Source organism: Vicugna pacos, chromosome 7 (assembly GCF_048564905.1).
Source record: "Vicugna pacos chromosome 7, VicPac4, whole genome shotgun sequence".
NCBI classification, from domain to species: Eukaryota; Metazoa; Chordata; class Mammalia; order Artiodactyla; family Camelidae; genus Vicugna; species Vicugna pacos.
In genome coordinates, this window is record NC_132993.1 from 85,755,872 (window position 1) to 85,899,269 (window position 143,398).

Consider the following 143,398-nt stretch of genomic DNA (forward strand, 5'->3'; position numbering starts at 1 on the left):
TCGTGTACCTAGGGTAGCAGAGATCAACCCTAGAACCGGCCAAGGGGGAGATCTGAGCAAATACAGGGGCTCGGTGGGGCAGCCCCGACTACTCACTGCAGCCCCTGATCGCACCGCGCCTGCCTCCGGGGCGGACGCTGACATGGAAACATGCATACGGTGAACCTGGGGCAGGACAGGCCGCCCCCAGGCCAGGCCGTTGTGGAGATGGGAGCAAACTGATCGGCTGATCAGAGGCAGTCCGCTCCCCACGACGTCCCTGTCCTCTGAAGTCACCTCAGCAGCATCCCAGGACCTGGCTGACCAGGAGAACTAAATCCCGGAAACCTGGGTTAGCAGAGACCGCCCCTAGGGCAGACGAGGTGGAGTTGGGAGGAAAATGACCAAGCCGCCGAGGCATCCCCGTTTGCTGCTGTGCCGCCTCCACCTCTGCTGCCGACCTCTTCCCCTGAGCTCACCACGCCCGCTCCCAGCAGCAGGGAGACTTCAAAGGTTTGAGTCCGGTGAACTTGGGGGAGCGGATGCCAACCCCAGGCAAGGCAGCTAGGGACATGGAAAAATATCCTCTGGCTCGCCAGTGGCACCCTATTCCCCGGTCGCCGCCGTCCGACCCCTTCCCCATACCGCATATCTCTACTTTGTCTGTCTGTCTGACTACCTGCCTGAATGCCTATATATTCGAGAATGGAAGAGGCTAGTCTACGTGTCTGTCTCTCGTTTTACCTAACGGAGGAGGAGCCGACGAGTATGTTTCTCTATTTGCCTGTCTGTCTGTCTGTCTGTCTGTCTGTCTGTCTGTCTATCTATCTATCTATCTATCTATCTATCTATCTATCTATCTATCCAACTAGTGGAGGCATAGCCGAAGCGACGTGTGACTTTTTACTTGTGTGACTGTTGGAGGAGGAGGTTAGTTTGTATATCAACCTATCTACCTATTGGAGGAAGAGAAGGAGGCTAGTGTGTGTGTGTTTGTGTGTGTGTGTGTGTGTGTGTGTCTATGTATTTGTCTCTCTGTCTTTCTAATGGAGGATGGCTCTCAGTATTTGACTCACCTGGAGGGATGGCAATTGCCACCCTGTAGCAGCAGAGGGCGGCCCCATTGCAGGCTGAGGGGGACACTGGATGGAAATCCACAGGCTTGCCTGGGCCGCCCGTGCCTCCCGCGCCAAGCCCCAGCCTGACACCCGCCGTGCCCCACTGCACACCCGCCTCACGGGAGCCGGAAAACACAGAGATGTGCACCTCGAGTACCTAGGGTAGCAGAGATCAACCCTAGAACCATCCAACGGGGAGACCTGAGCAAATACAGGGGCTCGGTGGGGCAGCCCCGACTACTCACTGCAGCCCCTGATCCATACCGCGCCTGCCTCCGGGGCGGACGCTGACATGGAAACATGCATACGGTGAACCTGGGGCAGGAGAGGCCGCCCCCAGGCCAGGCCGATGTGGAGATGGGAGCAAACTGATCGGTTGATCAGAGGCAGTCCGCTCCCCACGACGTCCCTGTCCTCTGAAGTCACCTCACCATCATCCCAGGACCTGGCTGACTAGGAGACTTATATCCCGGAAACCTGGGGGTAGCAGAGGCCGCCCTGAGGCCTGGAGAGGGCGAGATGGGAGGAAAATGACCAAGCCGCCGAGGCATCCCCGTTTGCTGCTATGCCGCCTCCGCCTCTGCTGCCGACCTCTTCCCCTGACCTCACCACGCCCGCTCCCAGGAGCAGGGTGACTTTAAAGGTTTGAGTCCGGTGAACTTGGGGGAGCGGATGCCACCTCCAGGCAAGGCAGCTAGGGACATGGGAGAATATCCTCTAGCTCGACAGTGGCGCCCTATTCCCCAGTCGCTTCCGTCAAACCCCTTCCCCAGAACACCCATGTCTAGATTGTGTGTCGGTCTGACTACCAGCCTGCCTGCCTATATATTTGAGAATGGGAGGGGCTAGTCTACGTGTGTGACTGTCGTTTTACCTAACGGAGGAGCAGCCGACGAGTAGGTCTCTCTATTTGCCTGCCTAACTATCTATCTATCTATCTATCTATCTGTCTATCTATCTATCTATCTATGTTTCTATCTATCTATCAAGTGGAGTCATAGCAGGAGCCAAGTGTGACTTTTTACTTGTGTGTCTGTTGGAGGAGGAGGTTAGTTTGTCTATCTACCTATCTACCTATTGGAAGAGAAGGAGGAGGCGTGTGTGTGTGTGTTTGTGCATGTCTGTCTGTCTATGTTTCTGTCTCCCTCTATAATGGATGAGGAGGAGGAGGTTAGGATAGATGGCTGTGTCTAAATGGAGGAAGACGCTAGTGTGTCTGACTGTCTATTTATTTGTCTCTCTGTCTGTCTAATGGAGGAAGCCTCTCAGTATTCGACTCACCTGGAAGGATGTCAATTGCCACCCTGAAGCAACAGAGGGTGCCCCCATTGCAGTCTGAGGGGGACAATGGATGGGAACCCACAGGCTTGCCAGGGCAGACCGTGCCTCCCGCTTCTGCTCTTTCTATAGCCGCCCGCGCCAAGCCCCAGCCCGGCACCCGCCGCGCCCCACCGCACACCCGCTTCACGGGAGCCGGAAAACACAGAGATGTGCACCTCGAGTACCTAGGTAGGGTAGCCGAAACCAACCCTAGGACCGGCCAAGGGGGAGATCGGAGCAAATACAGGGGCTCGGTGGGGCAGACCCGCCTCCTCACTGCAGCCCCTAATCACACCGGGACTGCCTGCGGGGCGCAGGCTCACATGGAAACATGGATACTGTGAACCCGGGGCAGGAGAGCCCGCCCCCCGGACAGGCCCTTGTGGAGATGGGAGCAAACTGATCGGCTCACCCGATGTAGTCCGCTCCCCTCAACGTGCCTGTACCCAGAGATCACCTCAGCTGCCTCCCAGGACCTGGCAGACAGGGAGAATTAAATCCCGCACACCTGGTGTAGCAGAGGCCACCCCGAGGCCAGGAGAGGGGGAGATGGTAGGAAAATGACCGACTCGCCGATGCATCCCCCTTAGCTGCTGAGCCGCCTCCATATCTGCCGATGACCTCTTCCCCTAGCCTTCCCATGCCTGCTCCCAGGAGCAGGCTAAGTTCAAAGGCTTGAGCCCAACGAATTTGGGGGAGCGGAGGCTGCCCTCAGGCAAGGCAGCTAGGGACAGGGGATATAATCCTATTACTCGCCAGTGGCACAACTCTCCCTGGACAACGCTTCTTAACCCGGTCCACAGAACGCACCCCACCTCTAGTGTGTCAGTCTGTCTGACTGCCTGCTTGACTGCCTGCCTATTGGAGGATGGGAGAGGCAAGCCTTTGTGTGTGCCCGTCTGTTTATCTAACGGAGGAGGAGGAGACTAGTATGTCTCTCTGCCTGCCTATCTAACTCTCTATCTATAGATCTATTTATCTACCTAACTATCTATCTATCTAAAGGAGGCAAACCTGTAGGCTAGTGTGCCGTTTTATTTGTCTGTGTATTGGAGGATTAGGTTAGTGTGTCTATCTACATAAATACCAATTTGAAGAACAGGAGGATGCTACCGTGTATGTGTGTGTGTGTGTGTGTGTGTGTGTGTGTGTGTGTGTGTGTGTGAGTGCGGGTCTGTGTATCAATGTACCTGAAAGTAAAGTGGGGGGATTCTACTGTATCTGTCTCTCAGTCAATGTGTGCATGTAACGGGAGGAGGAGTAAGCTAGTATGTCTGTCTCTCTGTCTATGTATCACATATGTATATATGTACGTTTATCTAGTCGAGAAGAAGGAGGCTACAGTGTCTATCTGTCTGTCGGTCAGAGGAAGAGAAGACTAGTGTGTATGTCGGTCTGTGGGTCTATGATTGTGTCTGTATTATTATCTAATGGAGAAGAAGAAGGATTCCAAAGTGTCTGGCAATCAGTCTGTCTCTCTACAGGAGAACATAGAGGCTAGTGTGTGTATCAGTCAATCTCAGTGACTATCTATCTAAAGGAGGAGGAGGAAGAGTCTATTACGTTTCTCTATCTATTATCTAATGGAGGAGGAGATTAGTGTGTCTCACTACCTAATTAATTGAGGAGAAGTAGGACGCCAGTGTGTGCATGTGTGTGTCTGTGGGTGTCTGCGTATGTATGTATGTGTCTCCCTCTATAATGCATGAGGAAGAGGAGGTTAGGATATATGGCTGTTTCTAAATGGAGGAAGAGGCTAGTGTGTCTGTCTGTCTATTTATTTGTCTCTCTGTGTGTCTAATGGAGGAAGAATCCCAGTATTCGTGCCACCTGGGGGGATGGCAATTGCCACCCTGAAGCAGCAGGGGGCGCCCCAACTACAGGCTGAGGGGAACACTGGCTAGAAACCCACAGGCTTGCCTGGGCAGCCCATGCCTCCCACTTCTGCCCTCTCTGTTTCCGCCACCGCCCCGCCCCAGTCCCGCCCCCGCCCCGCCCACAGGCCACCCCTGCCCGCCTCCCGGGAGCCGGGAAACGCAAAGATGTGCACCTCGTGTACCTAGGGTAGCAGAGATCAACCCTAGAACCGGCCAAGGGGGAGATCTGAGCAAATACAGGGGCTCGGTGGGGCAGCCCCGACTACTCACTGCAGCCCCTGATCGCACCGCGCCTGCCTCCGGGGCGGACGCTGACATGGAAACATGCATACGGTGAACCTGGGGCAGGACAGGCCGCCCCCAGGCCAGGCCGTTGTGGAGATGGGAGCAAACTGATCGGCTGATCAGAGGCAGTCCGCTCCCCACGACGTCCCTGTCCTCTGAAGTCACCTCAGCAGCATCCCAGGACCTGGCTGACCAGGAGAACTAAATCCCGGAAACCTGGGTTAGCAGAGGCCGCCCCGAGGGCAGACGAGGTGGAGTTGGGAGGAAAATGACCAAGCCGCCGAGGCATCCCCGTTTGCTGCTGGGCCGCCTCCACCTCTGCTGCCGACCTCTTCCCCTGAGCTCACCACGCCCGCTCCCAGCAGCAGGGAGACTTCAAAGGTTTGAGTCCGGTGAACTTGGGGGAGCGGATGCCAACCCCAGGCAAGGCAGCTAGGGACATGGAAAAATATCCTCTGGCTCGCCAGTGGCACCCTATTCCCCGGTCGCCGCCGTCCGACCCCTTCCCCATACCGCATATCTCTACTTTGTCTGTCTGTCTGACTACCTGCCTGAATGCCTATATATTCGAGAATGGAAGAGGCTAGTCTACGTGTCTGTCTCTCGTTTTACCTAACGGAGGAGGAGCCGACGAGTATGTTTCTCTATTTGCCTGTCTGTCTGTCTGTCTGTCTGTCTGTCTGTCTGTCTATCTATCTATCTATCTATCTATCTATCTATCCAACTAGTGGAGGCATAGCCGAAGCCACGTGTGACTTTTTACTTGTGTGACTGTTGGAGGAGGAGGTTAGTTTGTATATCAACCTATCTACCTATTGGAGGAAGAGAAGGAGGCTAGTGTGTGTGTGTTTGTGTGTGTGTGTGTGTGTGTGTGTGTCTATGTATTTGTCTCTCTGTCTTTCTAATGGAGGATGGCTCTCAGTATTTGACTCACCTGGAGGGATGGCAATTGCCACCCTGTAGCAGCAGAGGGCGGCCCCATTGCAGGCTGAGGGGGACACTGGATGGAAATCCACAGGCTTGCCTGGGCCGCCCGTGCCTCCCGCGCCAAGCCCCAGCCTGACACCCGCCGCGCCCCACTGCACACCCGCCTCACAGGAGCCGGAAAACACAGAGATGTGCACCTCGAGTACCTAGGGTAGCAGAGATCAACCCTAGAACCATCCAACGGGGAGACCTGAGCAAATACAGGGGCTCGGTGGGGCAGCCCCGACTACTCACTGCAGCCCCTGATCCATACCGCGCCTGCCTCCGGGGCGGACGCTGACATGGAAACATGCATACGGTGAACCTGGGGCAGGAGAGGCCGCCCCCAGGCCAGGCCGATGTGGAGATGGGAGCAAACTGATCGGTTGATCAGAGGCAGTCCGCTCCCCACGACGTCCCTGTCCTCTGAAGTCACCTCACCATCATCCCAGGACCTGGCTGACTAGGAGACTTATATCCCGGAAACCTGGGGGTAGCAGAGGCCGCCCTGAGGCCTGGAGAGGGCGAGATGGGAGGAAAATGACCAAGCCACCGAGGCATCCCCGTTTGCTGCTATGCCGCCTCCGCCTCTGCTGCCGACCTCTTCCCCTGACCTCACCACGCCCGCTCCCAGGAGCAGGGTGACTTTAAAGGTTTGAGTCCGGTGAACTTGGGGGAGCGGATGCCACCTCCAGGCAAGGCAGCTAGGGACATGGGAGAATATCCTCTAGCTCGACAGTGGCGCCCTATTCCCCAGTCGCTTCCGTCAAACCCCTTCCCCAGAACACCCATGTCTAGATTGTGTGTCGGTCTGACTACCAGCCTGCCTGCCTATATATTTGAGAATGGGAGGGGCTAGTCTACGTGTGTGACTGTCGTTTTACCTAACGGAGGAGCAGCCGACGAGTAGGTCTCTCTATTTGCCTGCCTAACTATCTATCTATCTATCTATCTGTCTATCTATCTATCTATCTATGTTTCTATCTATCTATCAAGTGGAGTCATAGCAGGAGCCAAGTGTGACTTTTTACTTGTGTGTCTGTTGGAGGAGGAGGTTAGTTTGTCTATCTACCTATCTACCTATTGGAAGAGAAGGAGGAGGCGTGTGTGTGTGTGTTTGTGCATGTCTGTCTGTCTATGTTTCTGTCTCCCTCTATAATGGATGAGGAGGAGGAGGTTAGGATAGATGGCTGTGTCTAAATGGAGGAAGACGCAAGCGTGTCTGACTGTCTATTTATTTGTCTCTCTGTCTGTCTAATGGAGGAAGCCTCTCAGTATTCGACTCACCTGGAAGGATGTCAATTGCCACCCTGAAGCAACAGAGGGTGCCCCCATTGCAGTCTGAGGGGGACAATGGATGGGAACCCACAGGCTTGCCAGGGCAGACCGTGCCTCCCGCTTCTGCTCTTTCTATAGCCGCCCGCGCCAAGCCCCAGCCCGGCACCCGCCGCGCCCCACCGCACACCCGCTTCACGGGAGCCGGAAAACACAGAGATGTGCACCTCGAGTACCTAGGTAGGGTAGCCGAAACCAACCCTAGGACCGGCCAAGGGGGAGATCGGAGCAAATACAGGGGCTCGGTGGGGCAGACCCGCCTCCTCACTGCAGCCCCTAATCACACCGGGACTGCCTGCGGGGCGCAGGCTCACATGGAAACATGGATACTGTGAACCCGGGGCAGGAGAGCCCGCCCCCCGGACAGGCCCTTGTGGAGATGGGAGCAAACTGATCGGCTCACCCGATGTAGTCCGCTCCCCTCAACGTGCCTGTACCCAGAGATCACCTCAGCTGCCTCCCAGGACCTGGCAGACAGGGAGAATTAAATCCCGCACACCTGGTGTAGCAGAGGCCACCCCGAGGCCAGGAGAGGGGGAGATGGTAGGAAAATGACCGACTCGCCGATGCATCCCCCTTAGCTGCTGAGCCGCCTCCATATCTGCCGATGACCTCTTCCCCTAGCCTTCCCATGCCTGCTCCCAGGAGCAGGCTAAGTTCAAAGGCTTGAGCCCAACGAATTTGGGGGAGCGGAGGCCGCCCTCAGGCAAGGCAGCTAGGGACAGGGGATATAATCCTATTACTCGCCAGTGGCACAACTCTCCCTGGACAACGCTTCTTAACCCGGTCCACAGAACGCACCCCACCTCTAGTGTGTCAGTCTGTCTGACTGCCTGCTTGACTGCCTGCCTATTGGAGGATGGGAGAGGCAAGCCTTTGTGTGTGCCCGTCTGTTTATCTAACGGAGGAGGAGGAGACTAGTATGTCTCTCTGCCTGCCTATCTAACTCTCTATCTATAGATCTATTTATCTACCTAACTATCTATCTATCTAAAGGAGGCAAACCTGTAGGCTAGTGTGCCGTTTTATTTGTCTGTGTATTGGAGGATTAGGTTAGTGTGTCTATCTACATAAATACCAATTTGAAGAACAGGAGGATGCTACCGTGTATGTGTGTGTGTGTGTGTGTGTGTGTGTGTGTGTGTGTGTGTGTGTGTGTGTGAGTGCGGGTCTGTGTATCAATGTACCTGAAAGTAAAGTGGGGGGATTCTACTGTATCTGTCTCTCAGTCAATGTGTGCATCTAACGGGAGGAGGAGTAAGCTAGTATGTCTGTCTCTCTGTCTCTGTATCACATATCTATATATGTACGTTTATCTAGTCGAGAAGAAGGAGGCTACAGTGTCTATCTGTCTGTCGGTCAGAGGAAGAGAAGACTAGTGTGTATGTCGGTCTGTGGGTCTATGATTGTGTCTGTATTATTATCTAATGGAGAAGAAGAAGGATTCCAAAGTGTCTGGCAATCAGTCTGTCTCTCTACAGGAGAACATAGAGGCTAGTGTGTGTATCAGTCAATCTCAGTGACTATCTATCTAAAGGAGGAGGAGGAAGAGTCTATTACGTTTCTCTATCTATTATCTAATGGAGGAGGAGATTAGTGTGTCTCACTACCTAATTAATTGAGGAGAAGTAGGACGCCAGTGTGTGCATGTGTGTGTCTGTGGGTGTCTGCGTATGTATGTATGTGTCTCCCTCTATAATGCATGAGGAAGAGGAGGTTAGGATATATGGCTGTTTCTAAATGGAGGAAGAGGCTAGTGTGTCTGTCTATTTATTTGTCTCTCTGTGTGTCTAATGGAGGAAGAATCCCAGTATTCGTGCCACCTGGGGGGATGGCAATTGCCACCCTGAAGCAGCAGGGGGCGCCCCAACTACAGGCTGAGGGGAACACTGGCTAGAAACCCACAGGCTTGCCTGGGCAGCCCATGCCTCCCACTTCTGCCCTCTCTGTTTCCGCCACCGCCCCGCCCCAGTCCCGCCCCCGCCCCGCCCACAGGCCACCCCTGCCCGCCTCCCGGGAGCCGGGAAACGCAAAGATGTGCACCTCGTGTACCTAGGGTAGCAGAGATCAACCCTAGAACCGGCCAAGGGGGAGATCTGAGCAAATACAGGGGCTCGGTGGGGCAGCCCCGACTACTCACTGCAGCCCCTGATCGCACCGCGCCTGCCTCCGGGGCGGACGCTGACATGGAAACATGCATACGGTGAACCTGGGGCAGGACAGGCCGCCCCCAGGCCAGGCCGTTGTGGAGAGGGGAGCAAACTGATCGGCTGATCAGAGGCAGTCCGCTCCCCACGACGTCCCTGTCCTCTGAAGTCACCTCAGCAGCATCCCAGGACCTGGCTGACCAGGAGAACTAAATCCCGGAAACCTGGGTTAGCAGAGGCCGCCCCGAGGGCAGACGAGGTGGAGTTGGGAGGAAAATGACCAAGCCGCCGAGGCATCCCCGTTTGCTGCTGTGCCGCCTCCACCTCTGCTGCCGACCTCTTCCCCTGAGCTCACCACGCCCGCTCCCAGCAGCAGGGAGACTTCAAAGGTTTGAGTCCGGTGAACTTGGGGGAGCGGATGCCAACCCCAGGCAAGGCAGCTAGGGACATGGAAAAATATCCTCTGGCTCGCCAGTGGCACCCTATTCCCCGGTCGCCGCCGTCCGACCCCTTCCCCATACCGCATATCTCTACTTTGTCTGTCTGTCTGACTACCTGCCTGAATGCCTATATATTCGAGAATGGAAGAGGCTAGTCTACGTGTCTGTCTCTCGTTTTACCTAACGGAGGAGGAGCCGACGAGTATGTTTCTCTATTTGCCTGCCTGTCTGTCTGTCTGTCTGTCTGTCTGTCTGTCTGTCTATCTATCGATCTATCTATCTATCTATCTATCTATCTATCTATCTATCTATCCAACTAGTGGAGGCATAGCCGAAGCCACGTGTGACTTTTTACCTGTGTGACTGTTGGAGGAGGAGGTTAGTTTGTATATCAACCTATCTACCTATTGGAGGAAGAGAAGGAGGCTAGTGTGTGTGTGTTTGTGTGTGTGTGTGTGTGTGTGTGTGTGTGTGTCTATGTATTTGTCTCTCTGTCTTTCTAATGGAGGATGGCTCTCAGTATTTGACTCACCTGGAGGGATGGCAATTGCCACCCTGTAGCAGCAGAGGGCGGCCCCATTGCAGGCTGAGGGGGACACTGGATGGAAATCCACAGGCTTGCCTGGGCCGCCCGTGCCTCCCGCTTCCGCCCTCTCTATAGCCGCCCGCGCCAAGCCCCAGCCTGACACCCGCCGCGCCCCACTGCACACCCGCCTCACGGGAGCCGGAAAACACAGAGATGTGCACCTCGAGTACCTAGGGTAGCAGAGATCAACCCTAGAACCATCCAACGGGGAGACCTGAGCAAATACAGGGGCTCGGTGGGGCAGCCCCGACTACTCACTGCAGCCCCTGATCCACACCGCGCCTGCCTCCGGGGCGGACGCTGACATGGAAACATGCATACGGTGAACCTGGGGCAGGAGAGGCCGCCCCCAGGCCAGGCCGATGTGGAGATGGGAGCAAACTGATCGGTTGATCAGAGGCAGTCCGCTCCCCACGACGTCCCTGTCCTCTGAAGTCACCTCACCATCATCCCAGGACCTGGCTGACTAGGAGACTTATATCCCGGAAACCTGGGGGTAGCAGAGGCCGCCCTGAGGCCTGGAGAGGGCGAGATGGGAGGAAAATGACCAAGCCGCCGAGGCATCCCCGTTTGCTGCTATGCCGCCTCCGCCTCTGCTGCCGACCTCTTCCCCTGACCTCACCACGCCCGCTCCCAGCAGCAGGGTGACTTTAAAGGTTTGAGTCCGGTGAACTTGGGGGAGCGGATGCCACCTCCAGGCAAGGCAGCTAGGGACATGGGAGAATATCCTCTAGCTCGACAGTGGCGCCCTATTCCCCAGTCGCTTCCGTCAAACCCCTTCCCCAGAACACCCATGTCTAGATTGTGTGTCGGTCTGACTACCAGCCTGCCTGCCTATATATTTGAGAATGGGAGGGGCTAGTCTACGTGTGTGACTGTCGTTTTACCTAACGGAGGAGCAGCCGACGAGTAGGTCTCTCTATTTGCCTGCCTAACTATCTATCTATCTATCTATCTGTCTATCTATCTATCTATCTATGTTTCTATCTATCTATCAAGTGGAGTCATAGCAGGAGCCAAGTGTGACTTTTTACTTGTGTGTCTGTTGGAGGAGGAGGTTAGTTTGTCTATCTACCTATCTACCTATTGGAAGAGAAGGAGGAGGCGTGTGTGTGTGTGTTTGTGCATGTCTGTCTGTCTATGTTTCTGTCTCCCTCTATAATGGATGAGGAGGAGGAGGTTAGGATAGATGGCTGTGTCTAAATGGAGGAAGACGCAAGCGTGTCTGACTGTCTATTTATTTGTCTCTCTGTCTGTCTAATGGAGGAAGCCTCTCAGTATTCGACTCACCTGGAAGGATGTCAATTGCCACCCTGAAGCAACAGAGGGTGCCCCCATTGCAGTCTGAGGGGGACAATGGATGGGAACCCACAGGCTTGCCAGGGCAGACCGTGCCTCCCGCTTCTGCTCTTTCTATAGCCGCCCGCGCCAAGCCCCAGCCCGGCACCCGCCGCGCCCCACCGCACACCCGCTTCACGGGAGCCGGAAAACACAGAGATGTGCACCTCGAGTACCTAGGTAGGGTAGCCGAAACCAACCCTAGGACCGGCCAAGGGGGAGATCGGAGCAAATACAGGGGCTCGGTGGGGCAGACCCGCCTCCTCACTGCAGCCCCTAATCACACCGGGACTGCCTGCGGGGCGCAGGCTCACATGGAAACATGGATACTGTGAACCCGGGGCAGGAGAGCCCGCCCCCCGGACAGGCCCTTGTGGAGATGGGAGCAAACTGATCGGCTCACCCGATGTAGTCCGCTCCCCTCAACGTGCCTGTACCCAGAGATCACCTCAGCTGCCTCCCAGGACCTGGCAGACAGGGAGAATTAAATCCCGCACACCTGGTGTAGCAGAGGCCACCCCGAGGCCAGGAGAGGGGGAGATGGTAGGAAAATGACCGACTCGCCGATGCATCCCCCTTAGCTGCTGAGCCGCCTCCATATCTGCCGATGACCTCTTCCCCTAGCCTTCCCATGCCTGCTCCCAGGAGCAGGCTAAGTTCAAAGGCTTGAGCCCAACGAATTTGGGGGAGCGGAGGCCGCCCTCAGGCAAGGCAGCTAGGGACAGGGGATATAATCCTATTACTCGCCAGTGGCACAACTCTCCCTGGACAACGCTTCTTAACCCGGTCCACAGAACGCACCCCACCTCTAGTGTGTCAGTCTGTCTGACTGCCTGCTTGACTGCCTGCCTATTGGAGGATGGGAGAGGCAAGCCTTTGTGTGTGCCCGTCTGTTTATCTAACGGAGGAGGAGGAGACTAGTATGTCTCTCTGCCTGCCTATCTAACTCTCTATCTATAGATCTATTTATCTACCTAACTATCTATCTATCTAAAGGAGGCAAACCTGTAGGCTAGTGTGCCGTTTTATTTGTCTGTGTATTGGAGGATTAGGTTAGTGTGTCTATCTACATAAATACCAATTTGAAGAACAGGAGGATGCTACCGTGTATGTGTGTGTGTGTGTGTGTGTGTGTGTGTGTGTGTGTGTGTGTGTGAGTGCGGGTCTGTGTATCAATGTACCTGAAAGTAAAGTGGGGGGATTCTACTGTATCTGTCTCTCAGTCAATGTGTGCATGTAACGGGAGGAGGAGTAAGCTAGTATGTCTGTCTCTCTGTCTATGTATCACATATGTATATATGTACGTTTATCTAGTCGAGAAGAAGGAGGCTACAGTGTCTATCTGTCTGTCGGTCAGAGGAAGAGAAGACTAGTGTGTATGTCGGTCTGTGGGTCTATGATTGTGTCTGTATTATTATCTAATGGAGAAGAAGACGGATTCCAAAGTGTCTGGCAATCAGTCTGTCTCTCTACAGGAGAACATAGAGGCTAGTGTGTGTATCAGTCAATCTCAGTGACTATCTATCTAAAGGAGGAGGAGGAAGAGTCTATTACGTTTCTCTATCTATTATCTAATGGAGGAGGAGATTAGTGTGTCTCACTACCTAATTAATTGAGGAGAAGTAGGACGCCAGTGTGTGCATGTGTGTGTCTGTGGGTGTCTGCGTATGTATGTATGTGTCTCCCTCTATAATGCATGAGGAAGAGGAGGTTAGGATATATGGCTGTTTCTAAATGGAGGAAGAGGCTAGTGTGTCTGTCTGTCTATTTATTTGTCTCTCTGTGTGTCTAATGGAGGAAGAATCCCAGTATTCGTGCCACCTGGGGGGATGGCAATTGCCACCCTGAAGCAGCAGGGGGCGCCCCAACTACAGGCTGAGGGGAACACTGGCTAGAAACCCACAGGCTTGCCTGGGCAGCCCATGCCTCCCACTTCTGCCCTCTCTGTTTCCGCCACCGCCCCGCCCCAGTCCCGCCCCCGCCCCGCCCACAGGCCACCCCTGCCCGCCTCCCGGGAGCCGGGAAACGCAAAGATGTGCACCTCGTGTACCTAGGGTAGCAGAGATCAACCCTAGAACCGGCCAAGGGGGAGATCTGAGCAAATACAGGGGCTCGGTGGGGCAGCCCCGACTACTCACTGCAGCCCCTGATCGCACCGCGCCTGCCTCCGGGGCGGACGCTGACATGGAAACATGCATACGGTGAACCTGGGGCAGGACAGGCCGCCCCCAGGCCAGGCCGTTGTGGAGATGGGAGCAAACTGATCGGCTGATCAGAGGCAGTCCGCTCCCCACGACGTCCCTGTCCTCTGAAGTCACCTCAGCAGCATCCCAGGACCTGGCTGACCAGGAGAACTAAATCCCGGAAACCTGGGTTAGCAGAGGCCGCCCCGAGGGCAGACGAGGTGGAGTTGGGAGGAAAATGACCAAGCCGCCGAGGCATCCCCGTTTGCTGCTGGGCCGCCTCCACCTCTGCTGCCGACCTCTTCCCCTGAGCTCACCACGCCCGCTCCCAGCAGCAGGGAGACTTCAAAGGTTTGAGTCCGGTGAACTTGGGGGAGCGGATGCCAACCCCAGGCAAGGCAGCTAGGGACATGGAAAAATATCCTCTGGCTCGCCAGTGGCACCCTATTCCCCGGTCGCCGCCGTCCGACCCCTTCCCCATACCGCATATCTCTACTTTGTCTGTCTGTCTGACTACCTGCCTGAATGCCTATATATTCGAGAATGGAAGAGGCTAGTCTACGTGTCTGTCTCTCGTTTTACCTAACGGAGGAGGAGCCGACGAGTATGTTTCTCTATTTGCCTGTCTGTCTGTCTGTCTGTCTGTCTGTCTGTCTGTCTATCTATCTATCTATCTATCTATCTATCTATCCAACTAGTGGAGGCATAGCCGAAGCCACGTGTGACTTTTTACTTGTGTGACTGTTGGAGGAGGAGGTTAGTTTGTATATCAACCTATCTACCTATTGGAGGAAGAGAAGGAGGCTAGTGTGTGTGTGTTTGTGTGTGTGTGTGTGTGTGTGTGTGTCTATGTATTTGTCTCTCTGTCTTTCTAATGGAGGATGGCTCTCAGTATTTGACTCACCTGGAGGGATGGCAATTGCCACCCTGTAGCAGCAGAGGGCGGCCCCATTGCAGGCTGAGGGGGACACTGGATGGAAATCCACAGGCTTGCCTGGGCCGCCCGTGCCTCCCGCGCCAAGCCCCAGCCTGACACCCGCCGCGCCCCACTGCACACCCGCCTCACAGGAGCCGGAAAACACAGAGATGTGCACCTCGAGTACCTAGGGTAGCAGAGATCAACCCTAGAACCATCCAACGGGGAGACCTGAGCAAATACAGGGGCTCGGTGGGGCAGCCCCGACTACTCACTGCAGCCCCTGATCCATACCGCGCCTGCCTCCGGGGCGGACGCTGACATGGAAACATGCATACGGTGAACCTGGGGCAGGAGAGGCCGCCCCCAGGCCAGGCCGATGTGGAGATGGGAGCAAACTGATCGGTTGATCAGAGGCAGTCCGCTCCCCACGACGTCCCTGTCCTCTGAAGTCACCTCACCATCATCCCAGGACCTGGCTGACTAGGAGACTTATATCCCGGAAACCTGGGGGTAGCAGAGGCCGCCCTGAGGCCTGGAGAGGGCGAGATGGGAGGAAAATGACCAAGCCACCGAGGCATCCCCGTTTGCTGCTATGCCGCCTCCGCCTCTGCTGCCGACCTCTTCCCCTGACCTCACCACGCCCGCTCCCAGGAGCAGGGTGACTTTAAAGGTTTGAGTCCGGTGAACTTGGGGGAGCGGATGCCACCTCCAGGCAAGGCAGCTAGGGACATGGGAGAATATCCTCTAGCTCGACAGTGGCGCCCTATTCCCCAGTCGCTTCCGTCAAACCCCTTCCCCAGAACACCCATGTCTAGATTGTGTGTCGGTCTGACTACCAGCCTGCCTGCCTATATATTTGAGAATGGGAGGGGCTAGTCTACGTGTGTGACTGTCGTTTTACCTAACGGAGGAGCAGCCGACGAGTAGGTCTCTCTATTTGCCTGCCTAACTATCTATCTATCTATCTATCTGTCTATCTATCTATCTATCTATGTTTCTATCTATCTATCAAGTGGAGTCATAGCAGGAGCCAAGTGTGACTTTTTACTTGTGTGTCTGTTGGAGGAGGAGGTTAGTTTGTCTATCTACCTATCTACCTATTGGAAGAGAAGGAGGAGGCGTGTGTGTGTGTGTTTGTGCATGTCTGTCTGTCTATGTTTCTGTCTCCCTCTATAATGGATGAGGAGGAGGAGGTTAGGATAGATGGCTGTGTCTAAATGGAGGAAGACGCAAGCGTGTCTGACTGTCTATTTATTTGTCTCTCTGTCTGTCTAATGGAGGAAGCCTCTCAGTATTCGACTCACCTGGAAGGATGTCAATTGCCACCCTGAAGCAACAGAGGGTGCCCCCATTGCAGTCTGAGGGGGACAATGGATGGGAACCCACAGGCTTGCCAGGGCAGACCGTGCCTCCCGCTTCTGCTCTTTCTATAGCCGCCCGCGCCAAGCCCCAGCCCGGCACCCGCCGCGCCCCACCGCACACCCGCTTCACGGGAGCCGGAAAACACAGAGATGTGCACCTCGAGTACCTAGGTAGGGTAGCCGAAACCAACCCTAGGACCGGCCAAGGGGGAGATCGGAGCAAATACAGGGGCTCGGTGGGGCAGACCCGCCTCCTCACTGCAGCCCCTAATCACACCGGGACTGCCTGCGGGGCGCAGGCTCACATGGAAACATGGATACTGTGAACCCGGGGCAGGAGAGCCCGCCCCCCGGACAGGCCCTTGTGGAGATGGGAGCAAACTGATCGGCTCACCCGATGTAGTCCGCTCCCCTCAACGTGCCTGTACCCAGAGATCACCTCAGCTGCCTCCCAGGACCTGGCAGACAGGGAGAATTAAATCCCGCACACCTGGTGTAGCAGAGGCCACCCCGAGGCCAGGAGAGGGGGAGATGGTAGGAAAATGACCGACTCGCCGATGCATCCCCCTTAGCTGCTGAGCCGCCTCCATATCTGCCGATGACCTCTTCCCCTAGCCTTCCCATGCCTGCTCCCAGGAGCAGGCTAAGTTCAAAGGCTTGAGCCCAACGAATTTGGGGGAGCGGAGGCCGCCCTCAGGCAAGGCAGCTAGGGACAGGGGATATAATCCTATTACTCGCCAGTGGCACAACTCTCCCTGGACAACGCTTCTTAACCCGGTCCACAGAACGCACCCCACCTCTAGTGTGTCAGTCTGTCTGACTGCCTGCTTGACTGCCTGCCTATTGGAGGATGGGAGAGGCAAGCCTTTGTGTGTGCCCGTCTGTTTATCTAACGGAGGAGGAGGAGACTAGTATGTCTCTCTGCCTGCCTATCTAACTCTCTATCTATAGATCTATTTATCTACCTAACTATCTATCTATCTAAAGGAGGCAAACCTGTAGGCTAGTGTGCCGTTTTATTTGTCTGTGTATTGGAGGATTAGGTTAGTGTGTCTATCTACATAAATACCAATTTGAAGAACAGGAGGATGCTACCGTGTATGTGTGTGTGTGTGTGTGTGTGTGTGTGTGTGTGTGTGTGTGTGTGTGTGTGAGTGCGGGTCTGTGTATCAATGTACCTGAAAGTAAAGTGGGGGGATTCTACTGTATCTGTCTCTCAGTCAATGTGTGCATCTAACGGGAGGAGGAGTAAGCTAGTATGTCTGTCTCTCTGTCTCTGTATCACATATCTATATATGTACGTTTATCTAGTCGAGAAGAAGGAGGCTACAGTGTCTATCTGTCTGTCGGTCAGAGGAAGAGAAGACTAGTGTGTATGTCGGTCTGTGGGTCTATGATTGTGTCTGTATTATTATCTAATGGAGAAGAAGAAGGATTCCAAAGTGTCTGGCAATCAGTCTGTCTCTCTACAGGAGAACATAGAGGCTAGTGTGTGTATCAGTCAATCTCAGTGACTATCTATCTAAAGGAGGAGGAGGAAGAGTCTATTACGTTTCTCTATCTATTATCTAATGGAGGAGGAGATTAGTGTGTCTCACTACCTAATTAATTGAGGAGAAGTAGGACGCCAGTGTGTGCATGTGTGTGTCTGTGGGTGTCTGCGTATGTATGTATGTGTCTCCCTCTATAATGCATGAGGAAGAGGAGGTTAGGATATATGGCTGTTTCTAAATGGAGGAAGAGGCTAGTGTGTCTGTCTGTCTATTTATTTGTCTCTCTGTGTGTCTAATGGAGGAAGAATCCCAGTATTCGTGCCACCTGGGGGGATGGCAATTGCCACCCTGAAGCAGCAGGGGGCGCCCCAACTACAGGCTGAGGGGAACACTGGCTAGAAACCCACAGGCTTGCCTGGGCAGCCCATGCCTCCCACTTCTGCCCTCTCTGTTTCCGCCACCGCCCCGCCCCAGTCCCGCCCCCGCCCCGCCCACAGGCCACCCCTGCCCGCCTCCCGGGAGCCGGGAAACGCAAAGATGTGCACCTCGTGTACCTAGGGTAGCAGAGATCAACCCTAGAACCGGCCAAGGGGGAGATCTGAGCAAATACAGGGGCTCGGTGGGGCAGCCCCGACTACTCACTGCAGCCCCTGATCGCACCGCGCCTGCCTCCGGGGCGGACGCTGACATGGAAACATGCATACGGTGAACCTGGGGCAGGACAGGCCGCCCCCAGGCCAGGCCGTTGTGGAGAGGGGAGCAAACTGATCGGCTGATCAGAGGCAGTCCGCTCCCCACGACGTCCCTGTCCTCTGAAGTCACCTCAGCAGCATCCCAGGACCTGGCTGACCAGGAGAACTAAATCCCGGAAACCTGGGTTAGCAGAGGCCGCCCCGAGGGCAGACGAGGTGGAGTTGGGAGGAAAATGACCAAGCCGCCGAGGCATCCCCGTTTGCTGCTGTGCCGCCTCCACCTCTGCTGCCGACCTCTTCCCCTGAGCTCACCACGCCCGCTCCCAGCAGCAGGGAGACTTCAAAGGTTTGAGTCCGGTGAACTTGGGGGAGCGGATGCCAACCCCAGGCAAGGCAGCTAGGGACATGGAAAAATATCCTCTGGCTCGCCAGTGGCACCCTATTCCCCGGTCGCCGCCGTCCGACCCCTTCCCCATACCGCATATCTCTACTTTGTCTGTCTGTCTGACTACCTGCCTGAATGCCTATATATTCGAGAATGGAAGAGGCTAGTCTACGTGTCTGTCTCTCGTTTTACCTAACGGAGGAGGAGCCGACGAGTATGTTTCTCTATTTGCCTGCCTGTCTGTCTGTCTGTCTGTCTGTCTGTCTGTCTGTCTATCTATCGATCTATCTATCTATCTATCTATCTATCTATCTATCTATCTATCCAACTAGTGGAGGCATAGCCGAAGCCACGTGTGACTTTTTACCTGTGTGACTGTTGGAGGAGGAGGTTAGTTTGTATATCAACCTATCTACCTATTGGAGGAAGAGAAGGAGGCTAGTGTGTGTGTGTTTGTGTGTGTGTGTGTGTGTGTGTGTGTGTGTGTCTATGTATTTGTCTCTCTGTCTTTCTAATGGAGGATGGCTCTCAGTATTTGACTCACCTGGAGGGATGGCAATTGCCACCCTGTAGCAGCAGAGGGCGGCCCCATTGCAGGCTGAGGGGGACACTGGATGGAAATCCACAGGCTTGCCTGGGCCGCCCGTGCCTCCCGCTTCCGCCCTCTCTATAGCCGCCCGCGCCAAGCCCCAGCCTGACACCCGCCGCGCCCCACTGCACACCCGCCTCACGGGAGCCGGAAAACACAGAGATGTGCACCTCGAGTACCTAGGGTAGCAGAGATCAACCCTAGAACCATCCAACGGGGAGACCTGAGCAAATACAGGGGCTCGGTGGGGCAGCCCCGACTACTCACTGCAGCCCCTGATCCACACCGCGCCTGCCTCCGGGGCGGACGCTGACATGGAAACATGCATACGGTGAACCTGGGGCAGGAGAGGCCGCCCCCAGGCCAGGCCGATGTGGAGATGGGAGCAAACTGATCGGTTGATCAGAGGCAGTCCGCTCCCCACGACGTCCCTGTCCTCTGAAGTCACCTCACCATCATCCCAGGACCTGGCTGACTAGGAGACTTATATCCCGGAAACCTGGGGGTAGCAGAGGCCGCCCTGAGGCCTGGAGAGGGCGAGATGGGAGGAAAATGACCAAGCCGCCGAGGCATCCCCGTTTGCTGCTATGCCGCCTCCGCCTCTGCTGCCGACCTCTTCCCCTGACCTCACCACGCCCGCTCCCAGCAGCAGGGTGACTTTAAAGGTTTGAGTCCGGTGAACTTGGGGGAGCGGATGCCACCTCCAGGCAAGGCAGCTAGGGACATGGGAGAATATCCTCTAGCTCGACAGTGGCGCCCTATTCCCCAGTCGCTTCCGTCAAACCCCTTCCCCAGAACACCCATGTCTAGATTGTGTGTCGGTCTGACTACCAGCCTGCCTGCCTATATATTTGAGAATGGGAGGGGCTAGTCTACGTGTGTGACTGTCGTTTTACCTAACGGAGGAGCAGCCGACGAGTAGGTCTCTCTATTTGCCTGCCTAACTATCTATCTATCTATCTATCTGTCTATCTATCTATCTATCTATGTTTCTATCTATCTATCAAGTGGAGTCATAGCAGGAGCCAAGTGTGACTTTTTACTTGTGTGTCTGTTGGAGGAGGAGGTTAGTTTGTCTATCTACCTATCTACCTATTGGAAGAGAAGGAGGAGGCGTGTGTGTGTGTGTTTGTGCATGTCTGTCTGTCTATGTTTCTGTCTCCCTCTATAATGGATGAGGAGGAGGAGGTTAGGATAGATGGCTGTGTCTAAATGGAGGAAGACGCAAGCGTGTCTGACTGTCTATTTATTTGTCTCTCTGTCTGTCTAATGGAGGAAGCCTCTCAGTATTCGACTCACCTGGAAGGATGTCAATTGCCACCCTGAAGCAACAGAGGGTGCCCCCATTGCAGTCTGAGGGGGACAATGGATGGGAACCCACAGGCTTGCCAGGGCAGACCGTGCCTCCCGCTTCTGCTCTTTCTATAGCCGCCCGCGCCAAGCCCCAGCCCGGCACCCGCCGCGCCCCACCGCACACCCGCTTCACGGGAGCCGGAAAACACAGAGATGTGCACCTCGAGTACCTAGGTAGGGTAGCCGAAACCAACCCTAGGACCGGCCAAGGGGGAGATCGGAGCAAATACAGGGGCTCGGTGGGGCAGACCCGCCTCCTCACTGCAGCCCCTAATCACACCGGGACTGCCTGCGGGGCGCAGGCTCACATGGAAACATGGATACTGTGAACCCGGGGCAGGAGAGCCCGCCCCCCGGACAGGCCCTTGTGGAGATGGGAGCAAACTGATCGGCTCACCCGATGTAGTCCGCTCCCCTCAACGTGCCTGTACCCAGAGATCACCTCAGCTGCCTCCCAGGACCTGGCAGACAGGGAGAATTAAATCCCGCACACCTGGTGTAGCAGAGGCCACCCCGAGGCCAGGAGAGGGGGAGATGGTAGGAAAATGACCGACTCGCCGATGCATCCCCCTTAGCTGCTGAGCCGCCTCCATATCTGCCGATGACCTCTTCCCCTAGCCTTCCCATGCCTGCTCCCAGGAGCAGGCTAAGTTCAAAGGCTTGAGCCCAACGAATTTGGGGGAGCGGAGGCCGCCCTCAGGCAAGGCAGCTAGGGACAGGGGATATAATCCTATTACTCGCCAGTGGCACAACTCTCCCTGGACAACGCTTCTTAACCCGGTCCACAGAACGCACCCCACCTCTAGTGTGTCAGTCTGTCTGACTGCCTGCTTGACTGCCTGCCTATTGGAGGATGGGAGAGGCAAGCCTTTGTGTGTGCCCGTCTGTTTATCTAACGGAGGAGGAGGAGACTAGTATGTCTCTCTGCCTGCCTATCTAACTCTCTATCTATAGATCTATTTATCTACCTAACTATCTATCTATCTAAAGGAGGCAAACCTGTAGGCTAGTGTGCCGTTTTATTTGTCTGTGTATTGGAGGATTAGGTTAGTGTGTCTATCTACATAAATACCAATTTGAAGAACAGGAGGATGCTACCGTGTATGTGTGTGTGTGTGTGTGTGTGTGTGTGTGTGTGTGTGTGTGTGTGTGAGTGCGGGTCTGTGTATCAATGTACCTGAAAGTAAAGTGGGGGGATTCTACTGTATCTGTCTCTCAGTCAATGTGTGCATGTAACGGGAGGAGGAGTAAGCTAGTATGTCTGTCTCTCTGTCTATGTATCACATATGTATATATGTACGTTTATCTAGTCGAGAAGAAGGAGGCTACAGTGTCTATCTGTCTGTCGGTCAGAGGAAGAGAAGACTAGTGTGTATGTCGGTCTGTGGGTCTATGATTGTGTCTGTATTATTATCTAATGGAGAAGAAGACGGATTCCAAAGTGTCTGGCAATCAGTCTGTCTCTCTACAGGAGAACATAGAGGCTAGTGTGTGTATCAGTCAATCTCAGTGACTATCTATCTAAAGGAGGAGGAGGAAGAGTCTATTACGTTTCTCTATCTATTATCTAATGGAGGAGGAGATTAGTGTGTCTCACTACCTAATTAATTGAGGAGAAGTAGGACGCCAGTGTGTGCATGTGTGTGTCTGTGGGTGTCTGCGTATGTATGTATGTGTCTCCCTCTATAATGCATGAGGAAGAGGAGGTTAGGATATATGGCTGTTTCTAAATGGAGGAAGAGGCTAGTGTGTCTGTCTGTCTATTTATTTGTCTCTCTGTGTGTCTAATGGAGGAAGAATCCCAGTATTCGTGCCACCTGGGGGGATGGCAATTGCCACCCTGAAGCAGCAGGGGGCGCCCCAACTACAGGCTGAGGGGAACACTGGCTAGAAACCCACAGGCTTGCCTGGGCAGCCCATGCCTCCCACTTCTGCCCTCTCTGTTTCCGCCACCGCCCCGCCCCAGTCCCGCCCCCGCCCCGCCCACAGGCCACCCCTGCCCGCCTCCCGGGAGCCGGGAAACGCAAAGATGTGCACCTCGTGTACCTAGGGTAGCAGAGATCAACCCTAGAACCGGCCAAGGGGGAGATCTGAGCAAATACAGGGGCTCGGTGGGGCAGCCCCGACTACTCACTGCAGCCCCTGATCGCACCGCGCCTGCCTCCGGGGCGGACGCTGACATGGAAACATGCATACGGTGAACCTGGGGCAGGACAGGCCGCCCCCAGGCCAGGCCGTTGTGGAGATGGGAGCAAACTGATGGGCTGATCAGAGGCAGTCCGCTCCCCACGACGTCCCTGTCCTCTGAAGTCACCTCAGCAGCATCCCAGGACCTGGCTGACCAGGAGAACTAAATCCCGGAAACCTGGGTTAGCAGAGGCCGCCCCGAGGGCAGACGAGGTGGAGTTGGGAGGAAAATGACCAAGCCGCCGAGGCATCCCCGTTTGCTGCTGTGCCGCCTCCACCTCTGCTGCCGACCTCTTCCCCTGAGCTCACCACGCCCGCTCCCAGCAGCAGGGAGACTTCAAAGGTTTGAGTCCGGTGAACTTGGGGGAGCGGATGCCAACCCCAGGCAAGGCAGCTAGGGACATGGAAAAATATCCTCTGGCTCGCCAGTGGCACCCTATTCCCCGGTCGCCGCCGTCCGACCCCTTCCCCATACCGCATATCTCTACTTTGTCTGTCTGTCTGACTACCTGCCTGAATGCCTATATATTCGAGAATGGAAGAGGCTAGTCTACGTGTCTGTCTCTCGTTTTACCTAACGGAGGAGGAGCCGACGAGTATGTTTCTCTATTTGCCTGCCTGCCTGTCTGTCTGTCTGTCTGTCTGTCTGTCTGTCTATCTATCGATCTATCTATCTATCTATCTATCTATCCAACTAGTGGAGGCATAGCCGAAGCCACGTGTGACTTTTTACTTGTGTGACTGTTGGAGGAGGAGGTTAGTTTGTATATCAACCTATCTACCTATTGGAGGAAGAGAAGGAGGCTAGTGTGTGTGTGTTTGTGTGTGTGTGTGTGTGTGTGTGTGTGTGTGTGTCTATGTATTTGTCTCTCTGTCTTTCTAATGGAGGATGGCTCTCAGTATTTGACTCACCTGGAGGGATGGCAATTGCCACCCTGTAGCAGCAGAGGGCGGCCCCATTGCAGGCTGAGGGGGACACTGGATGGAAATCCACAGGCTTGCCTGGGCCGCCCGTGCCTCCCGCGCCAAGCCCCAGCCTGACACCCGCCGCGCCCCACTGCACACCCGCCTCACGGGAGCCGGAAAACACAGAGATGTGCACCTCGAGTACCTAGGGTAGCAGAGATCAACCCTAGAACCATCCAACGGGGAGACCTGAGCAAATACAGGGGCTCGGTGGGGCAGCCCCGACTACTCACTGCAGCCCCTGATCCATACCGCGCCTGCCTCCGGGGCGGACGCTGACATGGAAACATGCATACGGTGAACCTGGGGCAGGAGAGGCCGCCCCCAGGCCAGGCCGATGTGGAGATGGGAGCAAACTGATCGGTTGATCAGAGGCAGTCCGCTCCCCACGACGTCCCTGTCCTCTGAAGTCACCTCACCATCATCCCAGGACCTGGCTGACTAGGAGACTTATATCCCGGAAACCTGGGGGTAGCAGAGGCCGCCCTGAGGCCTGGAGAGGGCGAGATGGGAGGAAAATGACCAAGCCGCCGAGGCATCCCCGTTTGCTGCTATGCCGCCTCCGCCTCTGCTGCCGACCTCTTCCCCTGACCTCACCACGCCCGCTCCCAGGAGCAGGGTGACTTTAAAGGTTTGAGTCCGGTGAACTTGGGGGAGCGGATGCCACCTCCAGGCAAGGCAGCTAGGGACATGGGAGAATATCCTCTAGCTCGACAGTGGCGCCCTATTCCCCAGTCGCTTCCGTCAAACCCCTTCCCCAGAACACCCATGTCTAGATTGTGTGTCGGTCTGACTACCAGCCTGCCTGCCTATATATTTGAGAATGGGAGGGGCTAGTCTACGTGTGTGACTGTCGTTTTACCTAACGGAGGAGCAGCCGACGAGTAGGTCTCTCTATTTGCCTGCCTAACTATCTATCTATCTATCTATCTGTCTATCTATCTATCTATCTATGTTTCTATCTATCTATCAAGTGGAGTCATAGCAGGAGCCAAGTGTGACTTTTTACTTGTGTGTCTGTTGGAGGAGGAGGTTAGTTTGTCTATCTACCTATCTACCTATTGGAAGAGAAGGAGGAGGCGTGTGTGTGTGTGTTTGTGCATGTCTGTCTGTCTATGTTTCTGTCTCCCTCTATAATGGATGAGGAGGAGGAGGTTAGGATAGATGGCTGTGTCTAAATGGAGGAAGACGCTAGTGTGTCTGACTGTCTATTTATTTGTCTCTCTGTCTGTCTAATGGAGGAAGCCTCTCAGTATTCGACTCACCTGGAAGGATGTCAATTGCCACCCTGAAGCAACAGAGGGTGCCCCCATTGCAGTCTGAGGGGGACAATGGATGGGAACCCACAGGCTTGCCAGGGCAGACCGTGCCTCCCGCTTCTGCTCTTTCTATAGCCGCCCGCGCCAAGCCCCAGCCCGGCACCCGCCGCGCCCCACCGCACACCCGCTTCACGGGAGCCGGAAAACACAGAGATGTGCACCTCGAGTACCTAGGTAGGGTAGCCGAAACCAACCCTAGGACCGGCCAAGGGGGAGATCGGAGCAAATACAGGGGCTCGGTGGGGCAGACCCGCCTCCTCACTGCAGCCCCTAATCACACCGGGACTGCCTGCGGGGCGCAGGCTCACATGGAAACATGGATACTGTGAACCCGGGGCAGGAGAGCCCGCCCCCCGGACAGGCCCTTGTGGAGATGGGAGCAAACTGATCGGCTCACCCGATGTAGTCCGCTCCCCTCAACGTGCCTGTACCCAGAGATCACCTCAGCTGCCTCCCAGGACCTGGCAGACAGGGAGAATTAAATCCCGCACACCTGGTGTAGCAGAGGCCACCCCGAGGCCAGGAGAGGGGGAGATGGTAGGAAAATGACCGACTCGCCGATGCATCCCCCTTAGCTGCTGAGCCGCCTCCATATCTGCCGATGACCTCTTCCCCTAGCCTTCCCATGCCTGCTCCCAGGAGCAGGCTAAGTTCAAAGGCTTGAGCCCAACGAATTTGGGGGAGCGGAGGCCGCCCTCAGGCAAGGCAGCTAGGGACAGGGGATATAATCCTATTACTCGCCAGTGGCACAACTCTCCCTGGACAACGCTTCTTAACCCGGTCCACAGAACGCACCCCACCTCTAGTGTGTCAGTCTGTCTGACTGCCTGCTTGACTGCCTGCCTATTGGAGGATGGGAGAGGCAAGCCTTTGTGTGTGCCCGTCTGTTTATCTAACGGAGGAGGAGGAGACTAGTATGTCTCTCTGCCTGCCTATCTAACTCTCTATCTATAGATCTATTTATCTACCTAACTATCTATCTATCTAAAGGAGGCAAACCTGTAGGCTAGTGTGCCGTTTTATTTGTCTGTGTATTGGAGGATTAGGTTAGTGTGTCTATCTACATAAATACCAATTTGAAGAACAGGAGGATGCTACCGTGTATGTGTGTGTGTGTGTGTGTGTGTGTGTGTGTGTGTGTGAGTGCGGGTCTGTGTATCAATGTACCTGAAAGTAAAGTGGGGGGATTCTACTGTATCTGTCTCTCAGTCAATGTGTGCATCTAACGGGAGGAGGAGTAAGCTAGTATGTCTGTCTCTCTGTCTATGTATCACATATGTATATATGTACGTTTATCTAGTCGAGAAGAAGGAGGCTACAGTGTCTATCTGTCTGTCGGTCAGAGGAAGAGAAGACTAGTGTGTATGTCGGTCTGTGGGTCTATGATTGTGTCTGTATTATTATCTAATGGAGAAGAAGACGGATTCCAAAGTGTCTGGCAATCAGTCTGTCTCTCTACAGGAGAACATAGAGGCTAGTGTGTGTATCAGTCAATCTCAGTGACTATCTATCTAAAGGAGGAGGAGGAAGAGTCTATTACGTTTCTCTATCTATTATCTAATGGAGGAGGAGATTAGTGTGTCTCACTACCTAATTAATTGAGGAGAAGTAGGACGCCAGTGTGTGCATGTGTGTGTCTGTGGGTGTCTGCGTATGTATGTATGTGTCTCCCTCTATAATGCATGAGGAAGAGGAGGTTAGGATATATGGCTGTTTCTAAATGGAGGAAGAGGCTAGTGTGTCTGTCTGTCTATTTATTTGTCTCTCTGTGTGTCTAATGGAGGAAGAATCCCAGTATTCGTGCCACCTGGGGGGATGGCAATTGCCACCCTGAAGCAGCAGGGGGCGCCCCAACTACAGGCTGAGGGGAACACTGGCTAGAAACCCACAGGCTTGCCTGGGCAGCCCATGCCTCCCACTTCTGCCCTCTCTGTTTCCGCCACCGCCCCGCCCCAGTCCCGCCCCCGCCCCGCCCACAGGCCACCCCTGCCCGCCTCCCGGGAGCCGGGAAACGCAAAGATGTGCACCTCGTGTACCTAGGGTAGCAGAGATCAACCCTAGAACCGGCCAAGGGGGAGATCTGAGCAAATACAGGGGCTCGGTGGGGCAGCCCCGACTACTCACTGCAGCCCCTGATCGCACCGCGCCTGCCTCCGGGGCGGACGCTGACATGGAAACATGCATACGGTGAACCTGGGGCAGGACAGGCCGCCCCCAGGCCAGGCCGTTGTGGAGATGGGAGCAAACTGATCGGCTGATCAGAGGCAGTCCGCTCCCCACGACGTCCCTGTCCTCTGAAGTCACCTCAGCAGCATCCCAGGACCTGGCTGACCAGGAGAACTAAATCCCGGAAACCTGGGTTAGCAGAGGCCGCCCCGAGGGCAGACGAGGTGGAGTTGGGAGGAAAATGACCAAGCCGCCGAGGCATCCCCGTTTGCTGCTGTGCCGCCTCCACCTCTGCTGCCGACCTCTTCCCCTGAGCTCACCACGCCCGCTCCCAGCAGCAGGGAGACTTCAAAGGTTTGAGTCTGGTGAACTTGGGGGAGCGGATGCCAACCCCAGGCAAGGCAGCTAGGGACATGGAAAAATATCCTCTGGCTCGCCAGTGGTACCCTATTCCCCGGTCGCCGCCGTCCGACCCCTTCCCCATACCGCATATCTCTACTTTGTCTGTCTGTCTGACTACCTGCCTGAATGCCTATATATTCGAGAATGGAAGAGGCTAGTCTACGTGTCTGTCTCTCGTTTTACCTAACGGAGGAGGAGCAGACGAGTATGTTTCTCTATTTGCCTGCCTGCCTGTCTGTCTGTCTGTCTGTCTGTCTGTCTGTCTGTCTATCTATCTATCTATCTATCTATCTATCTATCTATCCAACTAGTGGAGGCATAGCCGAAGCCACGTGTGACTTTTTACTTGTGTGACTGTTGGAGGAGGAGGTTAGTTTGTATATCAACCTATCTACCTATTGGAGGAAGAGAAGGAGGCTAGTGTGTGTGTGTTTGTGTGTGTGTGTGTGTGTGTGTGTGTGTGTGTCTATGTATTTGTCTCTCTGTCTTTCTAATGGAGGATGGCTCTCAGTATTTGACTCACCTGGAGGGATGGCAATTGCCACCCTGTAGCAGCAGAGGGCGGCCCCATTGCAGGCTGAGGGGGACACTGGATGGAAATCCACAGGCTTGCCTGGGCCGCCCGTGCCTCCCGCTTCCGCCCTCTCTATAGCCGCCCGCGCCAAGCCCCAGCCTGACACCCGCCGCGCCCCACTGCACACCCGCCTCACGGGAGCCGGAAAACACAGAGATGTGCACCTCGAGTACCTAGGGTAGCAGAGATCAACCCTAGAACCATCCAACGGGGAGACCTGAGCAAATACAGGGGCTCGGTGGGGCAGCCCCGACTACTCACTGCAGCCCCTGGTCCACACCGCGCCTGCCTCCGGGGCGGACGCTGACATGGAAACATGCATACGGTGAACCTGGGGCAGGAGAGGCCGCCCCCAGGCCAGGCCGATGTGGAGATGGGAGCAAACTGATCGGTTGATCAGAGGCAGTCCGCTCCCCACGACGTCCCTGTCCTCTGAAGTCACCTCACCATCATCCCAGGACCTGGCTGACTAGGAGACTTATATCCCGGAAACCTGGGGGTAGCAGAGGCCGCCCTGAGGCCTGGAGAGGGCGAGATGGGAGGAAAATGACCAAGCCGCCGAGGCATCCCCGTTTGCTGCTATGCCGCCTCCGCCTCTGCTGCCGACCTCTTCCCCTGACCTCACCACGCCCGCTCCCAGGAGCAGGGTGACTTTAAAGGTTTGAGTCCGGTGAACTTGGGGGAGCGGATGCCACCTCCAGGCAAGGCAGCTAGGGACATGGGAGAATATCCTCTAGCTCGACAGTGGCGCCCTATTCCCCAGTCGCTTCCGTCAAACCCCTTCCCCAGAACACCCATGTCTAGATTGTGTGTCGGTCTGACTACCAGCCTGCCTGCCTATATATTTGAGAATGGGAGGGGCTAGTCTACGTGTGTGACTGTCGTTTTACCTAACGGAGGAGCAGCCGACGAGTAGGTCTCTCTATTTGCCTGCCTAACTATCTATCTATCTATCTATCTGTCTATCTATCTATCTATCTATGTTTCTATCTATCTATCAAGTGGAGTCATAGCAGGAGCCAAGTGTGACTTTTTACTTGTGTGTCTGTTGGAGGAGGAGGTTAGTTTGTCTATCTACCTATCTACCTATTGGAAGAGAAGGAGGAGGCGTGTGTGTGTGTGTTTGTGCATGTCTGTCTGTCTATGTTTCTGTCTCCCTCTATAATGGATGAGGAGGAGGAGGTTAGGATAGATGGCTGTGTCTAAATGGAGGAAGACGCAAGCGTGTCTGACTGTCTATTTATTTGTCTCTCTGTCTGTCTAATGGAGGAAGCCTCTCAGTATTCGACTCACCTGGAAGGATGTCAATTGCCACCCTGAAGCAACAGAGGGTGCCCCCATTGCAGTCTGAGGGGGACAATGGATGGGAACCCACAGGCTTGCCAGGGCAGACCGTGCCTCCCGCTTCTGCTCTTTCTATAGCCGCCCGCGCCAAGCCCCAGCCCGGCACCCGCCGCGCCCCACCGCACACCCGCTTCACGGGAGCCGGAAAACACAGAGATGTGCACCTCGAGTACCTAGGTAGGGTAGCCGAAACCAACCCTAGGACCGGCCAAGGGGGAGATCGGAGCAAATACAGGGGCTCGGTGGGGCAGACCCGCCTCCTCACTGCAGCCCCTAATCACACCGGGACTGCCTGCGGGGCGCAGGCTCACATGGAAACATGGATACTGTGAACCCGGGGCAGGAGAGCCCGCCCCCCGGACAGGCCCTTGTGGAGATGGGAGCAAACTGATCGGCTCACCCGATGTAGTCCGCTCCCCTCAACGTGCCTGTACCCAGAGATCACCTCAGCTGCCTCCCAGGACCTGGCAGACAGGGAGAATTAAATCCCGCACACCTGGTGTAGCAGAGGCCACCCCGAGGCCAGGAGAGGGGGAGATGGTAGGAAAATGACCGACTCGCCGATGCATCCCCCTTAGCTGCTGAGCCGCCTCCATATCTGCCGATGACCTCTTCCCCTAGCCTTCCCATGCCTGCTCCCAGGAGCAGGCTAAGTTCAAAGGCTTGAGCCCAACGAATTTGGGGGAGCGGAGGCCGCCCTCAGGCAAGGCAGCTAGGGACAGGGGATATAATCCTATTACTCGCCAGTGGCACAACTCTCCCTGGACAACGCTTCTTAACCCGGTCCACAGAACGCACCCCACCTCTAGTGTGTCAGTCTGTCTGACTGCCTGCTTGACTGCCTGCCTATTGGAGGATGGGAGAGGCAAGCCTTTGTGTGTGCCCGTCTGTTTATCTAACGGAGGAGGAGGAGACTAGTATGTCTCTCTGCCTGCCTATCTAACTCTCTATCTATAGATCTATTTATCTACCTAACTATCTATCTATCTAAAGGAGGCAAACCTGTAGGCTAGTGTGCCGTTTTATTTGTCTGTGTATTGGAGGATTAGGTTAGTGTGTCTATCTACATAAATACCAATTTGAAGAACAGGAGGATGCTACCGTGTATGTGTGTGTGTGTGTGTGTGTGTGTGTGTGTGTGTGTGTGTGTGTGAGTGCGGGTCTGTGTATCAATGTACCTGAAAGTAAAGTGGGGGGATTCTACTGTATCTGTCTCTCAGTCAATGTGTGCATCTAACGGGAGGAGGAGTAAGCTAGTATGTCTGTCTCTCTGTCTATGTATCACATATGTATATATGTACGTTTATCTAGTCGAGAAGAAGGAGGCTACAGTGTCTATCTGTCTGTCGGTCAGAGGAAGAGAAGACTAGTGTGTATGTCGGTCTGTGGGTCTATGATTGTGTCTGTATTATTATCTAATGGAGAAGAAGACGGATTCCAAAGTGTCTGGCAATCAGTCTGTCTCTCTACAGGAGAACATAGAGGCTAGTGTGTGTATCAGTCAATCTCAGTGACTATCTATCTAAAGGAGGAGGAGGAAGAGTCTATTACGTTTCTCTATCTATTATCTAATGGAGGAGGAGATTAGTGTGTCTCACTACCTAATTAATTGAGGAGAAGTAGGACGCCAGTGTGTGCATGTGTGTGTCTGTGGGTGTCTGCGTATGTATGTATGTGTCTCCCTCTATAATGCATGAGGAAGAGGAGGTTAGGATATATGGCTGTTTCTAAATGGAGGAAGAGGCTAGTGTGTCTGTCTGTCTATTTATTTGTCTCTCTGTGTGTCTAATGGAGGAAGAATCCCAGTATTCGTGCCACCTGGGGGGATGGCAATTGCCACCCTGAAGCAGCAGGGGGCGCCCCAACTACAGGCTGAGGGGAACACTGGCTAGAAACCCACAGGCTTGCCTGGGCAGCCCATGCCTCCCACTTCTGCCCTCTCTGTTTCCGCCACCGCCCCGCCCCAGTCCCGCCCCCGCCCCGCCCACAGGCCACCCCTGCCCGCCTCCCGGGAGCCGGGAAACGCAAAGATGTGCACCTCGTGTACCTAGGGTAGCAGAGATCAACCCTAGAACCGGCCAAGGGGGAGATCTGAGCAAATACAGGGGCTCGGTGGGGCAGCCCCGACTACTCACTGCAGCCCCTGATCGCACCGCGCCTGCCTCCGGGGCGGACGCTGACATGGAAACATGCATACGGTGAACCTGGGGCAGGACAGGCCGCCCCCAGGCCAGGCCGTTGTGGAGAGGGGAGCAAACTGATCGGCTGATCAGAGGCAGTCCGCTCCCCACGACGTCCCTGTCCTCTGAAGTCACCTCAGCAGCATCCCAGGACCTGGCTGACCAGGAGAACTAAATCCCGGAAACCTGGGTTAGCAGAGGCCGCCCCGAGGGCAGACGAGGTGGAGTTGGGAGGAAAATGACCAAGCCGCCGAGGCATCCCCGTTTGCTGCTGTGCCGCCTCCACCTCTGCTGCCGACCTCTTCCCCTGAGCTCACCACGCCCGCTCCCAGCAGCAGGGAGACTTCAAAGGTTTGAGTCTGGTGAACTTGGGGGAGCGGATGCCAACCCCAGGCAAGGCAGCTAGGGACATGGAAAAATATCCTCTGGCTCGCCAGTGGCACCCTATTCCCCGGTCGCCGCCGTCCGACCCCTTCCCCATACCGCATATCTCTACTTTGTCTGTCTGTCTGACTACCTGCCTGAATGCCTATATATTCGAGAATGGAAGAGGCTAGTCTACGTGTCTGTCTCTCGTTTTACCTAACGGAGGAGGAGCCGACGAGTATGTTTCTCTATTTGCCTGCCTGCCTGTCTGTCTGTCTGTCTGTCTGTCTGTCTGTCTATCTATCTATCTATCTATCTATCTATCTATCTATCTATCCAACTAGTGGAGGCATAGCCGAAGCCACGTGTGACTTTTTACTTGTGTGACTGTTGGAGGAGGAGGTTAGTTTGTATATCAACCTATCTACCTATTGGAGGAAGAGAAGGAGGCTAGTGTGTGTGTGTTTGTGTGTGTGTGTGTGTGTGTGTGTGTGTGTGTCTATGTATTTGTCTCTCTGTCTTTCTAATGGAGGATGGCTCTCAGTATTTGACTCACCTGGAGGGATGGCAATTGCCACCCTGTAGCAGCAGAGGGCGGCCCCATTGCAGGCTGAGGGGGACACTGGATGGAAATCCACAGGCTTGCCTGGGCCGCCCGTGCCTCCCGCTTCCGCCCTCTCTATAGCCGCCCGCGCCAAGCCCCAGCCTGACACCCGCCGCGCCCCACTGCACACCCGCCTCACGGGAGCCGGAAAACACAGAGATGTGCACCTCGAGTACCTAGGGTAGCAGAGATCAACCCTAGAACCATCCAACGGGGAGACCTGAGCAAATACAGGGGCTCGGTGGGGCAGCCCCGACTACTCACTGCAGCCCCTGGTCCACACCGCGCCTGCCTCCGGGGCGGACGCTGACATGGAAACATGCATACGGTGAACCTGGGGCAGGAGAGGCCGCCCCCAGGCCAGGCCGATGTGGAGATGGGAGCAAACTGATCGGTTGATCAGAGGCAGTCCGCTCCCCACGACGTCCCTGTCCTCTGAAGTCACCTCACCATCATCCCAGGACCTGGCTGACTAGGAGACTTATATCCCGGAAACCTGGGGGTAGCAGAGGCCGCCCTGAGGCCTGGAGAGGGCGAGATGGGAGGAAAATGACCAAGCCGCCGAGGCATCCCCGTTTGCTGCTATGCCGCCTCCGCCTCTGCTGCCGACCTCTTCCCCTGACCTCACCACGCCCGCTCCCAGGAGCAGGGTGACTTTAAAGGTTTGAGTCCGGTGAACTTGGGGGAGCGGATGCCACCTCCAGGCAAGGCAGCTAGGGACATGGGAGAATATCCTCTAGCTCGACAGTGGCGCCCTATTCCCCAGTCGCTTCCGTCAAACCCCTTCCCCAGAACACCCATGTCTAGATTGTGTGTCGGTCTGACTACCAGCCTGCCTGCCTATATATTTGAGAATGGGAGGGGCTAGTCTACGTGTGTGACTGTCGTTTTACCTAACGGAGGAGCAGCCGACGAGTAGGTCTCTCTATTTGCCTGCCTAACTATCTATCTATCTATCTATCTGTCTATCTATCTATCTATCTATGTTTCTATCTATCTATCAAGTGGAGTCATAGCAGGAGCCAAGTGTGACTTTTTACTTGTGTGTCTGTTGGAGGAGGAGGTTAGTTTGTCTATCTACCTATCTACCTATTGGAAGAGAAGGAGGAGGCGTGTGTGTGTGTGTTTGTGCATGTCTGTCTGTCTATGTTTCTGTCTCCCTCTATAATGGATGAGGAGGAGGAGGTTAGGATAGATGGCTGTGTCTAAATGGAGGAAGACGCAAGCGTGTCTGACTGTCTATTTATTTGTCTCTCTGTCTGTCTAATGGAGGAAGCCTCTCAGTATTCGACTCACCTGGAAGGATGTCAATTGCCACCCTGAAGCAACAGAGGGTGCCCCCATTGCAGTCTGAGGGGGACAATGGATGGGAACCCACAGGCTTGCCAGGGCAGACCGTGCCTCCCGCTTCTGCTCTTTCTATAGCCGCCCGCGCCAAGCCCCAGCCCGGCACCCGCCGCGCCCCACCGCACACCCGCTTCACGGGAGCCGGAAAACACAGAGATGTGCACCTCGAGTACCTAGGTAGGGTAGCCGAAACCAACCCTAGGACCGGCCAAGGGGGAGATCGGAGCAAATACAGGGGCTCGGTGGGGCAGACCCGCCTCCTCACTGCAGCCCCTAATCACACCGGGACTGCCTGCGGGGCGCAGGCTCACATGGAAACATGGATACTGTGAACCCGGGGCAGGAGAGCCCGCCCCCCGGACAGGCCCTTGTGGAGATGGGAGCAAACTGATCGGCTCACCCGATGTAGTCCGCTCCCCTCAACGTGCCTGTACCCAGAGATCACCTCAGCTGCCTCCCAGGACCTGGCAGACAGGGAGAATTAAATCCCGCACACCTGGTGTAGCAGAGGCCACCCCGAGGCCAGGAGAGGGGGAGATGGTAGGAAAATGACCGACTCGCCGATGCATCCCCCTTAGCTGCTGAGCCGCCTCCATATCTGCCGATGACCTCTTCCCCTAGCCTTCCCATGCCTGCTCCCAGGAGCAGGCTAAGTTCAAAGGCTTGAGCCCAACGAATTTGGGGGAGCGGAGGCCGCCCTCAGGCAAGGCAGCTAGGGACAGGGGATATAATCCTATTACTCGCCAGTGGCACAACTCTCCCTGGACAACGCTTCTTAACCCGGTCCACAGAACGCACCCCACCTCTAGTGTGTCAGTCTGTCTGACTGCCTGCTTGACTGCCTGCCTATTGGAGGATGGGAGAGGCAAGCCTTTGTGTGTGCCCGTCTGTTTATCTAACGGAGGAGGAGGAGACTAGTATGTCTCTCTGCCTGCCTATCTAACTCTCTATCTATAGATCTATTTATCTACCTAACTATCTATCTATCTAAAGGAGGCAAACCTGTAGGCTAGTGTGCCGTTTTATTTGTCTGTGTATTGGAGGATTAGGTTAGTGTGTCTATCTACATAAATACCAATTTGAAGAACAGGAGGATGCTACCGTGTATGTGTGTGTGTGTGTGTGTGTGTGTGTGTGTGTGTGTGAGTGCGGGTCTGTGTATCAATGTACCTGAAAGTAAAGTGGGGGGATTCTACTGTATCTGTCTCTCAGTCAATGTGTGCATCTAACGGGAGGAGGAGTAAGCTAGTATGTCTGTCTCTCTGTCTATGTATCACATATGTATATATGTACGTTTATCTAGTCGAGAAGAAGGAGGCTACAGTGTCTATCTGTCTGTCGGTCAGAGGAAGAGAAGACTAGTGTGTATGTCGGTCTGTGGGTCTATGATTGTGTCTGTATTATTATCTAATGGAGAAGAAGACGGATTCCAAAGTGTCTGGCAATCAGTCTGTCTCTCTACAGGAGAACATAGAGGCTAGTGTGTGTATCAGTCAATCTCAGTGACTATCTATCTAAAGGAGGAGGAGGAAGAGTCTATTACGTTTCTCTATCTATTATCTAATGGAGGAGGAGATTAGTGTGTCTCACTACCTAATTAATTGAGGAGAAGTAGGACGCCAGTGTGTGCATGTGTGTGTCTGTGGGTGTCTGCGTATGTATGTATGTGTCTCCCTCTATAATGCATGAGGAAGAGGAGGTTAGGATATATGGCTGTTTCTAAATGGAGGAAGAGGCTAGTGTGTCTGTCTGTCTATTTATTTGTCTCTCTGTGTGTCTAATGGAGGAAGAATCCCAGTATTCGTGCCACCTGGGGGGATGGCAATTGCCACCCTGAAGCAGCAGGGGGCGCCCCAACTACAGGCTGAGGGGAACACTGGCTAGAAACCCACAGGCTTGCCTGGGCAGCCCATGCCTCCCACTTCTGCCCTCTCTGTTTCCGCCACCGCCCCGCCCCAGTCCCGCCCCCGCCCCGCCCACAGGCCACCCCTGCCCGCCTCCCGGGAGCCGGGAAACGCAAAGATGTGCACCTCGTGTACCTAGGGTAGCAGAGATCAACCCTAGAACCGGCCAAGGGGGAGATCTGAGCAAATACAGGGGCTCGGTGGGGCAGCCCCGACTACTCACTGCAGCCCCTGATCGCACCGCGCCTGCCTCCGGGGCGGACGCTGACATGGAAACATGCATACGGTGAACCTGGGGCAGGACAGGCCGCCCCCAGGCCAGGCCGTTGTGGAGATGGGAGCAAACTGATCGGCTGATCAGAGGCAGTCCGCTCCCCACGACGTCCCTGTCCTCTGAAGTCACCTCAGCAGCATCCCAGGACCTGGCTGACCAGGAGAACTAAATCCCGGAAACCTGGGTTAGCAGAGGCCGCCCCGAGGGCAGACGAGGTGGAGTTGGGAGGAAAATGACCAAGCCGCCGAGGCATCCCCGTTTGCTGCTGGGCCGCCTCCACCTCTGCTGCCGACCTCTTCCCCTGAGCTCACCACGCCCGCTCCCAGCAGCAGGGAGACTTCAAAGGTTTGAGTCCGGTGAACTTGGGGGAGCGGATGCCAACCCCAGGCAAGGCAGCTAGGGACATGGAAAAATATCCTCTGGCTCGCCAGTGGCACCCTATTCCCCGGTTGCCGCCGTCCGACCCCTTCCCCATACCGCATATCTCTACTTTGTCTGTCTGTCTGACTACCTGCCTGAATGCCTATATATTCGAGAATGGAAGAGGCTAGTCTACGTGTCTGTCTCTCGTTTTACCTAACGGAGGAGGAGCCGACGAGTATGTTTCTCTATTTGCCTGTCTGTCTGTCTGTCTGTCTGTCTGTCTGTCTGTCTATCTATCTATCTATCTATCTATCTATCTATCTATCTATCTATCTATCTATCTATCCAACTAGTGGAGGCATAGCCGAAGCCACGTGTGACTTTTTACCTGTGTGACTGTTGGAGGAGGAGGTTAGTTTGTATATCAACCTATCTACCTATTGGAGGAAGAGAAGGAGGCTAGTGTGTGTGTGTTTGTGTGTGTGTGTGTGTGTGTGTGTGTGTGTGTGTGTCTATGTATTTGTCTCTCTGTCTTTCTAATGGAGGATGGCTCTCAGTATTTGACTCACCTGGAGGGATGGCAATTGCCACCCTGTAGCAGCAGAGGGCGGCCCCATTGCAGGCTGAGGGGGACACTGGATGGAAATCCACAGGCTTGCCTGGGCCGCCCGTGCCTCCCGCTTCCGCCCTCTCTATAGCCGCCCGCGCCAAGCCCCAGCCTGACACCCGCCGCGCCCCACTGCACACCCGCCTCACGGGAGCCAGAAAACACAGAGATGTGCACCTCGAGTACCTAGGGTAGCAGAGATCAACCCTAGAACCATCCAACGGGGAGACCTGAGCAAATACAGGGGCTCGGTGGGGCAGCCCCGACTACTCACTGCAGCCCCTGATCCACACCGCGCCTGCCTCCGGGGCGGACGCTGACATGGAAACATGCATACGGTGAACCTGGGGCAGGAGAGGCCGCCCCCAGGCCAGGCCGATGTGGAGATGGGAGCAAACTGATCGGTTGATCAGAGGCAGTCCGCTCCCCACGACGTCCCTGTCCTCTGAAGTCACCTCACCATCATCCCAGGACCTGGCTGACTAGGAGACTTATATCCCGGAAACCTGGGGGTAGCAGAGGCCGCCCTGAGGCCTGGAGAGGGCGAGATGGGAGGAAAATGACCAAGCCGCCGAGGCATCCCCGTTTGCTGCTATGCCGCCTCCGCCTCTGCTGCCGACCTCTTCCCCTGACCTCACCACGCCCGCTTCCAGGAGCAGGGTGACTTTAAAGGTTTGAGTCCGGTGAACTTGGGGGAGCAGATGCCACCTCCAGGCAAGGCAGCTAGGGACATGGGAGAATATCCTCTAGCTCGACAGTGGCGCACTATTCCCCAGTCGCTTCCGTCAAACCCCTTCCCCAGAACACCCATGTCTAGATTGTGTGTCGGTCTGACTACCAGCCTGCCTGCCTATATATTTGAGAATGGGAGGGGCTAGTCTACGTGTGTGACTGTCGTTTTACCTAACGGAGGAGCAGCCGACGAGTAGGTCTCTCTATTTGCCTGCCTAACTATCTATCTATCTATCTATCTGTCTATCTATCTATCTATCTATGTTTCTATCTATCTATCAAGTGGAGTCATAGCAGGAGCCAAGTGTGACTTTTTACTTGTGTGTCTGTTGGAGGAGGAGGTTAGTTTGTCTATCTACCTATCTACCTATTGGAAGAGAAGGAGGAGGCGTGTGTGTGTGTGTTTGTGCATGTCTGTCTGTCTATGTTTCTGTCTCCCTCTATAATGGATGAGGAGGAGGAGGTTAGGATAGATGGCTGTGTCTAAATGGAGGAAGACGCAAGCGTGTCTGACTGTCTATTTATTTGTCTCTCTGTCTGTCTAATGGAGGAAGCCTCTCAGTATTCGACTCACCTGGAAGGATGTCAATTGCCACCCTGAAGCAACAGAGGGTGCCCCCATTGCAGTCTGAGGGGGACAATGGATGGGAACCCACAGGCTTGCCAGGGCAGACCGTGCCTCCCGCTTCTGCTCTTTCTATAGCCGCCCGCGCCAAGCCCCAGCCCGGCACCCGCCGCGCCCCACCGCACACCCGCTTCACGGGAGCCGGAAAACACAGAGATGTGCACCTCGAGTACCTAGGTAGGGTAGCCGAAACCAACCCTAGGACCGGCCAAGGGGGAGATCGGAGCAAATACAGGGGCTCGGTGGGGCAGACCCGCCTCCTCACTGCAGCCCCTAATCACACCGGGACTGCCTGCGGGGCGCAGGCTCACATGGAAACATGGATACTGTGAACCCGGGGCAGGAGAGCCCGCCCCCCGGACAGGCCCTTGTGGAGATGGGAGCAAACTGATCGGCTCACCCGATGTAGTCCGCTCCCCTCAACGTGCCTGTACCCAGAGATCACCTCAGCTGCCTCCCAGGACCTGGCAGACAGGGAGAATTAAATCCCGCACACCTGGTGTAGCAGAGGCCACCCCGAGGCCAGGACAGGGGGAGATGGTAGGAAAATGACCGACTCGCCGATGCATCCCCCTTAGCTGCTGAGCCGCCTCCATATCTGCCGATGACCTCTTCCCCTAGCCTTCCCATGCCTGCTCCCAGGAGCAGGCTAAGTTCAAAGGCTTGAGCCCAACGAATTTGGGGGAGCGGAGGCCGCCCTCAGGCAAGGCAGCTAGGGACAGGGGATATAATCCTATTACTCGCCAGTGGCACAACTCTCCCTGGACAACGCTTCTTAACCCGGTCCACAGAACGCACCCCACCTCTAGTGTGTCAGTCTGTCTGACTGCCTGCTTGACTGCCTGCCTATTGGAGGATGGGAGAGGCAAGCCTTTGTGTGTGCCCGTCTGTTTATCTAACGGAGGAGGAGGAGACTAGTATGTCTCTCTGCCTGCCTATCTAACTCTCTATCTATAGATCTATTTATCTACCTAACTATCTATCTATCTAAAGGAGGCAAACCTGTAGGCTAGTGTGCCGTTTTATTTGTCTGTGTATTGGAGGATTAGGTTAGTGTGTCTATCTACATAAATACCAATTTGAAGAACAGGAGGATGCTACCGTGTATGTGTGTGTGTGTGTGTGTGTGTGTGTGTGTGTGTGAGTGCGGGTCTGTGTATCAATGTACCTGAAAGTAAAGTGGGGGGATTCTACTGTATCTGTCTCTCAGTCAATGTGTGCATCTAACGGGAGGAGGAGTAAGCTAGTATGTCTGTCTCTCTGTCTATGTATCACATATGTATATATGTACGTTTATCTAGTCGAGAAGAAGGAGGCTACAGTGTCTATCTGTCTGTCGGTCAGAGGAAGAGAAGACTAGTGTGTATGTCGGTCTGTGGGTCTATGATTGTGTCTGTATTATTATCTAATGGAGAAGAAGACGGATTCCAAAGTGTCTGGCAATCAGTCTGTCTCTCTACAGGAGAACATAGAGGCTAGTGTGTGTATCAGTCAATCTCAGTGACTATCTATCTAAAGGAGGAGGAGGAAGAGTCTATTACGTTTCTCTATCTATTATCTAATGGAGGAGGAGATTAGTGTGTCTCACTACCTAATTAATTGAGGAGAAGTAGGACGCCAGTGTGTGCATGTGTGTGTCTGTGGGTGTCTGCGTATGTATGTATGTGTCTCCCTCTATAATGCATGAGGAAGAGGAGGTTAGGATATATGGCTGTTTCTAAATGGAGGAAGAGGCTAGTGTGTCTGTCTGTCTATTTATTTGTCTCTCTGTGTGTCTAATGGAGGAAGAATCCCAGTATTCGTGCCACCTGGGGGGATGGCAATTGCCACCCTGAAGCAGCAGGGGGCGCCCCAACTACAGGCTGAGGGGAACACTGGCTAGAAACCCACAGGCTTGCCTGGGCAGCCCATGCCTCCCACTTCTGCCCTCTCTGTTTCCGCCACCGCCCCGCCCCAGTCCCGCCCCCGCCCCGCCCACAGGCCACCCCTGCCCGCCTCCCGGGAGCCGGGAAACGCAAAGATGTGCACCTCGTGTACCTAGGGTAGCAGAGATCAACCCTAGAACCGGCCAAGGGGGAGATCTGAGCAAATACAGGGGCTCGGTGGGGCAGCCCCGACTACTCACTGCAGCCCCTGATCGCACCGCGCCTGCCTCCGGGGCGGACGCTGACATGGAAACATGCATACGGTGAACCTGGGGCAGGACAGGCCGCCCCCAGGCCAGGCCGTTGTGGAGATGGGAGCAAACTGATCGGCTGATCAGAGGCAGTCCGCTCCCCACGACGTCCCTGTCCTCTGAAGTCACCTCAGCAGCATCCCAGGACCTGGCTGACCAGGAGAACTAAATCCCGGAAACCTGGGTTAGCAGAGGCCGCCCCGAGGGCAGACGAGGTGGAGTTGGGAGGAAAATGACCAAGCCGCCGAGGCATCCCCGTTTGCTGCTGGGCCGCCTCCACCTCTGCTGCCGACCTCTTCCCCTGAGCTCACCACGCCCGCTCCCAGCAGCAGGGAGACTTCAAAGGTTTGAGTCCGGTGAACTTGGGGGAGCGGATGCCAACCCCAGGCAAGGCAGCTAGGGACATGGAAAAATATCCTCTGGCTCGCCAGTGGCACCCTATTCCCCGGTTGCCGCCGTCCGACCCCTTCCCCATACCGCATATCTCTACTTTGTCTGTCTGTCTGACTACCTGCCTGAATGCCTATATATTCGAGAATGGAAGAGGCTAGTCTACGTGTCTGTCTCTCGTTTTACCTAACGGAGGAGGAGCCGACGAGTATGTTTCTCTATTTGCCTGTCTGTCTGTCTGTCTGTCTGTCTGTCTGTCTGTCTATCTATCTATCTATCTATCTATCTATCTATCTATCTATCTATCCAACTAGTGGAGGCATAGCCGAAGCCACGTGTGACTTTTTACCTGTGTGACTGTTGGAGGAGGAGGTTAGTTTGTATATCAACCTATCTACCTATTGGAGGAAGAGAAGGAGGCTAGTGTGTGTGTGTTTGTGTGTGTGTGTGTGTGTGTGTGTGTGTGTGTGTCTATGTATTTGTCTCTCTGTCTTTCTAATGGAGGATGGCTCTCAGTATTTGACTCACCTGGAGGGATGGCAATTGCCACCCTGTAGCAGCAGAGGGCGGCCCCATTGCAGGCTGAGGGGGACACTGGATGGAAATCCACAGGCTTGCCTGGGCCGCCCGTGCCTCCCGCTTCCGCCCTCTCTATAGCCGCCCGCGCCAAGCCCCAGCCTGACACCCGCCGCGCCCCACTGCACACCCGCCTCACGGGAGCCAGAAAACACAGAGATGTGCACCTCGAGTACCTAGGGTAGCAGAGATCAACCCTAGAACCATCCAACGGGGAGACCTGAGCAAATACAGGGGCTCGGTGGGGCAGCCCCGACTACTCACTGCAGCCCCTGATCCACACCGCGCCTGCCTCCGGGGCGGACGCTGACATGGAAACATGCATACGGTGAACCTGGGGCAGGAGAGGCCGCCCCCAGGCCAGGCCGATGTGGAGATGGGAGCAAACTGATCGGTTGATCAGAGGCAGTCCGCTCCCCACGACGTCCCTGTCCTCTGAAGTCACCTCACCATCATCCCAGGACCTGGCTGACTAGGAGACTTATATCCCGGAAACCTGGGGGTAGCAGAGGCCGCCCTGAGGCCTGGAGAGGGCGAGATGGGAGGAAAATGACCAAGCCGCCGAGGCATCCCCGTTTGCTGCTATGCCGCCTCCGCCTCTGCTGCCGACCTCTTCCCTTGACCTCACCACGCCCGCTCCCAGGAGCAGGGTGACTTTAAAGGTTTGAGTCCGGTGAACTTGGGGGAGCAGATGCCACCTCCAGGCAAGGCAGCTAGGGACATGGGAGAATATCCTCTAGCTCGACAGTGGCGCCCTATTCCCCAGTCGCTTCCGTCAAACCCCTTCCCCAGAACACCCATGTCTAGATTGTGTGTCGGTCTGACTACCAGCCTGCCTGCCTATATATTTGAGAATGGGAGGGGCTAGTCTACGTGTGTGACTGTCGTTTTACCTAACGGAGGAGCAGCCGACGAGTAGGTCTCTCTATTTGCCTGCCTAACTATCTATCTATCTATCTATCTGTCTATCTATCTATCTATCTATGTTTCTATCTATCTATCAAGTGGAGTCATAGCAGGAGCCAAGTGTGACTTTTTACTTGTGTGTCTGTTGGAGGAGGAGGTTAGTTTGTCTATCTACCTATCTACCTATTGGAAGAGAAGGAGGAGGCGTGTGTGTGTGTGTTTGTGCATGTCTGTCTGTCTATGTTTCTGTCTCCCTCTATAATGGATGAGGAGGAGGAGGTTAGGATAGATGGCTGTGTCTAAATGGAGGAAGACGCAAGCGTGTCTGACTGTCTATTTATTTGTCTCTCTGTCTGTCTAATGGAGGAAGCCTCTCAGTATTCGACTCACCTGGAAGGATGTCAATTGCCACCCTGAAGCAACAGAGGGTGCCCCCATTGCAGTCTGAGGGGGACAATGGATGGGAACCCACAGGCTTGCCAGGGCAGACCGTGCCTCCCGCTTCTGCTCTTTCTATAGCCGCCCGCGCCAAGCCCCAGCCCGGCACCCGCCGCGCCCCACCGCACACCCGCTTCACGGGAGCCGGAAAACACAGAGATGTGCACCTCGAGTACCTAGGTAGGGTAGCCGAAACCAACCCTAGGACCGGCCAAGGGGGAGATCGGAGCAAATACAGGGGCTCGGTGGGGCAGACCCGCCTCCTCACTGCAGCCCCTAATCACACCGGGACTGCCTGCGGGGCGCAGGCTCACATGGAAACATGGATACTGTGAACCCGGGGCAGGAGAGCCCGCCCCCCGGACAGGCCCTTGTGGAGATGGGAGCAAACTGATCGGCTCACCCGATGTAGTCCGCTCCCCTCAACGTGCCTGTACCCAGAGATCACCTCAGCTGCCTCCCAGGACCTGGCAGACAGGGAGAATTAAATCCCGCACACCTGGTGTAGCAGAGGCCACCCCGAGGCCAGGAGAGGGGGAGATGGTAGGAAAATGACCGACTCGCCGATGCATCCCCCTTAGCTGCTGAGCCGCCTCCATATCTGCCGATGACCTCTTCCCCTAGCCTTCCCATGCCTGCTCCCAGGAGCAGGCTAAGTTCAAAGGCTTGAGCCCAACGAATTTGGGGGAGCGGAGGCCGCCCTCAGGCAAGGCAGCTAGGGACAGGGGATATAATCCTATTACTCGCCAGTGGCACAACTCTCCCTGGACAACGCTTCTTAACCCGGTCCACAGAACGCACCCCACCGCTAGTGTGTCAGTCTGTCTGACTGCCTGCTTGACTGCCTGCCTATTGGAGGATGGGAGAGGCAAGCCTTTGTGTGTGCCCGTCTGTTTATCTAACGGAGGAGGAGGAGACTAGTATGTCTCTCTGCCTGCCTATCTAACTCTCTATCTATAGATCTATTTATCTACCTAACTATCTATCTATCTAAAGGAGGCAAACCTGTAGGCTAGTGTGCCGTTTTATTTGTCTGTGTATTGGAGGATTAGGTTAGTGTGTCTATCTACATAAATACCAATTTGAAGAACAGGAGGATGCTACCGTGTATGTGTGTGTGTGTGTGTGTGTGTGTGTGTGTGTGTGTGAGTGCGGGTCTGTGTATCAATGTACCTGAAAGTAAAGTGGGGGGATTCTACTGTATCTGTCTCTCAGTCAATGTGTGCATCTAACGGGAGGAGGAGTAAGCTAGTATGTCTGTCTCTCTGTCTATGTATCACATATGTATATATGTACGTTTATCTAGTCGAGAAGAAGGAGGCTACAGTGTCTATCTGTCTGTCGGTCAGAGGAAGAGAAGACTAGTGTGTATGTCGGTCTGTGGGTCTATGATTGTGTCTGTATTATTATCTAATGGAGAAGAAGAAGGATTCCAAAGTGTCTGGCAATCAGTCTGTCTCTCTACAGGAGAACATAGAGGCTAGTGTGTGTATCAGTCAATCTCAGTGACTATCTATCTAAAGGAGGAGGAGGAAGAGTCTATTACGTTTCTCTATCTATTATCTAATGGAGGAGGAGATTAGTGTGTCTCACTACCTAATTAATTGAGGAGAAGTAGGACGCCAGTGTGTGCATGTGTGTGTCTGTGGGTGTCTGCGTATGTATGTATGTGTCTCCCTCTATAATGCATGAGGAAGAGGAGGTTAGGATATATGGCTGTTTCTAAATGGAGGAAGAGGCTAGTGTGTCTGTCTGTCTATTTATTTGTCTCTCTGTGTGTCTAATGGAGGAAGAATCCCAGTATTCGTGCCACCTGGGGGGATGGCAATTGCCACCCTGAAGCAGCAGGGGGCGCCCCAACTACAGGCTGAGGGGAACACTGGCTAGAAACCCACAGGCTTGCCTGGGCAGCCCATGCCTCCCACTTCTGCCCTCTCTGTTTCCGCCACCGCCCCGCCCCAGTCCCGCCCCCGCCCCGCCCACAGGCCACCCCTGCCCGCCTCCCGGGAGCCGGGAAACGCAAAGATGTGCACCTCGTGTACCTAGGGTAGCAGAGATCAACCCTAGAACCGGCCAAGGGGGAGATCTGAGCAAATACAGGGGCTCGGTGGGGCAGCCCCGACTACTCACTGCAGCCCCTGATCGCACCGCGCCTGCCTCCGGGGCGGACGCTGACATGGAAACATGCATACGGTGAACCTGGGGCAGGACAGGCCGCCCCCAGGCCAGGCCGTTGTGGAGATGGGAGCAAACTGATCGGCTGATCAGAGGCAGTCCGCTCCCCACGACGTCCCTGTCCTCTGAAGTCACCTCAGCAGCATCCCAGGACCTGGCTGACCAGGAGAACTAAATCCCGGAAACCTGGGTTAGCAGAGGCCGCCCCGAGGGCAGACGAGGTGGAGTTGGGAGGAAAATGACCAAGCCGCCGAGGCATCCCCGTTTGCTGCTGGGCCGCCTCCACCTCTGCTGCCGACCTCTTCCCCTGAGCTCACCACGCCCGCTCCCAGCAGCAGGGAGACTTCAAAGGTTTGAGTCCGGTGAACTTGGGGGAGCGGATGCCAACCCCAGGCAAGGCAGCTAGGGACATGGAAAAATATCCTCTGGCTCGCCAGTGGCACCCTATTCCCCGGTTGCCGCCGTCCGACCCCTTCCCCATACCGCATATCTCTACTTTGTCTGTCTGTCTGACTACCTGCCTGAATGCCTATATATTCGAGAATGGAAGAGGCTAGTCTACGTGTCTGTCTCTCGTTTTACCTAACGGAGGAGGAGCCGACGAGTATGTTTCTCTATTTGCCTGTCTGTCTGTCTGTCTGTCTGTCTGTCTGTCTGTCTGTCTATCTATCTATCTATCTATCTATCTATCTATCTATCTATCTATCTATCTATCTATCTATCTATCCAACTAGTGGAGGCATAGCCGAAGCCACGTGTGACTTTTTACCTGTGTGACTGTTGGAGGAGGAGGTTAGTTTGTATATCAACCTATCTACCTATTGGAGGAAGAGAAGGAGGCTAGTGTGTGTGTGTTTGTGTGTGTGTGTGTGTGTGTGTGTGTGTGTGTGTGTGTGTCTATGTATTTGTCTCTCTGTCTTTCTAATGGAGGATGGCTCTCAGTATTTGACTCACCTGGAGGGATGGCAATTGCCACCCTGTAGCAGCAGAGGGCGGCCCCATTGCAGGCTGAGGGGGACACTGGATGGAAATCCACAGGCTTGCCTGGGCCGCCCGTGCCTCCCGCTTCCGCCCTCTCTATAGCCGCCCGCGCCAAGCCCCAGCCTGACACCCGCCGCGCCCCACTGCACACCCGCCTCACGGGAGCCGGAAAACACAGAGATGTGCACCTCGAGTACCTAGGGTAGCAGAGATCAACCCTAGAACCATCCAACGGGGAGACCTGAGCAAATACAGGGGCTCGGTGGGGCAGCCCCGACTACTCACTGCAGCCCCTGATCCACACCGCGCCTGCCTCCGGGGCGGACGCTGACATGGAAACATGCATACGGTGAACCTGGGGCAGGAGAGGCCGCCCCCAGGCCAGGCCGATGTGGAGATGGGAGCAAACTGATCGGTTGATCAGAGGCAGTCCGCTCCCCACGACGTCCCTGTCCTCTGAAGTCACCTCACCATCATCCCAGGACCTGGCTGACTAGGAGACTTATATCCCGGAAACCTGGGGGTAGCAGAGGCCGCCCTGAGGCCTGGAGAGGGCGAGATGGGAGGAAAATGACCAAGCCGCCGAGGCATCCCCGTTTGCTGCTATGCCGCCTCCGCCTCTGCTGCCGACCTCTTCCCCTGACCTCACCACGCCCGCTTCCAGGAGCAGGGTGACTTTAAAGGTTTGAGTCCGGTGAACTTGGGGGAGCAGATGCCACCTCCAGGCAAGGCAGCTAGGGACATGGGAGAATATCCTCTAGCTCGACAGTGGCGCCCTATTCCCCAGTCGCTTCCGTCAAACCCCTTCCCCAGAACACCCATGTCTAGATTGTGTGTCGGTCTGACTACCAGCCTGCCTGCCTATATATTTGAGAATGGGAGGGGCTAGTCTACGTGTGTGACTGTCGTTTTACCTAACGGAGGAGCAGCCGACGAGTAGGTCTCTCTATTTGCCTGCCTAACTATCTATCTATCTATCTATCTGTCTATCTATCTATCTATCTATCTATCTATCTATCTATCTATCTATCTATCTATCTATCTATCTATGTTTCTATCTATCTATCAAGTGGAGTCATAGCAGGAGCCAAGTGTGACTTTTTACTTGTGTGTCTGTTGGAGGAGGAGGTTAGTTTGTCTATCTACCTATCTACCTATTGGAAGAGAAGGAGGAGGCGTGTGTGTGTGTGTTTGTGCATGTCTGTCTGTCTATGTTTCTGTCTCCCTCTATAATGGATGAGGAGGAGGAGGTTAGGATAGATGGCTGTGTCTAAATGGAGGAAGACGCTAGTGTGTCTGACTGTCTATTTATTTGTCTCTCTGTCTGTCTAATGGAGGAAGCCTCTCAGTATTCGACTCACCTGGAAGGATGTCAATTGCCACCCTGAAGCAACAGAGGGTGCCCCCATTGCAGTCTGAGGGGGACAATGGATGGGAACCCACAGGCTTGCCAGGGCAGACCGTGCCTCCCGCTTCTGCTCTTTCTATAGCCGCCCGCGCCAAGCCCCAGCCCGGCACCCGCCGCGCCCCACCGCACACCCGCTTCACGGGAGCCGGAAAACACAGAGATGTGCACCTCGAGTACCTAGGTAGGGTAGCCGAAACCAACCCTACGACCGGCCAAGGGGGAGATCGGAGCAAATACAGGGGCTCGGTGGGGCAGACCCGCCTCCTCACTGCAGCCCCTAATCACACCGGGACTGCCTGCGGGGCGCAGGCTCACATGGAAACATGGATACTGTGAACCCGGGGCAGGAGAGCCCGCCCCCCGGACAGGCCCTTGTGGAGATGGGAGCAAACTGATCGGCTCACCCGATGTAGTCCGCTCCCCTCAACGTGCCTGTACCCAGAGATCACCTCAGCTGCCTCCCAGGACCTGGCAGACAGGGAGAATTAAATCCCGCACACCTGGTGTAGCAGAGGCCACCCCGAGGCCAGGAGAGGGGGAGATGGTAGGAAAATGACCGACTCGCCGATGCATCCCCCTTAGCTGCTGAGCCGCCTCCATATCTGCCGATGACCTCTTCCCCTAGCCTTCCCATGCCTGCTCCCAGGAGCAGGCTAAGTTCAAAGGCTTGAGCCCAACGAATTTGGGGGAGCGGAGGCCGCCCTCAGGCAAGGCAGCTAGGGACAGGGGATATAATCCTATTACTCGCCAGTGGCACAACTCTCCCTGGACAACGCTTCTTAACCCGGTCCACAGAACGCACCCCACCTCTAGTGTGTCAGTCTGTCTGACTGCCTGCTTGACTGCCTGCCTATTGGAGGATGGGAGAGGCAAGCCTTTGTGTGTGCCCGTCTGTTTATCTAACGGAGGAGGAGGAGACTAGTATGTCTCTCTGCCTGCCTATCTAACTCTCTATCTATAGATCTATTTATCTACCTAACTATCTATCTATCTAAAGGAGGCAAACCTGTAGGCTAGTGTGCCGTTTTATTTGTCTGTGTATTGGAGGATTAGGTTAGTGTGTCTATCTACATAAATACCAATTTGAAGAACAGGAGGATGCTACCGTGTATGTGTGTGTGTGTGTGAGTGCGGGTCTGTGTATCAATGTACCTGAAAGTAAAGTGGGGGGATTCTACTGTATCTGTCTCTCAGTCAATGTGTGCATCTAACGGGAGGAGGAGTAAGCTAGTATGTCTGTCTCTCTGTCTCTGTATCACATATCTATATATGTACGTTTATCTAGTCGAGAAGAAGGAGGCTACAGTGTCTATCTGTCTGTCGGTCAGAGGAAGAGAAGACTAGTGTGTATGTCGGTCTGTGGGTCTATGATTGTGTCTGTATTATTATCTAATGGAGAAGAAGACGGATTCCAAAGTGTCTGGCAATCAGTCTGTCTCTCTACAGGAGAACATAGAGGCTAGTGTGTGTATCAGTCAATCTCAGTGACTATCTATCTAAAGGAGGAGGAGGAAGAGTCTATTACGTTTCTCTATCTATTATCTAATGGAGGAGGAGATTAGTGTGTCTCACTACCTAATTAATTGAGGAGAAGTAGGACGCCAGTGTGTGCATGTGTGTGTCTGTGGGTGTCTGCGTATGTATGTATGTGTCTCCCTCTATAATGCATGAGGAAGAGGAGGTTAGGATATATGGCTGTTTCTAAATGGAGGAAGAGGCTAGTGTGTCTGTCTGTCTATTTATTTGTCTCTCTGTGTGTCTAATGGAGGAAGAATCCCAGTATTCGTGCCACCTGGGGGGATGGCAATTGCCACCCTGAAGCAGCAGGGGGCGCCCCAACTACAGGCTGAGGGGAACACTGGCTAGAAACCCACAGGCTTGCCTGGGCAGCCCATGCCTCCCACTTCTGCCCTCTCTGTTTCCGCCACCGCCCCGCCCCAGTCCCGCCCCCGCCCCGCCCACAGGCCACCCCTGCCCGCCTCCCGGGAGCCGGGAAACGCAAAGATGTGCACCTCGTGTACCTAGGGTAGCAGAGATCAACCCTAGAACCGGCCAAGGGGGAGATCTGAGCAAATACAGGGGCTCGGTGGGGCAGCCCCGACTACTCACTGCAGCCCCTGATCGCACCGCGCCTGCCTCCGGGGCGGACGCTGACATGGAAACATGCATACGGTGAACCTGGGGCAGGACAGGCCGCCCCCAGGCCAGGCCGTTGTGGAGATGGGAGCAAACTGATCGGCTGATCAGAGGCAGTCCGCTCCCCACGACGTCCCTGTCCTCTGAAGTCACCTCAGCAGCATCCCAGGACCTGGCTGACCAGGAGAACTAAATCCCGGAAACCTGGGTTAGCAGAGGCCGCCCCGAGGGCAGACGAGGTGGAGTTGGGAGGAAAATGACCAAGCCGCCGAGGCATCCCCGTTTGCTGCTGGGCCGCCTCCACCTCTGCTGCCGACCTCTTCCCCTGAGCTCACCACGCCCGCTCCCAGCAGCAGGGAGACTTCAAAGGTTTGAGTCCGGTGAACTTGGGGGAGCGGATGCCAACCCCAGGCAAGGCAGCTAGGGACATGGAAAAATATCCTCTGGCTCGCCAGTGGCACCCTATTCCCCGGTTGCCGCCGTCCGACCCCTTCCCCATACCGCATATCTCTACTTTGTCTGTCTGTCTGACTACCTGCCTGAATGCCTATATATTCGAGAATGGAAGAGGCTAGTCTACGTGTCTGTCTCTCGTTTTACCTAACGGAGGAGGAGCCGACGAGTATGTTTCTCTATTTGCCTGTCTGTCTGTCTGTCTGTCTGTCTGTCTGTCTGTCTATCTATCTATCTATCTATCTATCTATCTATCTATCTATCTATCTATCTATCTATCCAACTAGTGGAGGCATAGCCGAAGCCACGTGTGACTTTTTACTTGTGTGACTGTTGGAGGAGGAGGTTAGTTTGTATATCAACCTATCTACCTATTGGAGGAAGAGAAGGAGGCTAGTGTGTGTGTGTTTGTGTGTGTGTGTGTGTGTGTGTGTGTGTGTGTGTGTCTATGTATTTGTCTCTCTGTCTTTCTAATGGAGGATGGCTCTCAGTATTTGACTCACCTGGAGGGATGGCAATTGCCACCCTGTAGCAGCAGAGGGCGGCCCCATTGCAGGCTGAGGGGGACACTGGATGGAAATCCACAGGCTTGCCTGGGCCGCCCGTGCCTCCCGCTTCCGCCCTCTCTATAGCCGCCCGCGCCAAGCCCCAGCCTGACACCCGCCGCGCCCCACTGCACACCCGCCTCACGGGAGCCGGAAAACACAGAGATGTGCACCTCGAGTACCTAGGGTAGCAGAGATCAACCCTAGAACCATCCAACGGGGAGACCTGAGCAAATACAGGGGCTCGGTGGGGCAGCCCCGACTACTCACTGCAGCCCCTGATCCATACCGCGCCTGCCTCCGGGGCGGACGCTGACATGGAAACATGCATACGGTGAACCTGGGGCAGGAGAGGCCGCCCCCAGGCCAGGCCGATGTGGAGATGGGAGCAAACTGATCGGTTGATCAGAGGCAGTCCGCTCCCCACGACGTCCCTGTCCTCTGAAGTCACCTCACCATCATCCCAGGACCTGGCTGACTAGGAGACTTATATCCCGGAAACCTGGGGGTAGCAGAGGCCGCCCTGAGGCCTGGAGAGGGCGAGATGGGAGGAAAATGACCAAGCCGCCGAGGCATCCCCGTTTGCTGCTATGCCGCCTCCGCCTCTGCTGCCGACCTCTTCCCCTGACCTCACCACGCCCGCTCCCAGCAGCAGGGTGACTTTAAAGGTTTGAGTCCGGTGAACTTGGGGGAGCGGATGCCACCTCCAGGCAAGGCAGCTAGGGACATGGGAGAATATCCTCTAGCTCGACAGTGGCGCCCTATTCCCCAGTCGCTTCCGTCAAACCCCTTCCCCAGAACACCCATGTCTAGATTGTGTGTCGGTCTGACTACCAGCCTGCCTGCCTATATATTTGAGAATGGGAGGGGCTAGTCTACGTGTGTGACTGTCGTTTTACCTAACGGAGGAGCAGCCGACGAGTAGGTCTCTCTATTTGCCTGCCTAACTATCTATCTATCTATCTATCTGTCTATCTATCTATCTATCTATGTTTCTATCTATCTATCAAGTGGAGTCATAGCAGGAGCCAAGTGTGACTTTTTACTTGTGTGTCTGTTGGAGGAGGAGGTTAGTTTGTCTATCTACCTATCTACCTATTGGAAGAGAAGGAGGAGGCGTGTGTGTGTGTGTTTGTGCATGTCTGTCTGTCTATGTTTCTGTCTCCCTCTATAATGGATGAGGAGGAGGAGGTTAGGATAGATGGCTGTGTCTAAATGGAGGAAGACGCTAGTGTGTCTGACTGTCTATTTATTTGTCTCTCTGTCTGTCTAATGGAGGAAGCCTCTCAGTATTCGACTCACCTGGAAGGATGTCAATTGCCACCCTGAAGCAACAGAGGGTGCCCCCATTGCAGTCTGAGGGGGACAATGGATGGGAACCCACAGGCTTGCCAGGGCAGACCGTGCCTCCCGCTTCTGCTCTTTCTATAGCCGCCCGCGCCAAGCCCCAGCCCGGCACCCGCCGCGCCCCACCGCACACCCGCTTCACGGGAGCCGGAAAACACAGAGATGTGCACCTCGAGTACCTAGGTAGGGTAGCCGAAACCAACCCTAGGACCGGCCAAGGGGGAGATCGGAGCAAATACAGGGGCTCGGTGGGGCAGACCCGCCTCCTCACTGCAGCCCCTAATCACACCGGGACTGCCTGCGGGGCTCAGGCTCACATGGAAACATGGATACTGTGAACCCGGGGCAGGAGAGCCCGCCCCCCGGACAGGCCCTTGTGGAGATGGGAGCAAACTGATCGGCTCACCCGATGTAGTCCGCTCCCCTCAACGTGCCTGTACCCAGAGATCACCTCAGCTGCCTCCCAGGACCTGGCAGACAGGGAGAATTAAATCCCGCACACCTGGTGTAGCAGAGGCCACCCCGAGGCCAGGAGAGGGGGAGATGGTAGGAAAATGACCGACTCGCCGATGCATCCCCCTTAGCTGCTGAGCCGCCTCCATATCTGCCGATGACCTCTTCCCCTAGCCTTCCCATGCCTGCTCCCAGGAGCAGGCTAAGTTCAAAGGCTTGAGCCCAACGAATTTGGGGGAGCGGAGGCCGCCCTCAGGCAAGGCAGCTAGGGACAGGGGATATAATCCTATTACTCGCCAGTGGCACAACTCTCCCTGGACAACGCTTCTTAACCCGGTCCACAGAACGCACCCCACCTCTAGTGTGTCAGTCTGTCTGACTGCCTGCTTGACTGCCTGCCTATTGGAGGATGGGAGAGGCAAGCCTTTGTGTGTGCCCGTCTGTTTATCTAACGGAGGAGGAGGAGACTAGTATGTCTCTCTGCCTGCCTATCTAACTCTCTATCTATAGATCTATTTATCTACCTAACTATCTATCTATCTAAAGGAGGCAAACCTGTAGGCTAGTGTGCCGTTTTATTTGTCTGTGTATTGGAGGATTAGGTTAGTGTGTCTATCTACATAAATACCAATTTGAAGAACAGGAGGATGCTACCGTGTATGTGTGTGTGTGTGTGAGTGCGGGTCTGTGTATCAATGTACCTGAAAGTAAAGTGGGGGGATTCTACTGTATCTGTCTCTCAGTCAATGTGTGCATCTAACGGGAGGAGGAGTAAGCTAGTATGTCTGTCTCTCTGTCTCTGTATCACATATCTATATATGTACGTTTATCTAGTCGAGAAGAAGGAGGCTACAGTGTCTATCTGTCTGTCGGTCAGAGGAAGAGAAGACTAGTGTGTATGTCGGTCTGTGGGTCTATGATTGTGTCTGTATTATTATCTAATGGAGAAGAAGACGGATTCCAAAGTGTCTGGCAATCAGTCTGTCTCTCTACAGGAGAACATAGAGGCTAGTGTGTGTATCAGTCAATCTCAGTGACTATCTATCTAAAGGAGGAGGAGGAAGAGTCTATTACGTTTCTCTATCTATTATCTAATGGAGGAGGAGATTAGTGTGTCTCACTACCTAATTAATTGAGGAGAAGTAGGACGCCAGTGTGTGCATGTGTGTGTCTGTGGGTGTCTGCGTATGTATGTATGTGTCTCCCTCTATAATGCATGAGGAAGAGGAGGTTAGGATATATGGCTGTTTCTAAATGGAGGAAGAGGCTAGTGTGTCTGTCTGTCTATTTATTTGTCTCTCTGTGTGTCTAATGGAGGAAGAATCCCAGTATTCGTGCCACCTGGGGGGATGGCAATTGCCACCCTGAAGCAGCAGGGGGCGCCCCAACTACAGGCTGAGGGGAACACTGGCTAGAAACCCACAGGCTTGCCTGGGCAGCCCATGCCTCCCACTTCTGCCCTCTCTGTTTCCGCCACCGCCCCGCCCCAGTCCCGCCCCCGCCCCGCCCACAGGCCACCCCTGCCCGCCTCCCGGGAGCCGGGAAACGCAAAGATGTGCACCTCGTGTACCTAGGGTAGCAGAGATCAACCCTAGAACCGGCCAAGGGGGAGATCTGAGCAAATACAGGGGCTCGGTGGGGCAGCCCCGACTACTCACTGCAGCCCCTGATCGCACCGCGCCTGCCTCCGGGGCGGACGCTGACATGGAAACATGCATACGGTGAACCTGGGGCAGGACAGGCCGCCCCCAGGCCAGGCCGTTGTGGAGATGGGAGCAAACTGATCGGCTGATCAGAGGCAGTCCGCTCCCCACGACGTCCCTGTCCTCTGAAGTCACCTCAGCAGCATCCCAGGACCTGGCTGACCAGGAGAACTAAATCCCGGAAACCTGGGTTAGCAGAGGCCGCCCCGAGGGCAGACGAGGTGGAGTTGGGAGGAAAATGACCAAGCCGCCGAGGCATCCCCGTTTGCTGCTGGGCCGCCTCCACCTCTGCTGCCGACCTCTTCCCCTGAGCTCACCACGCCCGCTCCCAGCAGCAGGGAGACTTCAAAGGTTTGAGTCCGGTGAACTTGGGGGAGCGGATGCCAACCCCAGGCAAGGCAGCTAGGGACATGGAAAAATATCCTCTGGCTCGCCAGTGGCACCCTATTCCCCGGTCGCCGCCGTCCGACCCCTTCCCCATACCGCATATCTCTACTTTGTCTGTCTGTCTGACTACCTGCCTGAATGCCTATATATTCGAGAATGGAAGAGGCTAGTCTACGTGTCTGTCTCTCGTTTTACCTAACGGAGGAGGAGCCGACGAGTATGTTTCTCTATTTGCCTGTCTGTCTGTCTGTCTGTCTGTCTGTCTGTCTGTCTATCTATCTATCTATCTATCTATCTATCTATCTATCTATCTATCTATCTATCTATCCAACTAGTGGAGGCATAGCCGAAGCCACGTGTGACTTTTTACTTGTGTGACTGTTGGAGGAGGAGGTTAGTTTGTATATCAACCTATCTACCTATTGGAGGAAGAGAAGGAGGCTAGTGTGTGTGTGTTTGTGTGTGTGTGTGTGTGTGTGTGTGTGTGTCTATGTATTTGTCTCTCTGTCTTTCTAATGGAGGATGGCTCTCAGTATTTGACTCACCTGGAGGGATGGCAATTGCCACCCTGTAGCAGCAGAGGGCGGCCCCATTGCAGGCTGAGGGGGACACTGGATGGAAATCCACAGGCTTGCCTGGGCCGCCCGTGCCTCCCGCTTCCGCCCTCTCTATAGCCGCCCGCGCCAAGCCCCAGCCTGACACCCGCCGCGCCCCACTGCACACCCGCCTCACGGGAGCCGGAAAACACAGAGATGTGCACCTCGAGTACCTAGGGTAGCAGAGATCAACCCTAGAACCATCCAACGGGGAGACCTGAGCAAATACAGGGGCTCGGTGGGGCAGCCCCGACTACTCACTGCAGCCCCTGATCCACACCGCGCCTGCCTCCGGGGCGGACGCTGACATGGAAACATGCATACGGTGAACCTGGGGCAGGAGAGGCCGCCCCCAGGCCAGGCCGATGTGGAGATGGGAGCAAACTGATCGGTTGATCAGAGGCAGTCCGCTCCCCACGACGTCCCTGTCCTCTGAAGTCACCTCACCATCATCCCAGGACCTGGCTGACTAGGAGACTTATATCCCGGAAACCTGGGGGTAGCAGAGGCCGCCCTGAGGCCTGGAGAGGGCGAGATGGGAGGAAAATGACCAAGCCGCCGAGGCATCCCCGTTTGCTGCTATGCCGCCTCCGCCTCTGCTGCCGACCTCTTCCCCTGACCTCACCACGCCCGCTCCCCGCAGCAGGGTGACTTTAAAGGTTTGAGTCCGGTGAACTTGGGGGAGCGGATGCCACCTCCAGGCAAGGCAGCTAGGGACATGGGAGAATATCCTCTAGCTCGACAGTGGCGCCCTATTCCCCAGTCGCTTCCGTCAAACCCCTTCCCCAGAACACCCATGTCTAGATTGTGTGTCGGTCTGACTACCAGCCTGCCTGCCTATATATTTGAGAATGGGAGGGGCTAGTCTACGTGTGTGACTGTCGTTTTACCTAACGGAGGAGCAGCCGACGAGTAGGTCTCTCTATTTGCCTGCCTATCTATCTATCTATCTATCTATCTATCTGTCTATCTATCTATCTATCTATCTATCTATCTATCTATCTATCTATCTATCTATCTATCTATCTATCTATCTATGTTTCTATCTATCTATCAAGTGGAGTCATAGCAGGAGCCAAGTGTGACTTTTTACTTGTGTGTCTGTTGGAGGAGGAGGTTAGTTTGTCTATCTACCTATCTACCTATTGGAAGAGAAGGAGGAGGCGTGTGTGTGTGTGTTTGTGCATGTCTGTCTGTCTATGTTTCTGTCTCCCTCTATAATGGATGAGGAGGAGGAGGTTAGGATAGATGGCTGTGTCTAAATGGAGGAAGACGCTAGTGTGTCTGACTGTCTATTTATTTGTCTCTCTGTCTGTCTAATGGAGGAAGCCTCTCAGTATTCGACTCACCTGGAAGGATGTCAATTGCCACCCTGAAGCAACAGAGGGTGCCCCCATTGCAGTCTGAGGGGGACAATGGATGGGAACCCACAGGCTTGCCAGGGCAGACCGTGCCTCCCGCTTCTGCTCTTTCTATAGCCGCCCGCGCCAAGCCCCAGCCCGGCACCCGCCGCGCCCCACCGCACACCCGCTTCACGGGAGCCGGAAAACACAGAGATGTGCACCTCGAGTACCTAGGTAGGGTAGCCGAAACCAACCCTACGACCGGCCAAGGGGGAGATCGGAGCAAATACAGGGGCTCGGTGGGGCAGACCCGCCTCCTCACTGCAGCCCCTAATCACACCGGGACTGCCTGCGGGGCGCAGGCTCACATGGAAACATGGATACTGTGAACCCGGGGCAGGAGAGCCCGCCCCCCGGACAGGCCCTTGTGGAGATGGGAGCAAACTGATCGGCTCACCCGATGTAGTCCGCTCCCCTCAACGTGCCTGTACCCAGAGATCACCTCAGCTGCCTCCCAGGACCTGGCAGACAGGGAGAATTAAATCCCGCACACCTGGTGTAGCAGAGGCCACCCCGAGGCCAGGAGAGGGGGAGATGGTAGGAAAATGACCGACTCGCCGATGCATCCCCCTTAGCTGCTGAGCCGCCTCCATATCTGCCGATGACCTCTTCCCCTAGCCTTCCCATGCCTGCTCCCAGGAGCAGGCTAAGTTCAAAGGCTTGAGCCCAACGAATTTGGGGGAGCGGAGGCCGCCCTCAGGCAAGGCAGCTAGGGACAGGGGATATAATCCTATTACTCGCCAGTGGCACAACTCTCCCTGGACAACGCTTCTTAACCCGGTCCACAGAACGCACCCCACCGCTAGTGTGTCAGTCTGTCTGACTGCCTGCTTGACTGCCTGCCTATTGGAGGATGGGAGAGGCAAGCCTTTGTGTGTGCCCGTCTGTTTATCTAACGGAGGAGGAGGAGACTAGTATGTCTCTCTGCCTGCCTATCTAACTCTCTATCTATAGATCTATTTATCTACCTAACTATCTATCTATCTAAAGGAGGCAAACCTGTAGGCTAGTGTGCCGTTTTATTTGTCTGTGTATTGGAGGATTAGGTTAGTGTGTCTATCTACATAAATACCAATTTGAAGAACAGGAGGATGCTACCGTGTATGTGTGTGTGTGTGTGAGTGCGGGTCTGTGTATCAATGTACCTGAAAGTAAAGTGGGGGGATTCTACTGTATCTGTCTCTCAGTCAATGTGTGCATCTAACGGGAGGAGGAGTAAGCTAGTATGTCTGTCTCTCTGTCTCTGTATCACATATGTATATATGTACGTTTATCTAGTCGAGAAGAAGGAGGCTACAGTGTCTATCTGTCTGTCGGTCAGAGGAAGAGAAGACTAGTGTGTATGTCGGTCTGTGGGTCTATGATTGTGTCTGTATTATTATCTAATGGAGAAGAAGACGGATTCCAAAGTGTCTGGCAATCAGTCTGTCTCTCTACAGGAGAACATAGAGGCTAGTGTGTGTATCAGTCAATCTCAGTGACTATCTATCTAAAGGAGGAGGAGGAAGAGTCTATTACGTTTCTCTATCTATTATCTAATGGAGGAGGAGATTAGTGTGTCTCACTACCTAATTAATTGAGGAGAAGTAGGACGCCAGTGTGTGCATGTGTGTGTCTGTGGGTGTCTGCGTATGTATGTATGTGTCTCCCTCTATAATGCATGAGGAAGAGGAGGTTAGGATATATGGCTGTTTCTAAATGGAGGAAGAGGCTAGTGTGTCTGTCTGTCTATTTATTTGTCTCTCTGTGTGTCTAATGGAGGAAGAATCCCAGTATTCGTGCCACCTGGGGGGATGGCAATTGCCACCCTGAAGCAGCAGGGGGCGCCCCAACTACAGGCTGAGGGGAACACTGGCTAGAAACCCACAGGCTTGCCTGGGCAGCCCATGCCTCCCACTTCTGCCCTCTCTGTTTCCGCCACCGCCCCGCCCCAGTCCCGCCCCCGCCCCGCCCACAGGCCACCCCTGCCCGCCTCCCGGGAGCCAGGAAACGCAAAGATGTGCACCTCGTGTACCTAGGGTAGCAGAGATCAACCCTAGAACCGGCCAAGGGGGAGATCTGAGCAAATACAGGGGCTCGGTGGGGCAGCCCCGACTACTCACTGCAGCCCCTGATCGCACCGCGCCTGCCTCCGGGGCGGACGCTGACATGGAAACATGCATACGGTGAACCTGGGGCAGGACAGGCCGCCCCCAGGCCAGGCCGTTGTGGAGATGGGAGCAAACTGATCGGCTGATCAGAGGCAGTCCGCTCCCCACGACGTCCCTGTCCTCTGAAGTCACCTCAGCAGCATCCCAGGACCTGGCTGACCAGGAGAACTAAATCCCGGAAACCTGGGTTAGCAGAGGCCGCCCCGAGGGCAGACGAGGTGGAGTTGGGAGGAAAATGACCAAGCCGCCGAGGCATCCCCGTTTGCTGCTGGGCCGCCTCCACCTCTGCTGCCGACCTCTTCCCCTGAGCTCACCACGCCCGCTCCCAGCAGCAGGGAGACTTCAAAGGTTTGAGTCCGGTGAACTTGGGGGAGCGGATGCCAACCCCAGGCAAGGCAGCTAGGGACATGGAAAAATATCCTCTGGCTCGCCAGTGGCACCCTATTCCCCGGTCGCCGCCGTCCGACCCCTTCCCCATACCGCATATCTCTACTTTGTCTGTCTGTCTGACTACCTGCCTGAATGCCTATATATTCGAGAATGGAAGAGGCTAGTCTACGTGTCTGTCTCTCGTTTTACCTAACGGAGGAGGAGCCGACGAGTATGTTTCTCTATTTGCCTGTCTGTCTGTCTGTCTGTCTGTCTGTCTGTCTGTCTGTCTATCTATCTATCTATCCAACTAGTGGAGGCATAGCCGAAGCCACGTGTGACTTTTTACCTGTGTGACTGTTGGAGGAGGAGGTTAGTTTGTATATCAACCTATCTACCTATTGGAGGAAGAGAAGGAGGCTAGTGTGTGTGTGTTTGTGTGTGTGTGTGTGTGTGTGTGTGTCTATGTATTTGTCTCTCTGTCTTTCTAATGGAGGATGGCTCTCAGTATTTGACTCACCTGGAGGGATGGCAATTGCCACCCTGTAGCAGCAGAGGGCGGCCCCATTGCAGGCTGAGGGGGACACTGGATGGAAATCCACAGGCTTGCCTGGGCCGCCCGTGCCTCCCGCTTCCGCCCTCTCTATAGCCGCCCGCGCCAAGCCCCAGCCTGACACCCGCCGCGCCCCACTGCACACCCGCCTCACGGGAGCCGGAAAACACAGAGATGTGCACCTCGAGTACCTAGGGTAGCAGAGATCAACCCTAGAACCATCCAACGGGGAGACCTGAGCAAATACAGGGGCTCGGTGGGGCAGCCCCGACTACTCACTGCAGCCCCTGATCCACACCGCGCCTGCCTCCGGGGCGGACGCTGACATGGAAACATGCATACGGTGAACCTGGGGCAGGAGAGGCCGCCCCCAGGCCAGGCCGATGTGGAGATGGGAGCAAACTGATCGGTTGATCAGAGGCAGTCCGCTCCCCACGACGTCCCTGTCCTCTGAAGTCACCTCACCATCATCCCAGGACCTGGCTGACTAGGAGACTTATATCCCGGAAACCTGGGGGTAGCAGAGGCCGCCCTGAGGCCTGGAGAGGGCGAGATGGGAGGAAAATGACCAAGCCGCCGAGGCATCCCCGTTTGCTGCTATGCCGCCTCCGCCTCTGCTGCCGACCTCTTCCCCTGACCTCACCACGCCCGCTCCCCGCAGCAGGGTGACTTTAAAGGTTTGAGTCCGGTGAACTTGGGGGAGCGGATGCCACCTCCAGGCAAGGCAGCTAGGGACATGGGAGAATATCCTCTAGCTCGACAGTGGCGCCCTATTCCCCAGTCGCTTCCGTCAAACCCCTTCCCCAGAACACCCATGTCTAGATTGTGTGTCGGTCTGACTACCAGCCTGCCTGCCTATATATTTGAGAATGGGAGGGGCTAGTCTACGTGTGTGACTGTCGTTTTACCTAACGGAGGAGCAGCCGACGAGTAGGTCTCTCTATTTGCCTGCCTATCTATCTATCTATCTATCAATCTATCTGTCTATCTATCTATCTATCTATCTATCTATCTATCTATCTATCTATCTATCTATCTATGTTTCTATCTATCTATCAAGTGGAGTCATAGCAGGAGCCAAGTGTGACTTTTTACTTGTGTGTCTGTTGGAGGAGGAGGTTAGTTTGTCTATCTACCTATCTACCTATTGGAAGAGAAGGAGGAGGCGTGTGTGTGTGTGTTTGTGCATGTCTGTCTGTCTATGTTTCTGTCTCCCTCTATAATGGATGAGGAGGAGGAGGTTAGGATAGATGGCTGTGTCTAAATGGAGGAAGACGCTAGTGTGTCTGACTGTCTATTTATTTGTCTCTCTGTCTGTCTAATGGAGGAAGCCTCTCAGTATTCGACTCACCTGGAAGGATGTCAATTGCCACCCTGAAGCAACAGAGGGTGCCCCCATTGCAGTCTGAGGGGGACAATGGATGGGAACCCACAGGCTTGCCAGGGCAGACCGTGCCTCCCGCTTCTGCTCTTTCTATAGCCGCCCGCGCCAAGCCCCAGCCCGGCACCCGCCGCGCCCCACCGCACACCCGCTTCACGGGAGCCGGAAAACACAGAGATGTGCACCTCGAGTACCTAGGTAGGGTAGCCGAAACCAACCCTAGGACCGGCCAAGGGGGAGATCGGAGCAAATACAGGGGCTCGGTGGGGCAGACCCGCCTCCTCACTGCAGCCCCTAATCACACCGGGACTGCCTGCGGGGCGCAGGCTCACATGGAAACATGGATACTGTGAACCCGGGGCAGGAGAGCCCGCCCCCCGGACAGGCCCTTGTGGAGATGGGAGCAAACTGATCGGCTCACCCGATGTAGTCCGCTCCCCTCAACGTGCCTGTACCCAGAGATCACCTCAGCTGCCTCCCAGGACCTGGCAGACAGGGAGAATTAAATCCCGCACACCTGGTGTAGCAGAGGCCACCCCGAGGCCAGGAGAGGGGGAGATGGTAGGAAAATGACCGACTCGCCGATGCATCCCCCTTAGCTGCTGAGCCGCCTCCATATCTGCCGATGACCTCTTCCCCTAGCCTTCCCATGCCTGCTCCCAGGAGCAGGCTAAGTTCAAAGGCTTGAGCCCAACGAATTTGGGGGAGCGGAGGCCGCCCTCAGGCAAGGCAGCTAGGGACAGGGGATATAATCCTATTACTCGCCAGTGGCACAACTCTCCCTGGACAACGCTTCTTAACCCGGTCCACAGAACGCACCCCACCTCTAGTGTGTCAGTCTGTCTGACTGCCTGCTTGACTGCCTGCCTATTGGAGGATGGGAGAGGCAAGCCTTTGTGTGTGCCCGTCTGTTTATCTAACGGAGGAGGAGGAGACTAGTATGTCTCTCTGCCTGCCTATCTAACTCTCTATCTATAGATCTATTTATCTACCTAACTATCTATCTATCTAAAGGAGGCAAACCTGTAGGCTAGTGTGCCGTTTTATTTGTCTGTGTATTGGAGGATTAGGTTAGTGTGTCTATCTACATAAATACCAATTTGAAGAACAGGAGGATGCTACCGTGTATGTGTGTGTGTGTGTGTGTGTGTGTGTGTGTGTGTGTGTGTGTGTGAGTGCGGGTCTGTGTATCAATGTACCTGAAAGTAAAGTGGGGGGATTCTACTGTATCTGTCTCTCAGTCAATGTGTGCATCTAACGGGAGGAGGAGTAAGCTAGTATGTCTGTCTCTCTGTCTATGTATCACATATGTATATATGTACGTTTATCTAGTCGAGAAGAAGGAGGCTACAGTGTCTATCTGTCTGTCGGTCAGAGGAAGAGAAGACTAGTGTGTATGTCGGTCTGTGGGTCTATGATTGTGTCTGTATTATTATCTAATGGAGAAGAAGAAGGATTCCAAAGTGTCTGGCAATCAGTCTGTCTCTCTACAGGAGAACATAGAGGCTAGTGTGTGTATCAGTCAATCTCAGTGACTATCTATCTAAAGGAGGAGGAGGAAGAGTCTATTACGTTTCTCTATCTATTATCTAATGGAGGAGGAGATTAGTGTGTCTCACTACCTAATTAATTGAGGAGAAGTAGGACGCCAGTGTGTGCATGTGTGTGTCTGTGGGTGTCTGCGTATGTATGTATGTGTCTCCCTCTATAATGCATGAGGAAGAGGAGGTTAGGATATATGGCTGTTTCTAAATGGAGGAAGAGGCTAGTGTGTCTGTCTGTCTATTTATTTGTCTCTCTGTGTGTCTAATGGAGGAAGAATCCCAGTATTCGTGCCACCTGGGGGGATGGCAATTGCCACCCTGAAGCAGCAGGGGGCGCCCCAACTACAGGCTGAGGGGAACACTGGCTAGAAACCCACAGGCTTGCCTGGGCAGCCCATGCCTCCCACTTCTGCCCTCTCTGTTTCCGCCACCGCCCCGCCCCAGTCCCGCCCCCGCCCCGCCCACAGGCCACCCCTGCCCGCCTCCCGGGAGCCGGGAAACGCAAAGATGTGCACCTCGTGTACCTAGGGTAGCAGAGATCAACCCTAGAACCGGCCAAGGGGGAGATCTGAGCAAATACAGGGGCTCGGTGGGGCAGCCCCGACTACTCACTGCAGCCCCTGATCGCACCGCGCCTGCCTCCGGGGCGGACGCTGACATGGAAACATGCATACGGTGAACCTGGGGCAGGACAGGCCGCCCCCAGGCCAGGCCGTTGTGGAGATGGGAGCAAACTGATCGGCTGATCAGAGGCAGTCCGCTCCCCACGACGTCCCTGTCCTCTGAAGTCACCTCAGCAGCATCCCAGGACCTGGCTGACCAGGAGAACTAAATCCCGGAAACCTGGGTTAGCAGAGGCCGCCCCGAGGGCAGACGAGGTGGAGTTGGGAGGAAAATGACCAAGCCGCCGAGGCATCCCCGTTTGCTGCTGGGCCGCCTCCACCTCTGCTGCCGACCTCTTCCCCTGAGCTCACCACGCCCGCTCCCAGCAGCAGGGAGACTTCAAAGGTTTGAGTCCGGTGAACTTGGGGGAGCGGATGCCAACCCCAGGCAAGGCAGCTAGGGACATGGAAAAATATCCTCTGGCTCGCCAGTGGCACCCTATTCCCCGGTCGCCGCCGTCCGACCCCTTCCCCATACCGCATATCTCTACTTTGTCTGTCTGTCTGACTACCTGCCTGAATGCCTATATATTCGAGAATGGAAGAGGCTAGTCTACGTGTCTGTCTCTCGTTTTACCTAACGGAGGAGGAGCCGACGAGTATGTTTCTCTATTTGCCTGTCTGTCTGTCTGTCTGTCTGTCTGTCTGTCTGTCTGTCTATCTATCTATCTATCTATCTATCTATCTATCTATCTATCTATCCAACTAGTGGAGGCATAGCCGAAGCCACGTGTGACTTTTTACTTGTGTGACTGTTGGAGGAGGAGGTTAGTTTGTATATCAACCTATCTACCTATTGGAGGAAGAGAAGGAGGCTAGTGTGTGTGTGTTTGTGTGTGTGTGTGTGTGTGTGTGTGTGTGTGTGTGTGTGTGTGTGTCTATGTATTTGTCTCTCTGTCTTTCTAATGGAGGATGGCTCTCAGTATTTGACTCACCTGGAGGGATGGCAATTGCCACCCTGTAGCAGCAGAGGGCGGCCCCATTGCAGGCTGAGGGGGACACTGGATGGAAATCCACAGGCTTGCCTGGGCCGCCCGTGCCTCCCGCTTCCGCCCTCTCTATAGCCGCCCGCGCCAAGCCCCAGCCTGACACCCGCCGCGCCCCACTGCACACCCGCCTCACGGGAGCCGGAAAACACAGAGATGTGCACCTCGAGTACCTAGGGTAGCAGAGATCAACCCTAGAACCATCCAACGGGGAGACCTGAGCAAATACAGGGGCTCGGTGGGGCAGCCCCGACTACTCACTGCAGCCCCTGATCGCACCGCGCCTGCCTCCGGGGCGGACGCTGACATGGAAACATGCATACGGTGAACCTGGGGCAGGAGAGGCCGCCCCCAGGCCAGGCCGATGTGGAGATGGGAGCAAACTGATCGGTTGATCAGAGGCAGTCCGCTCCCCACGACGTCCCTGTCCTCTGAAGTCACCTCACCATCATCCCAGGACCTGGCTGACTAGGAGACTTATATCCCGGAAACCTGGGGGTAGCAGAGGCCGCCCTGAGGCCTGGAGAGGGCGAGATGGGAGGAAAATGACCAAGCCGCCGAGGCATCCCCGTTTGCTGCTATGCCGCCTCCGCCTCTGCTGCCGACCTCTTCCCCTGACCTCACCACGCCCGCTCCCCGCAGCAGGGTGACTTTAAAGGTTTGAGTCCGGTGAACTTGGGGGAGCGGATGCCACCTCCAGGCAAGGCAGCTAGGGACATGGGAGAATATCCTCTAGCTCGACAGTGGCGCCCTATTCCCCAGTCGCTTCCGTCAAACCCCTTCCCCAGAACACCCATGTCTAGATTGTGTGTCGGTCTGACTACCAGCCTGCCTGCCTATATATTTGAGAATGGGAGGGGCTAGTCTACGTGTGTGACTGTCGTTTTACCTAACGGAGGAGCAGCCGACGAGTAGGTCTCTCTATTTGCCTGCCTAACTATCTATCTATCTATCTATCTGTCTATCTATCTATCTATCTATGTTTCTATCTATCTATCAAGTGGAGTCATAGCAGGAGCCAAGTGTGACTTTTTACTTGTGTGTCTGTTGGAGGAGGAGGTTAGTTTGTCTATCTACCTATCTACCTATTGGAAGAGAAGGAGGAGGCGTGTGTGTGTGTGTTTGTGCATGTCTGTCTGTCTATGTTTCTGTCTCCCTCTATAATGGATGAGGAGGAGGAGGTTAGGATAGATGGCTGTGTCTAAATGGAGGAAGACGCAAGCGTGTCTGACTGTCTATTTATTTGTCTCTCTGTCTGTCTAATGGAGGAAGCCTCTCAGTATTCGACTCACCTGGAAGGATGTCAATTGCCACCCTGAAGCAACAGAGGGTGCCCCCATTGCAGTCTGAGGGGGACAATGGATGGGAACCCACAGGCTTGCCAGGGCAGACCGTGCCTCCCGCTTCTGCTCTTTCTATAGCCGCCCGCGCCAAGCCCCAGCCCGGCACCCGCCGCGCCCCACCGCACACCCGCTTCACGGGAGCCGGAAAACACAGAGATGTGCACCTCGAGTACCTAGGTAGGGTAGCCGAAACCAACCCTAGGACCGGCCAAGGGGGAGATCGGAGCAAATACAGGGGCTCGGTGGGGCAGACCCGCCTCCTCACTGCAGCCCCTAATCACACCGGGACTGCCTGCGGGGCGCAGGCTCACATGGAAACATGGATACTGTGAACCCGGGGCAGGAGAGCCCGCCCCCCGGACAGGCCCTTGTGGAGATGGGAGCAAACTGATCGGCTCACCCGATGTAGTCCGCTCCCCTCAACGTGCCTGTACCCAGAGATCACCTCAGCTGCCTCCCAGGACCTGGCAGACAGGGAGAATTAAATCCCGCACACCTGGTGTAGCAGAGGCCACCCCGAGGCCAGGACAGGGGGAGATGGTAGGAAAATGACCGACTCGCCGATGCATCCCCCTTAGCTGCTGAGCCGCCTCCATATCTGCCGATGACCTCTTCCCCTAGCCTTCCCATGCCTGCTCCCAGGAGCAGGCTAAGTTCAAAGGCTTGAGCCCAACGAATTTGGGGGAGCGGAGGCCGCCCTCAGGCAAGGCAGCTAGGGACAGGGGATATAATCCTATTACTCGCCAGTGGCACAACTCTCCCTGGACAACGCTTCTTAACCCGGTCCACAGAACGCACCCCACCTCTAGTGTGTCAGTCTGTCTGACTGCCTGCTTGACTGCCTGCCTATTGGAGGATGGGAGAGGCAAGCCTTTGTGTGTGCCCGTCTGTTTATCTAACGGAGGAGGAGGAGACTAGTATGTCTCTCTGCCTGCCTATCTAACTCTCTATCTATAGATCTATTTATCTACCTAACTATCTATCTATCTAAAGGAGGCAAACCTGTAGGCTAGTGTGCCGTTTTATTTGTCTGTGTATTGGAGGATTAGGTTAGTGTGTCTATCTACATAAATACCAATTTGAAGAACAGGAGGATGCTACCGTGTATGTGTGTGTGTGTGTGTGTGTGTGTGTGTGTGTGTGTGTGTGTGAGTGCGGGTCTGTGTATCAATGTACCTGAAAGTAAAGTGGGGGGATTCTACTGTATCTGTCTCTCAGTCAATGTGTGCATCTAACGGGAGGAGGAGTAAGCTAGTATGTCTGTCTCTCTGTCTATGTATCACATATGTATATATGTACGTTTATCTAGTCGAGAAGAAGGAGGCTACAGTGTCTATCTGTCTGTCGGTCAGAGGAAGAGAAGACTAGTGTGTATGTCGGTCTGTGGGTCTATGATTGTGTCTGTATTATTATCTAATGGAGAAGAAGACGGATTCCAAAGTGTCTGGCAATCAGTCTGTCTCTCTACAGGAGAACATAGAGGCTAGTGTGTGTATCAGTCAATCTCAGTGACTATCTATCTAAAGGAGGAGGAGGAAGAGTCTATTACGTTTCTCTATCTATTATCTAATGGAGGAGGAGATTAGTGTGTCTCACTACCTAATTAATTGAGGAGAAGTAGGACGCCAGTGTGTGCATGTGTGTGTCTGTGGGTGTCTGCGTATGTATGTATGTGTCTCCCTCTATAATGCATGAGGAAGAGGAGGTTAGGATATATGGCTGTTTCTAAATGGAGGAAGAGGCTAGTGTGTCTGTCTGTCTATTTATTTGTCTCTCTGTGTGTCTAATGGAGGAAGAATCCCAGTATTCGTGCCACCTGGGGGGATGGCAATTGCCACCCTGAAGCAGCAGGGGGCGCCCCAACTACAGGCTGAGGGGAACACTGGCTAGAAACCCACAGGCTTGCCTGGGCAGCCCATGCCTCCCACTTCTGCCCTCTCTGTTTCCGCCACCGCCCCGCCCCAGTCCCGCCCCCGCCCCGCCCACAGGCCACCCCTGCCCGCCTCCCGGGAGCCGGGAAACGCAAAGATGTGCACCTCGTGTACCTAGGGTAGCAGAGATCAACCCTAGAACCGGCCAAGGGGGAGATCTGAGCAAATACAGGGGCTCGGTGGGGCAGCCCCGACTACTCACTGCAGCCCCTGATCGCACCGCGCCTGCCTCCGGGGCGGACGCTGACATGGAAACATGCATATGGTGAACCTGGGGCAGGACAGGCCGCCCCCAGGCCAGGCCGTTGTGGAGATGGGAGCAAACTGATCGGCTGATCAGAGGCAGTCCGCTCCCCACGACGTCCCTGTCCTCTGAAGTCACCTCAGCAGCATCCCAGGACCTGGCTGACCAGGAGAACTAAATCCCGGAAACCTGGGTTAGCAGAGGCCGCCCCGAGGGCAGACGAGGTGGAGTTGGGAGGAAAATGACCAAGCCGCCGAGGCATCCCCGTTTGCTGCTGGGCCGCCTCCACCTCTGCTGCCGACCTCTTCCCCTGAGCTCACCACGCCCGCTCCCAGCAGCAGGGAGACTTCAAAGGTTTGAGTCCGGTGAACTTGGGGGAGCGGATGCCAACCCCAGGCAAGGCAGCTAGGGACATGGAAAAATATCCTCTGGCTCGCCAGTGGCACCCTATTCCCCGGTCGCCGCCGTCCGACCCCTTCCCCATACCGCATATCTCTACTTTGTCTGTCTGTCTGACTACCTGCCTGAATGCCTATATATTCGAGAATGGAAGAGGCTAGTCTACGTGTCTGTCTCTCGTTTTACCTAACGGAGGAGGAGCCGACGAGTATGTTTCTCTATTTGCCTGTCTGTCTGTCTGTCTGTCTGTCTGTCTGTCTATCTATCTATCTATCTATCTATCTATCTATCTATCTATCTATCTATCTATCCAACTAGTGGAGGCATAGCCGAAGCCAGGTGTGACTTTTTACCTGTGTGACTGTTGGAGGAGGAGGTTAGTTTGTATATCAACCTATCTACCTATTGGAGGAAGAGAAGGAGGCTAGTGTGTGTGTGTTTGTGTGTGTGTGTGTGTGTGTGTGTGTGTGTGTGTGTGTGTCTATGTATTTGTCTCTCTGTCTTTCTAATGGAGGATGGCTCTCAGTATTTGACTCACCTGGAGGGATGGCAATTGCCACCCTGTAGCAGCAGAGGGCGGCCCCATTGCAGGCTGAGGGGGACACTGGATGGAAATCCACAGGCTTGCCTGGGCCGCCCGTGCCTCCCGCTTCCGCCCTCTCTATAGCCGCCCGCGCCAAGCCCCAGCCTGACACCCGCCGCGCCCCACTGCACACCCGCCTCACGGGAGCCGGAAAACACAGAGATGTGCACCTCGAGTACCTAGGGTAGCAGAGATCAACCCTAGAACCATCCAACGGGGAGACCTGAGCAAATACAGGGGCTCGGTGGGGCAGCCCCGACTACTCACTGCAGCCCCTGATCCACACCGCGCCTGCCTCCGGGGCGGACGCTGACATGGAAACATGCATACGGTGAACCTGGGGCAGGAGAGGCCGCCCCCAGGCCAGGCCGATGTGGAGATGGGAGCAAACTGATCGGTTGATCAGAGGCAGTCCGCTCCCCACGACGTCCCTGTCCTCTGAAGTCACCTCACCATCATCCCAGGACCTGGCTGACTAGGAGACTTATATCCCGGAAACCTGGGGGTAGCAGAGGCCGCCCTGAGGCCTGGAGAGGGCGAGATGGGAGGAAAATGACCAAGCCGCCGAGGCATCCCCGTTTGCTGCTATGCCGCCTCCGCCTCTGCTGCCGACCTCTTCCCCTGACCTCACCACGCCCGCTCCCAGGAGCAGGGTGACTTTAAAGGTTTGAGTCCGGTGAACTTGGGGGAGCAGATGCCACCTCCAGGCAAGGCAGCTAGGGACATGGGAGAATATCCTCTAGCTCGACAGTGGCGCCCTATTCCCCAGTCGCTTCCGTCAAACCCCTTCCCCAGAACACCCATGTCTAGATTGTGTGTCGGTCTGACTACCAGCCTGCCTGCCTATATATTTGAGAATGGGAGGGGCTAGTCTACGTGTGTGACTGTCGTTTTACCTAACGGAGGAGCAGCCGACGAGTAGGTCTCTCTATTTGCCTGCCTAACTATCTATCTATCTATCTATCTGTCTATCTATCTATCTATCTATGTTTCTATCTATCTATCAAGTGGAGTCATAGCAGGAGCCAAGTGTGACTTTTTACTTGTGTGTCTGTTGGAGGAGGAGGTTAGTTTGTCTATCTACCTATCTACCTATTGGAAGAGAAGGAGGAGGCGTGTGTGTGTGTGTTTGTGCATGTCTGTCTGTCTATGTTTCTGTCTCCCTCTATAATGGATGAGGAGGAGGAGGTTAGGATAGATGGCTGTGTCTAAATGGAGGAAGACGCTAGTGTGTCTGACTGTCTATTTATTTGTCTCTCTGTCTGTCTAATGGAGGAAGCCTCTCAGTATTCGACTCACCTGGAAGGATGTCAATTGCCACCCTGAAGCAACAGAGGGTGCCCCCATTGCAGTCTGAGGGGGACAATGGATGGGAACCCACAGGCTTGCCAGGGCAGACCGTGCCTCCCGCTTCTGCTCTTTCTATAGCCGCCCGCGCCAAGCCCCAGCCCGGCACCCGCCGCGCCCCACCGCACACCCGCTTCACGGGAGCCGGAAAACACAGAGATGTGCACCTCGAGTACCTAGGTAGGGTAGCCGAAACCAACCCTAGGACCGGCCAAGGGGGAGATCGGAGCAAATACAGGGGCTCGGTGGGGCAGACCCGCCTCCTCACTGCAGCCCCTAATCACACCGGGACTGCCTGCGGGGCTCAGGCTCACATGGAAACATGGATACTGTGAACCCGGGGCAGGAGAGCCCGCCCCCCGGACAGGCCCTTGTGGAGATGGGAGCAAACTGATCGGCTCACCCGATGTAGTCCGCTCCCCTCAACGTGCCTGTACCCAGAGATCACCTCAGCTGCCTCCCAGGACCTGGCAGACAGGGAGAATTAAATCCCGCACACCTGGTGTAGCAGAGGCCACCCCGAGGCCAGGAGAGGGGGAGATGGTAGGAAAATGACCGACTCGCCGATGCATCCCCCTTAGCTGCTGAGCCGCCTCCATATCTGCCGATGACCTCTTCCCCTAGCCTTCCCATGCCTGCTCCCAGGAGCAGGCTAAGTTCAAAGGCTTGAGCCCAACGAATTTGGGGGAGCGGAGGCCGCCCTCAGGCAAGGCAGCTAGGGACAGGGGATATAATCCTATTACTCGCCAGTGGCACAACTCTCCCTGGACAACGCTTCTTAACCCGGTCCACAGAACGCACCCCACCTCTAGTGTGTCAGTCTGTCTGACTGCCTGCTTGACTGCCTGCCTATTGGAGGATGGGAGAGGCAAGCCTTTGTGTGTGCCCGTCTGTTTATCTAACGGAGGAGGAGGAGACTAGTATGTCTCTCTGCCTGCCTATCTAACTCTCTATCTATAGATCTATTTATCTACCTAACTATCTATCTATCTAAAGGAGGCAAACCTGTAGGCTAGTGTGCCGTTTTATTTGTCTGTGTATTGGAGGATTAGGTTAGTGTGTCTATCTACATAAATACCAATTTGAAGAACAGGAGGATGCTACCGTGTATGTGTGTGTGTGTGTGTGTGTGTGTGTGTGTGTGTGTGTGTGTGTGAGTGCGGGTCTGTGTATCAATGTACCTGAAAGTAAAGTGGGGGGATTCTACTGTATCTGTCTCTCAGTCAATGTGTGCATCTAACGGGAGGAGGAGTAAGCTAGTATGTCTGTCTCTCTGTCTATGTATCACATATGTATATATGTACGTTTATCTAGTCGAGAAGAAGGAGGCTACAGTGTCTATCTGTCTGTCGGTCAGAGGAAGAGAAGACTAGTGTGTATGTCGGTCTGTGGGTCTATGATTGTGTCTGTATTATTATCTAATGGAGAAGAAGAAGGATTCCAAAGTGTCTGGCAATCAGTCTGTCTCTCTACAGGAGAACATAGAGGCTAGTGTGTGTATCAGTCAATCTCAGTGACTATCTATCTAAAGGAGGAGGAGGAAGAGTCTATTACGTTTCTCTATCTATTATCTAATGGAGGAGGAGATTAGTGTGTCTCACTACCTAATTAATTGAGGAGAAGTAGGACGCCAGTGTGTGCATGTGTGTGTCTGTGGGTGTCTGCGTATGTATGTATGTATGTGTCTCCCTCTATAATGCATGAGGAAGAGGAGGTTAGGATATATGGCTGTTTCTAAATGGAGGAAGAGGCTAGTGTGTCTGTCTGTCTATTTATTTGTCTCTCTGTGTGTCTAATGGAGGAAGAATCCCAGTATTCGTGCCACCTGGGGGGATGGCAATTGCCACCCTGAAGCAGCAGGGGGCGCCCCAACTACAGGCTGAGGGGAACACTGGCTAGAAACCCACAGGCTTGCCTGGGCAGCCCATGCCTCCCACTTCTGCCCTCTCTGTTTCCGCCACCGCCCCGCCCCAGTCCCGCCCCCGCCCCGCCCACAGGCCACCCCTGCCCGCCTCCCGGGAGCCGGGAAACGCAAAGATGTGCACCTCGTGTACCTAGGGTAGCAGAGATCAACCCTAGAACCGGCCAAGGGGGAGATCTGAGCAAATACAGGGGCTCGGTGGGGCAGCCCCGACTACTCACTGCAGCCCCTGATCGCACCGCGCCTGCCTCCGGGGCGGACGCTGACATGGAAACATGCATACGGTGAACCTGGGGCAGGACAGGCCGCCCCCAGGCCAGGCCGTTGTGGAGATGGGAGCAAACTGATCGGCTGATCAGAGGCAGTCCGCTCCCCACGACGTCCCTGTCCTCTGAAGTCACCTCAGCAGCATCCCAGGACCTGGCTGACCAGGAGAACTAAATCCCGGAAACCTGGGTTAGCAGAGGCCGCCCCGAGGGCAGACGAGGTGGAGTTGGGAGGAAAATGACCAAGCCGCCGAGGCATCCCCGTTTGCTGCTGGGCCGCCTCCACCTCTGCTGCCGACCTCTTCCCCTGAGCTCACCACGCCCGCTCCCAGCAGCAGGGAGACTTCAAAGGTTTGAGTCCGGTGAACTTGGGGGAGCGGATGCCAACCCCAGGCAAGGCAGCTAGGGACATGGAAAAATATCCTCTGGCTCGCCAGTGGCACCCTATTCCCCGGTCGCCGCCGTCCGACCCCTTCCCCATACCGCATATCTCTACTTTGTCTGTCTGTCTGACTACCTGCCTGAATGCCTATATATTCGAGAATGGAAGAGGCTAGTCTACGTGTCTGTCTCTCGTTTTACCTAACGGAGGAGGAGCCGACGAGTATGTTTCTCTATTTGCCTGTCTGTCTGTCTGTCTGTCTGTCTGTCTGTCTATCTATCTATCTATCTATCTATCTATCTATCTATCTATCTATCTATCTATCTATCCAACTAGTGGAGGCATAGCCGAAGCCACGTGTGACTTTTTACTTGTGTGACTGTTGGAGGAGGAGGTTAGTTTGTATATCAACCTATCTACCTATTGGAGGAAGAGAAGGAGGCTAGTGTGTGTGTGTTTGTGTGTGTGTGTGTGTGTGTGTGTGTGTGTCTATGTATTTGTCTCTCTGTCTTTCTAATGGAGGATGGCTCTCAGTATTTGACTCACCTGGAGGGATGGCAATTGCCACCCTGTAGCAGCAGAGGGCGGCCCCATTGCAGGCTGAGGGGGACACTGGATGGAAATCCACAGGCTTGCCTGGGCCGCCCGTGCCTCCCGCTTCCGCCCTCTCTATAGCCGCCCGCGCCAAGCCCCAGCCTGACACCCGCCGCGCCCCACTGCACACCCGCCTCACGGGAGCCGGAAAACACAGAGATGTGCACCTCGAGTACCTAGGGTAGCAGAGATCAACCCTAGAACCATCCAACGGGGAGACCTGAGCAAATACAGGGGCTCGGTGGGGCAGACCCGACTACTCACTGCAGCCCCTGATCCACACCGCGCCTGCCTCCGGGGCGGACGCTGACATGGAAACATGCATACGGTGAACCTGGGGCAGGAGAGGCCGCCCCCAGGCCAGGCCGATGTGGAGATGGGAGCAAACTGATCGGTTGATCAGAGGCAGTCCGCTCCCCACGACGTCCCTGTCCTCTGAAGTCACCTCACCATCATCCCAGGACCTGGCTGACTAGGAGACTTATATCCCGGAAACCTGGGGGTAGCAGAGGCCGCCCTGAGGCCTGGAGAGGGCGAGATGGGAGGAAAATGACCAAGCCGCCGAGGCATCCCCGTTTGCTGCTATGCCGCCTCCGCCTCTGCTGCCGACCTCTTCCCCTGACCTCACCACGCCCGCTCCCCGCAGCAGGGTGACTTTAAAGGTTTGAGTCCGGTGAACTTGGGGGAGCGGATGCCACCTCCAGGCAAGGCAGCTAGGGACATGGGAGAATATCCTCTAGCTCGACAGTGGCGCCCTATTCCCCAGTCGCTTCCGTCAAACCCCTTCCCCAGAACACCCATGTCTAGATTGTGTGTCGGTCTGACTACCAGCCTGCCTGCCTATATATTTGAGAATGGGAGGGGCTAGTCTACGTGTGTGACTGTCGTTTTACCTAACGGAGGAGCAGCCGACGAGTAGGTCTCTCTATTTGCCTGCCTATCTATCTATCTATCTATCTATCTATCTGTCTATCTATCTATCTATCTATCTATCTATCTATCTATCTATCTATCTATCTATCTATCTATCTATCTATCTATCTATGTTTCTATCTATCTATCAAGTGGAGTCATAGCAGGAGCCAAGTGTGACTTTTTACTTGTGTGTCTGTTGGAGGAGGAGGTTAGTTTGTCTATCTACCTATCTACCTATTGGAAGAGAAGGAGGAGGCGTGTGTGTGTGTGTTTGTGCATGTCTGTCTGTCTATGTTTCTGTCTCCCTCTATAATGGATGAGGAGGAGGAGGTTAGGATAGATGGCTGTGTCTAAATGGAGGAAGACGCTAGTGTGTCTGACTGTCTATTTATTTGTCTCTCTGTCTGTCTAATGGAGGAAGCCTCTCAGTATTCGACTCACCTGGAAGGATGTCAATTGCCACCCTGAAGCAACAGAGGGTGCCCCCATTGCAGTCTGAGGGGGACAATGGATGGGAACCCACAGGCTTGCCAGGGCAGACCGTGCCTCCCGCTTCTGCTCTTTCTATAGCCGCCCGCGCCAAGCCCCAGCCCGGCACCCGCCGCGCCCCACCGCACACCCGCTTCACGGGAGCCGGAAAACACAGAGATGTGCACCTCGAGTACCTAGGTAGGGTAGCCGAAACCAACCCTACGACCGGCCAAGGGGGAGATCGGAGCAAATACAGGGGCTCGGTGGGGCAGACCCGCCTCCTCACTGCAGCCCCTAATCACACCGGGACTGCCTGCGGGGCGCAGGCTCACATGGAAACATGGATACTGTGAACCCGGGGCAGGAGAGCCCGCCCCCCGGACAGGCCCTTGTGGAGATGGGAGCAAACTGATCGGCTCACCCGATGTAGTCCGCTCCCCTCAACGTGCCTGTACCCAGAGATCACCTCAGCTGCCTCCCAGGACCTGGCAGACAGGGAGAATTAAATCCCGCACACCTGGTGTAGCAGAGGCCACCCCGAGGCCAGGAGAGGGGGAGATGGTAGGAAAATGACCGACTCGCCGATGCATCCCCCTTAGCTGCTGAGCCGCCTCCATATCTGCCGATGACCTCTTCCCCTAGCCTTCCCATGCCTGCTCCCAGGAGCAGGCTAAGTTCAAAGGCTTGAGCCCAACGAATTTGGGGGAGCGGAGGCCGCCCTCAGGCAAGGCAGCTAGGGACAGGGGATATAATCCTATTACTCGCCAGTGGCACAACTCTCCCTGGACAACGCTTCTTAACCCGGTCCACAGAACGCACCCCACCTCTAGTGTGTCAGTCTGTCTGACTGCCTGCTTGACTGCCTGCCTATTGGAGGATGGGAGAGGCAAGCCTTTGTGTGTGCCCGTCTGTTTATCTAACGGAGGAGGAGGAGACTAGTATGTCTCTCTGCCTGCCTATCTAACTCTCTATCTATAGATCTATTTATCTACCTAACTATCTATCTATCTAAAGGAGGCAAACCTGTAGGCTAGTGTGCCGTTTTATTTGTCTGTGTATTGGAGGATTAGGTTAGTGTGTCTATCTACATAAATACCAATTTGAAGAACAGGAGGATGCTACCGTGTATGTGTGTGTGTGTGTGTGTGTGTGTGTGTGTGTGTGTGTGTGTGTGTGTGTGAGTGCGGGTCTGTGTATCAATGTACCTGAAAGTAAAGTGGGGGGATTCTACTGTATCTGTCTCTCAGTCAATGTGTGCATCTAACGGGAGGAGGAGTAAGCTAGTATGTCTGTCTCTCTGTCTATGTATCACATATGTATATATGTACGTTTATCTAGTCGAGAAGAAGGAGGCTACAGTGTCTATCTGTCTGTCGGTCAGAGGAAGAGAAGACTAGTGTGTATGTCGGTCTGTGGGTCTATGATTGTGTCTGTATTATTATCTAATGGAGAAGAAGAAGGATTCCAAAGTGTCTGGCAATCAGTCTGTCTCTCTACAGGAGAACATAGAGGCTAGTGTGTGTATCAGTCAATCTCAGTGACTATCTATCTAAAGGAGGAGGAGGAAGAGTCTATTACGTTTCTCTATCTATTATCTAATGGAGGAGGAGATTAGTGTGTCTCACTACCTAATTAATTGAGGAGAAGTAGGACGCCAGTGTGTGCATGTGTGTGTCTGTGGGTGTCTGCGTATGTATGTATGTGTCTCCCTCTATAATGCATGAGGAAGAGGAGGTTAGGATATATGGCTGTTTCTAAATGGAGGAAGAGGCTAGTGTGTCTGTCTGTCTATTTATTTGTCTCTCTGTGTGTCTAATGGAGGAAGAATCCCAGTATTCGTGCCACCTGGGGGGATGGCAATTGCCACCCTGAAGCAGCAGGGGGCGCCCCAACTACAGGCTGAGGGGAACACTGGCTAGAAACCCACAGGCTTGCCTGGGCAGCCCATGCCTCCCACTTCTGCCCTCTCTGTTTCCGCCACCGCCCCGCCCCAGTCCCGCCCCCGCCCCGCCCACAGGCCACCCCTGCCCGCCTCCCGGGAGCCGGGAAACGCAAAGATGTGCACCTCGTGTACCTAGGGTAGCAGAGATCAACCCTAGAACCGGCCAAGGGGGAGATCTGAGCAAATACAGGGGCTCGGTGGGGCAGCCCCGACTACTCACTGCAGCCCCTGATCGCACCGCGCCTGCCTCCGGGGCGGACGCTGACATGGAAACATGCATACGGTGAACCTGGGGCAGGACAGGCCGCCCCCAGGCCAGGCCGTTGTGGAGATGGGAGCAAACTGATCGGCTGATCAGAGGCAGTCCGCTCCCCACGACGTCCCTGTCCTCTGAAGTCACCTCAGCAGCATCCCAGGACCTGGCTGACCAGGAGAACTAAATCCCGGAAACCTGGGTTAGCAGAGGCCGCCCCGAGGGCAGACGAGGTGGAGTTGGGAGGAAAATGACCAAGCCGCCGAGGCATCCCCGTTTGCTGCTGGGCCGCCTCCACCTCTGCTGCCGACCTCTTCCCCTGAGCTCACCACGCCCGCTCCCAGCAGCAGGGAGACTTCAAAGGTTTGAGTCCGGTGAACTTGGGGGAGCGGATGCCAACCCCAGGCAAGGCAGCTAGGGACATGGAAAAATATCCTCTGGCTCGCCAGTGGCACCCTATTCCCCGGTCGCCGCCGTCCGACCCCTTCCCCATACCGCATATCTCTACTTTGTCTGTCTGTCTGACTACCTGCCTGAATGCCTATATATTCGAGAATGGAAGAGGCTAGTCTACGTGTCTGTCTCTCGTTTTACCTAACGGAGGAGGAGCCGACGAGTATGTTTCTCTATTTGCCTGTCTGTCTGTCTGTCTGTCTGTCTGTCTGTCTGTCTGTCTATCTATCTATCTATCCAACTAGTGGAGGCATAGCCGAAGCCACGTGTGACTTTTTACCTGTGTGACTGTTGGAGGAGGAGGTTAGTTTGTATATCAACCTATCTACCTATTGGAGGAAGAGAAGGAGGCTAGTGTGTGTGTGTTTGTGTGTGTGTGTGTGTGTGTGTGTGTCTATGTATTTGTCTCTCTGTCTTTCTAATGGAGGATGGCTCTCAGTATTTGACTCACCTGGAGGGATGGCAATTGCCACCCTGTAGCAGCAGAGGGCGGCCCCATTGCAGGCTGAGGGGGACACTGGATGGAAATCCACAGGCTTGCCTGGGCCGCCCGTGCCTCCCGCTTCCGCCCTCTCTATAGCCGCCCGCGCCAAGCCCCAGCCTGACACCCGCCGCGCCCCACTGCACACCCGCCTCACGGGAGCCGGAAAACACAGAGATGTGCACCTCGAGTACCTAGGGTAGCAGAGATCAACCCTAGAACCATCCAACGGGGAGACCTGAGCAAATACAGGGGCTCGGTGGGGCAGCCCCGACTACTCACTGCAGCCCCTGATCCACACCGCGCCTGCCTCCGGGGCGGACGCTGACATGGAAACATGCATACGGTGAACCTGGGGCAGGAGAGGCCGCCCCCAGGCCAGGCCGATGTGGAGATGGGAGCAAACTGATCGGTTGATCAGAGGCAGTCCGCTCCCCACGACGTCCCTGTCCTCTGAAGTCACCTCACCATCATCCCAGGACCTGGCTGACTAGGAGACTTATATCCCGGAAACCTGGGGGTAGCAGAGGCCGCCCTGAGGCCTGGAGAGGGCGAGATGGGAGGAAAATGACCAAGCCGCCGAGGCATCCCCGTTTGCTGCTATGCCGCCTCCGCCTCTGCTGCCGACCTCTTCCCCTGACCTCACCACGCCCGCTCCCAGGAGCAGGGTGACTTTAAAGGTTTGAGTCCGGTGAACTTGGGGGAGCGGATGCCACCTCCAGGCAAGGCAGCTAGGGACATGGGAGAATATCCTCTAGCTCGACAGTGGCGCCCTATTCCCCAGTCGCTTCCGTCAAACCCCTTCCCCAGAACACCCATGTCTAGATTGTGTGTCGGTCTGACTACCAGCCTGCCTGCCTATATATTTGAGAATGGGAGGGGCTAGTCTACGTGTGTGACTGTCGTTTTACCTAACGGAGGAGCAGCCGACGAGTAGGTCTCTCTATTTGCCTGCCTAACTATCTATCTATCTATCTATCTGTCTATCTATCTATCTATCTATCTATCTATTTATCTATCTATCTATGTTTCTATCTATCTATCAAGTGGAGTCATAGCAGGAGCCAAGTGTGACTTTTTACTTGTGTGTCTGTTGGAGGAGGAGGTTAGTTTGTCTATCTACCTATCTACCTATTGGAAGAGAAGGAGGAGGCGTGTGTGTGTGTGTTTGTGCATGTCTGTCTGTCTATGTTTCTGTCTCCCTCTATAATGGATGAGGAGGAGGAGGTTAGGATAGATGGCTGTGTCTAAATGGAGGAAGACGCTAGTGTGTCTGACTGTCTATTTATTTGTCTCTCTGTCTGTCTAATGGAGGAAGCCTCTCAGTATTCGACTCACCTGGAAGGATGTCAATTGCCACCCTGAAGCAACAGAGGGTGCCCCCATTGCAGTCTGAGGGGGACAATGGATGGGAACCCACAGGCTTGCCAGGGCAGACCGTGCCTCCCGCTTCTGCTCTTTCTATAGCCGCCCGCGCCAAGCCCCAGCCCGGCACCCGCCGCGCCCCACCGCACACCCGCTTCACGGGAGCCGGAAAACACAGAGATGTGCACCTCGAGTACCTAGGTAGGGTAGCCGAAACCAACCCTAGGACCGGCCAAGGGGGAGATCGGAGCAAATACAGGGGCTCGGTGGGGCAGACCCGCCTCCTCACTGCAGCCCCTAATCACACCGGGACTGCCTGCGGGGCGCAGGCTCACATGGAAACATGGATACTGTGAACCCGGGGCAGGAGAGCCCGCCCCCCGGACAGGCCCTTGTGGAGATGGGAGCAAACTGATCGGCTCACCCGATGTAGTCCGCTCCCCTCAACGTGCCTGTACCCAGAGATCACCTCAGCTGCCTCCCAGGACCTGGCAGACAGGGAGAATTAAATCCCGCACACCTGGTGTAGCAGAGGCCACCCCGAGGCCAGGAGAGGGGGAGATGGTAGGAAAATGACCGACTCGCCGATGCATCCCCCTTAGCTGCTGAGCCGCCTCCATATCTGCCGATGACCTCTTCCCCTAGCCTTCCCATGCCTGCTCCCAGGAGCAGGCTAAGTTCAAAGGCTTGAGCCCAACGAATTTGGGGGAGCGGAGGCCGCCCTCAGGCAAGGCAGCTAGGGACAGGGGATATAATCCTATTACTCGCCAGTGGCACAACTCTCCCTGGACAACGCTTCTTAACCCGGTCCACAGAACGCACCCCACCTCTAGTGTGTCAGTCTGTCTGACTGCCTGCTTGACTGCCTGCCTATTGGAGGATGGGAGAGGCAAGCCTTTGTGTGTGCCCGTCTGTTTATCTAACGGAGGAGGAGGAGACTAGTATGTCTCTCTGCCTGCCTATCTAACTCTCTATCTATAGATCTATTTATCTACCTAACTATCTATCTATCTAAAGGAGGCAAACCTGTAGGCTAGTGTGCCGTTTTATTTGTCTGTGTATTGGAGGATTAGGTTAGTGTGTCTATCTACATAAATACCAATTTGAAGAACAGGAGGATGCTACCGTGTATGTGTGTGTGTGTGTGTGTGTGTGTGTGTGTGTGTGTGTGTGTGTGTGAGTGCGGGTCTGTGTATCAATGTACCTGAAAGTAAAGTGGGGGGATTCTACTGTATCTGTCTCTCAGTCAATGTGTGCATCTAACGGGAGGAGGAGTAAGCTAGTATGTCTGTCTCTCTGTCTATGTATCACATATGTATATATGTACGTTTATCTAGTCGAGAAGAAGGAGGCTACAGTGTCTATCTGTCTGTCGGTCAGAGGAAGAGAAGACTAGTGTGTATGTCGGTCTGTGGGTCTATGATTGTGTCTGTATTATTATCTAATGGAGAAGAAGAAGGATTCCAAAGTGTCTGGCAATCAGTCTGTCTCTCTACAGGAGAACATAGAGGCTAGTGTGTGTATCAGTCAATCTCAGTGACTATCTATCTAAAGGAGGAGGAGGAAGAGTCTATTACGTTTCTCTATCTATTATCTAATGGAGGAGGAGATTAGTGTGTCTCACTACCTAATTAATTGAGGAGAAGTAGGACGCCAGTGTGTGCATGTGTGTGTCTGTGGGTGTCTGCGTATGTATGTATGTGTCTCCCTCTATAATGCATGAGGAAGAGGAGGTTAGGATATATGGCTGTTTCTAAATGGAGGAAGAGGCTAGTGTGTCTGTCTGTCTATTTATTTGTCTCTCTGTGTGTCTAATGGAGGAAGAATCCCAGTATTCGTGCCACCTGGGGGGATGGCAATTGCCACCCTGAAGCAGCAGGGGGCGCCCCAACTACAGGCTGAGGGGAACACTGGCTAGAAACCCACAGGCTTGCCTGGGCAGCCCATGCCTCCCACTTCTGCCCTCTCTGTTTCCGCCACCGCCCCGCCCCAGTCCCGCCCCCGCCCCGCCCACAGGCCACCCCTGCCCGCCTCCCGGGAGCCGGGAAACGCAAAGATGTGCACCTCGTGTACCTAGGGTAGCAGAGATCAACCCTAGAACCGGCCAAGGGGGAGATCTGAGCAAATACAGGGGCTCGGTGGGGCAGCCCCGACTACTCACTGCAGCCCCTGATCGCACCGCGCCTGCCTCCGGGGCGGACGCTGACATGGAAACATGCATACGGTGAACCTGGGGCAGGACAGGCCGCCCCCAGGCCAGGCCGTTGTGGAGATGGGAGCAAACTGATCGGCTGATCAGAGGCAGTCCGCTCCCCACGACGTCCCTGTCCTCTGAAGTCACCTCAGCAGCATCCCAGGACCTGGCTGACCAGGAGAACTAAATCCCGGAAACCTGGGTTAGCAGAGGCCGCCCCGAGGGCAGACGAGGTGGAGTTGGGAGGAAAATGACCAAGCCGCCGAGGCATCCCCGTTTGCTGCTGGGCCGCCTCCACCTCTGCTGCCGACCTCTTCCCCTGAGCTCACCACGCCCGCTCCCAGCAGCAGGGAGACTTCAAAGGTTTGAGTCCGGTGAACTTGGGGGAGCGGATGCCAACCCCAGGCAAGGCAGCTAGGGACATGGAAAAATATCCTCTGGCTCGCCAGTGGCACCCTATTCCCCGGTCGCCGCCGTCCGACCCCTTCCCCATACCGCATATCTCTACTTTGTCTGTCTGTCTGACTACCTGCCTGAATGCCTATATATTCGAGAATGGAAGAGGCTAGTCTACGTGTCTGTCTCTCGTTTTACCTAACGGAGGAGGAGCCGACGAGTATGTTTCTCTATTTGCCTGTCTGTCTGTCTGTCTGTCTGTCTGTCTGTCTGTCTGTCTGTCTATCTATCTATCTATCTATCTATCTATCTATCTATCTATCTATCCAACTAGTGGAGGCATAGCCGAAGCCACGTGTGACTTTTTACTTGTGTGACTGTTGGAGGAGGAGGTTAGTTTGTATATCAACCTATCTACCTATTGGAGGAAGAGAAGGAGGCTAGTGTGTGTGTGTTTGTGTGTGTGTGTGTGTGTGTGTGTGTGTGTGTCTATGTATTTGTCTCTCTGTCTTTCTAATGGAGGATGGCTCTCAGTATTTGACTCACCTGGAGGGATGGCAATTGCCACCCTGTAGCAGCAGAGGGCGGCCCCATTGCAGGCTGAGGGGGACACTGGATGGAAATCCACAGGCTTGCCTGGGCCGCCCGTGCCTCCCGCTTCCGCCCTCTCTATAGCCGCCCGCGCCAAGCCCCAGCCTGACACCCGCCGCGCCCCACTGCACACCCGCCTCACGGGAGCCGGAAAACACAGAGATGTGCACCTCGAGTACCTAGGGTAGCAGAGATCAACCCTAGAACCATCCAACGGGGAGACCTGAGCAAATACAGGGGCTCGGTGGGGCAGCCCCGACTACTCACTGCAGCCCCTGATCCATACCGCGCCTGCCTCCGGGGCGGACGCTGACATGGAAACATGCATACGGTGAACCTGGGGCAGGAGAGGCCACCCCCAGGCCAGGCCGATGTGGAGATGGGAGCAAACTGATCGGTTGATCAGAGGCAGTCCGCTCCCCACGACGTCCCTGTCCTCTGAAGTCACCTCACCATCATCCCAGGACCTGGCTGACTAGGAGACTTATATCCCGGAAACCTGGGGGTAGCAGAGGCCGCCCTGAGGCCTGGAGAGGGCGAGATGGGAGGAAAATGACCAAGCCGCCGAGGCATCCCCGTTTGCTGCTATGCCGCCTCCGCCTCTGCTGCCGACCTCTTCCCCTGACCTCACCACGCCCGCTCCCAGCAGCAGGGTGACTTTAAAGGTTTGAGTCCGGTGAACTTGGGGGAGTGGATGCCACCTCCAGGCAAGGCAGCTAGGGACATGGGAGAATATCCTCTAGCTCGACAGTGGCGCCCTATTCCCCAGTCGCTTCCGTCAAACCCCTTCCCCAGAACACCCATGTCTAGATTGTGTGTCGGTCTGACTACCAGCCTGCCTGCCTATATATTTGAGAATGGGAGGGGCTAGTCTACGTGTGTGACTGTCGTTTTACCTAACGGAGGAGCAGCCGACGAGTAGGTCTCTCTATTTGCCTGCCTAACTATCTATCTATCTATCTATCTGTCTATCTATCTATCTATCTATGTTTCTATCTATCTATCAAGTGGAGTCATAGCAGGAGCCAAGTGTGACTTTTTACTTGTGTGTCTGTTGGAGGAGGAGGTTAGTTTGTCTATCTACCTATCTACCTATTGGAAGAGAAGGAGGAGGCGTGTGTGTGTGTGTTTGTGCATGTCTGTCTGTCTATGTTTCTGTCTCCCTCTATAATGGATGAGGAGGAGGAGGTTAGGATAGATGGCTGTGTCTAAATGGAGGAAGACGCTAGTGTGTCTGACTGTCTATTTATTTGTCTCTCTGTCTGTCTAATGGAGGAAGCCTCTCAGTATTCGACTCACCTGGAAGGATGTCAATTGCCACCCTGAAGCAACAGAGGGTGCCCCCATTGCAGTCTGAGGGGGACAATGGATGGGAACCCACAGGCTTGCCAGGGCAGACCGTGCCTCCCGCTTCTGCTCTTTCTATAGCCGCCCGCGCCAAGCCCCAGCCCGGCACCCGCCGCGCCCCACCGCACACCCGCTTCACGGGAGCCGGAAAACACAGAGATGTGCACCTCGAGTACCTAGGTAGGGTAGCCGAAACCAACCCTAGGACCGGCCAAGGGGGAGATCGGAGCAAATACAGGGGCTCGGTGGGGCAGACCCGCCTCCTCACTGCAGCCCCTAATCACACCGGGACTGCCTGCGGGGCGCAGGCTCACATGGAAACATGGATACTGTGAACCCGGGGCAGGAGAGCCCGCCCCCCGGACAGGCCCTTGTGGAGATGGGAGCAAACTGATCGGCTCACCCGATGTAGTCCGCTCCCCTCAACGTGCCTGTACCCAGAGATCACCTCAGCTGCCTCCCAGGACCTGGCAGACAGGGAGAATTAAATCCCGCACACCTGGTGTAGCAGAGGCCACCCCGAGGCCAGGAGAGGGGGAGATGGTAGGAAAATGACCGACTCGCCGATGCATCCCCCTTAGCTGCTGAGCCGCCTCCATATCTGCCGATGACCTCTTCCCCTAGCCTTCCCATGCCTGCTCCCAGGAGCAGGCTAAGTTCAAAGGCTTGAGCCCAACGAATTTGGGGGAGCGGAGGCCGCCCTCAGGCAAGGCAGCTAGGGACAGGGGATATAATCCTATTACTCGCCAGTGGCACAACTCTCCCTGGACAACGCTTCTTAACCCGGTCCACAGAACGCACCCCACCTCTAGTGTGTCAGTCTGTCTGACTGCCTGCTTGACTGCCTGCCTATTGGAGGATGGGAGAGGCAAGCCTTTGTGTGTGCCCGTCTGTTTATCTAACGGAGGAGGAGGAGACTAGTATGTCTCTCTGCCTGCCTATCTAACTCTCTATCTATAGATCTATTTATCTACCTAACTATCTATCTATCTAAAGGAGGCAAACCTGTAGGCTAGTGTGCCGTTTTATTTGTCTGTGTATTGGAGGATTAGGTTAGTGTGTCTATCTACATAAATACCAATTTGAAGAACAGGAGGATGCTACCGTGTATGTGTGTGTGTGTGTGAGTGCGGGTCTGTGTATCAATGTACCTGAAAGTAAAGTGGGGGGATTCTACTGTATCTGTCTCTCAGTCAATGTGTGCATCTAACGGGAGGAGGAGTAAGCTAGTATGTCTGTCTCTCTGTCTCTGTATCACATATCTATATATGTACGTTTATCTACTCGAGAAGAAGGAGGCTACAGTGTCTATCTGTCTGTCGGTCAGAGGAAGAGAAGACTAGTGTGTATGTCGGTCTGTGGGTCTATGATTGTGTCTGTATTATTATCTAATGGAGAAGAAGACGGATTCCAAAGTGTCTGGCAATCAGTCTGTCTCTCTACAGGAGAACATAGAGGCTAGTGTGTGTATCAGTCAATCTCAGTGACTATCTATCTAAAGGAGGAGGAGGAAGAGTCTATTACGTTTCTCTATCTATTATCTAATGGAGGAGGAGATTAGTGTGTCTCACTACCTAATTAATTGAGGAGAAGTAGGACGCCAGTGTGTGCATGTGTGTGTCTGTGGGTGTCTGCGTATGTATGTATGTGTCTCCCTCTATAATGCATGAGGAAGAGGAGGTTAGGATATATGGCTGTTTCTAAATGGAGGAAGAGGCTAGTGTGTCTGTCTGTCTATTTATTTGTCTCTCTGTGTGTCTAATGGAGGAAGAATCCCAGTATTCGTGCCACCTGGGGGGATGGCAATTGCCACCCTGAAGCAGCAGGGGGCGCCCCAACTACAGGCTGAGGGGAACACTGGCTAGAAACCCACAGGCTTGCCTGGGCAGCCCATGCCTCCCACTTCTGCCCTCTCTGTTTCCGCCACCGCCCCGCCCCAGTCCCGCCCCCGCCCCGCCCACAGGCCACCCCTGCCCGCCTCCCGGGAGCCGGGAAACGCAAAGATGTGCACCTCGTGTACCTAGGGTAGCAGAGATCAACCCTAGAACCGGCCAAGGGGGAGATCTGAGCAAATACAGGGGCTCGGTGGGGCAGCCCCGACTACTCACTGCAGCCCCTGATCGCACCGCGCCTGCCTCCGGGGCGGACGCTGACATGGAAACATGCATACGGTGAACCTGGGGCAGGACAGGCCGCCCCCAGGCCAGGCCGTTGTGGAGATGGGAGCAAACTGATCGGCTGATCAGAGGCAGTCCGCTCCCCACGACGTCCCTGTCCTCTGAAGTCACCTCAGCAGCATCCCAGGACCTGGCTGACCAGGAGAACTAAATCCCGGAAACCTGGGTTAGCAGAGGCCGCCCCGAGGGCAGACGAGGTGGAGTTGGGAGGAAAATGACCAAGCCGCCGAGGCATCCCCGTTTGCTGCTGGGCCGCCTCCACCTCTGCTGCCGACCTCTTCCCCTGAGCTCACCACGCCCGCTCCCAGCAGCAGGGAGACTTCAAAGGTTTGAGTCCGGTGAACTTGGGGGAGCGGATGCCAACCCCAGGCAAGGCAGCTAGGGACATGGAAAAATATCCTCTGGCTCGCCAGTGGCACCCTATTCCCCGGTCGCCGCCGTCCGACCCCTTCCCCATACCGCATATCTCTACTTTGTCTGTCTGTCTGACTACCTGCCTGAATGCCTATATATTCGAGAATGGAAGAGGCTAGTCTACGTGTCTGTCTCTCGTTTTACCTAACGGAGGAGGAGCCGACGAGTATGTTTCTCTATTTGCCTGTCTGTCTGTCTGTCTGTCTGTCTGTCTGTCTGTCTGTCTGTCTATCTATCTATCTATCTATCTATCTATCTATCTATCTATCCAACTAGTGGAGGCATAGCCGAAGCCACGTGTGACTTTTTACTTGTGTGACTGTTGGAGGAGGAGGTTAGTTTGTATATCAACCTATCTACCTATTGGAGGAAGAGAAGGAGGCTAGTGTGTGTGTGTTTGTGTGTGTGTGTGTGTGTGTGTGTGTGTGTGTGTCTATGTATTTGTCTCTCTGTCTTTCTAATGGAGGATGGCTCTCAGTATTTGACTCACCTGGAGGGATGGCAATTGCCACCCTGTAGCAGCAGAGGGCGGCCCCATTGCAGGCTGAGGGGGACACTGGATGGAAATCCACAGGCTTGCCTGGGCCGCCCGTGCCTCCCGCTTCCGCCCTCTCTATAGCCGCCCGCGCCAAGCCCCAGCCTGACACCCGCCGCGCCCCACTGCACACCCGCCTCACGGGAGCCGGAAAACACAGAGATGTGCACCTCGAGTACCTAGGGTAGCAGAGATCAACCCTAGAACCATCCAACGGGGAGACCTGAGCAAATACAGGGGCTCGGTGGGGCAGCCCCGACTACTCACTGCAGCCCCTGATCCATACCGCGCCTGCCTCCGGGGCGGACGCTGACATGGAAACATGCATACGGTGAACCTGGGGCAGGAGAGGCCGCCCCCAGGCCAGGCCGATGTGGAGATGGGAGCAAACTGATCGGTTGATCAGAGGCAGTCCGCTCCCCACGACGTCCCTGTCCTCTGAAGTCACCTCACCATCATCCCAGGACCTGGCTGACTAGGAGACTTATATCCCGGAAACCTGGGGGTAGCAGAGGCCGCCCTGAGGCCTGGAGAGGGCGAGATGGGAGGAAAATGACCAAGCCGCCGAGGCATCCCCGTTTGCTGCTATGCCGCCTCCGCCTCTGCTGCCGACCTCTTCCCCTGACCTCACCACGCCCGCTCCCAGCAGCAGGGTGACTTTAAAGGTTTGAGTCCGGTGAACTTGGGGGAGTGGATGCCACCTCCAGGCAAGGCAGCTAGGGACATGGGAGAATATCCTCTAGCTCGACAGTGGCGCCCTATTCCCCAGTCGCTTCCGTCAAACCCCTTCCCCAGAACACCCATGTCTAGATTGTGTGTCGGTCTGACTACCAGCCTGCCTGCCTATATATTTGAGAATGGGAGGGGCTAGTCTACGTGTGTGACTGTCGTTTTACCTAACGGAGGAGCAGCCGACGAGTAGGTCTCTCTATTTGCCTGCCTAACTATCTATCTATCTATCTATCTATCTGTCTATCTATCTATCTATCTATGTTTCTATCTATCTATCAAGTGGAGTCATAGCAGGAGCCAAGTGTGACTTTTTACTTGTGTGTCTGTTGGAGGAGGAGGTTAGTTTGTCTATCTACCTATCTACCTATTGGAAGAGAAGGAGGAGGCGTGTGTGTGTGTGTTTGTGCATGTCTGTCTGTCTATGTTTCTGTCTCCCTCTATAATGGATGAGGAGGAGGAGGTTAGGATAGATGGCTGTGTCTAAATGGAGGAAGACGCTAGTGTGTCTGACTGTCTATTTATTTGTCTCTCTGTCTGTCTAATGGAGGAAGCCTCTCAGTATTCGACTCACCTGGAAGGATGTCAATTGCCACCCTGAAGCAACAGAGGGTGCCCCCATTGCAGTCTGAGGGGGACAATGGATGGGAACCCACAGGCTTGCCAGGGCAGACCGTGCCTCCCGCTTCTGCTCTTTCTATAGCCGCCCGCGCCAAGCCCCAGCCCGGCACCCGCCGCGCCCCACCGCACACCCGCTTCACGGGAGCCGGAAAACACAGAGATGTGCACCTCGAGTACCTAGGTAGGGTAGCCGAAACCAACCCTAGGACCGGCCAAGGGGGAGATCGGAGCAAATACAGGGGCTCGGTGGGGCAGACCCGCCTCCTCACTGCAGCCCCTAATCACACCGGGACTGCCTGCGGGGCGCAGGCTCACATGGAAACATGGATACTGTGAACCCGGGGCAGGAGAGCCCGCCCCCCGGACAGGCCCTTGTGGAGATGGGAGCAAACTGATCGGCTCACCCGATGTAGTCCGCTCCCCTCAACGTGCCTGTACCCAGAGATCACCTCAGCTGCCTCCCAGGACCTGGCAGACAGGGAGAATTAAATCCCGCACACCTGGTGTAGCAGAGGCCACCCCGAGGCCAGGAGAGGGGGAGATGGTAGGAAAATGACCGACTCGCCGATGCATCCCCCTTAGCTGCTGAGCCGCCTCCATATCTGCCGATGACCTCTTCCCCTAGCCTTCCCATGCCTGCTCCCAGGAGCAGGCTAAGTTCAAAGGCTTGAGCCCAACGAATTTGGGGGAGCGGAGGCCGCCCTCAGGCAAGGCAGCTAGGGACAGGGGATATAATCCTATTACTCGCCAGTGGCACAACTCTCCCTGGACAACGCTTCTTAACCCGGTCCACAGAACGCACCCCACCTCTAGTGTGTCAGTCTGTCTGACTGCCTACTTGACTGCCTGCCTATTGGAGGATGGGAGAGGCAAGCCTTTGTGTGTGCCCGTCTGTTTATCTAACGGAGGAGGAGGAGACTAGTATGTCTCTCTGCCTGCCTATCTAACTCTCTATCTATAGATCTATTTATCTACCTAACTATCTATCTATCTAAAGGAGGCAAACCTGTAGGCTAGTGTGCCGTTTTATTTGTCTGTGTATTGGAGGATTAGGTTAGTGTGTCTATCTACATAAATACCAATTTGAAGAACAGGAGGATGCTACCGTGTATGTGTGTGTGTGTGTGAGTGCGGGTCTGTGTATCAATGTACCTGAAAGTAAAGTGGGGGGATTCTACTGTATCTGTCTCTCAGTCAATGTGTGCATCTAACGGGAGGAGGAGTAAGCTAGTATGTCTGTCTCTCTGTCTCTGTATCACATATCTATATATGTACGTTTATCTAGTCGAGAAGAAGGAGGCTACAGTGTCTATCTGTCTGTCGGTCAGAGGAAGAGAAGACTAGTGTGTATGTCGGTCTGTGGGTCTATGATTGTGTCTGTATTATTATCTAATGGAGAAGAAGACGGATTCCAAAGTGTCTGGCAATCAGTCTGTCTCTCTACAGGAGAACATAGAGGCTAGTGTGTGTATCAGTCAATCTCAGTGACTATCTATCTAAAGGAGGAGGAGGAAGAGTCTATTACGTTTCTCTATCTATTATCTAATGGAGGAGGAGATTAGTGTGTCTCACTACCTAATTAATTGAGGAGAAGTAGGACGCCAGTGTGTGCATGTGTGTGTCTGTGGGTGTCTGCGTATGTATGTATGTGTCTCCCTCTATAATGCATGAGGAAGAGGAGGTTAGGATATATGGCTGTTTCTAAATGGAGGAAGAGGCTAGTGTGTCTGTCTGTCTATTTATTTGTCTCTCTGTGTGTCTAATGGAGGAAGAATCCCAGTATTCGTGCCACCTGGGGGGATGGCAATTGCCACCCTGAAGCAGCAGGGGGCGCCCCAACTACAGGCTGAGGGGAACACTGGCTAGAAACCCACAGGCTTGCCTGGGCAGCCCATGCCTCCCACTTCTGCCCTCTCTGTTTCCGCCACCGCCCCGCCCCAGTCCCGCCCCCGCCCCGCCCACAGGCCACCCCTGCCCGCCTCCCGGGAGCCGGGAAACGCAAAGATGTGCACCTCGTGTACCTAGGGTAGCAGAGATCAACCCTAGAACCGGCCAAGGGGGAGATCTGAGCAAATACAGGGGCTCGGTGGGGCAGCCCCGACTACTCACTGCAGCCCCTGATCGCACCGCGCCTGCCTCCGGGGCGGACGCTGACATGGAAACATGCATACGGTGAACCTGGGGCAGGACAGGCCGCCCCCAGGCCAGGCCGTTGTGGAGATGGGAGCAAACTGATCGGCTGATCAGAGGCAGTCCGCTCCCCACGACGTCCCTGTCCTCTGAAGTCACCTCAGCAGCATCCCAGGACCTGGCTGACCAGGAGAACTAAATCCCGGAAACCTGGGTTAGCAGAGGCCGCCCCGAGGGCAGACGAGGTGGAGTTGGGAGGAAAATGACCAAGCCGCCGAGGCATCCCCGTTTGCTGCTGGGCCGCCTCCACCTCTGCTGCCGACCTCTTCCCCTGAGCTCACCACGCCCGCTCCCAGCAGCAGGGAGACTTCAAAGGTTTGAGTCCGGTGAACTTGGGGGAGCGGATGCCAACCCCAGGCAAGGCAGCTAGGGACATGGAAAAATATCCTCTGGCTCGCCAGTGGCACCCTATTCCCCGGTCGCCGCCGTCCGACCCCTTCCCCATACCGCATATCTCTACTTTGTCTGTCTGTCTGACTACCTGCCTGAATGCCTATATATTCGAGAATGGAAGAGGCTAGTCTACGTGTCTGTCTCTCGTTTTACCTAACGGAGGAGGAGCCGACGAGTATGTTTCTCTATTTGCCTGTCTGTCTGTCTGTCTGTCTGTCTGTCTGTCTGTCTGTCTATCTATCTATCTATCTCTCTATCTATCTATCTATCTATCCAACTAGTGGAGGCATAGCCGAAGCCACGTGTGACTTTTTACTTGTGTGACTGTTGGAGGAGGAGGTTAGTTTGTATATCAACCTATCTACCTATTGGAGGAAGAGAAGGAGGCTAGTGTGTGTGTGTTTGTGTGTGTGTGTGTGTGTGTGTGTGTGTGTGTGTGTGTGTGTCTATGTATTTGTCTCTCTGTCTTTCTAATGGAGGATGGCTCTCAGTATTTGACTCACCTGGAGGGATGGCAATTGCCACCCTGTAGCAGCAGAGGGCGGCCCCATTGCAGGCTGAGGGGGACACTGGATGGAAATCCACAGGCTTGCCTGGGCCGCCCGTGCCTCCCGCTTCCGCCCTCTCTATAGCCGCCCGCGCCAAGCCCCAGCCTGACACCCGCCGCGCCCCACTGCACACCCGCCTCACGGGAGCCGGAAAACACAGAGATGTGCACCTCGAGTACCTAGGGTAGCAGAGATCAACCCTAGAACCATCCAACGGGGAGACCTGAGCAAATACAGGGGCTCGGTGGGGCAGCCCCGACTACTCACTGCAGCCCCTGATCCATACCGCGCCTGCCTCCGGGGCGGACGCTGACATGGAAACATGCATACGGTGAACCTGGGGCAGGAGAGGCCGCCCCCAGGCCAGGCCGATGTGGAGATGGGAGCAAACTGATCGGTTGATCAGAGGCAGTCCGCTCCCCACGACGTCCCTGTCCTCTGAAGTCACCTCACCATCATCCCAGGACCTGGCTGACTAGGAGACTTATATCCCGGAAACCTGGGGGTAGCAGAGGCCGCCCTGAGGCCTGGAGAGGGCGAGATGGGAGGAAAATGACCAAGCCGCCGAGGCATCCCCGTTTGCTGCTATGCCGCCTCCGCCTCTGCTGCCGACCTCTTCCCCTGACCTCACCACGCCCGCTCCCAGCAGCAGGGTGACTTTAAAGGTTTGAGTCCGGTGAACTTGGGGGAGCGGATGCCACCTCCAGGCAAGGCAGCTAGGGACATGGGAGAATATCCTCTAGCTCGACAGTGGCGCCCTATTCCCCAGTCGCTTCCGTCAAACCCCTTCCCCAGAACACCCATGTCTAGATTGTGTGTCGGTCTGACTACCAGCCTGCCTGCCTATATATTTGAGAATGGGAGGGGCTAGTCTACGTGTGTGACTGTCGTTTTACCTAACGGAGGAGCAGCCGACGAGTAGGTCTCTCTATTTGCCTGCCTAACTATCTATCTATCTATCTATCTGTCTATCTATCTATCTATCTATGTTTCTATCTATCTATCAAGTGGAGTCATAGCAGGAGCCAAGTGTGACTTTTTACTTGTGTGTCTGTTGGAGGAGGAGGTTAGTTTGTCTATCTACCTATCTACCTATTGGAAGAGAAGGAGGAGGCGTGTGTGTGTGTGTTTGTGCATGTCTGTCTGTCTATGTTTCTGTCTCCCTCTATAATGGATGAGGAGGAGGAGGTTAGGATAGATGGCTGTGTCTAAATGGAGGAAGACGCTAGTGTGTCTGACTGTCTATTTATTTGTCTCTCTGTCTGTCTAATGGAGGAAGCCTCTCAGTATTCGACTCACCTGGAAGGATGTCAATTGCCACCCTGAAGCAACAGAGGGTGCCCCCATTGCAGTCTGAGGGGGACAATGGATGGGAACCCACAGGCTTGCCAGGGCAGACCGTGCCTCCCGCTTCTGCTCTTTCTATAGCCGCCCGCGCCAAGCCCCAGCCCGGCACCCGCCGCGCCCCACCGCACACCCGCTTCACGGGAGCCGGAAAACACAGAGATGTGCACCTCGAGTACCTAGGTAGGGTAGCCGAAACCAACCCTAGGACGGGCCAAGGGGGAGATCGGAGCAAATACAGGGGCTCGGTGGGGCAGACCCGCCTCCTCACTGCAGCCCCTAATCACACCGGGACTGCCTGCGGGGCTCAGGCTCACATGGAAACATGGATACTGTGAACCCGGGGCAGGAGAGCCCGCCCCCCGGACAGGCCCTTGTGGAGATGGGAGCAAACTGATCGGCTCACCCGATGTAGTCCGCTCCCCTCAACGTGCCTGTACCCAGAGATCACCTCAGCTGCCTCCCAGGACCTGGCAGACAGGGAGAATTAAATCCCGCACACCTGGTGTAGCAGAGGCCACCCCGAGGCCAGGAGAGGGGGAGATGGTAGGAAAATGACCGACTCGCCGATGCATCCCCCTTAGCTGCTGAGCCGCCTCCATATCTGCCGATGACCTCTTCCCCTAGCCTTCCCATGCCTGCTCCCAGGAGCAGGCTAAGTTCAAAGGCTTGAGCCCAACGAATTTGGGGGAGCGGAGGCCGCCCTCAGGCAAGGCAGCTAGGGACAGGGGATATAATCCTATTACTCGCCAGTGGCACAACTCTCCCTGGACAACGCTTCTTAACCCGGTCCACAGAACGCACCCCACCTCTAGTGTGTCAGTCTGTCTGACTGCCTGCTTGACTGCCTGCCTATTGGAGGATGGGAGAGGCAAGCCTTTGTGTGTGCCCGTCTGTTTATCTAACGGAGGAGGAGGAGACTAGTATGTCTCTCTGCCTGCCTATCTAACTCTCTATCTATAGATCTATTTATCTACCTAACTATCTATCTATCTAAAGGAGGCAAACCTGTAGGCTAGTGTGCCGTTTTATTTGTCTGTGTATTGGAGGATTAGGTTAGTGTGTCTATCTACATAAATACCAATTTGAAGAACAGGAGGATGCTACCGTGTATGTGTGTGTGTGTGTGAGTGCGGGTCTGTGTATCAATGTACCTGAAAGTAAAGTGGGGGGATTCTACTGTATCTGTCTCTCAGTCAATGTGTGCATCTAACGGGAGGAGGAGTAAGCTAGTATGTCTGTCTCTCTGTCTCTGTATCACATATCTATATATGTACGTTTATCTAGTCGAGAAGAAGGAGGCTACAGTGTCTATCTGTCTGTCGGTCAGAGGAAGAGAAGACTAGTGTGTATGTCGGTCTGTGGGTCTATGATTGTGTCTGTATTATTATCTAATGGAGAAGAAGACGGATTCCAAAGTGTCTGGCAATCAGTCTGTCTCTCTACAGGAGAACATAGAGGCTAGTGTGTGTATCAGTCAATCTCAGTGACTATCTATCTAAAGGAGGAGGAGGAAGAGTCTATTACGTTTCTCTATCTATTATCTAATGGAGGAGGAGATTAGTGTGTCTCACTACCTAATTAATTGAGGAGAAGTAGGACGCCAGTGTGTGCATGTGTGTGTCTGTGGGTGTCTGCGTATGTATGTATGTGTCTCCCTCTATAATGCATGAGGAAGAGGAGGTTAGGATATATGGCTGTTTCTAAATGGAGGAAGAGGCTAGTGTGTCTGTCTGTCTATTTATTTGTCTCTCTGTGTGTCTAATGGAGGAAGAATCCCAGTATTCGTGCCACCTGGGGGGATGGCAATTGCCACCCTGAAGCAGCAGGGGGCGCCCCAACTACAGGCTGAGGGGAACACTGGCTAGAAACCCACAGGCTTGCCTGGGCAGCCCATGCCTCCCACTTCTGCCCTCTCTGTTTCCGCCACCGCCCCGCCCCAGTCCCGCCCCCGCCCCGCCCACAGGCCACCCCTGCCCGCCTCCCGGGAGCCGGGAAACGCAAAGATGTGCACCTCGTGTACCTAGGGTAGCAGAGATCAACCCTAGAACCGGCCAAGGGGGAGATCTGAGCAAATACAGGGGCTCGGTGGGGCAGCCCCGACTACTCACTGCAGCCCCTGATCGCACCGCGCCTGCCTCCGGGGCGGACGCTGACATGGAAACATGCATACGGTGAACCTGGGGCAGGACAGGCCGCCCCCAGGCCAGGCCGTTGTGGAGATGGGAGCAAACTGATCGGCTGATCAGAGGCAGTCCGCTCCCCACGACGTCCCTGTCCTCTGAAGTCACCTCAGCAGCATCCCAGGACCTGGCTGACCAGGAGAACTAAATCCCGGAAACCTGGGTTAGCAGAGGCCACCCCGAGGGCAGACGAGGTGGAGTTGGGAGGAAAATGACCAAGCCGCCGAGGCATCCCCGTTTGCTGCTGGGCCGCCTCCACCTCTGCTGCCGACCTCTTCCCCTGAGCTCACCACGCCCGCTCCCAGCAGCAGGGAGACTTCAAAGGTTTGAGTCCGGTGAACTTGGGGGAGCGGATGCCAACCCCAGGCAAGGCAGCTAGGGACATGGAAAAATATCCTCTGGCTCGCCAGTGGCACCCTATTCCCCGGTCGCCGCCGTCCGACCCCTTCCCCATACCGCATATCTCTACTTTGTCTGTCTGTCTGACTACCTGCCTGAATGCCTATATATTCGAGAATGGAAGAGGCTAGTCTACGTGTCTGTCTCTCGTTTTACCTAACGGAGGAGGAGCCGACGAGTATGTTTCTCTATTTGCCTGTCTGTCTGTCTGTCTGTCTGTCTGTCTGTCTGTCTGTCTATCTATCTATCTATCTCTCTATCTATCTATCTATCTATCCAACTAGTGGAGGCATAGCCGAAGCCACGTGTGACTTTTTACTTGTGTGACTGTTGGAGGAGGAGGTTAGTTTGTATATCAACCTATCTACCTATTGGAGGAAGAGAAGGAGGCTAGTGTGTGTGTGTTTGTGTGTGTGTGTGTGTGTGTGTGTGTGTGTGTGTCTATGTATTTGTCTCTCTGTCTTTCTAATGGAGGATGGCTCTCAGTATTTGACTCACCTGGAGGGATGGCAATTGCCACCCTGTAGCAGCAGAGGGCGGCCCCATTGCAGGCTGAGGGGGACACTGGATGGAAATCCACAGGCTTGCCTGGGCCGCCCGTGCCTCCCGCTTCCGCCCTCTCTATAGCCGCCCGCGCCAAGCCCCAGCCTGACACCCGCCGCGCCCCACTGCACACCCGCCTCACGGGAGCCGGAAAACACAGAGATGTGCACCTCGAGTACCTAGGGTAGCAGAGATCAACCCTAGAACCATCCAACGGGGAGACCTGAGCAAATACAGGGGCTCGGTGGGGCAGCCCCGACTACTCACTGCAGCCCCTGATCCATACCGCGCCTGCCTCCGGGGCGGACGCTGACATGGAAACATGCATACGGTGAACCTGGGGCAGGAGAGGCCGCCCCCAGGCCAGGCCGATGTGGAGATGGGAGCAAACTGATCGGTTGATCAGAGGCAGTCCGCTCCCCACGACGTCCCTGTCCTCTGAAGTCACCTCACCATCATCCCAGGACCTGGCTGACTAGGAGACTTATATCCCGGAAACCTGGGGGTAGCAGAGGCCGCCCTGAGGCCTGGAGAGGGCGAGATGGGAGGAAAATGACCAAGCCGCCGAGGCATCCCCGTTTGCTGCTATGCCGCCTCCGCCTCTGCTGCCGACCTCTTCCCCTGACCTCACCACGCCCGCTCCCAGCAGCAGGGTGACTTTAAAGGTTTGAGTCCGGTGAACTTGGGGGAGCGGATGCCACCTCCAGGCAAGGCAGCTAGGGACATGGGAGAATATCCTCTAGCTCGACAGTGGCGCCCTATTCCCCAGTCGCTTCCGTCAAACCCCTTCCCCAGAACACCCATGTCTAGATTGTGTGTCGGTCTGACTACCAGCCTGCCTGCCTATATATTTGAGAATGGGAGGGGCTAGTCTACGTGTGTGACTGTCGTTTTACCTAACGGAGGAGCAGCCGACGAGTAGGTCTCTCTATTTGCCTGCCTAACTATCTATCTATCTATCTATCTGTCTATCTATCTATCTATCTATGTTTCTATCTATCTATCAAGTGGAGTCATAGCAGGAGCCAAGTGTGACTTTTTACTTGTGTGTCTGTTGGAGGAGGAGGTTAGTTTGTCTATCTACCTATCTACCTATTGGAAGAGAAGGAGGAGGCGTGTGTGTGTGTGTTTGTGCATGTCTGTCTGTCTATGTTTCTGTCTCCCTCTATAATGGATGAGGAGGAGGAGGTTAGGATAGATGGCTGTGTCTAAATGGAGGAAGACGCTAGTGTGTCTGACTGTCTATTTATTTGTCTCTCTGTCTGTCTAATGGAGGAAGCCTCTCAGTATTCGACTCACCTGGAAGGATGTCAATTGCCACCCTGAAGCAACAGAGGGTGCCCCCATTGCAGTCTGAGGGGGACAATGGATGGGAACCCACAGGCTTGCCAGGGCAGACCGTGCCTCCCGCTTCTGCTCTTTCTATAGCCGCCCGCGCCAAGCCCCAGCCCGGCACCCGCCGCGCCCCACCGCACACCCGCTTCACGGGAGCCGGAAAACACAGAGATGTGCACCTCGAGTACCTAGGTAGGGTAGCCGAAACCAACCCTAGGACGGGCCAAGGGGGAGATCGGAGCAAATACAGGGGCTCGGTGGGGCAGACCCGCCTCCTCACTGCAGCCCCTAATCACACCGGGACTGCCTGCGGGGCTCAGGCTCACATGGAAACATGGATACTGTGAACCCGGGGCAGGAGAGCCCGCCCCCCGGACAGGCCCTTGTGGAGATGGGAGCAAACTGATCGGCTCACCCGATGTAGTCCGCTCCCCTCAACGTGCCTGTACCCAGAGATCACCTCAGCTGCCTCCCAGGACCTGGCAGACAGGGAGAATTAAATCCCGCACACCTGGTGTAGCAGAGGCCACCCCGAGGCCAGGAGAGGGGGAGATGGTAGGAAAATGACCGACTCGCCGATGCATCCCCCTTAGCTGCTGAGCCGCCTCCATATCTGCCGATGACCTCTTCCCCTAGCCTTCCCATGCCTGCTCCCAGGAGCAGGCTAAGTTCAAAGGCTTGAGCCCAACGAATTTGGGGGAGCGGAGGCCGCCCTCAGGCAAGGCAGCTAGGGACAGGGGATATAATCCTATTACTCGCCAGTGGCACAACTCTCCCTGGACAACGCTTCTTAACCCGGTCCACAGAACGCACCCCACCTCTAGTGTGTCAGTCTGTCTGACTGCCTGCTTGACTGCCTGCCTATTGGAGGATGGGAGAGGCAAGCCTTTGTGTGTGCCCGTCTGTTTATCTAACGGAGGAGGAGGAGACTAGTATGTCTCTCTGCCTGCCTATCTAACTCTCTATCTATAGATCTATTTATCTACCTAACTATCTATCTATCTAAAGGAGGCAAACCTGTAGGCTAGTGTGCCGTTTTATTTGTCTGTGTATTGGAGGATTAGGTTAGTGTGTCTATCTACATAAATACCAATTTGAAGAACAGGAGGATGCTACCGTGTATGTGTGTGTGTGTGTGTGTGTGTGTGTGTGTGTGTGTGTGTGTGTGAGTGCGGGTCTGTGTATCAATGTACCTGAAAGTAAAGTGGGGGGATTCTACTGTATCTGTCTCTCAGTCAATGTGTGCATCTAACGGGAGGAGGAGTAAGCTAGTATGTCTGTCTCTCTGTCTATGTATCACATATGTATATATGTACGTTTATCTAGTCGAGAAGAAGGAGGCTACAGTGTCTATCTGTCTGTCGGTCAGAGGAAGAGAAGACTAGTGTGTATGTCGGTCTGTGGGTCTATGATTGTGTCTGTATTATTATCTAATGGAGAAGAAGAAGGATTCCAAAGTGTCTGGCAATCAGTCTGTCTCTCTACAGGAGAACATAGAGGCTAGTGTGTGTATCAGTCAATCTCAGTGACTATCTATCTAAAGGAGGAGGAGGAAGAGTCTATTACGTTTCTCTATCTATTATCTAATGGAGGAGGAGATTAGTGTGTCTCACTACCTAATTAATTGAGGAGAAGTAGGACGCCAGTGTGTGCATGTGTGTGTCTGTGGGTGTCTGCGTATGTATGTATGTATGTGTCTCCCTCTATAATGCATGAGGAAGAGGAGGTTAGGATATATGGCTGTTTCTAAATGGAGGAAGAGGCTAGTGTGTCTGTCTGTCTATTTATTTGTCTCTCTGTGTGTCTAATGGAGGAAGAATCCCAGTATTCGTGCCACCTGGGGGGATGGCAATTGCCACCCTGAAGCAGCAGGGGGCGCCCCAACTACAGGCTGAGGGGAACACTGGCTAGAAACCCACAGGCTTGCCTGGGCAGCCCATGCCTCCCACTTCTGCCCTCTCTGTTTCCGCCACCGCCCCGCCCCAGTCCCGCCCCCGCCCCGCCCACAGGCCACCCCTGCCCGCCTCCCGGGAGCCGGGAAACGCAAAGATGTGCACCTCGTGTACCTAGGGTAGCAGAGATCAACCCTAGAACCGGCCAAGGGGGAGATCTGAGCAAATACAGGGGCTCGGTGGGGCAGCCCCGACTACTCACTGCAGCCCCTGATCGCACCGCGCCTGCCTCCGGGGCGGACGCTGACATGGAAACATGCATACGGTGAACCTGGGGCAGGACAGGCCGCCCCCAGGCCAGGCCGTTGTGGAGATGGGAGCAAACTGATCGGCTGATCAGAGGCAGTCCGCTCCCCACGACGTCCCTGTCCTCTGAAGTCACCTCAGCAGCATCCCAGGACCTGGCTGACCAGGAGAACTAAATCCCGGAAACCTGGGTTAGCAGAGGCCGCCCCGAGGGCAGACGAGGTGGAGTTGGGAGGAAAATGACCAAGCCGCCGAGGCATCCCCGTTTGCTGCTGGGCCGCCTCCACCTCTGCTGCCGACCTCTTCCCCTGAGCTCACCACGCCCGCTCCCAGCAGCAGGGAGACTTCAAAGGTTTGAGTCCGGTGAACTTGGGGGAGCGGATGCCAACCCCAGGCAAGGCAGCTAGGGACATGGAAAAATATCCTCTGGCTCGCCAGTGGCACCCTATTCCCCGGTCGCCGCCGTCCGACCCCTTCCCCATACCGCATATCTCTACTTTGTCTGTCTGTCTGACTACCTGCCTGAATGCCTATATATTCGAGAATGGAAGAGGCTAGTCTACGTGTCTGTCTCTCGTTTTACCTAACGGAGGAGGAGCCGACGAGTATGTTTCTCTATTTGCCTGTCTGTCTGTCTGTCTGTCTGTCTGTCTGTCTATCTATCTATCTATCTATCTATCTATCTATCTATCTATCTATCCAACTAGTGGAGGCATAGCCGAAGCCACGTGTGACTTTTTACTTGTGTGACTGTTGGAGGAGGAGGTTAGTTTGTATATCAACCTATCTACCTATTGGAGGAAGAGAAGGAGGCTAGTGTGTGTGTGTTTGTGTGTGTGTGTGTGTGTGTGTGTGTGTGTCTATGTATTTGTCTCTCTGTCTTTCTAATGGAGGATGGCTCTCAGTATTTGACTCACCTGGAGGGATGGCAATTGCCACCCTGTAGCAGCAGAGGGCGGCCCCATTGCAGGCTGAGGGGGACACTGGATGGAAATCCACAGGCTTGCCTGGGCCGCCCGTGCCTCCCGCTTCCGCCCTCTCTATAGCCGCCCGCGCCAAGCCCCAGCCTGACACCCGCCGCGCCCCACTGCACACCCGCCTCACGGGAGCCGGAAAACACAGAGATGTGCACCTCGAGTACCTAGGGTAGCAGAGATCAACCCTAGAACCATCCAACGGGGAGACCTGAGCAAATACAGGGGCTCGGTGGGGCAGCCCCGACTACTCACTGCAGCCCCTGATCCACACCGCGCCTGCCTCCGGGGCGGACGCTGACATGGAAACATGCATACGGTGAACCTGGGGCAGGAGAGGCCGCCCCCAGGCCAGGCCGATGTGGAGATGGGAGCAAACTGATCGGTTGATCAGAGGCAGTCCGCTCCCCACGACGTCCCTGTCCTCTGAAGTCACCTCACCATCATCCCAGGACCTGGCTGACTAGGAGACTTATATCCCGGAAACCTGGGGGTAGCAGAGGCCGCCCTGAGGCCTGGAGAGGGCGAGATGGGAGGAAAATGACCAAGCCGCCGAGGCATCCCCGTTTGCTGCTATGCCGCCTCCGCCTCTGCTGCCGACCTCTTCCCCTGACCTCACCACGCCCGCTCCCCGCAGCAGGGTGACTTTAAAGGTTTGAGTCCGGTGAACTTGGGGGAGCGGATGCCACCTCCAGGCAAGGCAGCTAGGGACATGGGAGAATATCCTCTAGCTCGACAGTGGCGCCCTATTCCCCAGTCGCTTCCGTCAAACCCCTTCCCCAGAACACCCATGTCTAGATTGTGTGTCGGTCTGACTACCAGCCTGCCTGCCTATATATTTGAGAATGGGAGGGGCTAGTCTACGTGTGTGACTGTCGTTTTACCTAACGGAGGAGCAGCCGACGAGTAGGTCTCTCTATTTGCCTGCCTATCTATCTATCTATCTATCTATCTATCTGTCTATCTATCTATCTATCTATCTATCTATCTATCTATCTATCTATCTATCTATCTATCTATCTATCTATCTATCTATCTATGTTTCTATCTATCTATCAAGTGGAGTCATAGCAGGAGCCAAGTGTGACTTTTTACTTGTGTGTCTGTTGGAGGAGGAGGTTAGTTTGTCTATCTACCTATCTACCTATTGGAAGAGAAGGAGGAGGCGTGTGTGTGTGTGTTTGTGCATGTCTGTCTGTCTATGTTTCTGTCTCCCTCTATAATGGATGAGGAGGAGGAGGTTAGGATAGATGGCTGTGTCTAAATGGAGGAAGACGCTAGTGTGTCTGACTGTCTATTTATTTGTCTCTCTGTCTGTCTAATGGAGGAAGCCTCTCAGTATTCGACTCACCTGGAAGGATGTCAATTGCCACCCTGAAGCAACAGAGGGTGCCCCCATTGCAGTCTGAGGGGGACAATGGATGGGAACCCACAGGCTTGCCAGGGCAGACCGTGCCTCCCGCTTCTGCTCTTTCTATAGCCGCCCGCGCCAAGCCCCAGCCCGGCACCCGCCGCGCCCCACCGCACACCCGCTTCACGGGAGCCGGAAAACACAGAGATGTGCACCTCGAGTACCTAGGTAGGGTAGCCGAAACCAACCCTAGGACCGGCCAAGGGGGAGATCGGAGCAAATACAGGGGCTCGGTGGGGCAGACCCGCCTCCTCACTGCAGCCCCTAATCACACCGGGACTGCCTGCGGGGCGCAGGCTCACATGGAAACATGGATACTGTGAACCCGGGGCAGGAGAGCCCGCCCCCCGGACAGGCCCTTGTGGAGATGGGAGCAAACTGATCGGCTCACCCGATGTAGTCCGCTCCCCTCAACGTGCCTGTACCCAGAGATCACCTCAGCTGCCTCCCAGGACCTGGCAGACAGGGAGAATTAAATCCCGCACACCTGGTGTAGCAGAGGCCACCCCGAGGCCAGGAGAGGGGGAGATGGTAGGAAAATGACCGACTCGCCGATGCATCCCCCTTAGCTGCTGAGCCGCCTCCATATCTGCCGATGACCTCTTCCCCTAGCCTTCCCATGCCTGCTCCCAGGAGCAGGCTAAGTTCAAAGGCTTGAGCCCAACGAATTTGGGGGAGCGGAGGCCGCCCTCAGGCAAGGCAGCTAGGGACAGGGGATATAATCCTATTACTCGCCAGTGGCACAACTCTCCCTGGACAACGCTTCTTAACCCGGTCCACAGAACGCACCCCACCTCTAGTGTGTCAGTCTGTCTGACTGCCTGCTTGACTGCCTGCCTATTGGAGGATGGGAGAGGCAAGCCTTTGTGTGTGCCCGTCTGTTTATCTAACGGAGGAGGAGGAGACTAGTATGTCTCTCTGCCTGCCTATCTAACTCTCTATCTATAGATCTATTTATCTACCTAACTATCTATCTATCTAAAGGAGGCAAACCTGTAGGCTAGTGTGCCGTTTTATTTGTCTGTGTATTGGAGGATTAGGTTAGTGTGTCTATCTACATAAATACCAATTTGAAGAACAGGAGGATGCTACCGTGTATGTGTGTGTGTGTGTGTGTGTGTGTGTGTGTGTGTGTGTGTGTGTGTGTGTGTGAGTGCGGGTCTGTGTATCAATGTACCTGAAAGTAAAGTGGGGGGATTCTACTGTATCTGTCTCTCAGTCAATGTGTGCATCTAACGGGAGGAGGAGTAAGCTAGTATGTCTGTCTCTCTGTCTATGTATCACATATGTATATATGTACGTTTATCTAGTCGAGAAGAAGGAGGCTACAGTGTCTATCTGTCTGTCGGTCAGAGGAAGAGAAGACTAGTGTGTATGTCGGTCTGTGGGTCTATGATTGTGTCTGTATTATTATCTAATGGAGAAGAAGACGGATTCCAAAGTGTCTGGCAATCAGTCTGTCTCTCTACAGGAGAACATAGAGGCTAGTGTGTGTATCAGTCAATCTCAGTGACTATCTATCTAAAGGAGGAGGAGGAAGAGTCTATTACGTTTCTCTATCTATTATCTAATGGAGGAGGAGATTAGTGTGTCTCACTACCTAATTAATTGAGGAGAAGTAGGACGCCAGTGTGTGCATGTGTGTGTCTGTGGGTGTCTGCGTATGTATGTATGTGTCTCCCTCTATAATGCATGAGGAAGAGGAGGTTAGGATATATGGCTGTTTCTAAATGGAGGAAGAGGCTAGTGTGTCTGTCTGTCTATTTATTTGTCTCTCTGTGTGTCTAATGGAGGAAGAATCCCAGTATTCGTGCCACCTGGGGGGATGGCAATTGCCACCCTGAAGCAGCAGGGGGCGCCCCAACTACAGGCTGAGGGGAACACTGGCTAGAAACCCACAGGCTTGCCTGGGCAGCCCATGCCTCCCACTTCTGCCCTCTCTGTTTCCGCCACCGCCCCGCCCCAGTCCCGCCCCCGCCCCGCCCACAGGCCACCCCTGCCCGCCTCCCGGGAGCCGGGAAACGCAAAGATGTGCACCTCGTGTACCTAGGGTAGCAGAGATCAACCCTAGAACCGGCCAAGGGGGAGATCTGAGCAAATACAGGGGCTCGGTGGGGCAGCCCCGACTACTCACTGCAGCCCCTGATCGCACCGCGCCTGCCTCCGGGGCGGACGCTGACATGGAAACATGCATACGGTGAACCTGGGGCAGGACAGGCCGCCCCCAGGCCAGGCCGTTGTGGAGATGGGAGCAAACTGATCGGCTGATCAGAGGCAGTCCGCTCCCCACGACGTCCCTGTCCTCTGAAGTCACCTCAGCAGCATCCCAGGACCTGGCTGACCAGGAGAACTAAATCCCGGAAACCTGGGTTAGCAGAGGCCGCCCCGAGGGCAGACGAGGTGGAGTTGGGAGGAAAATGACCAAGCCGCCGAGGCATCCCCGTTTGCTGCTGGGCCGCCTCCACCTCTGCTGCCGACCTCTTCCCCTGAGCTCACCACGCCCGCTCCCAGCAGCAGGGAGACTTCAAAGGTTTGAGTCCGGTGAACTTGGGGGAGCGGATGCCAACCCCAGGCAAGGCAGCTAGGGACATGGAAAAATATCCTCTGGCTCGCCAGTGGCACCCTATTCCCCGGTCGCCGCCGTCCGACCCCTTCCCCATACCGCATATCTCTACTTTGTCTGTCTGTCTGACTACCTGCCTGAATGCCTATATATTCGAGAATGGAAGAGGCTAGTCTACGTGTCTGTCTCTCGTTTTACCTAACGGAGGAGGAGCCGACGAGTATGTTTCTCTATTTGCCTGTCTGTCTGTCTGTCTGTCTGTCTGTCTGTCTGTCTGTCTATCTATCTATCTATCCAACTAGTGGAGGCATAGCCGAAGCCACGTGTGACTTTTTACCTGTGTGACTGTTGGAGGAGGAGGTTAGTTTGTATATCAACCTATCTACCTATTGGAGGAAGAGAAGGAGGCTAGTGTGTGTGTGTTTGTGTGTGTGTGTGTGTGTGTGTGTGTCTATGTATTTGTCTCTCTGTCTTTCTAATGGAGGATGGCTCTCAGTATTTGACTCACCTGGAGGGATGGCAATTGCCACCCTGTAGCAGCAGAGGGCGGCCCCATTGCAGGCTGAGGGGGACACTGGATGGAAATCCACAGGCTTGCCTGGGCCGCCCGTGCCTCCCGCTTCCGCCCTCTCTATAGCCGCCCGCGCCAAGCCCCAGCCTGACACCCGCCGCGCCCCACTGCACACCCGCCTCACGGGAGCCGGAAAACACAGAGATGTGCACCTCGAGTACCTAGGGTAGCAGAGATCAACCCTAGAACCATCCAACGGGGAGACCTGAGCAAATACAGGGGCTCGGTGGGGCAGCCCCGACTACTCACTGCAGCCCCTGATCCACACCGCGCCTGCCTCCGGGGCGGACGCTGACATGGAAACATGCATACGGTGAACCTGGGGCAGGAGAGGCCGCCCCCAGGCCAGGCCGATGTGGAGATGGGAGCAAACTGATCGGTTGATCAGAGGCAGTCCGCTCCCCACGACGTCCCTGTCCTCTGAAGTCACCTCACCATCATCCCAGGACCTGGCTGACTAGGAGACTTATATCCCGGAAACCTGGGGGTAGCAGAGGCCGCCCTGAGGCCTGGAGAGGGCGAGATGGGAGGAAAATGACCAAGCCGCCGAGGCATCCCCGTTTGCTGCTATGCCGCCTCCGCCTCTGCTGCCGACCTCTTCCCCTGACCTCACCACGCCCGCTCCCCGCAGCAGGGTGACTTTAAAGGTTTGAGTCCGGTGAACTTGGGGGAGCGGATGCCACCTCCAGGCAAGGCAGCTAGGGACATGGGAGAATATCCTCTAGCTCGACAGTGGCGCCCTATTCCCCAGTCGCTTCCGTCAAACCCCTTCCCCAGAACACCCATGTCTAGATTGTGTGTCGGTCTGACTACCAGCCTGCCTGCCTATATATTTGAGAATGGGAGGGGCTAGTCTACGTGTGTGACTGTCGTTTTACCTAACGGAGGAGCAGCCGACGAGTAGGTCTCTCTATTTGCCTGCCTATCTATCTATCTATCTATCTATCTATCTGTCTATCTATCTATCTATCTATCTATCTATCTATCTATCTATCTATCTATCTATCTATCTATGTTTCTATCTATCTATCAAGTGGAGTCATAGCAGGAGCCAAGTGTGACTTTTTACTTGTGTGTCTGTTGGAGGAGGAGGTTAGTTTGTCTATCTACCTATCTACCTATTGGAAGAGAAGGAGGAGGCGTGTGTGTGTGTGTTTGTGCATGTCTGTCTGTCTATGTTTCTGTCTCCCTCTATAATGGATGAGGAGGAGGAGGTTAGGATAGATGGCTGTGTCTAAATGGAGGAAGACGCTAGTGTGTCTGACTGTCTATTTATTTGTCTCTCTGTCTGTCTAATGGAGGAAGCCTCTCAGTATTCGACTCACCTGGAAGGATGTCAATTGCCACCCTGAAGCAACAGAGGGTGCCCCCATTGCAGTCTGAGGGGGACAATGGATGGGAACCCACAGGCTTGCCAGGGCAGACCGTGCCTCCCGCTTCTGCTCTTTCTATAGCCGCCCGCGCCAAGCCCCAGCCCGGCACCCGCCGCGCCCCACCGCACACCCGCTTCACGGGAGCCGGAAAACACAGAGATGTGCACCTCGAGTACCTAGGTAGGGTAGCCGAAACCAACCCTAGGACCGGCCAAGGGGGAGATCGGAGCAAATACAGGGGCTCGGTGGGGCAGACCCGCCTCCTCACTGCAGCCCCTAATCACACCGGGACTGCCTGCGGGGCGCAGGCTCACATGGAAACATGGATACTGTGAACCCGGGGCAGGAGAGCCCGCCCCCCGGACAGGCCCTTGTGGAGATGGGAGCAAACTGATCGGCTCACCCGATGTAGTCCGCTCCCCTCAACGTGCCTGTACCCAGAGATCACCTCAGCTGCCTCCCAGGACCTGGCAGACAGGGAGAATTAAATCCCGCACACCTGGTGTAGCAGAGGCCACCCCGAGGCCAGGAGAGGGGGAGATGGTAGGAAAATGACCGACTCGCCGATGCATCCCCCTTAGCTGCTGAGCCGCCTCCATATCTGCCGATGACCTCTTCCCCTAGCCTTCCCATGCCTGCTCCCAGGAGCAGGCTAAGTTCAAAGGCTTGAGCCCAACGAATTTGGGGGAGCGGAGGCCGCCCTCAGGCAAGGCAGCTAGGGACAGGGGATATAATCCTATTACTCGCCAGTGGCACAACTCTCCCTGGACAACGCTTCTTAACCCGGTCCACAGAACGCACCCCACCTCTAGTGTGTCAGTCTGTCTGACTGCCTGCTTGACTGCCTGCCTATTGGAGGATGGGAGAGGCAAGCCTTTGTGTGTGCCCGTCTGTTTATCTAACGGAGGAGGAGGAGACTAGTATGTCTCTCTGCCTGCCTATCTAACTCTCTATCTATAGATCTATTTATCTACCTAACTATCTATCTATCTAAAGGAGGCAAACCTGTAGGCTAGTGTGCCGTTTTATTTGTCTGTGTATTGGAGGATTAGGTTAGTGTGTCTATCTACATAAATACCAATTTGAAGAACAGGAGGATGCTACCGTGTATGTGTGTGTGTGTGTGTGTGTGTGTGTGTGTGTGTGTGTGTGTGTGAGTGCGGGTCTGTGTATCAATGTACCTGAAAGTAAAGTGGGGGGATTCTACTGTATCTGTCTCTCAGTCAATGTGTGCATCTAACGGGAGGAGGAGTAAGCTAGTATGTCTGTCTCTCTGTCTATGTATCACATATGTATATATGTACGTTTATCTAGTCGAGAAGAAGGAGGCTACAGTGTCTATCTGTCTGTCGGTCAGAGGAAGAGAAGACTAGTGTGTATGTCGGTCTGTGGGTCTATGATTGTGTCTGTATTATTATCTAATGGAGAAGAAGAAGGATTCCAAATTGTCTGGCAATCAGTCTGTCTCTCTACAGGAGAACATAGAGGCTAGTGTGTGTATCAGTCAATCTCAGTGACTATCTATCTAAAGGAGGAGGAGGAAGAGTCTATTACGTTTCTCTATCTATTATCTAATGGAGGAGGAGATTAGTGTGTCTCACTACCTAATTAATTGAGGAGAAGTAGGACGCCAGTGTGTGCATGTGTGTGTCTGTGGGTGTCTGCGTATGTATGTATGTGTCTCCCTCTATAATGCATGAGGAAGAGGAGGTTAGGATATATGGCTGTTTCTAAATGGAGGAAGAGGCTAGTGTGTCTGTCTGTCTATTTATTTGTCTCTCTGTGTGTCTAATGGAGGAAGAATCCCAGTATTCATGCCACCTGGGGGGATGGCAATTGCCACCCTGAAGCAGCAGGGGGCGCCCCAACTACAGGCTGAGGGGAACACTGGCTAGAAACCCACAGGCTTGCCTGGGCAGCCCATGCCTCCCACTTCTGCCCTCTCTGTTTCCGCCACCGCCCCGCCCCAGTCCCGCCCCCGCCCCGCCCACAGGCCACCCCTGCCCGCCTCCCGGGAGCCGGGAAACGCAAAGATGTGCACCTCGTGTACCTAGGGTAGCAGAGATCAACCCTAGAACCGGCCAAGGGGGAGATCTGAGCAAATACAGGGGCTCGGTGGGGCAGCCCCGACTACTCACTGCAGCCCCTGATCGCACCGCGCCTGCCTCCGGGGCGGACGCTGACATGGAAACATGCATACGGTGAACCTGGGGCAGGACAGGCCGCCCCCAGGCCAGGCCGTTGTGGAGATGGGAGCAAACTGATCGGCTGATCAGAGGCAGTCCGCTCCCCACGACGTCCCTGTCCTCTGAAGTCACCTCAGCAGCATCCCAGGACCTGGCTGACCAGGAGAACTAAATCCCGGAAACCTGGGTTAGCAGAGGCCGCCCCGAGGGCAGACGAGGTGGAGTTGGGAGGAAAATGACCAAGCCGCCGAGGCATCCCCGTTTGCTGCTGGGCCGCCTCCACCTCTGCTGCCGACCTCTTCCCCTGAGCTCACCACGCCCGCTCCCAGCAGCAGGGAGACTTCAAAGGTTTGAGTCCGGTGAACTTGGGGGAGCGGATGCCAACCCCAGGCAAGGCAGCTAGGGACATGGAAAAATATCCTCTGGCTCGCCAGTGGCACCCTATTCCCCGGTCGCCGCCGTCCGACCCCTTCCCCATACCGCATATCTCTACTTTGTCTGTCTGTCTGACTACCTGCCTGAATGCCTATATATTCGAGAATGGAAGAGGCTAGTCTACGTGTCTGTCTCTCGTTTTACCTAACGGAGGAGGAGCCGACGAGTATGTTTCTCTATTTGCCTGTCTGTCTGTCTGTCTGTCTGTCTGTCTGTCTGTCTGTCTGTCTATCTATCTATCTATCCAACTAGTGGAGGCATAGCCGAAGCCACGTGTGACTTTTTACCTGTGTGACTGTTGGAGGAGGAGGTTAGTTTGTATATCAACCTATCTACCTATTGGAGGAAGAGAAGGAGGCTAGTGTGTGTGTGTTTGTGTGTGTGTGTGTGTGTGTGTGTGTCTATGTATTTGTCTCTCTGTCTTTCTAATGGAGGATGGCTCTCAGTATTTGACTCACCTGGAGGGATGGCAATTGCCACCCTGTAGCAGCAGAGGGCGGCCCCATTGCAGGCTGAGGGGGACACTGGATGGAAATCCACAGGCTTGCCTGGGCCGCCCGTGCCTCCCGCTTCCGCCCTCTCTATAGCCGCCCGCGCCAAGCCCCAGCCTGACACCCGCCGCGCCCCACTGCACACCCGCCTCACGGGAGCCGGAAAACACAGAGATGTGCACCTCGAGTACCTAGGGTAGCAGAGATCAACCCTAGAACCATCCAACGGGGAGACCTGAGCAAATACAGGGGCTCGGTGGGGCAGCCCCGACTACTCACTGCAGCCCCTGATCCACACCGCGCCTGCCTCCGGGGCGGACGCTGACATGGAAACATGCATACGGTGAACCTGGGGCAGGAGAGGCCGCCCCCAGGCCAGGCCGATGTGGAGATGGGAGCAAACTGATCGGTTGATCAGAGGCAGTCCGCTCCCCACGACGTCCCTGTCCTCTGAAGTCACCTCACCATCATCCCAGGACCTGGCTGACTAGGAGACTTATATCCCGGAAACCTGGGGGTAGCAGAGGCCGCCCTGAGGCCTGGAGAGGGCGAGATGGGAGGAAAATGACCAAGCCGCCGAGGCATCCCCGTTTGCTGCTATGCCGCCTCCGCCTCTGCTGCCGACCTCTTCCCCTGACCTCACCACGCCCGCTCCCCGCAGCAGGGTGACTTTAAAGGTTTGAGTCCGGTGAACTTGGGGGAGCGGATGCCACCTCCAGGCAAGGCAGCTAGGGACATGGGAGAATATCCTCTAGCTCGACAGTGGCGCCCTATTCCCCAGTCGCTTCCGTCAAACCCCTTCCCCAGAACACCCATGTCTAGATTGTGTGTCGGTCTGACTACCAGCCTGCCTGCCTATATATTTGAGAATAGGAGGGGCTAGTCTACGTGTGTGACTGTCGTTTTACCTAACGGAGGAGCAGCCGACGAGTAGGTCTCTCTATTTGCCTGCCTATCTATCTATCTATCTATCTATCTATCTGTCTATCTATCTATCTATCTATCTATCTATCTATCTATCTATCTATCTATCTATCTATCTATCTATCTATCTATGTTTCTATCTATCTATCAAGTGGAGTCATAGCAGGAGCCAAGTGTGACTTTTTACTTGTGTGTCTGTTGGAGGAGGAGGTTAGTTTGTCTATCTACCTATCTACCTATTGGAAGAGAAGGAGGAGGCGTGTGTGTGTGTGTTTGTGCATGTCTGTCTGTCTATGTTTCTGTCTCCCTCTATAATGGATGAGGAGGAGGAGGTTAGGATAGATGGCTGTGTCTAAATGGAGGAAGACGCTAGTGTGTCTGACTGTCTATTTATTTGTCTCTCTGTCTGTCTAATGGAGGAAGCCTCTCAGTATTCGACTCACCTGGAAGGATGTCAATTGCCACCCTGAAGCAACAGAGGGTGCCCCCATTGCAGTCTGAGGGGGACAATGGATGGGAACCCACAGGCTTGCCAGGGCAGACCGTGCCTCCCGCTTCTGCTCTTTCTATAGCCGCCCGCGCCAAGCCCCAGCCCGGCACCCGCCGCGCCCCACCGCACACCCGCTTCACGGGAGCCGGAAAACACAGAGATGTGCACCTCGAGTACCTAGGTAGGGTAGCCGAAACCAACCCTAGGACCGGCCAAGGGGGAGATCGGAGCAAATACAGGGGCTCGGTGGGGCAGACCCGCCTCCTCACTGCAGCCCCTAATCACACCGGGACTGCCTGCGGGGCGCAGGCTCACATGGAAACATGGATACTGTGAACCCGGGGCAGGAGAGCCCGCCCCCCGGACAGGCCCTTGTGGAGATGGGAGCAAACTGATCGGCTCACCCGATGTAGTCCGCTCCCCTCAACGTGCCTGTACCCAGAGATCACCTCAGCTGCCTCCCAGGACCTGGCAGACAGGGAGAATTAAATCCCGCACACCTGGTGTAGCAGAGGCCACCCCGAGGCCAGGAGAGGGGGAGATGGTAGGAAAATGACCGACTCGCCGATGCATCCCCCTTAGCTGCTGAGCCGCCTCCATATCTGCCGATGACCTCTTCCCCTAGCCTTCCCATGCCTGCTCCCAGGAGCAGGCTAAGTTCAAAGGCTTGAGCCCAACGAATTTGGGGGAGCGGAGGCCGCCCTCAGGCAAGGCAGCTAGGGACAGGGGATATAATCCTATTACTCGCCAGTGGCACAACTCTCCCTGGACAACGCTTCTTAACCCGGTCCACAGAACGCACCCCACCTCTAGTGTGTCAGTCTGTCTGACTGCCTGCTTGACTGCCTGCCTATTGGAGGATGGGAGAGGCAAGCCTTTGTGTGTGCCCGTCTGTTTATCTAACGGAGGAGGAGGAGACTAGTATGTCTCTCTGCCTGCCTATCTAACTCTCTATCTATAGATCTATTTATCTACCTAACTATCTATCTATCTAAAGGAGGCAAACCTGTAGGCTAGTGTGCCGTTTTATTTGTCTGTGTATTGGAGGATTAGGTTAGTGTGTCTATCTACATAAATACCAATTTGAAGAACAGGAGGATGCTACCGTGTATGTGTGTGTGTGTGTGTGTGTGTGTGTGTGTGTGTGTGTGTGTGTGAGTGCGGGTCTGTGTATCAATGTACCTGAAAGTAAAGTGGGGGGATTCTACTGTATCTGTCTCTCAGTCAATGTGTGCATCTAACGGGAGGAGGAGTAAGCTAGTATGTCTGTCTCTCTGTCTATGTATCACATATGTATATATGTACGTTTATCTAGTCGAGAAGAAGGAGGCTACAGTGTCTATCTGTCTGTCGGTCAGAGGAAGAGAAGACTAGTGTGTATGTCGGTCTGTGGGTCTATGATTGTGTCTGTATTATTATCTAATGGAGAAGAAGAAGGATTCCAAAGTGTCTGGCAATCAGTCTGTCTCTCTACAGGAGAACATAGAGGCTAGTGTGTGTATCAGTCAATCTCAGTGACTATCTATCTAAAGGAGGAGGAGGAAGAGTCTATTACGTTTCTCTATCTATTATCTAATGGAGGAGGAGATTAGTGTGTCTCACTACCTAATTAATTGAGGAGAAGTAGGACGCCAGTGTGTGCATGTGTGTGTCTGTGGGTGTCTGCGTATGTATGTATGTGTCTCCCTCTATAATGCATGAGGAAGAGGAGGTTAGGATATATGGCTGTTTCTAAATGGAGGAAGAGGCTAGTGTGTCTGTCTGTCTATTTATTTGTCTCTCTGTGTGTCTAATGGAGGAAGAATCCCAGTATTCGTGCCACCTGGGGGGATGGCAATTGCCACCCTGAAGCAGCAGGGGGCGCCCCAACTACAGGCTGAGGGGAACACTGGCTAGAAACCCACAGGCTTGCCTGGGCAGCCCATGCCTCCCACTTCTGCCCTCTCTGTTTCCGCCACCGCCCCGCCCCAGTCCCGCCCCCGCCCCGCCCACAGGCCACCCCTGCCCGCCTCCCGGGAGCCGGGAAACGCAAAGATGTGCACCTCGTGTACCTAGGGTAGCAGAGATCAACCCTAGAACCGGCCAAGGGGGAGATCTGAGCAAATACAGGGGCTCGGTGGGGCAGCCCCGACTACTCACTGCAGCCCCTGATCGCACCGCGCCTGCCTCCGGGGCGGACGCTGACATGGAAACATGCATACGGTGAACCTGGGGCAGGACAGGCCGCCCCCAGGCCAGGCCGTTGTGGAGATGGGAGCAAACTGATCGGCTGATCAGAGGCAGTCCGCTCCCCACGACGTCCCTGTCCTCTGAAGTCACCTCAGCAGCATCCCAGGACCTGGCTGACCAGGAGAACTAAATCCCGGAAACCTGGGTTAGCAGAGGCCGCCCCGAGGGCAGACGAGGTGGAGTTGGGAGGAAAATGACCAAGCCGCCGAGGCATCCCCGTTTGCTGCTGGGCCGCCTCCACCTCTGCTGCCGACCTCTTCCCCTGAGCTCACCACGCCCGCTCCCAGCAGCAGGGAGACTTCAAAGGTTTGAGTCCGGTGAACTTGGGGGAGCGGATGCCAACCCCAGGCAAGGCAGCTAGGGACATGGAAAAATATCCTCTGGCTCGCCAGTGGCACCCTATTCCCCGGTCGCCGCCGTCCGACCCCTTCCCCATACCGCATATCTCTACTTTGTCTGTCTGTCTGACTACCTGCCTGAATGCCTATATATTCGAGAATGGAAGAGGCTAGTCTACGTGTCTGTCTCTCGTTTTACCTAACGGAGGAGGAGCCGACGAGTATGTTTCTCTATTTGCCTGTCTGTCTGTCTGTCTGTCTGTCTGTCTGTCTGTCTATCTATCTATCTATCTATCTATCTATCTATCTATCTATCTATCCAACTAGTGGAGGCATAGCCGAAGCCACGTGTGACTTTTTACTTGTGTGACTGTTGGAGGAGGAGGTTAGTTTGTATATCAACCTATCTACCTATTGGAGGAAGAGAAGGAGGCTAGTGTGTGTGTGTTTGTGTGTGTGTGTGTGTGTGTGTGTGTGTGTGTGTGTGTGTCTATGTATTTGTCTCTCTGTCTTTCTAATGGAGGATGGCTCTCAGTATTTGACTCACCTGGAGGGATGGCAATTGCCACCCTGTAGCAGCAGAGGGCGGCCCCATTGCAGGCTGAGGGGGACACTGGATGGAAATCCACAGGCTTGCCTGGGCCGCCCGTGCCTCCCGCTTCCGCCCTCTCTATAGCCGCCCGCGCCAAGCCCCAGCCTGACACCCGCCGCGCCCCACTGCACACCCGCCTCACGGGAGCCGGAAAACACAGAGATGTGCACCTCGAGTACCTAGGGTAGCAGAGATCAACCCTAGAACCATCCAACGGGGAGACCTGAGCAAATACAGGGGCTCGGTGGGGCAGCCCCGACTACTCACTGCAGCCCCTGATCGCACCGCGCCTGCCTCCGGGGCGGACGCTGACATGGAAACATGCATACGGTGAACCTGGGGCAGGAGAGGCCGCCCCCAGGCCAGGCCGATGTGGAGATGGGAGCAAACTGATCGGTTGATCAGAGGCAGTCCGCTCCCCACGACGTCCCTGTCCTCTGAAGTCACCTCACCATCATCCCAGGACCTGGCTGACTAGGAGACTTATATCCCGGAAACCTGGGGGTAGCAGAGGCCGCCCTGAGGCCTGGAGAGGGCGAGATGGGAGGAAAATGACCAAGCCGCCGAGGCATCCCCGTTTGCTGCTATGCCGCCTCCGCCTCTGCTGCCGACCTCTTCCCCTGACCTCACCACGCCCGCTCCCCGCAGCAGGGTGACTTTAAAGGTTTGAGTCCGGTGAACTTGGGGGAGCGGATGCCACCTCCAGGCAAGGCAGCTAGGGACATGGGAGAATATCCTCTAGCTCGACAGTGGCGCCCTATTCCCCAGTCGCTTCCGTCAAACCCCTTCCCCAGAACACCCATGTCTAGATTGTGTGTCGGTCTGACTACCAGCCTGCCTGCCTATATATTTGAGAATGGGAGGGGCTAGTCTACGTGTGTGACTGTCGTTTTACCTAACGGAGGAGCAGCCGACGAGTAGGTCTCTCTATTTGCCTGCCTATCTATCTATCTATCTATCTATCTGTCTATCTATCTATCTATCTATCTATCTATCTATCTATCTATCTATCTATGTTTCTATCTATCTATCAAGTCGAGTCATAGCAGGAGCCAAGTGTGACTTTTTACTTGTGTGTCTGTTGGAGGAGGAGGTTAGTTTGTCTATCTACCTATCTACCTATTGGAAGAGAAGGAGGAGGCGTGTGTGTGTGTGTTTGTGCATGTCTGTCTGTCTATGTTTCTGTCTCCCTCTATAATGGATGAGGAGGAGGAGGTTAGGATAGATGGCTGTGTCTAAATGGAGGAAGACGCTAGTGTGTCTGACTGTCTATTTATTTGTCTCTCTGTCTGTCTAATGGAGGAAGCCTCTCAGTATTCGACTCACCTGGAAGGATGTCAATTGCCACCCTGAAGCAACAGAGGGTGCCCCCATTGCAGTCTGAGGGGGACAATGGATGGGAACCCACAGGCTTGCCAGGGCAGACCGTGCCTCCCGCTTCTGCTCTTTCTATAGCCGCCCGCGCCAAGCCCCAGCCCGGCACCCGCCGCGCCCCACCGCACACCCGCTTCACGGGAGCCGGAAAACACAGAGATGTGCACCTCGAGTACCTAGGTAGGGTAGCCGAAACCAACCCTAGGACCGGCCAAGGGGGAGATCGGAGCAAATACAGGGGCTCGGTGGGGCAGACCCGCCTCCTCACTGCAGCCCCTAATCACACCGGGACTGCCTGCGGGGCGCAGGCTCACATGGAAACATGGATACTGTGAACCCGGGGCAGGAGAGCCCGCCCCCCGGACAGGCCCTTGTGGAGATGGGAGCAAACTGATCGGCTCACCCGATGTAGTCCGCTCCCCTCAACGTGCCTGTACCCAGAGATCACCTCAGCTGCCTCCCAGGACCTGGCAGACAGGGAGAATTAAATCCCGCACACCTGGTGTAGCAGAGGCCACCCCGAGGCCAGGAGAGGGGGAGATGGTAGGAAAATGACCGACTCGCCGATGCATCCCCCTTAGCTGCTGAGCCGCCTCCATATCTGCCGATGACCTCTTCCCCTAGCCTTCCCATGCCTGCTCCCAGGAGCAGGCTAAGTTCAAAGGCTTGAGCCCAACGAATTTGGGGGAGCGGAGGCCGCCCTCAGGCAAGGCAGCTAGGGACAGGGGATATAATCCTATTACTCGCCAGTGGCACAACTCTCCCTGGACAACGCTTCTTAACCCGGTCCACAGAACGCACCCCACCTCTAGTGTGTCAGTCTGTCTGACTGCCTGCTTGACTGCCTGCCTATTGGAGGATGGGAGAGGCAAGCCTTTGTGTGTGCCCGTCTGTTTATCTAACGGAGGAGGAGGAGACTAGTATGTCTCTCTGCCTGCCTATCTAACTCTCTATCTATAGATCTATTTATCTACCTAACTATCTATCTATCTAAAGGAGGCAAACCTGTAGGCTAGTGTGCCGTTTTATTTGTCTGTGTATTGGAGGATTAGGTTAGTGTGTCTATCTACATAAATACCAATTTGAAGAACAGGAGGATGCTACCGTGTATGTGTGTGTGTGTGTGTGTGTGTGTGTGTGTGTGTGTGTGTGAGTGCGGGTCTGTGTATCAATGTACCTGAAAGTAAAGTGGGGGGATTCTACTGTATCTGTCTCTCAGTCAATGTGTGCATCTAACGGGAGGAGGAGTAAGCTAGTATGTCTGTCTCTCTGTCTATGTATCACATATGTATATATGTACGTTTATCTAGTCGAGAAGAAGGAGGCTACAGTGTCTATCTGTCTGTCGGTCAGAGGAAGAGAAGACTAGTGTGTATGTCGGTCTGTGGGTCTATGATTGTGTCTGTATTATTATCTAATGGAGAAGAAGAAGGATTCCAAAGTGTCTGGCAATCAGTCTGTCTCTCTACAGGAGAACATAGAGGCTAGTGTGTGTATCAGTCAATCTCAGTGACTATCTATCTAAAGGAGGAGGAGGAAGAGTCTATTACGTTTCTCTATCTATTATCTAATGGAGGAGGAGATTAGTGTGTCTCACTACCTAATTAATTGAGGAGAAGTAGGACGCCAGTGTGTGCATGTGTGTGTCTGTGGGTGTCTGCGTATGTATGTATGTGTCTCCCTCTATAATGCATGAGGAAGAGGAGGTTAGGATATATGGCTGTTTCTAAATGGAGGAAGAGGCTAGTGTGTCTGTCTGTCTATTTATTTGTCTCTCTGTGTGTCTAATGGAGGAAGAATCCCAGTATTCGTGCCACCTGGGGGGATGGCAATTGCCACCCTGAAGCAGCAGGGGGCGCCCCAACTACAGGCTGAGGGGAACACTGGCTAGAAACCCACAGGCTTGCCTGGGCAGCCCATGCCTCCCACTTCTGCCCTCTCTGTTTCCGCCACCGCCCCGCCCCAGTCCCGCCCCCGCCCCGCCCACAGGCCACCCCTGCCCGCCTCCCGGGAGCCGGGAAACGCAAAGATGTGCACCTCGTGTACCTAGGGTAGCAGAGATCAACCCTAGAACCGGCCAAGGGGGAGATCTGAGCAAATACAGGGGCTCGGTGGGGCAGCCCCGACTACTCACTGCAGCCCCTGATCGCACCGCGCCTGCCTCCGGGGCGGACGCTGACATGGAAACATGCATACGGTGAACCTGGGGCAGGACAGGCCGCCCCCAGGCCAGGCCGTTGTGGAGATGGGAGCAAACTGATGGGCTGATCAGAGGCAGTCCGCTCCCCACGACGTCCCTGTCCTCTGAAGTCACCTCAGCAGCATCCCAGGACCTGGCTGACCAGGAGAACTAAATCCCGGAAACCTGGGTTAGCAGAGGCCGCCCCGAGGGCAGACGAGGTGGAGTTGGGAGGAAAATGACCAAGCCGCCGAGGCATCCCCGTTTGCTGCTGGGCCGCCTCCACCTCTGCTGCCGACCTCTTCCCCTGAGCTCACCACGCCCGCTCCCAGCAGCAGGGAGACTTCAAAGGTTTGAGTCCGGTGAACTTGGGGGAGCGGATGCCAACCCCAGGCAAGGCAGCTAGGGACATGGAAAAATATCCTCTGGCTCGCCAGTGGCACCCTATTCCCCGGTCGCCGCCGTCCGACCCCTTCCCCATACCGCATATCTCTACTTTGTCTGTCTGTCTGACTACCTGCCTGAATGCCTATATATTCGAGAATGGAAGAGGCTAGTCTACGTGTCTGTCTCTCGTTTTACCTAACGGAGGAGGAGCCGACGAGTATGTTTCTCTATTTGCCTGCCTGTCTGTCTGTCTGTCTGTCTGTCTGTCTGTCTGTCTATCTATCTATCTATCTATCTATCTATCTATCTATCTATCTATCTATCTATCCAACTAGTGGAGGCATAGCCGAAGCCACGTGTGACTTTTTACTTGTGTGACTGTTGGAGGAGGAGGTTAGTTTGTATATCAACCTATCTACCTATTGGAGGAAGAGAAGGAGGCTAGTGTGTGTGTGTTTGTGTGTGTGTGTGTGTGTGTGTGTGTGTGTGTGTGTGTGTGTGTGTGTGTGTGTCTATGTATTTGTCTCTCTGTCTTTCTAATGGAGGATGGCTCTCAGTATTTGACTCACCTGGAGGGATGGCAATTGCCACCCTGTAGCAGCAGAGGGCGGCCCCATTGCAGGCTGAGGGGGACACTGGATGGAAATCCACAGGCTTGCCTGGGCCGCCCGTGCCTCCCGCTTCCGCCCTCTCTATAGCCGCCCGCGCCAAGCCCCAGCCTGACACCCGCCGCGCCCCACTGCACACCCGCCTCACGGGAGCCGGAAAACACAGAGATGTGCACCTCGAGTACCTAGGGTAGCAGAGATCAACCCTAGAACCATCCAACGGGGAGACCTGAGCAAATACAGGGGCTCGGTGGGGCAGCCCCGACTACTCACTGCAGCCCCTGATCGCACCGCGCCTGCCTCCGGGGCGGACGCTGACATGGAAACATGCATACGGTGAACCTGGGGCAGGAGAGGCCGCCCCCAGGCCAGGCCGATGTGGAGATGGGAGCAAACTGATCGGTTGATCAGAGGCAGTCCGCTCCCCACGACGTCCCTGTCCTCTGAAGTCACCTCACCATCATCCCAGGACCTGGCTGACTAGGAGACTTATATCCCGGAAACCTGGGGGTAGCAGAGGCCGCCCTGAGGCCTGGAGAGGGCGAGATGGGAGGAAAATGACCAAGCCGCCGAGGCATCCCCGTTTGCTGCTATGCCGCCTCCGCCTCTGCTGCCGACCTCTTCCCCTGACCTCACCACGCCCGCTCCCCGCAGCAGGGTGACTTTAAAGGTTTGAGTCCGGTGAACTTGGGGGAGCGGATGCCACCTCCAGGCAAGGCAGCTAGGGACATGGGAGAATATCCTCTAGCTCGACAGTGGCGCCCTATTCCCCAGTCGCTTCCGTCAAACCCCTTCCCCAGAACACCCATGTCTAGATTGTGTGTCGGTCTGACTACCAGCCTGCCTGCCTATATATTTGAGAATGGGAGGGGCTAGTCTACGTGTGTGACTGTCGTTTTACCTAACGGAGGAGCAGCCGACGAGTAGGTCTCTCTATTTGCCTGCCTATCTATCTATCTATCTATCTATCTGTCTATCTATCTATCTATCTATCTATCTATCTATCTATCTATCTATCTATCTATCTATCTATGTTTCTATCTATCTATCAAGTGGAGTCATAGCAGGAGCCAAGTGTGACTTTTTACTTGTGTGTCTGTTGGAGGAGGAGGTTAGTTTGTCTATCTACCTATCTACCTATTGGAAGAGAAGGAGGAGGCGTGTGTGTGTGTGTTTGTGCATGTCTGTCTGTCTATGTTTCTGTCTCCCTCTATAATGGATGAGGAGGAGGAGGTTAGGATAGATGGCTGTGTCTAAATGGAGGAAGACGCTAGTGTGTCTGACTGTCTATTTATTTGTCTCTCTGTCTGTCTAATGGAGGAAGCCTCTCAGTATTCGACTCACCTGGAAGGATGTCAATTGCCACCCTGAAGCAACAGAGGGTGCCCCCATTGCAGTCTGAGGGGGACAATGGATGGGAACCCACAGGCTTGCCAGGACAGACCGTGCCTCCCGCTTCTGCTCTTTCTATAGCCGCCCGCGCCAAGCCCCAGCCCGGCACCCGCCGCGCCCCACCGCACACCCGCTTCACGGGAGCCGGAAAACACAGAGATGTGCACCTCGAGTACCTAGGTAGGGTAGCCGAAACCAACCCTAGGACCGGCCAAGGGGGAGATCGGAGCAAATACAGGGGCTCGGTGGGGCAGACCCGCCTCCTCACTGCAGCCCCTAATCACACCGGGACTGCCTGCGGGGCGCAGGCTCACATGGAAACATGGATACTGTGAACCCGGGGCAGGAGAGCCCGCCCCCCGGACAGGCCCTTGTGGAGATGGGAGCAAACTGATCGGCTCACCCGATGTAGTCCGCTCCCCTCAACGTGCCTGTACCCAGAGATCACCTCAGCTGCCTCCCAGGACCTGGCAGACAGGGAGAATTAAATCCCGCACACCTGGTGTAGCAGAGGCCACCCCGAGGCCAGGAGAGGGGGAGATGGTAGGAAAATGACCGACTCGCCGATGCATCCCCCTTAGCTGCTGAGCCGCCTCCATATCTGCCGATGACCTCTTCCCCTAGCCTTCCCATGCCTGCTCCCAGGAGCAGGCTAAGTTCAAAGGCTTGAGCCCAACGAATTTGGGGGAGCGGAGGCCGCCCTCAGGCAAGGCAGCTAGGGACAGGGGATATAATCCTATTACTCGCCAGTGGCACAACTCTCCCTGGACAACGCTTCTTAACCCGGTCCACAGAACGCACCCCACCTCTAGTGTGTCAGTCTGTCTGACTGCCTGCTTGACTGCCTGCCTATTGGAGGATGGGAGAGGCAAGCCTTTGTGTGTGCCCGTCTGTTTATCTAACGGAGGAGGAGGAGACTAGTATGTCTCTCTGCCTGCCTATCTAATTCTCTATCTATAGATCTATTTATCTACCTAACTATCTATCTATCTAAAGGAGGCAAACCTGTAGGCTAGTGTGCCGTTTTATTTGTCTGTGTATTGGAGGATTAGGTTAGTGTGTCTATCTACATAAATACCAATTTGAAGAACAGGAGGATGCTACCGTGTATGTGTGTGTGTGTGTGTGTGTGTGAGTGTGGGTCTGTGTATCAATGTACCTGAAAGTAAAGTGGGGGGATTCTACTGTATCTGTCTCTCAGTCAATGTGTGCATCTAACGGGAGGAGGAGTAAGCTAGTATGTCTGTCTCTCTGTCTCTGTATCACATATCTATATATGTACGTTTATCTAGTCGAGAAGAAGGAGGCTACAGTGTCTATCTGTCTGTCGGTCAGAGGAAGAGAAGACTAGTGTGTATGTCGGTCTGTGGGTCTATGATTGTGTCTGTATTATTATCTAATGGAGAAGAAGACGGATTCCAAAGTGTCTGGCAATCAGTCTGTCTCTCTACAGGAGAACATAGAGGCTAGTGTGTGTATCAGTCAATCTCAGTGACTATCTATCTAAAGGAGGAGGAGGAAGAGTCTATTACGTTTCTCTATCTATTATCTAATGGAGGAGGAGATTAGTGTGTCTCACTACCTAATTAATTGAGGAGAAGTAGGACGCCAGTGTGTGCATGTGTGTGTCTGTGGGTGTCTGCGTATGTATGTATGTGTCTCCCTCTATAATGCATGAGGAAGAGGAGGTTAGGATATATGGCTGTTTCTAAATGGAGGAAGAGGCTAGTGTGTCTGTCTGTCTATTTATTTGTCTCTCTGTGTGTCTAATGGAGGAAGAATCCCAGTATTCGTGCCACCTGGGGGGATGGCAATTGCCACCCTGAAGCAGCAGGGGGCGCCCCAACTACAGGCTGAGGGGAACACTGGCTAGAAACCCACAGGCTTGCCTGGGCAGCCCATGCCTCCCACTTCTGCCCTCTCTGTTTCCGCCACCGCCCCGCCCCAGTCCCGCCCCCGCCCCGCCCACAGGCCACCCCTGCCCGCCTCCCGGGAGCCGGGAAACGCAAAGATGTGCACCTCGTGTACCTAGGGTAGCAGAGATCAACCCTAGAACCGGCCAAGGGGGAGATCTGAGCAAATACAGGGGCTCGGTGGGGCAGCCCCGACTACTCACTGCAGCCCCTGATCGCACCGCGCCTGCCTCCGGGGCGGACGCTGACATGGAAACATGCATACGGTGAACCTGGGGCAGGACAGGCCGCCCCCAGGCCAGGCCGTTGTGGAGATGGGAGCAAACTGATCGGCTGATCAGAGGCAGTCCGCTCCCCACGACGTCCCTGTCCTCTGAAGTCACCTCAGCAGCATCCCAGGACCTGGCTGACCAGGAGAACTAAATCCCGGAAACCTGGGTTAGCAGAGGCCGCCCCGAGGGCAGACGAGGTGGAGTTGGGAGGAAAATGACCAAGCCGCCGAGGCATCCCCGTTTGCTGCTGGGCCGCCTCCACCTCTGCTGCCGACCTCTTCCCCTGAGCTCACCACGCCCGCTCCCAGCAGCAGGGAGACTTCAAAGGTTTGAGTCCGGTGAACTTGGGGGAGCGGATGCCAACCCCAGGCAAGGCAGCTAGGGACATGGAAAAATATCCTCTGGCTCGCCAGTGGCACCCTATTCCCCGGTCGCCGCCGTCCGACCCCTTCCCCATACCGCATATCTCTACTTTGTCTGTCTGTCTGACTACCTGCCTGAATGCCTATATATTCGAGAATGGAAGAGGCTAGTCTACGTGTCTGTCTCTCGTTTTACCTAACGGAGGAGGAGCCGACGAGTATGTTTCTCTATTTGCCTGTCTGTCTGTCTGTCTGTCTGTCTGTCTGTCTGTCTATCTATCTATCTATCTATCCAACTAGTGGAGGCATAGCCGAAGCCACGTGTGACTTTTTACCTGTGTGACTGTTGGAGGAGGAGGTTAGTTTGTATATCAACCTATCTACCTATTGGAGGAAGAGAAGGAGGCTAGTGTGTGTGTGTTTGTGTGTGTGTGTGTGTGTGTGTGTGTCTATGTATTTGTCTCTCTGTCTTTCTAATGGAGGATGGCTCTCAGTATTTGACTCACCTGGAGGGATGGCAATTGCCACCCTGTAGCAGCAGAGGGCGGCCCCATTGCAGGCTGAGGGGGACACTGGATGGAAATCCACAGGCTTGCCTGGGCCGCCCGTGCCTCCCGCTTCCGCCCTCTCTATAGCCGCCCGCGCCAAGCCCCAGCCTGACACCCGCCGCGCCCCACTGCACACCCGCCTCACGGGAGCCGGAAAACACAGAGATGTGCACCTCGAGTACCTAGGGTAGCAGAGATCAACCCTAGAACCATCCAACGGGGAGACCTGAGCAAATACAGGGGCTCGGTGGGGCAGCCCCGACTACTCACTGCAGCCCCTGATCCATACCGCGCCTGCCTCCGGGGCGGACGCTGACATGGAAACATGCATACGGTGAACCTGGGGCAGGAGAGGCCGCCCCCAGGCCAGGCCGATGTGGAGATGGGAGCAAACTGATCGGTTGATCAGAGGCAGTCCGCTCCCCACGACGTCCCTGTCCTCTGAAGTCACCTCACCATCATCCCAGGACCTGGCTGACTAGGAGACTTATATCCCGGAAACCTGGGGGTAGCAGAGGCCGCCCTGAGGCCTGGAGAGGGCGAGATGGGAGGAAAATGACCAAGCCGCCGAGGCATCCCCGTTTGCTGCTATGCCGCCTCCGCCTCTGCTGCCGACCTCTTCCCCTGACCTCACCACGCCCGCTCCCAGCAGCAGGGTGACTTTAAAGGTTTGAGTCCGGTGAACTTGGGGGAGCGGATGCCACCTCCAGGCAAGGCAGCTAGGGACATGGGAGAATATCCTCTAGCTCGACAGTGGCGCCCTATTCCCCAGTCGCTTCCGTCAAACCCCTTCCCCAGAACACCCATGTCTAGATTGTGTGTCGGTCTGACTACCAGCCTGCCTGCCTATATATTTGAGAATGGGAGGGGCTAGTCTACGTGTGTGACTGTCGTTTTACCTAACGGAGGAGCAGCCGACGAGTAGGTCTCTCTATTTGCCTGCCTAACTATCTATCTATCTATCTATCTGTCTATCTATCTATCTATCTATGTTTCTATCTATCTATCAAGTGGAGTCATAGCAGGAGCCAAGTGTGACTTTTTACTTGTGTGTCTGTTGGAGGAGGAGGTTAGTTTGTCTATCTACCTATCTACCTATTGGAAGAGAAGGAGGAGGCGTGTGTGTGTGTGTTTGTGCATGTCTGTCTGTCTATGTTTCTGTCTCCCTCTATAATGGATGAGGAGGAGGAGGTTAGGATAGATGGCTGTGTCTAAATGGAGGAAGACGCTAGTGTGTCTGACTGTCTATTTATTTGTCTCTCTGTCTGTCTAATGGAGGAAGCCTCTCAGTATTCGACTCACCTGGAAGGATGTCAATTGCCACCCTGAAGCAACAGAGGGTGCCCCCATTGCAGTCTGAGGGGGACAATGGATGGGAACCCACAGGCTTGCCAGGGCAGACCGTGCCTCCCGCTTCTGCTCTTTCTATAGCCGCCCGCGCCAAGCCCCAGCCCGGCACCCGCCGCGCCCCACCGCACACCCGCTTCACGGGAGCCGGAAAACACAGAGATGTGCACCTCGAGTACCTAGGTAGGGTAGCCGAAACCAACCCTAGGACCGGCCAAGGGGGAGATCGGAGCAAATACAGGGGCTCGGTGGGGCAGACCCGCCTCCTCACTGCAGCCCCTAATCACACCGGGACTGCCTGCGGGGCGCAGGCTCACATGGAAACATGGATACTGTGAACCCGGGGCAGGAGAGCCCGCCCCCCGGACAGGCCCTTGTGGAGATGGGAGCAAACTGATCGGCTCACCCGATGTAGTCCGCTCCCCTCAACGTGCCTGTACCCAGAGATCACCTCAGCTGCCTCCCAGGACCTGGCAGACAGGGAGAATTAAATCCCGCACACCTGGTGTAGCAGAGGCCACCCCGAGGCCAGGAGAGGGGGAGATGGTAGGAAAATGACCGACTCGCCGATGCATCCCCCTTAGCTGCTGAGCCGCCTCCATATCTGCCGATGACCTCTTCCCCTAGCCTTCCCATGCCTGCTCCCAGGAGCAGGCTAAGTTCAAAGGCTTGAGCCCAACGAATTTGGGGGAGCGGAGGCCGCCCTCAGGCAAGGCAGCTAGGGACAGGGGATATAATCCTATTACTCGCCAGTGGCACAACTCTCCCTGGACAACGCTTCTTAACCCGGTCCACAGAACGCACCCCACCTCTAGTGTGTCAGTCTGTCTGACTGCCTGCTTGACTGCCTGCCTATTGGAGGATGGGAGAGGCAAGCCTTTGTGTGTGCCCGTCTGTTTATCTAACGGAGGAGGAGGAGACTAGTATGTCTCTCTGCCTGCCTATCTAACTCTCTATCTATAGATCTATTTATCTACCTAACTATCTATCTATCTAAAGGAGGCAAACCTGTAGGCTAGTGTGCCGTTTTATTTGTCTGTGTATTGGAGGATTAGGTTAGTGTGTCTATCTACATAAATACCAATTTGAAGAACAGGAGGATGCTACCGTGTATGTGTGTGTGTGTGTGTGTGTGTATGTGTGTGAGTGCGGGTCTGTGTATCAATGTACCTGAAAGTAAAGTGGGGGGATTCTACTGTATCTGTCTCTCAGTCAATGTGTGCATGTAACGGGAGGAGGAGTAAGCTAGTATGTCTGTCTCTCTGTCTATGTATCACATATGTATATATGTACGTTTATCTAGTCGAGAAGAAGGAGGCTACAGTGTCTATCTGTCTGTCGGTCAGAGGAAGAGAAGACTAGTGTGTATGTCGGTCTGTGGGTCTATGATTGTGTCTGTATTATTATCTAATGGAGAAGAAGAAGGATTCCAAAGTGTCTGGCAATCAGTCTGTCTCTCTACAGGAGAACATAGAGGCTAGTGTGTGTATCAGTCAATCTCAGTGACTATCTATCTAAAGGAGGAGGAGGAAGAGTCTATTACGTTTCTCTATCTATTATCTAATGGAGGAGGAGATTAGTGTGTCTCACTACCTAATTAATTGAGGAGAAGTAGGACGCCAGTGTGTGCATGTGTGTGTCTGTGGGTGTCTGCGTATGTATGTATGTGTCTCCCTCTATAATGCATGAGGAAGAGGAGGTTAGGATATATGGCTGTTTCTAAATGGAGGAAGAGGCTAGTGTGTCTGTCTGTCTATTTATTTGTCTCTCTGTGTGTCTAATGGAGGAAGAATCCCAGTATTCGTGCCACCTGGGGGGATGGCAATTGCCACCCTGAAGCAGCAGGGGGCGCCCCAACTACAGGCTGAGGGGAACACTGGCTAGAAACCCACAGGCTTGCCTGGGCAGCCCATGCCTCCCACTTCTGCCCTCTCTGTTTCCGCCACCGCCCCGCCCCAGTCCCGCCCCCGCCCCGCCCACAGGCCACCCCTGCCCGCCTCCCGGGAGCCGGGAAACGCAAAGATGTGCACCTCGTGTACCTAGGGTAGCAGAGATCAACCCTAGAACCGGCCAAGGGGGAGATCTGAGCAAATACAGGGGCTCGGTGGGGCAGCCCCGACTACTCACTGCAGCCCCTGATCGCACCGCGCCTGCCTCCGGGGCGGACGCTGACATGGAAACATGCATACGGTGAACCTGGGGCAGGACAGGCCGCCCCCAGGCCAGGCCGTTGTGGAGATGGGAGCAAACTGATCGGCTGATCAGAGGCAGTCCGCTCCCCACGACGTCCCTGTCCTCTGAAGTCACCTCAGCAGCATCCCAGGACCTGGCTGACCAGGAGAACTAAATCCCGGAAACCTGGGTTAGCAGAGGCCGCCCCGAGGGCAGACGAGGTGGAGTTGGGAGGAAAATGACCAAGCCGCCGAGGCATCCCCGTTTGCTGCTGGGCCGCCTCCACCTCTGCTGCCGACCTCTTCCCCTGAGCTCACCACGCCCGCTCCCAGCAGCAGGGAGACTTCAAAGGTTTGAGTCCGGTGAACTTGGGGGAGCGGATGCCAACCCCAGGCAAGGCAGCTAGGGACATGGAAAAATATCCTCTGGCTCGCCAGTGGCACCCTATTCCCCGGTCGCCGCCGTCCGACCCCTTCCCCATACCGCATATCTCTACTTTGTCTGTCTGTCTGACTACCTGCCTGAATGCCTATATATTCGAGAATGGAAGAGGCTAGTCTACGTGTCTGTCTCTCGTTTTACCTAACGGAGGAGGAGCCGACGAGTATGTTTCTCTATTTGCCTGTCTGTCTGTCTGTCTGTCTGTCTGTCTGTCTGTCTGTCTGTCTATCTATCTATCTATCTATCCAACTAGTGGAGGCATAGCCGAAGCCACGTGTGACTTTTTACTTGTGTGACTGTTGGAGGAGGAGGTTAGTTTGTATATCAACCTATCTACCTATTGGAGGAAGAGAAGGAGGCTAGTGTGTGTGTGTTTGTGTGTGTGTGTGTGTGTGTGTGTGTCTATGTATTTGTCTCTCTGTCTTTCTAATGGAGGATGGCTCTCAGTATTTGACTCACCTGGAGGGATGGCAATTGCCACCCTGTAGCAGCAGAGGGCGGCCCCATTGCAGGCTGAGGGGGACACTGGATGGAAATCCACAGGCTTGCCTGGGCCGCCCGTGCCTCCCGCTTCCGCCCTCTCTATAGCCGCCCGCGCCAAGCCCCAGCCTGACACCCGCCGCGCCCCACTGCACACCCGCCTCACGGGAGCCGGAAAACACAGAGATGTGCACCTCGAGTACCTAGGGTAGCAGAGATCAACCCTAGAACCATCCAACGGGGAGACCTGAGCAAATACAGGGGCTCGGTGGGGCAGCCCCGACTACTCACTGCAGCCCCTGATCCACACCGCGCCTGCCTCCGGGGCGGACGCTGACATGGAAACATGCATACGGTGAACCTGGGGCAGGAGAGGCCGCCCCCAGGCCAGGCCGATGTGGAGATGGGAGCAAACTGATCGGTTGATCAGAGGCAGTCCGCTCCCCACGACGTCCCTGTCCTCTGAAGTCACCTCACCATCATCCCAGGACCTGGCTGACTAGGAGACTTATATCCCGGAAACCTGGGGGTAGCAGAGGCCGCCCTGAGGCCTGGAGAGGGCGAGATGGGAGGAAAATGACCAAGCCGCCGAGGCATCCCCGTTTGCTGCTATGCCGCCTCCGCCTCTGCTGCCGACCTCTTCCCCTGACCTCACCACGCCCGCTCCCCGCAGCAGGGTGACTTTAAAGGTTTGAGTCCGGTGAACTTGGGGGAGCGGATGCCACCTCCAGGCAAGGCAGCTAGGGACATGGGAGAATATCCTCTAGCTCGACAGTGGCGCCCTATTCCCCAGTCGCTTCCGTCAAACCCCTTCCCCAGAACACCCATGTCTAGATTGTGTGTCGGTCTGACTACCAGCCTGCCTGCCTATATATTTGAGAATGGGAGGGGCTAGTCTACGTGTGTGACTGTCGTTTTACCTAACGGAGGAGCAGCCGACGAGTAGGTCTCTCTATTTGCCTGCCTAACTATCTATCTATCTATCTATCTGTCTATCTATCTATCTATCTATCTATCTATCTATCTATCTATCTATCTATCTATGTTTCTATCTATCTATCAAGTGGAGTCATAGCAGGAGCCAAGTGTGACTTTTTACTTGTGTGTCTGTTGGAGGAGGAGGTTAGTTTGTCTATCTACCTATCTACCTATTGGAAGAGAAGGAGGAGGCGTGTGTGTGTGTGTTTGTGCATGTCTGTCTGTCTATGTTTCTGTCTCCCTCTATAATGGATGAGGAGGAGGAGGTTAGGATAGATGGCTGTGTCTAAATGGAGGAAGACGCTAGTGTGTCTGACTGTCTATTTATTTGTCTCTCTGTCTGTCTAATGGAGGAAGCCTCTCAGTATTCGACTCACCTGGAAGGATGTCAATTGCCACCCTGAAGCAACAGAGGGTGCCCCCATTGCAGTCTGAGGGGGACAATGGATGGGAACCCACAGGCTTGCCAGGGCAGACCGTGCCTCCCGCTTCTGCTCTTTCTATAGCCGCCCGCGCCAAGCCCCAGCCCGGCACCCGCCGCGCCCCACCGCACACCCGCTTCACGGGAGCCGGAAAACACAGAGATGTGCACCTCGAGTACCTAGGTAGGGTAGCCGAAACCAACCCTAGGACCGGCCAAGGGGGAGATCGGAGCAAATACAGGGGCTCGGTGGGGCAGACCCGCCTCCTCACTGCAGCCCCTAATCACACCGGGACTGCCTGCGGGGCGCAGGCTCACATGGAAACATGGATACTGTGAACCCGGGGCAGGAGAGCCCGCCCCCCGGACAGGCCCTTGTGGAGATGGGAGCAAACTGATCGGCTCACCCGATGTAGTCCGCTCCCCTCAACGTGCCTGTACCCAGAGATCACCTCAGCTGCCTCCCAGGACCTGGCAGACAGGGAGAATTAAATCCCGCACACCTGGTGTAGCAGAGGCCACCCCGAGGCCAGGAGAGGGGGAGATGGTAGGAAAATGACCGACTCGCCGATGCATCCCCCTTAGCTGCTGAGCCGCCTCCATATCTGCCGATGACCTCTTCCCCTAGCCTTCCCATGCCTGCTCCCAGGAGCAGGCTAAGTTCAAAGGCTTGAGCCCAACGAATTTGGGGGAGCGGAGGCCGCCCTCAGGCAAGGCAGCTAGGGACAGGGGATATAATCCTATTACTCGCCAGTGGCACAACTCTCCCTGGACAACGCTTCTTAACCCGGTCCACAGAACGCACCCCACCTCTAGTGTGTCAGTCTGTCTGACTGCCTGCTTGACTGCCTGCCTATTGGAGGATGGGAGAGGCAAGCCTTTGTGTGTGCCCGTCTGTTTATCTAACGGAGGAGGAGGAGACTAGTATGTCTCTCTGCCTGCCTATCTAACTCTCTATCTATAGATCTATTTATCTACCTAACTATCTATCTATCTAAAGGAGGCAAACCTGTAGGCTAGTGTGCCGTTTTATTTGTCTGTGTATTGGAGGATTAGGTTAGTGTGTCTATCTACATAAATACCAATTTGAAGAACAGGAGGATGCTACCGTGTATGTGTGTGTGTGTGTGTGTGTGTGTGTGTGTGTGTGTGTGTGTGAGTGCGGGTCTGTGTATCAATGTACCTGAAAGTAAAGTGGGGGGATTCTACTGTATCTGTCTCTCAGTCAATGTGTGCATCTAACGGGAGGAGGAGTAAGCTAGTATGTCTGTCTCTCTGTCTATGTATCACATATGTATATATGTACGTTTATCTAGTCGAGAAGAAGGAGGCTACAGTGTCTATCTGTCTGTCGGTCAGAGGAAGAGAAGACTAGTGTGTATGTCGGTCTGTGGGTCTATGATTGTGTCTGTATTATTATCTAATGGAGAAGAAGAAGGATTCCAAAGTGTCTGGCAATCAGTCTGTCTCTCTACAGGAGAACATAGAGGCTAGTGTGTGTATCAGTCAATCTCAGTGACTATCTATCTAAAGGAGGAGGAGGAAGAGTCTATTACGTTTCTCTATCTATTATCTAATGGAGGAGGAGATTAGTGTGTCTCACTACCTAATTAATTGAGGAGAAGTAGGACGCCAGTGTGTGCATGTGTGTGTCTGTGGGTGTCTGCGTATGTATGTATGTGTCTCCCTCTATAATGCATGAGGAAGAGGAGGTTAGGATATATGGCTGTTTCTAAATGGAGGAAGAGGCTAGTGTGTCTGTCTGTCTATTTATTTGTCTCTCTGTGTGTCTAATGGAGGAAGAATCCCAGTATTCGTGCCACCTGGGGGGATGGCAATTGCCACCCTGAAGCAGCAGGGGGCGCCCCAACTACAGGCTGAGGGGAACACTGGCTAGAAACCCACAGGCTTGCCTGGGCAGCCCATGCCTCCCACTTCTGCCCTCTCTGTTTCCGCCACCGCCCCGCCCCAGTCCCGCCCCCGCCCCGCCCACAGGCCACCCCTGCCCGCCTCCCGGGAGCCGGGAAACGCAAAGATGTGCACCTCGTGTACCTAGGGTAGCAGAGATCAACCCTAGAACCGGCCAAGGGGGAGATCTGAGCAAATACAGGGGCTCGGTGGGGCAGCCCCGACTACTCACTGCAGCCCCTGATCGCACCGCGCCTGCCTCCGGGGCGGACGCTGACATGGAAACATGCATACGGTGAACCTGGGGCAGGACAGGCCGCCCCCAGGCCAGGCCGTTGTGGAGATGGGAGCAAACTGATCGGCTGATCAGAGGCAGTCCGCTCCCCACGACGTCCCTGTCCTCTGAAGTCACCTCAGCAGCATCCCAGGACCTGGCTGACCAGGAGAACTAAATCCCGGAAACCTGGGTTAGCAGAGGCCGCCCCGAGGGCAGACGAGGTGGAGTTGGGAGGAAAATGACCAAGCCGCCGAGGCATCCCCGTTTGCTGCTGTGCCGCCTCCACCTCTGCTGCCGACCTCTTCCCCTGAGCTCACCACGCCCGCTCCCAGCAGCAGGGAGACTTCAAAGGTTTGAGTCCGGTGAACTTGGGGGAGCGGATGCCAACCCCAGGCAAGGCAGCTAGGGACATGGAAAAATATCCTCTGGCTCGCCAGTGGCACCCTATTCCCCGGTCGCCGCCGTCCGACCCCTTCCCCATACCGCATATCTCTACTTTGTCTGTCTGTCTGACTACCTGCCTGAATGCCTATATATTCGAGAATGGAAGAGGCTAGTCTACGTGTCTGTCTCTCGTTTTACCTAACGGAGGAGGAGCCGATGAGTATGTTTCTCTATTTGCCTGTCTGTCTGTCTGTCTGTCTGTCTGTCTGTCTGTCTGTCTGTCTATCTATCTATCTATCTATCTATCTATCTATCTATCCAACTAGTGGAGGCATAGCCGAAGCCACGTGTGACTTTTTACTTGTGTGACTGTTGGAGGAGGAGGTTAGTTTGTATATCAACCTATCTACCTATTGGAGGAAGAGAAGGAGGCTAGTGTGTGTGTGTTTGTGTGTGTGTGTGTGTGTGTGTGTGTGTGTGTGTGTGTGTGTGTCTATGTATTTGTCTCTCTGTCTTTCTAATGGAGGATGGCTCTCAGTATTTGACTCACCTGGAGGGATGGCAATTGCCACCCTGTAGCAGCAGAGGGCGGCCCCATTGCAGGCTGAGGGGGACACTGGATGGAAATCCACAGGCTTGCCTGGGCCGCCCGTGCCTCCCGCTTCCGCCCTCTCTATAGCCGCCCGCGCCAAGCCCCAGCCTGACACCCGCCGCGCCCCACTGCACACCCGCCTCACGGGAGCCGGAAAACACAGAGATGTGCACCTCGAGTACCTAGGGTAGCAGAGATCAACCCTAGAACCATCCAACGGGGAGACCTGAGCAAATACAGGGGCTCGGTGGGGCAGCCCCGACTACTCACTGCAGCCCCTGATCCACACCGCGCCTGCCTCCGGGGCGGACGCTGACATGGAAACATGCATACGGTGAACCTGGGGCAGGAGAGGCCGCCCCCAGGCCAGGCCGATGTGGAGATGGGAGCAAACTGATCGGTTGATCAGAGGCAGTCCGCTCCCCACGACGTCCCTGTCCTCTGAAGTCACCTCACCATCATCCCAGGACCTGGCTGACTAGGAGACTTATATCCCGGAAACCTGGGGGTAGCAGAGGCCGCCCTGAGGCCTGGAGAGGGCGAGATGGGAGGAAAATGACCAAGCCGCCGAGGCATCCCCGTTTGCTGCTATGCCGCCTCCGCCTCTGCTGCCGACCTCTTCCCCTGACCTCACCACGCCCGCTCCCCGCAGCAGGGTGACTTTAAAGGTTTGAGTCCGGTGAACTTGGGGGAGCGGATGCCACCTCCAGGCAAGGCAGCTAGGGACATGGGAGAATATCCTCTAGCTCGACAGTGGCGCCCTATTCCCCAGTCGCTTCCGTCAAACCCCTTCCCCAGAACACCCATGTCTAGATTGTGTGTCGGTCTGACTACCAGCCTGCCTGCCTATATATTTGAGAATGGGAGGGGCTAGTCTACGTGTGTGACTGTCGTTTTACCTAACGGAGGAGCAGCCGACGAGTAGGTCTCTCTATTTGCCTGCCTAACTATCTATCTATCTATCTGTCTATCTATCTATCTATCTATCTATCTATCTATCTATGTTTCTATCTATCTATCAAGTGGAGTCATAGCAGGAGCCAAGTGTGACTTTTTACTTGTGTGTCTGTTGGAGGAGGAGGTTAGTTTGTCTATCTACCTATCTACCTATTGGAAGAGAAGGAGGAGGCGTGTGTGTGTGTGTTTGTGCATGTCTGTCTGTCTATGTTTCTGTCTCCCTCTATAATGGATGAGGAGGAGGAGGTTAGGATAGATGGCTGTGTCTAAATGGAGGAAGACGCTAGTGTGTCTGACTGTCTATTTATTTGTCTCTCTGTCTGTCTAATGGAGGAAGCCTCTCAGTATTCGACTCACCTGGAAGGATGTCAATTGCCACCCTGAAGCAACAGAGGGTGCCCCCATTGCAGTCTGAGGGGGACAATGGATGGGAACCCACAGGCTTGCCAGGGCAGACCGTGCCTCCCGCTTCTGCTCTTTCTATAGCCGCCCGCGCCAAGCCCCAGCCCGGCACCCGCCGCGCCCCACCGCACACCCGCTTCACGGGAGCCGGAAAACACAGAGATGTGCACCTCGAGTACCTAGGTAGGGTAGCCGAAACCAACCCTAGGACCGGCCAAGGGGGAGATCGGAGCAAATACAGGGGCTCGGTGGGGCAGACCCGCCTCCTCACTGCAGCCCCTAATCACACCGGGACTGCCTGCGGGGCACAGGCTCACATGGAAACATGGATACTGTGAACCCGGGGCAGGAGAGCCCGCCCCCCGGACAGGCCCTTGTGGAGATGGGAGCAAACTGATCGGCTCACCCGATGTAGTCCGCTCCCCTCAACGTGCCTGTACCCAGAGATCACCTCAGCTGCCTCCCAGGACCTGGCAGACAGGGAGAATTAAATCCCGCACACCTGGTGTAGCAGAGGCCACCCCGAGGCCAGGAGAGGGGGAGATGGTAGGAAAATGACCGACTCGCCGATGCATCCCCCTTAGCTGCTGAGCCGCCTCCATATCTGCCGATGACCTCTTCCCCTAGCCTTCCCATGCCTGCTCCCAGGAGCAGGCTAAGTTCAAAGGCTTGAGCCCAACGAATTTGGGGGAGCGGAGGCCGCCCTCAGGCAAGGCAGCTAGGGACAGGGGATATAATCCTATTACTCGCCAGTGGCACAACTCTCCCTGGACAACGCTTCTTAACCCGGTCCACAGAACGCACCCCACCTCTAGTGTGTCAGTCTGTCTGACTGCCTGCTTGACTGCCTGCCTATTGGAGGATGGGAGAGGCAAGCCTTTGTGTGTGCCCGTCTGTTTATCTAACGGAGGAGGAGGAGACTAGTATGTCTCTCTGCCTGCCTATCTAACTCTCTATCTATAGATCTATTTATCTACCTAACTATCTATCTATCTAAAGGAGGCAAACCTGTAGGCTAGTGTGCCGTTTTATTTGTCTGTGTATTGGAGGATTAGGTTAGTGTGTCTATCTACATAAATACCAATTTGAAGAACAGGAGGATGCTACCGTGTATGTGTGTGTGTGTGTGTGTGTGTGTGTGTGTGTGTGTGTGTGTGAGTGCGGGTCTGTGTATCAATGTACCTGAAAGTAAAGTGGGGGGATTCTACTGTATCTGTCTCTCAGTCAATGTGTGCATGTAACGGGAGGAGGAGTAAGCTAGTATGTCTGTCTCTCTGTCTATGTATCACATATGTATATATGTACGTTTATCTAGTCGAGAAGAAGGAGGCTACAGTGTCTATCTGTCTGTCGGTCAGAGGAAGAGAAGACTAGTGTGTATGTCGGTCTGTGGGTCTATGATTGTGTCTGTATTATTATCTAATGGAGAAGAAGACGGATTCCAAAGTGTCTGGCAATCAGTCTGTCTCTCTACAGGAGAACATAGAGGCTAGTGTGTGTATCAGTCAATCTCAGTGACTATCTATCTAAAGGAGGAGGAGGAAGAGTCTATTACGTTTCTCTATCTATTATCTAATGGAGGAGGAGATTAGTGTGTCTCACTACCTAATTAATTGAGGAGAAGTAGGACGCCAGTGTGTGCATGTGTGTGTCTGTGGGTGTCTGCGTATGTATGTATGTGTCTCCCTCTATAATGCATGAGGAAGAGGAGGTTAGGATATATGGCTGTTTCTAAATGGAGGAAGAGGCTAGTGTGTCTGTCTGTCTATTTATTTGTCTCTCTGTGTGTCTAATGGAGGAAGAATCCCAGTATTCGTGCCACCTGGGGGGATGGCAATTGCCACCCTGAAGCAGCAGGGGGCGCCCCAACTACAGGCTGAGGGGAACACTGGCTAGAAACCCACAGGCTTGCCTGGGCAGCCCATGCCTCCCACTTCTGCCCTCTCTGTTTCCGCCACCGCCCCGCCCCAGTCCCGCCCCCGCCCCGCCCACAGGCCACCCCTGCCCGCCTCCCGGGAGCCGGGAAACGCAAAGATGTGCACCTCGTGTACCTAGGGTAGCAGAGATCAACCCTAGAACCGGCCAAGGGGGAGATCTGAGCAAATACAGGGGCTCGGTGGGGCAGCCCCGACTACTCACTGCAGCCCCTGATCGCACCGCGCCTGCCTCCGGGGCGGACGCTGACATGGAAACATGCATACGGTGAACCTGGGGCAGGACAGGCCGCCCCCAGGCCAGGCCGTTGTGGAGATGGGAGCAAACTGATCGGCTGATCAGAGGCAGTCCGCTCCCCACGACGTCCCTGTCCTCTGAAGTCACCTCAGCAGCATCCCAGGACCTGGCTGACCAGGAGAACTAAATCCCGGAAACCTGGGTTAGCAGAGGCCGCCCCGAGGGCAGACGAGGTGGAGTTGGGAGGAAAATGACCAAGCCGCCGAGGCATCCCCGTTTGCTGCTGTGCCGCCTCCACCTCTGCTGCCGACCTCTTCCCCTGAGCTCACCACGCCCGCTCCCAGCAGCAGGGAGACTTCAAAGGTTTGAGTCCGGTGAACTTGGGGGAGCGGATGCCAACCCCAGGCAAGGCAGCTAGGGACATGGAAAAATATCCTCTGGCTCGCCAGTGGCACCCTATTCCCCGGTCGCCGCCGTCCGACCCCTTCCCCATACCGCATATCTCTACTTTGTCTGTCTGTCTGACTACCTGCCTGAATGCCTATATATTCGAGAATGGAAGAGGCTAGTCTACGTGTCTGTCTCTCGTTTTACCTAACGGAGGAGGAGCCGACGAGTATGTTTCTCTATTTGCCTGCCTGTCTGTCTGTCTGTCTGTCTGTCTGTCTGTCTGTCTGTCTATCTATCTATCTATCTATCTATCTATCCAACTAGTGGAGGCATAGCCGAAGCCACGTGTGACTTTTTACTTGTGTGACTGTTGGAGGAGGAGGTTAGTTTGTATATCAACCTATCTACCTATTGGAGGAAGAGAAGGAGGCTAGTGTGTGTGTGTTTGTGTGTGTGTGTGTGTGTGTGTGTGTGTGTGTGTCTATGTATTTGTCTCTCTGTCTTTCTAATGGAGGATGGCTCTCAGTATTTGACTCACCTGGAGGGATGGCAATTGCCACCCTGTAGCAGCAGAGGGCGGCCCCATTGCAGGCTGAGGGGGACACTGGATGGAAATCCACAGGCTTGCCTGGGCCGCCCGTGCCTCCCGCTTCCGCCCTCTCTATAGCCGCCCGCGCCAAGCCCCAGCCTGACACCCGCCGCGCCCCACTGCACACCCGCCTCACGGGAGCCGGAAAACACAGAGATGTGCACCTCGAGTACCTAGGGTAGCAGAGATCAACCCTAGAACCATCCAACGGGGAGACCTGAGCAAATACAGGGGCTCGGTGGGGCAGCCCCGACTACTCACTGCAGCCCCTGATCCACACCGCGCCTGCCTCCGGGGCGGACGCTGACATGGAAACATGCATACGGTGAACCTGGGGCAGGAGAGGCCGCCCCCAGGCCAGGCCGATGTGGAGATGGGAGCAAACTGATCGGTTGATCAGAGGCAGTCCGCTCCCCACGACGTCCCTGTCCTCTGAAGTCACCTCACCATCATCCCAGGACCTGGCTGACTAGGAGACTTATATCCCGGAAACCTGGGGGTAGCAGAGGCCGCCCTGAGGCCTGGAGAGGGCGAGATGGGAGGAAAATGACCAAGCCGCCGAGGCATCCCCGTTTGCTGCTATGCCGCCTCCGCCTCTGCTGCCGACCTCTTCCCCTGACCTCACCACGCCCGCTCCCAGGAGCAGGGTGACTTTAAAGGTTTGAGTCCGGTGAACTTGGGGGAGCGGATGCCACCTCCAGGCAAGGCAGCTAGGGACATGGGAGAATATCCTCTAGCTCGACAGTGGCGCCCTATTCCCCAGTCGCTTCCGTCAAACCCCTTCCCCAGAACACCCATGTCTAGATTGTGTGTCGGTCTGACTACCAGCCTGCCTGCCTATATATTTGAGAATGGGAGGGGCTAGTCTACGTGTGTGACTGTCGTTTTACCTAACGGAGGAGCAGCCGACGAGTAGGTCTCTCTATTTGCCTGCCTAACTATCTATCTATCTATCTATCTGTCTATCTATCTATCTATCTATCTATCTATTTATCTATCTATCTATGTTTCTATCTATCTATCAAGTGGAGTCATAGCAGGAGCCAAGTGTGACTTTTTACTTGTGTGTCTGTTGGAGGAGGAGGTTAGTTTGTCTATCTACCTATCTACCTATTGGAAGAGAAGGAGGAGGCGTGTGTGTGTGTGTTTGTGCATGTCTGTCTGTCTATGTTTCTGTCTCCCTCTATAATGGATGAGGAGGAGGAGGTTAGGATAGATGGCTGTGTCTAAATGGAGGAAGACGCTAGTGTGTCTGACTGTCTATTTATTTGTCTCTCTGTCTGTCTAATGGAGGAAGCCTCTCAGTATTCGACTCACCTGGAAGGATGTCAATTGCCACCCTGAAGCAACAGAGGGTGCCCCCATTGCAGTCTGAGGGGGACAATGGATGGGAACCCACAGGCTTGCCAGGGCAGACCGTGCCTCCCGCTTCTGCTCTTTCTATAGCCGCCCGCGCCAAGCCCCAGCCCGGCACCCGCCGTGCCCCACCGCACACCCGCTTCACGGGAGCCGGAAAACACAGAGATGTGCACCTCGAGTACCTAGGTAGGGTAGCCGAAACCAACCCTAGGACCGGCCAAGGGGGAGATCGGAGCAAATACAGGGGCTCGGTGGGGCAGACCCGCCTCCTCACTGCAGCCCCTAATCACACCGGGACTGCCTGCGGGGCGCAGGCTCACATGGAAACATGGATACTGTGAACCCTGGGCAGGAGAGCCCGCCCCCCGGACAGGCCCTTGTGGAGATGGGAGCAAACTGATCGGCTCACCCGATGTAGTCCGCTCCCCTCAACGTGCCTGTACCCAGAGATCACCTCAGCTGGCCTCCCAGGACCTGGCAGACAGGGAGAATTAAATCCCGCACACCTGGTGTAGCAGAGGCCACCCCGAGGCCAGGAGAGGGGGAGATGGTAGGAAAATGACCGACTCGCCGATGCATCCCCCTTAGCTGCTGAGCCGCCTCCATATCTGCCGATGACCTCTTCCCCTAGCCTTCCCATGCCTGCTCCCAGGAGCAGGCTAAGTTCAAAGGCTTGAGCCCAACGAATTTGGGGGAGCGGAGGCCGCCCTCAGGCAAGGCAGCTAGGGACAGGGGATATAATCCTATTACTCGCCAGTGGCACAACTCTCCCTGGACAACGCTTCTTAACCCGGTCCACAGAACGCACCCCACCTCTAGTGTGTCAGTCTGTCTGACTGCCTGCTTGACTGCCTGCCTATTGGAGGATGGGAGAGGCAAGCCTTTGTGTGTGCCCGTCTGTTTATCTAACGGAGGAGGAGGAGACTAGTATGTCTCTCTGCCTGCCTATCTAACTCTCTATCTATAGATCTATTTATCTACCTAACTATCTATCTATCTAAAGGAGGCAAACCTGTAGGCTAGTGTGCCGTTTTATTTGTCTGTGTATTGGAGGATTAGGTTAGTGTGTCTATCTACATAAATACCAATTTGAAGAACAGGAGGATGCTACCGTGTATGTGTGTGTGTGTGTGTGTGTGTGTGTGTGTGTGTGTGTGTGTGTGAGTGCGGGTCTGTGTATCAATGTACCTGAAAGTAAAGTGGGGGGATTCTACTGTATCTGTCTCTCAGTCAATGTGTGCATGTAACGGGAGGAGGAGTAAGCTAGTATGTCTGTCTCTCTGTCTATGTATCACATATGTATATATGTACGTTTATCTAGTCGAGAAGAAGGAGGCTACAGTGTCTATCTGTCTGTCGGTCAGAGGAAGAGAAGACTAGTGTGTATGTCGGTCTGTGGGTCTATGATTGTGTCTGTATTATTATCTAATGGAGAAGAAGACGGATTCCAAAGTGTCTGGCAATCAGTCTGTCTCTCTACAGGAGAACATAGAGGCTAGTGTGTGTATCAGTCAATCTCAGTGACTATCTATCTAAAGGAGGAGGAGGAAGAGTCTATTACGTTTCTCTATCTATTATCTAATGGAGGAGGAGATTAGTGTGTCTCACTACCTAATTAATTGAGGAGAAGTAGGACGCCAGTGTGTGCATGTGTGTGTCTGTGGGTGTCTGCGTATGTATGTATGTATGTGTCTCCCTCTATAATGCATGAGGAAGAGGAGGTTAGGATATATGGCTGTTTCTAAATGGAGGAAGAGGCTAGTGTGTCTGTCTGTCTATTTATTTGTCTCTCTGTGTGTCTAATGGAGGAAGAATCCCAGTATTCGTGCCACCTGGGGGGATGGCAATTGCCACCCTGAAGCAGCAGGGGGCGCCCCAACTACAGGCTGAGGGGAACACTGGCTAGAAACCCACAGGCTTGCCTGGGCAGCCCATGCCTCCCACTTCTGCCCTCTCTGTTTCCGCCACCGCCCCGCCCCAGTCCCGCCCCCGCCCCGCCCACAGGCCACCCCTGCCCGCCTCCCGGGAGCCGGGAAACGCAAAGATGTGCACCTCGTGTACCTAGGGTAGCAGAGATCAACCCTAGAACCGGCCAAGGGGGAGATCTGAGCAAATACAGGGGCTCGGTGGGGCAGCCCCGACTACTCACTGCAGCCCCTGATCGCACCGCGCCTGCCTCCGGGGCGGACGCTGACATGGAAACATGCATACGGTGAACCTGGGGCAGGACAGGCCGCCCCCAGGCCAGGCCGTTGTGGAGATGGGAGCAAACTGATCGGCTGATCAGAGGCAGTCCGCTCCCCACGACGTCCCTGTCCTCTGAAGTCACCTCAGCAGCATCCCAGGACCTGGCTGACCAGGAGAACTAAATCCCGGAAACCTGGGTTAGCAGAGGCCGCCCCGAGGGCAGACGAGGTGGAGTTGGGAGGAAAATGACCAAGCCGCCGAGGCATCCCCGTTTGCTGCTGTGCCGCCTCCACCTCTGCTGCCGACCTCTTCCCCTGAGCTCACCACGCCCGCTCCCAGCAGCAGGGAGACTTCAAAGGTTTGAGTCCGGTGAACTTGGGGGAGCGGATGCCAACCCCAGGCAAGGCAGCTAGGGACATGGAAAAATATCCTCTGGCTCGCCAGTGGCACCCTATTCCCCGGTCGCCGCCGTCCGACCCCTTCCCCATACCGCATATCTCTACTTTGTCTGTCTGTCTGACTACCTGCCTGAATGCCTATATATTCGAGAATGGAAGAGGCTAGTCTACGTGTCTGTCTCTCGTTTTACCTAACGGAGGAGGAGCCGACGAGTATGTTTCTCTATTTGCCTGTCTGTCTGTCTGTCTGTCTGTCTGTCTGTCTGTCTGTCTATCTATCTATCTATCTATCTATCTATCTATCTATCTATCTATCCAACTAGTGGAGGCATAGCCGAAGCCACGTGTGACTTTTTACTTGTGTGACTGTTGGAGGAGGAGGTTAGTTTGTATATCAACCTATCTACCTATTGGAGGAAGAGAAGGAGGCTAGTGTGTGTGTGTTTGTGTGTGTGTGTGTTTGTGTGTGTGTGTGTGTGTGTGTGTGTCTATGTATTTGTCTCTCTGTCTTTCTAATGGAGGATGGCTCTCAGTATTTGACTCACCTGGAGGGATGGCAATTGCCACCCTGTAGCAGCAGAGGGCGGCCCCATTGCAGGCTGAGGGGGACACTGGATGGAAATCCACAGGCTTGCCTGGGCCGCCCGTGCCTCCCGCTTCCGCCCTCTCTATAGCCGCCCGCGCCAAGCCCCAGCCTGACACCCGCCGCGCCCCACTGCACACCCGCCTCACGGGAGCCGGAAAACACAGAGATGTGCACCTCGAGTACCTAGGGTAGCAGAGATCAACCCTAGAACCATCCAACGGGGAGACCTGAGCAAATACAGGGGCTCGGTGGGGCAGCCCCGACTACTCACTGCAGCCCCTGATCCACACCGCGCCTGCCTCCGGGGCGGACGCTGACATGGAAACATGCATACGGTGAACCTGGGGCAGGAGAGGCCGCCCCCAGGCCAGGCCGATGTGGAGATGGGAGCAAACTGATCGGTTGATCAGAGGCAGTCCGCTCCCCACGACGTCCCTGTCCTCTGAAGTCACCTCACCATCATCCCAGGACCTGGCTGACTAGGAGACTTATATCCCGGAAACCTGGGGGTAGCAGAGGCCGCCCTGAGGCCTGGAGAGGGCGAGATGGGAGGAAAATGACCAAGCCGCCGAGGCATCCCCGTTTGCTGCTATGCCGCCTCCGCCTCTGCTGCCGACCTCTTCCCCTGACCTCACCACGCCCGCTCCCAGGAGCAGGGTGACTTTAAAGGTTTGAGTCCGGTGAACTTGGGGGAGCGGATGCCACCTCCAGGCAAGGCAGCTAGGGACATGGGAGAATATCCTCTAGCTCGACAGTGGCGCCCTATTCCCCAGTCGCTTCCGTCAAACCCCTTCCCCAGAACACCCATGTCTAGATTGTGTGTCGGTCTGACTACCAGCCTGCCTGCCTATATATTTGAGAATGGGAGGGGCTAGTCTACGTGTGTGACTGTCGTTTTACCTAACGGAGGAGCAGCCGACGAGTAGGTCTCTCTATTTGCCTGCCTATCTATCTATCTATCTATCTATCTGTCTATCTATCTATCTATCTATCTATCTATGTTTCTATCTATCTATCAAGTGGAGTCATAGCAGGAGCCAAGTGTGACTTTTTACTTGTGTGTCTGTTGGAGGAGGAGGTTAGTTTGTCTATCTACCTATCTACCTATTGGAAGAGAAGGAGGAGGCGTGTGTGTGTGTGTTTGTGCATGTCTGTCTGTCTATGTTTCTGTCTCCCTCTATAATGGATGAGGAGGAGGAGGTTAGGATAGATGGCTGTGTCTAAATGGAGGAAGACGCTAGTGTGTCTGACTGTCTATTTATTTGTCTCTCTGTCTGTCTAATGGAGGAAGCCTCTCAGTATTCGACTCACCTGGAAGGATGTCAATTGCCACCCTGAAGCAACAGAGGGTGCCCCCATTGCAGTCTGAGGGGGACAATGGATGGGAACCCACAGGCTTGCCAGGGCAGACCGTGCCTCCCGCTTCTGCTCTTTCTATAGCCGCCCGCGCCAAGCCCCAGCCCGGCACCCGCCGCGCCCCACCGCACACCCGCTTCACGGGAGCCGGAAAACACAGAGATGTGCACCTCGAGTACCTAGGTAGGGTAGCCGAAACCAACCCTAGGACCGGCCAAGGGGGAGATCGGAGCAAATACAGGGGCTCGGTGGGGCAGACCCGCCTCCTCACTGCAGCCCCTAATCACACCGGGACTGCCTGCGGGGCGCAGGCTCACATGGAAACATGGATACTGTGAACCCGGGGCAGGAGAGCCCGCCCCCCGGACAGGCCCTTGTGGAGATGGGAGCAAACTGATCGGCTCACCCGATGTAGTCCGCTCCCCTCAACGTGCCTGTACCCAGAGATCACCTCAGCTGCCTCCCAGGACCTGGCAGACAGGGAGAATTAAATCCCGCACACCTGGTGTAGCAGAGGCCACCCCGAGGCCAGGAGAGGGGGAGATGGTAGGAAAATGACCGACTCGCCGATGCATCCCCCTTAGCTGCTGAGCCGCCTCCATATCTGCCGATGACCTCTTCCCCTAGCCTTCCCATGCCTGCTCCCAGGAGCAGGCTAAGTTCAAAGGCTTGAGCCCAACGAATTTGGGGGAGCGGAGGCCGCCCTCAGGCAAGGCAGCTAGGGACAGGGGATATAATCCTATTACTCGCCAGTGGCACAACTCTCCCTGGACAACGCTTCTTAACCCGGTCCACAGAACGCACCCCACCTCTAGTGTGTCAGTCTGTCTGACTGCCTGCTTGACTGCCTGCCTATTGGAGGATGGGAGAGGCAAGCCTTTGTGTGTGCCCGTCTGTTTATCTAACGGAGGAGGAGGAGACTAGTATGTCTCTCTGCCTGCCTATCTAACTCTCTATCTATAGATCTATTTATCTACCTAACTATCTATCTATCTAAAGGAGGCAAACCTGTAGGCTAGTGTGCCGTTTTATTTGTCTGTGTATTGGAGGATTAGGTTAGTGTGTCTATCTACATAAATACCAATTTGAAGAACAGGAGGATGCTACCGTGTATGTGTGTGTGTGTGTGTGTGTGTGTGTGTGTGTGTGTGTGTGTGAGTGCGGGTCTGTGTATCAATGTACCTGAAAGTAAAGTGGGGGGATTCTACTGTATCTGTCTCTCAGTCAATGTGTGCATGTAACGGGAGGAGGAGTAAGCTAGTATGTCTGTCTCTCTGTCTATGTATCACATATGTATATATGTACGTTTATCTAGTCGA